Source organism: Sus scrofa, chromosome 9 (assembly GCF_000003025.6).
Source record: "Sus scrofa isolate TJ Tabasco breed Duroc chromosome 9, Sscrofa11.1, whole genome shotgun sequence".
NCBI lineage: Eukaryota > Metazoa > Chordata > Mammalia > Artiodactyla > Suidae > Sus > Sus scrofa.
The window spans coordinates 119,655,296-119,775,187 of record NC_010451.4 but is presented as its reverse complement, the minus strand read 5'-3'; the positions used below and the strand labels follow the sequence as shown (position 1 = coordinate 119,775,187).

The 119,892-nt window shown below is 44.6% G+C and overlaps 3 long non-coding RNA genes across 3 annotated transcripts; 2 read left to right on the top strand and 1 right to left on the bottom strand.

The window, feature by feature from the left end:
- Positions 40,035-46,909, top strand: LOC106507874. Its single transcript, XR_002335939.1, has 3 exons — positions 40,035-40,997; positions 42,443-42,579; positions 46,291-46,909. It is a non-coding gene; the product is annotated as an uncharacterized LOC106507874 (long non-coding RNA).
- Positions 47,013-75,849, top strand: LOC110255515. The gene is made up of 5 exons (XR_002335938.1): positions 47,013-49,963; positions 62,190-62,263; positions 67,534-67,616; positions 71,590-71,709; positions 75,466-75,849. It is a non-coding gene; the product is annotated as an uncharacterized LOC110255515 (long non-coding RNA).
- LOC110255514 lies at positions 96,500-119,451 on the bottom strand. Its single transcript, XR_002335937.1, has 4 exons — positions 119,193-119,451; positions 109,716-109,806; positions 108,589-108,716; positions 96,500-98,425 (listed from the first exon to the last, which is right to left on the bottom strand). It is a non-coding gene; the product is annotated as an uncharacterized LOC110255514 (long non-coding RNA).

Sequence of the window (119,892 nt, the reverse complement as noted above, 5' to 3'; positions counted from 1 at the left end):
GGGACCAGTTGTGCCCCTGAAGGTGTCAGGTCAGGGCTTGGCCAGACCAGCCACCTGTTAAGAAAAGAGCTGAGCATATCAGCCATTGGCTTTCTTTCCCGTCGCCATAAGCCATTTGCGGGGAGAGGAGAGAAACAGAATTATCTCTCTTTTAAAAAAGGAATTACCAAAAGACAGTGTTTAAAAGGGAAGAGACTGAGATTCTGTTAATTGGCGAGTTTCTTTTTGCCCCCACTCCTCATGGAGTATTTGCTTGGAGGAAGAATAGTTATAGGAAATCAAGAGGCTACATTCTCCTTAAAAAAAAACTGAGTGGTAATGTGCGAATTTGCGATCCTGCTATACACATACAATTTAATATTTATATAGAAACATTTAAACCTAATGTTCAGTAATTTGGAGGAGAATAAACCGTTAAATTCCACTGAAGTGTCTTTATCACATATCAGCATTCCTGCTTTCTGCCTAATCCCCTTACATGGCTATAAAACGGCAAACAAGCCTTGATTCCTCGGTCACCTATACACACCCCTCTTTCAGCCCTAACGCAGGCTTCAGGTTGCTCAGGATCAATGTCTCTGCTAACTTTTTTTCTTACCCTAGAAATCTCCTTTGTCTTTGGTCTCTTCCTCTGAGCAACCAAGAAGAGCGAGAGATGGCATCCACCTCTTCCCTCAAATCAGAGTATTTGCTTCCCTAGAGGGAATATGCAAACCACTCCTGTGCTTGAAAAGAGTAATAGGTGTGTTATTTGGGTCTCTCCATGGACGGGGGTTTCTCTGACACTTTTCTGCCAAAAGAGTGGAATGGAGTGCCGTTCCCCCTCTTCTGTTTGCCATCTTAAGCTGGAAATTGCATATGGCCTGATCTGCATGTAATAGGATGTTAGGTACTTACCTGAGGTTGCCTGTAACCTGGCCTCCAACATTGCCTGCTCTCATGAAGCACCATCCGTTCAGATCCTTCAGAAATGGTTTCTTAATGAGATTTGAAGTTATTTTGAGTGAGGATTAAGAGCGTATTAAACCATTTTCATTGCAGTCTCACTCAGTAGCGGAATCTGCTTCCCACACTTTCTTCCGTTTTACATGTATCTCTAGGTAAAATGGTCCTTTGCAGGACCTAGGTCAGCAGTCATATAACTCAAACTTGACTGACCCATGCAGACTGCTTATTTTTAATGTGAGATGTTTCCTGGTCTTTATCTTGGAGCTAATTAAGGACCCCATTTTTTGAGAATCTCAAGAGAGGAGGATTCCATGGCTTCCCTTGAGGTTTCAGCCTAGGGTTTCACACTCTCAAACATGAGGACGCTATTCCTAGGACTCTATACCCAAATCACTCATATGGCTCTTTAAGACTCTCAGCTGGTCCTCAGCGGAGATGGAAAACAGCTGCTCACCACCACCTGTGCCTGGAACGCTTCCATATTCTGGAAGCCCATGAAATCATGTCTTAGCTCATGAAATGAAGGCTTACAAAATGGGGTTTTCTTTTTTTTTTCTTTTTTCCCGCTGTACAGCGTGGGGATCAAGTTATCCTTACATGTATACATTTTTCCCCCCACCCTTTGTTCTGTTACAATATGAGTATCTAGACATAGTTCTCAATGCTACTCAGCAGGATTTCCTTGTAAATCTATTCTAAGTTGTATCTGATAACCCCAAGCTCCCGATCCCTCCCACTCCCTCCCTCTCCCATTGGGCAGCCACAAGTCTATTCTCCAAGTCCATGACTTTCTTTTCTGAGGAGATGTTCATTTGTGCTGGATATTAGATTCCAGTTATAAGTGATATCATATGGTATTTGTCTTTGTCTTTCTGACTCATTTCACTCAGTATTAGAGTCTCTAGTTCCATCCATGTTGCTGCAAATGGCATGATGTCATCCTTTTTTATGGCTGAGTAGTATTCCATTGTATATATATACCACCTCTTCCAAATCCAGTCATCTGTTGATGGACATTTGGGTTGTTTCCATGTCCTGGCTATTGTGAATAGTGCTTCAGTGAACATGTGGGTGCATGTGTCTCTTTTAAGTAGAGTTTTGTCCAGATATATGCCCAAGATTGGGATTGCAGGGTCATATGGAAGGTCTATGTATAGATTTCTAAGGTATCTCCAAACTGTTCTCCATAGTGGCTGTACCAGTTTCCATTCTCACCAACAGTGCAGGAGGGTTCCCTTTTCTCCACAGCCCCTCCAGCACTTGTTATTTGTGGACTTATTAATGATGGCCATTCTGACTGGTGTGAGGTGGTATCTCATGGTAGTTTTGATTTGCATTTCTCTTATAATCAGCGATGTTGAGCATTTTTTCATGTGTTTGTTGGCCATCTGTATATCTTCTTTGGAGAAATGTCTGTTCAGGTCTTTTGCCCATTTTTCCATTGATTGATTGGCTTTTTTGCTGTTGAGTTGTGTAAGTTGCTTATATATTCTAGAGATTAAGCCCTTGTCCATTGCATCATTTGAAACTATTTTCTCCCATTCTGTAAGTTGTCTTTTTGTTTTCTTTTGGGTTTCCTTTGCTGTGCAAAAGCTTTTCAGTTTGATTAGGTCCCATTGGTTTATTTTTGCTCTTACAAAATGGGGTTTTCTTGACTAGAGTGGGAGACTAAACCAGTTAAATGCTTGGAGAATTTTGGTAGCTATGATGACCAGACATTCTGAATTGCAATAGTAATAACATATTTATGGAGTACCTTGTGTCAGGCACTGGGATATACATTCTATGAAGTATATAGTATTATTGCAGCATTTTATAAGGAATCTGAAAATTCAAGAGAGAGATCAAGCAATTTGTTCAAAGGCACACAGCAAGTAAGGATGGAGCTGGGATTGGAGTCTAGATAGTCTGGTCTTTCAGCCATATTGACCTTGGCCATACATTTATTTATTCACTTATTTATCAAATATTAATGGAATGAAGTGTCAGGCATTGTGCAGCTTTCCCAACAAGATGGTATTCACACTTTAAGTAGTCAGTGAGGAAGACAGACCTATGAAAACAGACATAACTGGCCTAACATGAGAACTGTTATACTTAAAAATATATTCGAAGGACTTAGTACCTCTGATATCCCTTAATAATATGGGAGTTTCATCTATTTATATAATTTGGGGGCTAATATGTTCAAGTTGTATTGCCTCTTGTAGGTTAAGATCAAGGTTAAGTTTGTTGCTAGAGTGTAGGATAGCAAATTTAAACTTTTGAGCCAGAGTGTACAGTAGTGTAAGGCTGCGGTGGGCGGGCATGAAGTCTTAAGGAACAGGGTCATGGTGCATTCTGGTCCCAAGGGAGCAGTGGCATCTGAAAGAACATGATCTGATCTAGACCTGCCCAGCTCCTGTCACAGAATCCCTGCTTGTTGCTTCCTGCTTTTCACAGGATTCTGAGGCGGAGAAGGACTGACTCTTGCAGGGGAGCTCTCCAAAAGGAAGGGTCCAAGCTGGGGAGTGTGTGTGATATTTGCGTGTGTGCGGATACACAGAGGCCATCGAGGGGGGAACCCTTCCCAATGTGTCTCTTTTCACCTACGCTCCACCGATAGACTTATTCCCTCTTCTTCACAGCTATCGCTGGTCTGGAGGACAGCCTCTCCAGTAAGCACCTTCCAAGTGGCTAATGCCATATATTTGTCTAGGGAATTCCATTATCAGAAGAGGCGATGACAGATCCTAGGTCAGTACATCCAAACTTTGGCCTAGAAAGTTTTAGCTAGTTTATTATGCTCCCTCAAACTGGGTTCTTAGAAATCATAGACTTTGACTTTTAAAACTGAGTTCTATGAGCTCATTTGGGAATCCAAACGAGAGCCACTATTTCCTTTTCATCCTTCCTGTTCTACAATCATGATTTGGGATCACAAGGAGACTTCCTTGCCCTGGAGTGGAAATAATTGGACCTGGGGGCTGTCAGATGTTATTTCCACTTCTCTGGGCATTTGGATGAAGACCCATGAATTAAGAACAAATCAGAGCCTCACTGTCGTGACTTCTTTATGTAATTTTTCAGCTTCTTTTCCTTGCAGACAACAACAAACCAGCCCCCACCCCCCTAGATGGTGGCGGTCATCCTGCTAGCTAATGCACCTCAGAGGGTACCTCGAGTTGGGATCCAGCCGTGCTTGCTTGGTGCAACAGGTATTCAAAGGACAAGCTGCAGATACACTGACATTTGCGAAATCAAATTAGTTTTTAAATGTGCTGGAGTGGCTTGCCATTTGAAGGTAGTTGATGCCAAGTCCCTAAAATAAAATCATTTACAAAGAAAACGATCACTTCCAATCTATCAGTCGCCCTGTAGCAGCGACTTTGCTGTGCTGGGGAACATACTGTAGGGAGAGCCAGGAGAGTGCTTTCCAGGCTCACATTCCCCAGTGGCTAAATTGGTGACTTGAGGTAAGTTCATTGAATTTCTCAGCACCCCCACACTTGTTGGGGAAAAACTTGGATTTGCTCATTGAACAAATGAGCTAGGACCTTCCTTGGGGTAGATAGGTGGAAACAAGCACTCGCTTTCCAAGAGCCCGCAGATGAGATGGGAGATGAAGGGACCAAGTATATCCCAGGGTAGCTATTGCTCCAGGAGCCAGTGATGTGCTGCAAAGGCCCCTGATGCTGCCTACCAGGGAAAGAGGTGATTGGAAGGTTCTGGAAGAGGTAACTTTATTGATGAAAAGACCATGGACCGGAGAGGTTAGTCAATTTTCCTAAATCCCCTTAATTAAAGTTTTGATGTTCAGGCTGATGGTCTTTTCCTTGGACTATGAGAACATAATTGAAAGCATAATGCTTTTTTATTGTTACATTGGGAGAGTGTGTGTAGTAATAAAAACATCAATAATAATAACTAAGATTTTGTGCTAGGTATTCTTTCAAGGGTTTGCATGTGGTTAGTCAATAAATTCTCTTAATATACAATGAAGTGGGTATTTTGAAGAAAGTAAGCACAGAGTTCAAATAACTTGCAGAACACTGCATGGCTAACAATGAAGCCAGGAAAGCATTGTGTTGGGTGCTTCACATCTGCTGTCTTTAATCCTTAAAACAACTCAAAGAGGTGGTTTATTAGCCTCACTTCACAGATGAGAAAAGGAAGGCACAGAGAGTTTAAGTAATTTCCCCTATGCCACACAGTAAGTGGAGGAGCTGGGATTTGAACCTATTCAGTCTGGCCCCAGAGTCTAGACCCTTACCTTCTGTTTACTTAGTTTAAAGTGATTGTATCTGTTCTGCCAACCCAGGCAGGACCACTAAATCTTTTTTTTTTTTAATTTTTTGGCAATATAGTTTATTTATTTATTCATTTTGCTTTTTAGGGCCACACCCGCGGCACATGGAAGTTCCCAGGCTAGGGGTCGAATCGCAGCTACAGCTGCCAGCCTATGCCGCAGCCATAGCAACTCAGGATCTGAGCTGTGTCTGCAGTCTACACCACAGCTCATGGCAACATTGGATCCTCAGCCCACTGAGTGAGGCCAGGGATCAAACCTGCAACCTCATGGTTCCTATTCGGACTCATTTCCACTGCGCCATGATGGGAACTCTCAAAATACAGTTGATTTATAACATGTTGATTTCTTCTGTAACGCAAAGTGATTTAGTTATACACATATATTCTTTTTCATATTCTTTTCCATTATGGTTTATTTACAGGATACTGAATACAGTTCCCTGTGCTATACAGTGGGACTTTGTTGTTTAGCCTTTCTATTACTAGTTTGTATCTGCCAATCCCAAAGACCCTCTCCTTCCCATCTCCCACCCACCTCCCACCCACCTCCCCCTTCCTATTACTAGTTTGTATCTGCCAATCCCAAAGACCCTCTCCTTCCCATCTCCCACCCACCTCCCCCTTGGCAGTCACAAGTCTGTTCTCTATGTCTGTGAGTCTGTTTCTGTTTTGCAGATAAACGCATTTGTGTCATATTTTAGATTCCATGCATAAGTGATGTCATATAGTGTTTCTCTTTCTCTTTCTGACTGCAGGACCACTGAATCTTATTCCCAGGCTTATACTGCTGTCTCAGCTGGGCTGAGTCTCTTTTCCTCTGTTTCCTATAATGGGGAATATTGCTCATTAGCTTAAGTGTTTATGCATATGTCTATTTTCTCCCATTAGACTTGTGACTTCTCAGGGACAGGAGCAAGGCAATTTACTCATCTTTAAGCTTCTAGCACCTTGCGCAGTGCCTATGCCTAATGAGAGCTCAGTATTCAAAATAGACGTGAAGGAATAATTTCCCATCATGAAGACTTGAAAACTGTTGGTAAGGAAATATCCATAAATTATTTCTAGCCTAGAGCTTGCCTTGTAGGGTCATCCTATTGTTAGAATTTGATCCATTTTTGTATCTTTAAAAGTTGAGACAAGTCTTGGTATATAGAAAATGCCCCCTCCCCCCAAAAAATCCATGAATGAATGAATGGCTTAGTAAGGGAAATATGGGGCCCACATGAGAATCATTGCAGTGTTGGGGAACCTGTTCATGGGAAAGATGATAGAGGTCTTCAGAAGAGGGAACCCAGGCTCCCTGAAGAGACCCCCAGGCAGGCAGCCTTTGTGGCAGCTAATGGAAGGGGGGTGCCCACTGGAGGTCAAGGCAAGTGATATTCTGCATTGACAGCTCCTCATTTGACCCTCAGGGTCGCTTATTTCTGGCAGAAGCATTTCTTGGTTTTAGAAGGTCCTTCGCCCCTTTGCAATCTGTGTAATTGCTATTGGAATGCTTTGCCCTGGTAGTGGCCTAACTGGGTCACGTTTTATATCAAGGGCTTTAACTTTTTTTTTTTTTTTTTGGCTCTTTTTAGGGCTACACCCATGGCATATGGAAGTTCCCAGGCCTGGGGTCGAATCAGAGCTGTAGCTGCCGGCCTTCGCCACAACCACAGCAAAGCAGGATCTGGGCCACGTCTGCAACCTACACCATAGCTCATGGCAATGACAGATTCTTAACCCATGAGCAAGGCTGGGGATCAAACCCATGTCCTCATGGATACTAATCAGGTTCGTTACCGCTGAGCCACAAGGGGAACTCCTCCAAGGGCTTTTACTTAATGCTGCATTTGCAGTTCTAAGGCTCCTACTCTTGGCACTGCCAGGAAACATTCTCATTTTCTGGACTTGGGGACGCCCTGACCCAGAGCTCGTTTTTTTTTTTTTGTTTGTTTTTTTTTTTATTCTTCCATTGCGTGGGGTGGAGATGGGATCCAGGGAGCCAGGTGTGTGTGTGTGTGTGTGTGTGTGTGTGTGTGTGTGTGTGTGTGTGTGTCAGGAGAGTCATCTAAATGCCTCTAGAAAGAAAAGCCCATCTCCAAGTTACCCTGCTCCAAGCACTGCTCGGATGGAGATTGCTCAGATAATTGCAGGATCCAAGGCTGTTTGTGTTTAGTTAAATTATATAGTCTTGCTCTCTGTGGGTTTTACAAAAAAGCCACCTTTTTATTATCTGCCTTTTATCAAGCAGAACACGCCCCTAGAGTTACACCCTTCCTCTCCCCACCACGCTACCCCAATAACGAGAAGGAAGCCATCTGCCAAGAAAACAAACACAATATAAAAATTACACAAATACATAATCCCCAACCCAGAAAGGAAGGAGCAGCTGCCACCTGGTACCCAACAGAAAACAGTTTTAATATTTACCCAGAAGAGAAGGTCCCCCAAATGGCTGTAATTCCTCCGTGGGGTGGGGGCGGCTGAGGGGAGGTCACGGATGGGAATCACCTCCACAGGATGAGTCTAAATAGGGACACGGTGGCAATCAATTCAGTGAGCTCATTGTTGCTGTCCCCTGTCACAGGCTGCATTTAGGAGGCACTTGAGGAGGCCATCAATCTGTCACCAGGAAGGGGAGAGGCAGGGGGACAAAGGGAGGTAATTGGAAATCAGCGTCACTGGGGATGTTTCCTCCAGCTGGAAGTGTCGCTAGAGAAATATGGAGCGGAGCCATCCCCAAGGTAAGGTAAATGGGGGCTTTGGCCCCTGGCCTTGGGGAGTGGTGCCCGGGAGAGATGAAAATCTGCTCTGTCGGTAGCATTTCAGACAAGCCTCTTTTCTTACTCCCGATCTGGTCCTCAGTTGGGATAAAATTTTCCTCCTCTTGCCTGAGAAATGCACTTTCTATTGGTTCAGTCAGGGCTTGCACCGATCTCTATATAACTTGTATCTAATTCCTTGATCGAATGCTCTCCGAGTGAATAGAAATGCAGTTATTAGGAATTGTGTGGTGCATAGAAGTGAGTCAAGCTTCCGTTTTATTGATACATCGGAGTGTTAAAACATCGATGCCAGACAACATGGCAGTTCTTTCTAAGGAAAAGGCAGTTTCCAGGGCTCTGTAAATCACAAGTGTCCTTAAACTGTGGTTGGGGAGACATGATATGGCAAAATGTCTACCAATAAAATGGAGTATTACAGCAAATTACCCAGTTTACACATGCAGGCAAGGCTGCGTTTCTCATGCCATGTTCGAGAGCCAATAAAGCTTGCAAATGTGAGGGGAGCCACTATTTCTGCCTCTGTGCAGCTGTTTATCAGCAGCTTTTAAACACATTTTCACATATTAATGAGGTGGCAGAGCAGTTCCAGAATTAGAACAGTGGGATGTATCATTGTCTGCCTTATCTGAAGAGGTGCCTGCTGTCAGCATTGTTACTGGGCTGTGTACCACGGAAGATGGAGATTTTCGTGGAAGCTGCATGGGCACATGACTCCCTCCTTCCCCCAACCCTCTCCTCTCTGACTGCACCTGCAGGAGCCCTGCCCCTGCTGTTGGCAGGGGGTCTTGTTGCATTTTGCAACTTTGTCTCTTTGTTTCATAATTTTTTCTTTTCTTTTAATTCAAGTGTAATGGACTTACAGTATTATATTAGTTTTGGGTGTTAAACGGTGATTCCGTATTTTTTACATGGTAAAATGGTCTCCACAGTAGTTTAGTTACTGCCTGTCACTGTACAAAGTTATTCTGATATTCTTTACTCTATTTCTCATACTGTACATTACATGCCTGTGACTCATTTTATAATTGGAAGTCTGCACCTCTTGATCTCCTTCCCCATTTCACTCATCCCCCTCTCCCACCCCCGACTCCAGGCAACCACTGGTTTGTTGTTCTGTGTATCTATGGATCTGTTTCTCTTTTGTTTTCTTTTTAGATTCCACATATAAGTGAGATAATAGGTTATTATTCTTTGCCTAACTTATTTCGCTTAGCAAAAAGCCCTCTAGCTCCATCCGGTTTCTTGCAAATGGCAAGATGTCATTCCTTTTTTATGGAGGAGTGATATTCCATTATATCTGGCTATCTAATCTCACATCTTCTTTATCCATTCATCTATTGATGGATATGTTAGTTACTTTCATATCTTGGTTATTGTAAATAATGCTACAATGAAACTTGTTTCATGATTTATGTGTCCATAGGGTTTGATAATTCTTTGCTTCTCCATTTTTTAAAATCGTCTTTAGCATTTAGTAGTACAACATAAATGTTGAATGAATGAATGAGGGGGTAGGTTGATGGATGAAAATATTTGTTTCATCAAAGATACCCTTTGCAGGCACAGTCTACGTGTCTCTGTGGCTTCAAGGAGCAAAACAGGTAGGAGGCATGGTTTTCCTTGAATGTGCATAAAAAATGGTAAAATGGCAAGTAAGATCTTTAAACGAAGAACCATCTGAGATCTTACAAAGCATTTAACCCAGAGATTTCCAAACACAGGTCTGCAGCTGGGGCCAGAACATTGCAAAGCCTTTGCCAGTTTGCAATGAGATGAGAAAATATGGATAATGTCGTGAGTATTCCTGGATCCACATGAATTCTCTGCTAGAGTTCTGGGATTAGGCTCTTCCACTTTATGTGGCACTAAAGTGCTCTTTCTTTTACAAAAGGATGAGAATAGAGGATGATAGCATTTAAAAAAATGTCTTTACTTGGCAAAACAAAAAGATCCCAAGTCCCTCACATTTGGGGAGGATAAGGAGGGGAAGTTTAATTAGTCTGTGAAATCTCAAAAGTCTGGAGTCATTGGATTAACTCATCTATGTTTTTTGAAAAAAAAATTTACCTGAAATCACCTGTTGGCTTTAAGTGAGACACTGAGCTGCTTAAAAGAATTAGCTCAGTTCAGCAAATGATAAGCTGCTTCAAGCCCTACACGCACCTCTCTGTCTGGTCTCTTCAGAGCAGGGATCCAGGCTGGACCACCTAAGTCTTGCAGTAGCGCCATCACCAGGCTGTAGGAGATTTCTTAAATCCAGGTCAGTCCCTATAGCAGAAGCACAGAAGCCAACACACTAGTGTCTAATACAGTCTTTTCTGCTGCAGATGTGGTAGCTGTTTGTCTATAGGTAGACCATATGTGCGCTCCGACAACTGTGTAAACACAGAGTGCCTCTCTGAGCTACGAGAATGCTAGTTGGTGTGAAACATGGAGAAAAAAAAAAAAGACTCTGCACAATCACATCTTTTTTTCTCCAAATTCCCACAGCTCTTACTGTCTGTGCCACACAGCATAGCCCTTGGTTTTTACATTGTCTTCTGGGCTCTGGTTATTATTCACAAGTCTTATCTCCCCTAAAGAATGGGAACACTCTATTTGAATCCTGTTATTAATTGATAAGCTTTTTTTTTTTTTTTTTTTTTTTTTTTTTTTTTTTTTTTTTTTTTGGGTTACACAATCTCTTTTGGAGGCTGTTGGCCTCTCACGGTTCTACATATGTCACAGAGATCAGAGATTCTGTTGACCTGGTTTCCAGCCCCGGCTCTGTGACTGATGGGTGACGTTTGCGATTGAGCGCTGAATCCCCCAGCACCCCCTGTCGCTGCGATGAAATAAAGTACTGACTGCTTCACAGAGAGAAGTGTCATAGGCATTAACTGCCTAATGATGGTAAAACTCTTTGAGAATATAAACGGAAACATTATCATTATGGTTAGTACTAGTCTTCAGATTTTAAAGTTTTTTCTTCCTCAAAGAGGAGAGGCAGAAAGATTTTCTAAAAAAGAAATAGTGAATAGAAGGCTATAGTTTGTTCTTAATTCATGGCTGACTTTGATCAGAATGGCATAAGCAGTGGGAATGCGGTTGTGAAGTCCTGAAGGTAATTATTTCTACTTCAGGGCATCGAGCCTTCTCTTTCTCCTCCTCCCATCAAGGAAAAGAGAAAGAAAGAAAAAGCTAGGAAAGCTAATGCTCTTAAAAAATAAGATTTCCATATGTCAGTTCTAGAAATAGTGTTTCCTAAAAGCCCCTGCTACAAAAGAGGCCAAGCTGGGCAGACAGAACTGGCCTCAACCTTGAACGTCTTGCCATGGAAATATCCAGAAGGAGAAGAGGCTGCAAGGATTTTTAAAAGCCCCTCCACTTTCTTAGAATTTCAAGAGTGAAAGGATTCATGAAGATCCAGTAATCCTTGTCGAGTGTTCTTTCCACTTGTGACAGGCATTGGTGGATCCCCAGTTTTATTAGTTTCCTGTTGCTGCTGTAACATGTGACCCAAATTAGTGGCTTAGAGCATCACACATTTACTATCTCAGTTATGGAAGACAAAAGTCTGAGAAGAGTCTTATGGAGCTAAAATGTAGGTGCTAGCAGAGCTGGTTCCTGCTGGAAGATCCAGGAGAGACTTTGTTCATTGCCTCTTTCAGCTTCTGGTGGCTGCCCATATTCCTTGGCTTGTGGCCACATCACTGTAGTCTCTGCTTCCATTATCACATGGCTTTCTCCTCCTCTCTGTCAAATCCCCCTCTTTGTCCTTCTGATAAGGAGTCTGTTGATTACATTGAACCCACCTGAATAACCTAGGATAATCTTCCCATCTCAAAATTCAGGTCAAAGGAATAGCAAGTATAAAGGTCCTGAGGTAGAGATGCTTGGTGTGTGAGTAATAGCTATGAGATCAGCCTGCTGGGGGTAATGCAGGGGGAGGGAATAGGAGGAGAGTAGCTCACCGAGGTAGGGCCAGATCATATAGGATGTAGAGGCCAAGGTCAAGACTTGGGCCTTTACTCCAATTGAAGGGGAAACTACTGATGGGTTTTTAGCAGTGAAATGGCTGACATGATCTGACTTACATTTTTTAAGGATCATTCTGGCTTCTAGGTAGAGATGAGACTGGGTGGGAGATAGGAAATTCTTGCCATAATCTAGGCAAAAGGTCATGGTGGTTGGATCAAGGTGGTGGGAAGTGGTAGAATTCTGGATATATTTCCAAGGTCTAGCTATTGGAATCTTCTGATGGATTGGCTGTGGGGTGTGGGAGAAAGACAAGAGTAAACAATGGCTCCTAGGTTTTTGGTTTTAGCAGCAGGAAAATGGGGAAAACAGCAAGAAGAGCAGATGTGGGGAGAAGATGGAGAGTATGGTTTGGATATGTTAGGATTTGAGATGTGTATGGGAATTGCAAGTGGAGATGTGCCAAGCTGTGCAGCTGGATTTGCTAGTCTAGTGTTCAAGGGAGAGGTTTGGGAAGTTTTCAGAAAATACTCAAAACCTATAATGTCTGCTTACTTGTTCAAGGACAAAGCCAAGCCCTTTATTATGACATTTAAGGTTTTCTATGGGTTGCCTTCAATCTCCTCTTTCATGGAGCTCCTACATCTAAGGCTTCAATCACTGACATTTTTCAAACCCCTTGCCCTTTCATGCTTCATTGTCTGTACTTGTGTGGTTCCCTCACTCTAGAATATGTATTGGTCCCTTGCCGTCAAGATCCTGTCCATCCTTCAAGTCCTGTGAGCCTCTTCTGGTTGCCATCATTTCCTCCTCTCTGCTGCCAGTAGACAGATGGTGTGTTCTCCACTCCCTTGTATCTGAATACTTGTGTTTTTGTCTGTATCTCTATGAGACTGTAAGTTCCTTGAGGAATAGGGAAGGACCATAGTTCATCAATTCTTATATCTCCAGAATGTCTCCAAGATGGACATAGACATGGATGGGATCCTGAAAGACAGAATCCTCAACCTGTCAGTTTAGCCCTACTGGTTTTGAGGTAGAAATGCATGGGGAACATGGCCAGGTAATAGTACACTATTGATTACAACAAGGTGTTGGCCAAACCCCCATGTGAAATCCATAGCCTGGTGAGCTGGCTTCATTTGTGTGAATCACAGTTTCTTTGCTTACAGAAATGCTCAGGGACTCGACTAAAAACTGGCTTCCTTGATCCTTTTCTCTGAGGCCCACAGCCAAGCCTTGACCACACTGTGTGGAGGTAAGAGGGCAAGGAAAATTGAGTATAATAGAGAGATGGCCCAGGGAAATACAGCCTGGAGCAGACGCTGGCCTAAGTTAATCCCTGAGGCATGGGAGACGGGGGTGGTAGAAAGTCAAAGGCTTAATTTATCCTACTAACAAAATATAAGGACATGATCTATAAATAAAATCAGGGACTAAATGAGAAGGGGAAAGAACAGGACGGCATGAAAGAGCATTTGACTTGCTTATTGCACAGAATCTCCCACCTTGCCTTATGGTCCCCAGCACTCTAAGCAATGTCCCACTGTAGCACACCCTCTCCTTGGCAGTGAAGTGCAGTGAGGAGAGCTTGATCCCACCACCAGGGGGAGCCTGCCCCTACATCTAGCCCTGATTTTCACCTAACACATGCTGAATAAGGGCTCACTGGATTTGCTGAACTGGATAAATCCCCAGGAATGCACATATGTTCCCAATGGAAAGACTTAGGGGTTACTGTGTGCCAATGGGAGCAAGTGAGATAAAAATCTAAGATTCTCCTGGGATCCTCATTTAAGACATAGTACGTGTAGTGTGTAAGAGTGAGGGCTCTGGAACTGAGTGACCTTGGACAAGTTAACCTTCCAGGACCAAGAAATGGTCATCCTTATCCATAAAGTGGTGTGATGATAGAGCTCACCTCATAGAATTTTTTTTGCAGTGACTAAATGAGTTAACACTTGCAAACACTTGTAACTGTGCTGATCACATAGTGAATGTTGGGTATATCTAGCTATTTTATAAGGGTGGGTTAGTTATAGAATGGCAGAGAGTCATATGTCAGAGGATGTCTCTAGGTCTTTGTTCTAAGAAGGTTTAAAATTTCTGAGGAAGAAAATCTAGATTTTACCACTGACAGTCTCTCTTACCTGAATATTTTACCTGAACATGCAGCCCTTATTCTGGCAGCAAAAATGACTCTTCTTATCTAGAGGGATAATCTTCTTGGAGCTGGTTATGGGGCTATTATTTAGACAGCTGCATTTTGGCATGATCCCAAGTGAAATGTTTGAGCTGGCTCTTCCCTCAGGTTCAGAAGTCACCTGGTTAACGTGAACTTCAATGGTCCTGGGATGCTCAGCTGGAATCTCTGGCATGTGTCATATCAAGCAGGTGGTCTGGGAGTAAAGGGACTGTAATTGGCAACAGTGATTGTTGGAAGGTTACCAAGGCCCAAGAACATTCTCATCAGCTGTGTGTGTGTGTGTGTGTGTGTGTGTGTGTGTGTGGTCTCTCTAGATGAGTAAAGGTGTCTTTTTTTTTTTTTTTTTGGTCTTTTTGTCGATTTAAGGGCCGTACCCATGGCATATGGAGGTTCCCAGGCTAGGGGTCTAATTGGAGCTGTAGCCACTGGCCCACACCAGAGCCACAGCAATGCAGGATCCGAGCTGTGTTTGTGACCTACACCACAGCTCAGGGCAATGCTGGATCCTTAACCCACTGAGCTAGGCCAGGGATTGAACCCGCAGCCTCATAGTTCTAGTTGGATTTGTTAACCACTGAGCCATGATGGGAACTCCTAAAAAATGTCTTAATAGGAATCTTTGAAGCAGTATTTTTTTTTTATCAACTCTCCTGGCTTTCATTGTTCATAAATTCAATTTTGTCTTGGTCATTTGGGGATCTTTTTCATTACAGCCTTCTCCTCTTTTCTCTCTGCCATTACTGTTTGACCAGTTAGAAATGTGACCTGGGAATCCTACATGCTTCTCTGATGGTGTCCTTCTCACTTTTTTATTTATCTTTTTATACCTCATTTCCCCCTATTTCTATGAGGATCATCTTTAAGCCGTTAAAACCGTTCATGATAAGAGGATCTGGCAGGAGCAGAGGAACTCTTGGGTAAATAAAGATTTTGTTTTGCTCTCTGATTAATTCAAACCTCCCCTCTCCCCATATTCCAGTGTCAATAACTCCCATCACTTTCTGAATTCCAAGAGGAGGATTTACTTTTGAAATCAGAAAAAAAATCAATGCTGGAAAGCTTCTCTTTTGAACCCTATTTAGGTAGATCCGTTATAATCTTTTATTTCCCATGAGAGATCTTACGAATATTCATTCGACAAATATTTACTAAGTGTCTCTTGGGGCAAGACCTAGTTCTAGTGCTGAAAGGGAATATCAAATATATCGTACATTTCGATCTCCCTTTCTATGCATATGATGTAGGGTATAATCTAATGACGGGGCCACAGGGAAGACAAAGTTGAGAACCAGTGCTCGAGGACCTCATGACTTCTGCTTGGTTTGTTGTAAAGAAACATCTTTTTCTTCTTACAGGGAGGAGATAAATTCTGATGTCACTGCAGTGTGTGAAGATGCACCCCTCCCCCAGGGTTCACGTTCAAAGGGGCGCCCACACTTAATGCTCTATCGAGGGCCTCGTGGCTCCCTGGCCAGGAACCCCGTGGGATGTATTTTGTGGCTGCCTGTGGGGTCGCATGGCCCCTTCTGAGAAAGGGCAGCTGAGTATGAGGCATATCCAGGTTCCATTCCTGCTCCTCCACCTGCTGTGGACCTTCAGGTGAGTTACTCGATGGCTCTGAACCTGGTTAATCATGTGAAAAACAGAGAGAGTAGCACCTACCTCATGATGTAAAAATTCAAATGAGATCATATATGTACCATACATGTTACATAGAAAATGAGGAGTTCACATGAATTCCCTCTGTTCTTATACCACGATTTTCTTTTCTTCTCTCAGTTTCTCCTCTTTTTAATTTCTTTCCTCTTGTAGTAGATGGTGAATGCCCAAATCATTTCAACAAGTCCTTCTGGGTTCCAGGCACATCTGGGGTTACTATCAGCCAGAACCTATGCATCATTGCCAAATCGTGAGCTCCGCAGGCTGACACGTGGACCACATGAAGGGATTTTTTTCTCTGTGCTAGGTGATGCTAATTGCCGTCTGATCTGAAGCCAGAGTTGCTCTCCTTTGTTTAATAATTGATATCTTCTCTGAGAACACCAAGCTAAAGTTTAAAATTACAGAAAGGGATGATTTATCTAAATGCCAACACAGCTAAATGCAGCAAAATCACCCCAGCTCCCTTTATGGGCTGCCACTCACTCACCACCCCAAACACCAGGTGGCAATTGAGGCGTATACATGTGGGACAACAAGAGAGCTCAGCTCATGAGGTGTTAGGTCTCAGTCCAGCCTCACTCTGTGGGTGTCACCAGCTCATCCTGGCTGAGCGCGATCAGGACTCATTGAAATGAGTCCCAGGTCTCACCACATGGTGCTGCTCTCTTTTTTCCCATTTACTCTTTCATTAAGCATTTACTGAACACCTACTGTGTGGCAGGTCGTCTGCTGGGCATTGTACACAGTTACAAAGCTTGAGATGGCTACTCTCCTGCTGCTCACAGTCTGGTGCAGAAAATATCCGTCAATATCAGTTATCCCGTTCCTTCTCCTCCCCATCCACGCATCCTAAGAAGCAAAACACCCTCTGATATTTTGCCTCCTTTGTGGCACTTTAGGAGGGGGGGAGTAGAAAGGGTGAGGGACCATTTAAAGCATTTACAATGTGCAAGGTATAGCACCAGGCGTCTTATATCAAATATCTCATTTAACTGATATATCCAGAAGGAAAAGAGATTTATGATCTATAGATAGAAAGACCTGAAATTGTCAGGATTGAGACCTGCTCCGATTGAGACCCAGTTTCTCTCTACAAACACCTATTAGTTAACCAAGGACTGTTGCTGTTTGGTTGTGCTCTGGCTGCGTGGAAAACTGAATCACGTAAGTTGACCTTGACTGTCCCATGCCGAAGGAGACTCTCCAATTCGGGAAGGCTGTGACAGCTGTCACTGAGGTGTCACAGTCAGAGCACAGTGAACATAAACTAAACTTTGCACATTTGGGTCCCTCTGATGGGAAGGCTCTTTCCCTCCCTCGGCCTGGCCAACACTCCCCACAGGAGAGGACCCTTGCTGCAGGACCCCCTTCTCTGGCAGGTGTCCCCTCAGCACTGTGATGACTCGGAGCACCCCTGTTCCCTGGCATTCTCTTCCAGCCTTTCTCTGAAGCACAGATCATCACCAAAGAGAACATATTTTTACATGCTTTTTTTTTTTTTTTTTGCTTGTCTCCTGCCTCCCCTGCCCCCCATAAAAAATGAGCTCCGCAAGCCTGGGAATCTTGCCATTTCTGTTCCCGTTTATAATCTCAGCACCCAGAATGTTACCTGGCCTAGAGCAGGTGATCAATAAATATTTGTTAAATGAATCAATGACCTGGTGCGTGCAGTTAGGAAGAAATGACTCTGCGTAGCCCGAGGATGGAGTGAGGCTTTCCTACTCTGGCAGGATCGGGGAACGTGCCATTTATTCGCTTGGCGTTTACTGTGTAGCTAAATTGTGCCTGGCGCAGTGCTAGGCTTTGGGGTAACAACTGTAATGAGATACGGTTACTGCTTTCAGAGGACTTAGTCTGTCGAGTGCAATGGACCCATAAATAATATTAAGGGTGATAATGACAATAGCTCGCACTTAATGGAGCGTGCTGCGGGCCAGTTGCTGTCCTAAGCATGTTTATGAATATTAACTCTTCTAATTCTTATAACAAAATGAGGTAGATAGGACTCTTACACCCATTTTGCAGATGGCAGATAGAGGCACCAAGAGGCCACACATTCTGAGGTGTGAATGGGGTGTGTGAAAACAGCTTACATTTTAACTGGGCACTTCCTTAGGGTGGAGAGGGGCACAGGGCAGCTTTGACAGGCTTATAGGTAGTAGGTGCTCTCCCACTTCCATCCTCCTTGACTTTTTTTTTTTTTTTTTGCTTTTTAGGGCCACACCCAAGGCACATGGAGGTTCCCAGGCTAGGGAACCTATGCCACAGCCACAGCAACACAGGATCCGAACCACATCTGCAACCGTCACCACAGCTCACAGCAATGCCGGATCCTCACTGAGTGAGGCCAGGGATCAAATCCACATCCTCATGGATACTGGTGGGATTCATTTCCCCTGTGCCACAATGGGAACTCCCCCCTTGACCGGTTTTTATAATTGCTGAACACTTCCACCTGCCTCACTTCCATCCTCGCCGTTCTGGGCCTGGGCTCCCCTGAGTTCGCAGCAAATACTCTGCTTCTGACCCTAGTGACCCCTGCCTTTTGCTCCTGGGTCTGCAGGCCCCTCCAGGCTCTAAAGCAGGCAGGGTGGCTCAGCCCAGGCATCCCAGTTCCCCACGTGGTGTTCTCCAAGCGGTGACCTCAGACATCCCTTGCTGGGTCCTGCTGTCCTCTGCAGGAGGGGTGAGACTGTGACCAGCCCCAGAATCTCCATAAGGATAAAGTTAACCCCAGGACCCCACTCACCTCATCTGCTCTCATCCTACCCTCTCTTGAATTTTGGGTGACTACCCTTTGTGCGTCAGAACCCTAGGAGGTCACTTGTCTTCCTTGCCTAATGATGTGTTACAGAAAACAAGCTTCCATTACTTGCAAAAGTGTGATGGGAACATGAATATGAATAACTCCCATGGGTTTCCTGCAAACATCCATCACCATGGCTTAGAAGGCTTGTTCTGACTTGCTTGGCATGGGGGTAACTGCTCAGCAGAAAAATAATAAAGCATTCATGAACCCGGCTTAGGCAGAGCGCTTCCTGAGGCTTTGAACTGTGGTGCTCCTGCCAGGCTGAGGTGGGGAATGTGCTCCCTTCCACCGAGGTTGCATTGGGAAGATGTTTGACTTCGGTCCGGGACAGGACGTGGCAGCTGTACCAGGACCCAGTGCAGCTGGAGCAGGGATTTCTTTTATCGAAAAGAAAGTTCTCCTTGGTGACAGTGGCCTGGGGAGCAGGGACATTAGATCTAAGCCAGGTCAGGTCAGGTGATGCTAGAATCCCGGGCTGGTCCAGCACAGATGCACAGAACTTTAGGGCTCAGAGATCATCATTTCGGATGCACCGAGGCCACAAAAGGCAAGAGAAAAATCAGCAGCAGGATTGGGCAAGAGGAGAGAATCGGGAGATGGCTGTTCCTTGGGGGAAGCTAGAGCATGGGCTATCAAGACAATGTCGCTTCTGTCCTCTGTTTAGGATATCCACTGACATTTGCTGACACAGTCTTCCCAGCAAAAGTCCTCTTCTCCTGGAAGTCCCCAAGTATCTGCCATTTTCTGCTCCTTGTGTCTCTGGATGCCTCTTATTGTTGACTCAAGGCTGTGATGGAGCTCATTGGTCTCCTATCTCGGGCAGTGCTGTTCCAGTAACAAGCGCCCCCAGGATCCAAAGGGGATTCCTGGGAGGGCTGGGGAATGGGTAGATTACAAGGAGACTGGGGTTGAGAAACAAGATAGCCCTGTTTCTTGGGTTCTGTTGCCCTAGGAATCCCAGGTGATCCTTAGGGGTAGAGCTCCTGGTTCGATGGCTATTCTAGAGCACTACACCCCAGGTCCCCTAGTTGAAAAGGCACTTGTTTTAAGGTATATTCTAGTTCACAAAAATGAAATAAGAATCATTTGGATTTTCTAGAAAAGAGATCTTCAATGTGATCAAGGTAGCATCTCTTTAGGTCAATCATTACATCTATGATATCACTTTTTTTTTCTTTTTAGGGCCACACCCATAGTATATGGAGGGTCCCAGGCTGGGGGTTGAATTGGAGCTGTAGCTCCTGGTCTACACCACAGCCACGGCAATGCCAGATCCAAGCCGTGTCTGCAAACTACACCACAGCTCATGGCAACACCAGATCCTTAACCCACGGAGCGAGGCCAGGGCTCGAACCTGCATCCTCGTGGATGCTAGTCACAGTGGCTAACTGCTGAGCCATGATGGGAACCCCACATCTATGATATTAATGAAAAGGCTCATTTTCTGGGGCAGTAGCCTGTGAAATCTCCCTGTTGTAAAATTAACAGCAGTGGGAAAATCTCTGCCATTTCTTCTAGCTGTCAGATTTTCTTGTAGTTGGAATGCTAGTATCTTGCCTCAGAGCAGGCTATGCAGGTGAAAGTCATGGAAATAGTCGTGGCTTTCTTCCTGAAATACTTTATTGCAGGTCATCCCCCCGCAGAGTTCTGACATAGGATGTGTTGGGTCACAGGGCTTCTGCCCAGGGCTATTTACTGGAAAGCAACTTGGAATCACCATGGAAAGAGTAAAAGAATTGAAGCCAGAAGATCTGCACAGTGAGCACTAGCTCTAAAATTTGCTGGCTGTGTGATTCTCCCCTTTCTCAGCTTCAGTTCTCCCATCTGTAAAATGAAAATAAAAATTAAAACTTCTCCTTCTACTTTATGGAATTATCCTGAGGATAATATGAAACCCTTTATGGGAAATCATTTTAAAGACCGCACTGCTAAAGGGTTGTTGTTTCTGTTGGATATTGTATAGAAAGAGTTAGTTAAACTTCTTCTAAGAGCATGCAAAAACATTCTTTGAACTAGCATAAAGTGGTTGCTGGGCTTGTGCAATAAAGGTGTATAATCTAGGAAGCTACTTTTCTGATTATAGCAGATAAACTTGGCTCTCTATTCACCATCTATTATTTTTTTCTTTTTTGGCTACCCTGTAGCATATGGAGTTCCCAGGCCAGAGATCAGATTTGAACTGCAGTTTGTGACCTACGCTGTAGCTGTGGCGACCCTGGGTCCTTAACCCACTGTACCAGGCCTGGGATCAAACCTGTGTCCTGGTGTTGCAGAGATGCCACCAATCCCTTTGCACCATAGCAGGAACTCCTTATAACCTATTCTGACATCCCTCTTTTCTCCTTTGTATTTATTTATTTATTTTTATTTTTGTCTTTTTCCCTTTTCTAGAGCTGCTCCCACCTCATATGGAGGTTCCCAGGCTAGGCGTCCAATTGGAGATGTAGCCGCAGGCCTATGCCACAGTCACAGCAACGCGGGATCCGAGCCGCGTCTGCAACCTACACCACAGCTCACGGCAACGCGGGATCCTTAACCCACTGAGCAAGGCCAGGGAGGAAACCCCGCAACCTCATGGTTCCTAATCGGATTCGTTACCACTGCGCCGCAACGGGAACTCCTCCTTTCTCCTTTGTAAAATAACCTTATTTTGCTGTGGATCCACCCTCATCAAAACCACATATTTTAGGGGAGGCAGGCTTTAACCCAGAATCAGGCCTTGATTGGTCTAAGCCAGTGGTTCCTAAACTTTAATGTGCATCAGAATCACCTGGAGGCCTTGTTCAACCATCAGTTGCTGGGCTCCAGCCCTGGAGTTTCTCATTTAGTGGTCTGGGTGGTGGCAGAGAATTTGCACCAGGTGATGCTGATGCTGTTGGTCTGACGACCATACTTTGCGAGGCACTGTCTGAGCCAATCGGGGTGGATCCATCCTCCTTGCCAGTGATTGGTTCGTTACAGATACACGACAGCAGCTCTGCCCAATGAGATGTGAGACGTCTTCTGGGGGCTTATGGGAAAGCCCTTCCAAAGAGACACAGGAAAGGAGCTCCTTTTGTACTTCTGGACACTGTCTCTGGATGGAACCGCTGGGACTGCTGTAGGTATTCTGGGACTCCGAAGGGGGCAAACCTAAGGACAAAGTGGACCCTCTGAGAATGACCAAGCAAACACAATGTCAAACCCCTGGGTCCTTAATGATGTCACTGGATTACCAGGTTAACTGGGAAGCTGTGCAGCCTTTATTTGTTGAGCCATTTCCTTTCAGTCAAAGGCAACTTACTTGATAAAGAGATGTTAAAATTTCTGTTATGGGGACATGGGGGTAAGTTATGGGACAGGATCCCTGAGCCTTACTGGAGGCAATGGGAGATGCCTGGCACAGGAGATTGCCCTCAGCCATGACCCCTATACCTACCTCAAGGTCTACCTATAGGGAGAAGATTCAGGAAGGACCAATTAGGAATGGCTGGTGGCGGTGCGCCAGTCAGGGTGTGAGTGAAGAGTTCTCAACCTGGGAGACGTGATCGTATTAGAATAGACTGAGAACACGTACTGGGAAGAAGGGCATGGCAGGTGCCTAAAGAACAGCAACTTTTGGAGGGTTTTGTGCTCTGACAGGTGGGAAGTGAACCCAGGACTGGAAAGAACAGCTAAGGAAAGACAGGCTAAGAGAATCAGATCTGGGAAGAAGAAAATAGACATCAAGGTGGCTTGGGAGCTTGTGTGCTGATTGTGACATTATGTCCCCAAATGATAGATTGTTTTCTACTATTTGGACACCAAGAAAGCTATTCTCAGTTAAAAGGCAACACGGGGGAGTTCCATTGTGGCTCAGTGGTAACAAACCTGTCTAGTATCCGTGAGGATTTGGGTTTGATCCCTGCCTCGCTCAGTGGCTTAAGAATCTGGCATTGCTGTGAGCTGTAGTGTAGGTTGCAGACATGGCTTGGATCTGGTGTGGCTGCGGCTGCAGCTGTGGTTGTGACTGGTAGCTGCAACTCCAATTTGACCCCTGGCTTGGGAACTTCTGTATGCTGTGGGTGTGACCCTAAAAAGGGAAAAGGAAAAGAAAAAAAGACAATTTGGGTTCCTGAAATGGCCTTTATCCAGTGGTTTATATGCCATCGGGACCAGCCAGTGATTTCACAATAATTACCAAGAACTCTCTTTTCCTCAAACTCTAGGACTGTTGCAACTGTGTTCTTCCAACACCCGTGGGCCTGATCTGTGACTTTTTCAGTGTTCATCCTGTTGCCTTCCTGTTACCCTCCCGAGTGTCTTCAATGGGCCGGTACCTACCAACCCCACCTGCAAACCTTACCTTCTGTGGTGCTACCCCTGCCCCTCTGCTCAGTGCTAGGTTCAAGGGTCCCTGGTCTCAGCATTGGTGATGCAACAGTGAAAAGGCAGAGCCTTGATCTCCTCCTTCAAAAGAGACACAGGAAAGTGGCTTGGTCTAGGGCACTGCCATCCAGCAGAAATACAAGCCACAAATGCAATTCCCATGTAGTTTTAAGTTCTCTAGTGGCTATATTAAAAAAAAGTAAAATGAGGGGTTCCCATGGTGGGTCAGAGGCTTAAGAATCTCACTGTGGTGGCTTGGGTGGCTGCAGAGGTGTGGGTTTTATCCTGGGCCCAGGACAGTGGGTTAAAAGATTGGTATTGCTACAGCTGCGACAGTGAACACAGCTGTGGCTCAGATTCACTCTCTGGTGTGGGAACTTGCATATGCTGTGGGTACGGCCATAAAAAATGAAACAGTGATATTAATTTTAATGATATACTTTATCCCAGTGACTCTCAACCAGGGGGGATTTTGCCCCCTAGGGGCATATGGCAATGTCTAGCAATGTCACTTGACAAAGTTGTTAGGCAATTTTTATTGTCACACCTGGGAGGGTGTTAGTGGCATTTAGTGGGTGGTAGCCAGGGATACAGCTAAACAGCCTATAATGCAGAAGAGACAGCCTCCCACAACACAGAACTGTGTGGCCCAGGGAGTTCCCTGGTGGCTTGGGGGGTTAAGGATCTGACATTATCTCAGCTGTGGCTCTGGTTACCACTGTGATGTGGGTTCCATCCCTGGCCCTGGGACTTCAGCATGCTGTGGGTGTGGCAAAAAAACCCAAAAAAACCCATACTTATGTAGCCCAAAATGCCAGTAGTACCAAGGTTGAAAAACCCTGATTTAACCCAGTATATCCAAAATATTTCATTTTAATATGTAATCAGGAGTTCCCATTGTGGCACAGCAGAAACAAATCCAACTAGGAACCATGAGATTGCGGGTTTGATCCCTGGCCTCACTCAGTGGGTTAAGGATCTGGCATAGCTGTGGGCTGTGGTGTAGGTCCCAGACTCGGCTTGGAGCTGGCGTTGGTGTAGGCTGGCAGCTGCAGCTCCAATTCAATCCCTAGCCTGGGAACCTCCATATGCTGTGGGTGTGGCCCTAAAAAGATAAAAAGACAAGAAAAATGTAATCAAATATAAGAGTTCCTATTGTGGTGCAGCAGAAATTAATCCAACTAGTATCCATGAGGATGCGGGTTGGATCCCTGGCCTCACTCAGTGGGTTGGGGATCCAGCGTGGCCATGAGCTGTGGTGTAGCTCACAGACGCGGCTCATACCTGAGTGGCTGTGGCCAGCAGCTGTAGCTCCAATTCAACCCTTAGCCTGGGCACTTCCATATGCCTTGGGTACAGCTCTAAGAAGCAAAATATATATAAAAGTCATAAATGTGATATTTTGCATTTTTAAAATTGTTATTTCCCCAATACAATTTTTTTTCCTACTGTACAGCATGGTGACCCAGTTACACATACATGTATACATTTTTCCCCCTCTCTTTTGCATTTTTTAAAATTCTAAGTTTTAAGGTCTGGTGTGTATTTTACACTCATAACATATTTCAATTGAGGCCAGCTATGTTTCACTTCCTGAATTGCCATGTGTGGCTAGCTGCTCTAGCACAAACATACAACCTCAGTTTCCTGGGCACGGCCAACATGGTGAGATGCAAAGTCCCACTACCTTTGTGAGACCCGCAGGTTGCAGATTTGGGATAAAAGCCTCTCACTCAGCCCCTCTGATTGAAAACTTAGGTAAGAATGAAGATACCTTCCAAACAGCATCTATCCAGCCTCTTGCATTATTTCCCTGCAAAATGTCATCAAGAGGTTGTAGCTTTGTATTCTCTTGAGGCAAAGGTCAACATACCCCCCTGGGAAGGTTATGGAGAGAGACTTGGCTTCATGCAGCCTTGAGGATTTAGATATTGATCACTAAGGCTTTCATGTAGTTAAACAAACAACCAGGCAACACCCTTTGCCTCCCCTGAACACTATGATTTTTCCCTTTTGAAAAAGGAGAAATAAAGGTTTTCAGGTTAAAAAGAAGCTGATCGTGCAGTAATCAGGGCTTCAGAACCATCCAAACTGACCTTGGTGCAATGCAATGCACTTCGTAATCCCCCATTTGAAGGCTTTGCAGCATCTCATTAGTCTGGAGTCGCAGTACAGATAACTCTGTATTGAGTGAGTAATTAAATGTGACACAGAAGCAGGCAGATGGATTAGCAACACACCCAGGGGTCCCTCTGAGGGGCCTTTCCTGCCTCTGCTCCTGAAGGAGGGTCTAGGCAGGCTTAGCAGAGCTCTTGCCAAGGCGATCCTGGTGCAAAGGCGGAGCAAGGTTTCTCGCGTTATCTGTGGGTGCCAGGGCCACCTGCCAACGACAGGATCTTCTGGAAGCCGAGCCCCGCCTATGAAGCCACAGGGTCACCTCTGCGGTGCTGCTGATCCTTTCTGAGTGAAGGCTGGGAATCTGTCCTCGGCGTTCCTGAGCAAACTGCTCATTCTGTCTTTAGCAGGACAAGGGCCTGCCGTGCTTACTTGAAGTCAGAGTGAAGAATGCTTGCCATTCTTCCAGAGTCTTCTGAAACTGGAGCATATCTGACACAGCCAGGCTTTGTCTAAAATGAAGGAAGACAAAAAGAGCATTTTCTCATTTTTACAGTGTCAACATGACATTTTCATAGAATCGAAGGTCTGGAGAGAGACTCACGTTGAGAGAGACTGCTTTGTTTCTAGAAAGGCTTTCATTCAGTTTTCCCACATACCTGAAAATCTACCCTATATTTCAAAGTCCACCAGGGAAGGAGTTTATACAAATCTTTTTGGAAACAAATTCAGAGTCTCGTCAGCCCTCGGTGAACATATATTGAGCAGTGACTTTGTGCGAGGAATTATTTAGGAGCCAAGAGATTAAAGGAAAGAGAAGACAGCTTCTCTTTTTAAGGAGCTCATGAAAGAGACATAAAAGATGGGGTAACAAATGCCAGAGGAGTGGCACAGCCACAGAGGCCCATAGGAGTTGAGGAGAGGAAACAGATTTGGGGCTGGGATTTTTTTTCCCGGAGTAGGGGACATTCGAGTGGGTCTTCTGGGGTTGGAGACAGAGGAAGAGCCTGGGGCAAGAAAATGCTAGCTCATGCTCCCCCATCCCCTGCCTCCCCCTTTTAAAGTTCAGTCCCTGCCGTGTTTGAGCAGCAATGTGAGGGACCACAGCTGCAAGTTGCATCAGGCTGAGCCCAGCCTCTAGGAGCTCATAATGGACTAATATACATTTGCAGCAACTGGATCTTCCGTAGTCTTCCTCCCTTATTCAACAAATATGCACTGAGCATCTGTTCTGTGCCTGGTCCTGCTCTTGATGCTAAGGGTACAGTGGGAAACAAGACAGACTCAAGCCCTGCTTTCTGAAGTTGATGGTCTAGAGGGGTGGGAATGAGCAATCAAATAATTACAATGTGATAAGAATGATAATACGGGGGCTAACAGGTGGTCTGTGGGTATATAGCAGGTATTCTTCTCATCGGGAGGGAAGGCTTCCCTGGAGAAGTGCTGTTAAGCCAACAGGTGAGTGCAGAATTGAGCAAACCAGGTGAAGCAGGAGAGTGGTGCAAGGGGAGAAGAATGTGCCTGTCAGAAGGAAAAGACTCCAAAAGATGCCACGCTGACAGAAGGTGGTGCTTTTGAGGAACAGAGAAATGCCCAGGATGATGACAGCAAGGAGGGAGATGAAGGCTGAGGGTTAAAGCAGGCCCTTCCTGGGCTGGAGTGTGACCCCAGGTGCCTCTGGCATGATGGTCAAGCCAAATCGAGGCTGGAGTTCCCGCTGCAGCTCAGCGGGTTAAGAACTTGACATAGTGTCCATGAGAAGGAAGGTTCAATCCCTGGCCTTGCTCAGTGGTTTAAGGATCCGGTGTTGCTGCAAGCTGTGGTGTAGGTCGAAGATGTGGCTCAGATCTGATGTTGCTGTGGCTGTGGTGTAGACCAGCATCTGTGGCTCCTATTCCACCCCTAGCCTGGGAACTTCCATATGCCGTGGGTATGGCCTTAGAAAGAAAAACAACAAAAAACAAGTCAAAGCTAAAACGAACAGCCTGCCTTCTCCCCCAGTGACAGGTGTTGAGAGGAAGCTGCCACAGGGCACAGTTTTGGAGGGCGGGCGAAGACCCTGTGGATCCTGTCTGAGGGTCCCTGCCTGACCCCCGCACCTGCTGCCACTCCTCCTCCCCCACCAGCCTCGCCGCCCAGGACTCATGGGTGCCCTCCTCCTCCAAGTTCTCCTCCCCTGGACCCTGGGTTTCTTCTGACCATGAAGGAAATGCTATCAGACCTTGGATGCCTGGCACCCAGTCCTCTCAGTGAGTAGGTTTCTGCGGTGCCAGGAGGGGTGCCTGGGATCAAGTCTTTCTTCTGGTGGACTGAGCCTCGAACACCTGGCAGTCACAATGCCATGAGTTGCTTCATAACTGGGCTTCTGCCTCAGTTTCCCTGCTTAATATTCCCGTTAACCTGCTCAGGCTGGAGGTCTGCCCAGAAACTCCAGTCCCCAATATTCACTGAGTACCTGAAACAGTGTCAGGTGGTGAGGACGGCATAGAAAATAAAAAATAAACACCCTTGAAGACCTGGGCCATGATTGCCTACATCCAAGTGTTTGTAATAATTTAATGTGTTGAATTATCATTAGTATTTTGAAAGTGTGAAAGTCGTCTTTTTCCTTACTTCAAAGGAGAAGATGATTCTGATTATAAATATGACACAAGTAATTTCATCCTGTAAAAAAAATTTTTGATCTTGTAGGTGCCAACAATTGCTTCTTTCTTTTTCCAGTTGACAGAGTGCAGTTTTAATATTCATTACATTTTTATGTTATGAAATCCACATTAGGTAAAAACTGGCACTGATTCCAGAGATGGAACAGAGTCTAAAATTCTTTCCTTTTTTTTTTTTTTTTTGGCAGCACATGCAGCTTGTGAAAGTTCCAGGGCCAGGGATCAAACCCGCACCACAGCCGTGATAACCCTGGATCCTTAACCCACTAAGCCACCAGGGAACTCCCAGAGTGTAAAGTTCTTTATTTGACACTGAAAGCCTCTCACCATCCAGCTCCAATGTCTTTCCACTTCTCCTTCCCACGTTCTCTACCCTTAGGCTTTCTCCTCTATGTCAAGCTTAGCCGTCCCCCCCCCTGCAGCATCCTTCCCCTTCATCTTCACGTGCCTTCCTCTTGCACAAAGACCTCTTTCTTTCATTTCCACTGGCTTGCCCCTTCCCTCCTCCGGCTCTGAATTCTTCCCCTACCCCTGGTTCCTCATTGTCCATCTTCTTTATCATCTTACACTTGGACTTGTTCTCATAAATCAAGTATGTATAGCTAACATCCATTTTTGTTTTTGTTTTTTGTCTTTTTAGGGCTACACCTGCAGCATATGGAAGTTCCCAGGCGAGGGGGCAAATCAGAGCTGCAGCTGCCGGCCTCCCCACAGCCACAGCAACACTGGATCCTTAACCCACTGAGCAGGACCAGGGATCAAACCCACATCCTCATGGATACTAGTTGGGTTTGTTACTGCTGAGCCCCTACGGAAACTCCTAACATCCATTTTTGAGGTTTAGCCTAGAGCTCTGATGATAAAATATCCTCCCGATATACAATTAAACTGGTTCCTTTTAAATTGGGGAAATATGGAAAGTATGAAAAACACAAAGGTCTCCACCAACTATGGAGGTAGGGTCAAAAGTGCAGGCAAGTTCCTTTGCCTCTCTGAGCCTTAATATTCTCATCTGTGAAATGGAAACGACATACTCTGTCTCACTGGCTTATTGTGAGACCAGGACCCATGTGTAAGATGCTCAGGAGAGTTTCTGGCAAGCACTCAGCAGTCCATACTTGGTAAGTATTGTTATTATAATAACCATGGTAACATTTTCAAATATTATTTTGTCCTGATATTGCTATTAAAAAATGCTTTGCAAATTCCAAACCAACGATCTTTAAGGCAAAATTTGGATCTATTCCCTTTTCAAGCTATGGACCACTTCTTTCTCAGGGTGGAGAAACCTCTTGTTTTATAGTCGAGAAACATTCACAGGTGTTACCAGGATGTGGCGCTAATGTACTTGGCTCTCTTGTTTGTGTCTTCAGAGCTTGCAGAGCAGCTGAACGCAGTCATTTTGCTGTGAAACCTCGGGTTCAGTCACTTGACTCAGTAACAGGTGTTGTTTATAGCACTCAAGTTCTTTCCCGGAATCTTTTCATGTTTGTGCCGTGGACCATGTGCTAAGAGTCCACACGCACCACGTTCGGTCACAAGCGGCAACCAGCGGTAGGCACGGTCTTTGGTGTAGACAACGAGATGGAAAGTCTGGGTCGAGTGAGGACTGCTTATGTCACCCAGCCTGGGCCACCGAGCCTGTCAGGATAACTGGCTCACATCCCGTTAGGGAGAATCACCATCCTAATGGGTAGTTAGGGATGGCGTTCCAGTTTAAAAGCTTTCATGGGCCGTGAAACCTAGTGAGTAAATAATCATTTATCAGCCAGTCACTTAGAGAATGCTGCACGGAATGACGTTCCAGCACTTCGAAATGCACAGAAGCCATATATCATAATGGAGCATAAAAGTTACGTGCGAACAGGCCGTAAAACTGCACAACTGTTTACCTCAGTGAAGGTTTTATTTACATGCCCTCCGGCAGATACTTACATGTGTTTCACACAAGGCTGCTGATCACGGCTTCACACCGAGCCTACATTGAGTAGATGTGTCTTGGGTAGACACCAATTGCAGTGTGATTTCAGGGGCTCACGGAAGGCCTCTCTGGCTCCCGCCAAAACTCATTTTGCCTGCTCGATGCTGAGAATTTCTTGAAACCAAGGCCTTAGTTCTACAATTACAGAAAATTCAATTTGACAAGTTCAACACTGGATTCGATACAAAATACCACGGAATGCACACATAGCCAACATTTATGGTACTGTGTTCTTTACAGGGCACTCCCACCTGGGGAATCGCCTTTATCCTCAAACATCCCAGGAAATTGAATCATTGCCTCCAGTAATAAGCTGAGATCTGTAACTTGAATCAGTGATTTGTCTAGGGGCACACGTGGGTCCCGGCAGAACTGTAACTGGAGTCTGATGCTTCTGAAGTTGCTTCCTTAGTGCTCTTTCCACGAAAGCAGGCTCTTGCATTAAATACCCTACAGAAGAAGTTCTTGACTTAAACTCACACCGTCCCGAGATCCGGTTTTGAAAGGTGGAGACGTGGACGAGAGTCGGGTCAGTGTCTCCCCGGGCCCTGTTCAGCTGGGGCAGACCTGGAGGAGCCCCTCCTCTGCAGCACCCCCCGCTGGCTCCTGGGATGGTCCTGCCCAGGCTGACTGGTAAGTGCGCACACACTTCCTTTAAGCTCTGCTGAGTTGTTCCCCTTCCACAGTCCATTCCCTGCTGGGATTCAGGTGATTCACAATGTTGTGTTAGTTTCAGGTGTGTAGCAGTAATTTGGTTATATATATTATATTTATAAATATAAAATATATTAATATTATAATTATTACATATCAAAATCATTATGTATTATATTTATTACTATTATATCAGTTATATAATATTTATTAGTGATTACATAATTATAGAATATTAACTGTGTATTATTATATTAATTATATAATCAATTATACAATGTAATTATATATTGATATAATTGATATATATTTGAATATAATTGATATAATATATTTATATTATATTGTATAATATATAATATACACATATGTGTATATTAATAAATAATACATTAATATATGTGTATATTAAATATAATTATTAATATAATATTAAAATATACTATATATTATATTTATATAATTCAATATATATATATGCACATATACATGTACATATCTGTATGTCTCTCTATATTGTTTTTCGGACCCTTTTCCATTTTAGGTTATTACAAGTTTTTGAACATGTTTCCCTGTGCAATACCGTAGGTCCTCGTTATTTATTTTATATGTAGTAGTGTGTATGGAGCCCTCTTTGGATCTGCACTCTCCTTGGCTGAAGTCCTGGAAACCTGCTACTTCCTTGCTGGTCCCCTGCCCCAGGAAGCTGTGCCCTGTCCCTTTGGGTTCCACCCTCAGCTGGGGTTTTGCTCCTCTGCAGTGCCCTGCCAGAATTGGATGCTGATTGTTGTTGGCTTTTTTCTCTGACTCCTGCTATTGCGGGAACTGTCCATTGTTCATTATTCCTTACTCATTGAACATATTTTTATAGAGAACCTACAACGAATAAGACAGAATCCAGAGTCGAGTCCCCTCAGCTTTCAAGGTAGCCCTAATGTTGCCTTACAGCTGGGCCTTTTTTCTCTAAATCTCCCATCCACTGTCAGCCACAAGAACTGATGGCTTAGTCAGGGCACTGAAGGTGCTGGAGGTGAGGCTGGGTCAGGGTCAGAACATGGGAAGTGGTTTCTAAGAGACCTTTAAGATGACATGGGAATTTCTTCATATCACAAGGCCTGGCTGGCCCTGGCTCCAGGTGAGTCTGGGAGTGAATGACTCTGCTGACTGACAGCCAATGAGCCAAAGGGTGACAAGGAGTGACCTTCAGAGTCTTTGTTTAATGACATTATCTTTACAGGCTGCAATCCTTTAGTTTCACAGATACCTGTGGCAAGGCTTGAATGGATTTTATCTAAATTTCTGCTTTATTTATTTCCCTGCTAGCTTCATTTCTAAAATCACCTTTTCTAAATGACAACTCAATCAATTCAATAACATGCAATTTTACCCAGTAGGAACCTATTCCTGTATCCCCCCTCCTACTTGTACTTGTCGGCTGCTTCCGTGAATAGCCTGTGTGTGTTTCAGAGTCAAGATAGTTTCATCCTAGACTCCCTGAGGTGGAATGACGCTGAGAGATGGACACAGTTCTGACCTGAGCCTGAAGATGCTTGCTTTCCATTCTTTTCTCACAAGCATCTCTCGTTCATCACAGCCTGAGCTGCTAGCTCACGTTCAATTTCCCATCAGTTCAGTTGTGTTAAGGAATCATTGGCTTGATCAGCTTCATTTTAGCAGCTTTCTGAGATGCTAGGATTTTTTACTTTGTTTCTTATGCCTTTGGAACCTTGCCAAAGTAAATGAAAGTAAAATACACATGTATATTTTGGCTTTGTTTTCCAGGGCTGGGTAGAGCGATGGACAGGATTGTATTATTAGAGGAATTAAGGAGGAGACAGGCTGCATACATTGGTTGATCCGCAGAGTCTGTGGGTAATGACCTGGAAAAAAAAAAACTGCTGATTGAAAATTTGAAGCATTAAAAGCTTTGAAATCAACGGCATCTTTTAGAATTTCAATCTTCTGTCATTTGCTCAGAGTCCAGGCGGCAGTGGTCTGAGCACAGGCCAAACTGTCAATCACAATGAATGGGGTTTGCTCATGGCCTCCGTTGTTTCAGAGATTAAACACTTAAAAAGACTGCAGTATCTCTTCCTGGGCACCGGAGTGGTCATCATGGTAGAACACTCCCTGGACTTTCATTGATTTAGAATTTGCATTTCCCATTCTTTGCAAATGATCCTCCAGGTTCAAAGTATACTATAATTTGTATTCTTGTTGAAGCATGAATTAGAATTGCACTGGCTGGCTGGGATGCTGGGGTGCAGTGTGGATTACATGGCTGGTCTGACACTGCCCCCCCCACCACTCAAAGAAGAAACGTTTTTCCCTCAATGTATATACATATTATGGAGGAAATGATGTGATATAGTGGTTCTTTGTGAATTGAGGGATTCATAAAGATATTTACTCATGAGTGTCTGGCTGTACTGTCGGTGTATCTTATTGTAATGAAGCAGAGTACAGATAGGCTTTTCTCCTCTGTGGATGACTTATCTGGACATTACAAAATAACTTATTTTGTAATCAGTATGTAAAGAAAAAGGGCTGCTGAGCAGACAATATAGATGGCCCATGTCTATCTGCAGTAAAACTCATGCTCTTAGCTTGAAGGTGGATCTCCTCAAGCCCTTCTCGAGAATGAGCCTCTCCCCTTTTTGCTGTAGAGTCAGCCTCAGGTACAGAGTTGAAATCACCATCCTAGGGTGCTCATGGCCTCTGCCTGTTTACTATGGCTCATGTTGGTTATTTCATTTTATTTTAGTCTTTTTAGGGCTGCACCTGCAGCATATGGAAGCTCCCAGCCTAGGGGTCAAATCCAAACTGTAACTGCCAGCCTATGCCACGGCCACAGCAATACCAGATCCCAGCTGCGTTCGCCGCCTGTACCACAGCTCATGGCAAGACCAGATCCTTAACCCACTGAGCGAGGCCAGGGATCGAACCTGCGTCCTCATGGATGCTAGTCAGATTCGTTTCCGATGAGCCACAACGGGAACTCTGGTTAGTTTATTTTAGTATTTTCCCCCTTCATGCCCATCCCTATGCTCACCATCTCCCTTCACGTGTAGAAAACGTGCGATATGCATACCAATGTGTTTAGAATATGCTATTGAAATATATGACGTTTAGAATTATATAATGGTATTTAAGTATGTATACTTCTATATATACATGTATATTTTGCTTTTTACTATTTCCATTCATCATGATTTTTCAGGATTTCTCCACATTGGTGAATGTGCATGTGGTTAATTCTGCTGCTGCATCTTCTTCCTGAGCATGTGTCTGCCGTGTTTTGCTTACAGCCTCAGTTACAGACACCATTGTTGGCTCGATGCTTTGCTACCACAAACAATGCTGGAAGGATCCACCTTTATTTTGCTCCCATCTGGTCCTGGGTGAGTGTTCCTGGTGAAAGGTGACAGGGTTTTAACCTTAGAGTAGTTTATAGGTCATAGGATTCTTGCATATCCTGTATCATCTCACAGTCCTGCTACCTTACTCTCTGGTGACTGTCAACTTCCGTCTTCTACAGGAGTGAACGAGGCTTCCGATAGCCCCACGTTCTCATCCATCTAAATGGGCATATTTCTGGGTATTAATGATGTCAAGCATCTCTTCATACATTTATTAGTTATTTGGATTTCCCCTTCTGGGAATTGTCTGGTCATATCCTTGTTCATTTTACTGTTGGGTTTCTTGCCTTTCTCATCAATTTATTGGAATGACATATGTATTTTAGACATTGATTTTTGTTGTTTTTAGTTGATGCAATTTTCTTCTGAAATCTTTTAGCGAAGAGAAATGGCTTTTAATATGGCATATGTTTTATCTCGGAATAATTTTAGATTTATAGAAAAGTTGTAAAGATAACCACAGGGTATCCCCATGTCACTTTTTCCCTAATGTTAACATCTTATATAACTTGACGCATTTGTCAAAACCAAGAAATTAACATAGGCATAATAATACTAATGAAATCACAGATTTATTTAGATTTGATCATTTTTTCCATTGATGTGCTTTTACTATTCGAGGGTCCCATCCAGGATACTACATTGCATTTAGTTCCCATCTCCTTAATCTCTCTCTCTCTCTCTCTTTTTTTGTCTTTTTAGGGGTGTACCTGTGGCATATAGAGGTTCCCAGGGTAGGGCTCAAATTGGAACTGTAGCAGATCCAAGCCATGTCTGTGACCTATACCACAGCTCATGGCAACACCAGATCCTTAACCCACTAAGTGAGGTCAAGGATCAAACCTGCATCTTCATGGATGCTAATCAGATTCAGTTCTGCCAAGACACAATGGGAACTCCTCCTTAAACTCTTTTGATCTGTGTTAGTTTCTCAGTCTTTCCTTGTTTTTCATGGCCTTCTCAGTTTTGAAGAACACTGGTCAATCATTTTGTAGAATGACTCTCAATTTGGAATTGATTGCTATTTTCTTCTGGTTAGACTGGCCTTATGCATTTTTTGGAAGAAGTCCACAGAACCAAAGTCCCTTTCTTATCACATCAAATCAGGCGGTAGGTAAAATACCAACACGGCTTATCACTGCTGATGTTAATCTTGAACTCTTGGTTAAGGCGAAATAGGCAGTTTTTCCCACTGTAAAGTTAATTTTTTTTTTCCTTTCCATACTCTATTCTTAGAAATGAGTCACTAGGTTCAGCCTCCACTCAGCCAATAATGCAAGGTAAAATCTAAAAGATATCAAAAGAGAGGTCCAAAGAGATGGCAGTGAAGCATTTAGCTCTTTAAAGAGATGAAAAAAACCATGAATGTATCTTCAATAACCTGATAAAAACCAGTTGAGAGGGAGACTCACTTTTCATAACTAGGCCACCAAAGAATTTAAATTCCAAAAGCAAGGGATATTTATATTAAAATTTATTCACAAGTGACACCCTACTAAGTGAATTTCCTAGAGGTTTGAAAGAATGACTGTGACTTTGAAAACATCTTCCCACAATCTTGACTCTATGAATTAAATGTAAGCCACACGAACAGGTTTTCATCTGCACTGTACACAGCTGTACTTGAATCTCTCCACGTACAGATGACTAGTAACAAAACTAACCTCAAGACATGTGTTGACATGAGAATTAGCTGGTAGAAGCCATTGCAAAGCACTGTGGAAATCTTAAGTGCTGTGGAAGGAGGTCAGTAATGGCTCTTGGCTTCCCTCCAGTTGCTCCTGAAAGGGAGAAGGAGTTTGATGACAGTTGAGTGACCATTTAACCTGCTAATCAGATACCTGGCAGGATGCCTGGCGATAAACAGAAGAAGAAAATGTGCAGAAGACAAAGGGAGGAGCAGCAGAAGAGATCAGACACCAGGCTTCTCATCCGGGGCACCGCAAGCATTTTGAACAGGACAGGTCTTTGTTGAGCAGGACTTACCAGTGTGTTGAGGATACTTGGCATGTTCTCTGGCAGAACATTACAGAGACAGAGACGAGGAATCTTTAGGAAACAATACTGCCAGGGGGTATAGGGGGAGCAGCGTTTGAAATGCAATTAATGATGAAACTGAAAGATTTAATAAAAAAGGCAGTGATGCTTTAGTATTTGAGTAGATTTCTGCAAGGTAATTCATTTTGCACAGGGATGCCAGACTGTTCTTAAAATTGTGCTTTCATCGCATCATGGCTCTGCTCTGAAGCCTTCAGGGACTCCCTATGCCTTACAGATGTGGACCACAGTCTAGATTTGACATTTGTCTTGCTTCCAAAGCTCATTTCCAGCACCTCGCCTTCCATTTTCTTATCTGGACTTTTCCAGTTCTGGTGAATAGAACCTGACAAAAGAACCTCGAATAATCCAGAATGACCCCAGATGAGAAATGAACTAATGTTGAAGTCTTTTGTGACTAAAGATTTTAATGAAGCGTTTCCAATGGAGCCAACACCCAGGCTTAGTCTTTATTGCTCTGATGTTCGTACTTTTTTTTTTTTTTTTTGTCTTTTTGCCATTTCTTGGGCCACTCCCGCGGCATATGGGAGGTTCCCAGGCTAGGGGTCGAATCGGAGCTGTAGCCGCTGGCCTATGCCAGAGCCACAGCAACTCCAGATCCGAGCCGCATCTGAGACCTACACCACAGCTCACGGCAACACCGGATCGTTAACCCACTGAGCAAGGGCAGGGATCGAACCCGCAACCTCATGTTTCTAGTCGGATTCGTTAACCACTGCGCCACGACGGGAACTCGGATGTTGGTACTTTTGTCAAGAGCATCCTCAAGTTGCAGGAGTTATCTTTCCCTTTGCAGTTTCCTAACTTAAAATCACCTTGCCAGTGTTCTGATCACAGTCCTTCTATCTGGACCACAGATATTTGTCCTGTACTAAGTCTTTGCTTCTGTAGTTTTTGCCTTCTCTTCCACCTGGTCTTCTTTGTAGGGGCTGTCATTTCCAGGGGGCTAAACCTCTGTAGTAGATGCTCCAATAAAGCACCAAGATCTGTTGTCACCTGAGAAAATTGTCCATTTGAGGCTTATGGGTCAGAAGTTAGGTGTTTTCTTTGTGATCCTATTTGTATGGTTAACCTTCTATTTAGCGTTGTCTAAAAATTAAGGTATCTGTAATGTTGCCCAGAAAAAAGTATTGTATAAATCCACATATTCTTAGGATTTCTTGCTGATAAATCAAAGCTTGGCTTTCATTTATGATAGCAATCTTGGACTCGTTCATCTGTCTCCTCTCTTTTCTACCTAACCAATCCCTTAGCCTGATGACTGAACCTTCTAAATAGTTCTGAAATGAAAATTGAAACTCTTTCCAATCCGACCAACAGGTCCTTAGTTCAGATTCCTACTGCCTCTCGCTCGTATGATTACAAGTAATCATGAAATGGTCTCACTTCTAGAATCCCCACCCCCAATGTCCACCCCTGAGAAAACCCTCTCACTTCCACTCAAATCCAACTTTTACCATATTACTCCTCTGCTATGTTCAATGTTTCCTCTTATGTTTGAGGATAAGGGTTAAAAGACTTTAGCCGTTTCATGGTCTGGTACCTGTTCATTTTCCCAGACTCATTTCCTCCTCCTCCTCCTCGACCTGTGCCCTCTAGGGACAGAAGATGACCACAGTTACAAAATCACACTGTATTTTTTCATGAATATATGCCTTTTTTTTGTTTTTGTTTTTTTTTTTTTGCTTCTTAGGGCTGCACCTGCAGCATATGGAATTTCCCATGCTAGGGGTTGAATCGGAGCTGCAGCTGCTGGCCTGCTCCACAGCCATAGCAACTTGGGATCCAAACCGTATCTGTGAACACACCACAACTTGTGGCAATGTCAGATCCTTAACCCACTGAGTGAGGCCAGGGTCGAACCCGTATCTTCATGGATACTAGTTGGGTTCATTACTACTGAGCCTCAATAGGAACGCCTAGGAATATGTGCTTTAAAAAAATGCTATTCTTGGGAGTTCCCCAGGGGCATAGCACTTAATTACCCAGGATTGTCATTGCTGTGGCTCAGGTCACTGCTGTGGCATAGATATGATCCCTGGCCAGGGATGCCAGGCTGCATGCCATGGGCACAGCCCCCAAAATGCTCTTCTTTTGTGAGTGACTACTTATCCTCAAGATGCACCTGGAGTTGCCACCTCCTGGCAGCCCTTCCTGATCTACCTGTCTGGGTTGGATGCCCCTTCTCAGTTCTCTGCAAGCTCCCTGTGCTTTTCTTTGCTTTAACACATATCCTACTGCATTGAAGTGAAGGGTCCAGCTGCCTGTCTTCTCCACTTGACTGTGACCTAGAACCTAAATTCTGTCTCTGATTCATCCCTACCTCTACAGCTTCTAGCACAGTGCCTGGCCTAAAATGATGTTCAGTAGAAGTTTTCCAGAAGGTTGAATTCAACTTTCTCAACTTTCTAAGTGAGAGAGGCCAAAGGAAAGTGTGAAGTGCAGAAATAGCTTGTGAGTTGAGGTGATACTGACAATTCAGACATTTCAGGCCAGAAGACACCTGTTTTTACGCTCTCTCAACAAAGGGTTAGACCAGATGATTCCATTTGACCTCTGACCTCTCCCCTGCCGACCTGGGAGAACTGAAGGCAGGCCACTGAGTGAAGCAGGTTTGGGGTCCTGCTAGGGGCTGACTTGGTGTCATCAGGAGAGGGTGAAGGCAGGGCCTGTTACTGAAGCCTCCAGGGAATCGGTCTCCTGCAGGGTGGGTACTGTTGAGGGCTGTTAGAGTGTGTGTGTGTGTGTGTGTGTGTGTGTGTATGTATGTATGTACCACACATGGGCACGTGGTGGTCATGACAACAGGCAGTGTGTTTTGAAGAAGCCCCAGGGCAAACAGGGAGCCATCTCAATCAGCCTGATTGTGAGGTGTCTGAGCCTTTGGTGATGGAGGACTTGATTCATTAATTCTAACAGTTCATATTTTCTCCAGCACTGTCTGTGTGCCAGGCAATATTCCAAGTCGTTTGTGTGCACTAACTCATTTCATTTTCACAGCAACCCCAGAAAGCAAGTAGTCATTGTCTTCATTCTATTTTATTAATTAATCTTTTTTAGGGTTGCACTGTGGCATATGGAGATTCCTCGGCTAGGGGTCAAATTGGAGCTGCAGCAGCCGGCCTACACCAGAGTCACAGCAACGCCAGATCTGAGTCACATCTGCAACCTACGTCTTAGCTTGTGGCAAAGCCAGATCCTTAACCCACTGAGTGAGGCCAGGGATTAAACCCGAGTCCTCAGGGACACTATGTTGGGTTCTTAACCTACTGAACACAGGGGACCTGCCTTATTGTCTTCCTTTTAGAGATGAGTAAACCAAGGCTCACAGAATTGAAGTGATGTGCTCAAGATCCCCCAGCTGAGAAATGTCAAGGACAGCAGCGTCCCAGGCAGTATGACTCAGGAGCCCAGGTCCAGGCTAACCTGTCCCAACTATTCCATCCTGCCTGTCGTGGACTGTCACGGGCCAGAGCCAATGCCACTCATTCTCTGGGAGCCCAGTTCTGCAGCTGGTTGTTAGGAATGACAAAGGGGTGTTGATCTTTCAGGAGATGTGGGGACCCCCCAACTGCCGTCAGCTTTGGGGACCCTGGGCAGCTGAGCTGCAGCCCAAGGGGAAGTCTCAATGACAGCATATGCTGACCTGTGACCTGCGAGGCAAAGCTGTAATCATTGGCCAGATCACAGGCTCCCACTGTAACTTCCTGCCCAGTTAGAGGGCAGACAGGAGGCTTGTAGAGTGAACCCACCTCAAGAGCACCCTTGCGGTGGCACCTGCTGGGGCCGGATGTGGTAGTGGAGCAATACAGCCACAAAAGGGATGCTGAGTGCCAAGAACTGGGCCAGGACCCTACGAATGTTGACTAATTGTCATACTGACCTTGCCAGGTGGATGTTCACCCTGTCCACTGATATGGATGTAGTCTCAGGGAGGCTAAGTGATGTGCCCAAGTTACTGAGCTGAGATTTGAATCCAGTTCTACTTGATTCCAAAGTGCATATTTTTGGCCTATGCCCACTGCCCTTCCTATTTAAGGCCTATTTTATTTTCCCCTCCTCTTCCTTCCTTCCTTCCTTCCTTCCTTCCTTCCTTCTTTCCTTCCTTCCTTCTTTCCTTCTTTCTTACTTTGTTTCTCTTCCTTCCTCTCCTTCCTTCCTTCCTTCCTTTCTTCTTTCTCCTTTCTCTTCTTTCCTTCCTCAATCAAACTTCCTTCGGGATCATTGAAGGAGAGCTGTGGCCTGTCTCATGGATGACTCCGTGGGAGTATTTTCCCTGGATCTGGGGGTGAGTATCAGATTTGAGGGGATCATGACGTGCCCCGTAAAAAAGTGTAAAGTTCACTTTTAATCCTTAGGCGTCTTCAGTAGGAATTCTCCTTGGGGTCTGACTCTTTCCTTTTTCAGCTTTTTCACATGCTTGGGAAGTCACTGTGTGAGAAGAGCTGAGCACACAGAGCTCTGCACTCCCCTGTGGGGCTGGAAGGGCAGGTGGGAGCCACAGCCGGCTGGGGGCCGTGAGCCTGACTGTGCAGACTCTGCTGTCAGTGAGGGCATGGAATCCTGAAGGCAAAGGGTATTCAAGTGTGTGTGTTTTGGGGTTGAAGAGTGAGAGAATCATTATTGTTACGTGAATTATTCTGAAGTCCTATGTGGGGCGGTGGGTGGGGTTGGTGGGAGAGACTGAAGGAGTGGGGACGGTGCATGTGGGGCTGAGATTAGACAGTGGAAGGGGAATGGGAAGCTAGGGACTGATGGAAAAGGCATTAAGATGATACAAAGAAGAAGTAAGAGGTGCTTGATTTGGGGGAGTGGTAGTGCTATGAGATGAGAAAAGTCAAGCCTCATAACGGAACTGGGGAAATCAGAAATGGGAGCTCATTTGGGGGAAAGAATGTTAATTTGAAATATTCTAGCATTTTGGATTTTTAGGGGATGTTTTGAAAAGGGGCTGGTTGGAACTATTTCCAGTGCAGAGATCATCCTTGCCTATCAGAGAACTGTAATTTGGGACATGTGAATCTTTTACCCATCTCTTCGAGACACCTGAAGACAGAGCTAAGCCTTCTGTTTCCAGTGATCAGGGGCTGGATGAAGCCAGCCTCAGGATAATAAACCAGGTAATTATCTCCATCCTTCCTATGACAATAATAGTGTCGAGGCAGGCAAAAATTCATCAGAGGCACCTTCGCAAGCCCCCGGGGAGACTCGTGATAAAGGGGCTGATTGTCAGAATCCGCCTCTGCAGCGTTACACTAGGGTGGTGTAATGATGGCCAAGGGCTACACTGCCTCCAGAGTAAAGACTTGGGGAGATGAAAAGGAGAAAGACACCTCCATCCTCGCACAGTACCCTACCGAGTCTGCGTGGATGGTCCCGATCAGTAATTAGAAGCAGTGCAATAAATATTGAAAGAAACTTCTGTAAATATTCTAGAGGACAATGAAATTAGAAATAATAAGCAGATGGGCTTTTATTCAAGGCAAATCGTGCCAGATGGATTCAGTACCTCCTTTTTTTTTTTTTGATAAAAGGACAAAGTTGGTGGATGAAGGGAAAATGGCACTTTTGATGTCATATGTTTGAAGATCGTTGAAACATTTGAGTCTTCCAAGAAGTCTGATTTGCAGAATTGGCTGAGAATGCCTGGAATAGAAGCACACACCTGACAAAAAAGTTGGATAAACGCTGCTAATTGGGCGAGAGAAAGTGCTGGAACACTGAGCTGGCAGACCAGCCTCAGGAGGGGTCTTCCAAGGCACCATAGCACTTTGGGCCTTAAAGATCATTAGCTCCAACCCTCTCAATTAAGGATAAAGAAACTCAACCTAAAGGAGACCATGACTTCACACAACCAGGGCTAGAACAGTTGTAACTTGACACTTTGTTCTGTGGTGTAAGTGCTGGGTCTCCGCTCCACCCAGCATCTCCCTCATCTAGGAAAGGAAATAAATGGGTTCAAGTTCAATTCTGAGAGGATTCTAAGGACAGAGATGATATCGTTGCACCCTGTGCAAACAAGGCCTGAGACATACGCCTCCCCGGAGGGGGTGGGCCTCAGATTGGAGGTGATGGTCGAGAAACACCTGGGAAGGTTCATTCCAGGCCATGCTCCCGAGGCCCCTGTGCAGTGTCCAGGCCACTTTCAAGGATATTAACTCACCATGGCCATGAAGGCAATGCTGTCTGTTTTGCGGGTGAGAAAACAACAGAACTCGAGGAGGTTTGGTGATGTGTCCAACTAAGGTCTAGCGTGTCAACGAAGGTCCAAGTGAGCCTGGAGCCAAACCAGCGTGGAAGCTCCCATCCTCCCATTCCCTTACCCAAGTTCGGTGAGGCCCAGACCTGCCTGCACCCTGGTTCTTCCAGAAATCTCCTTTCTTCCTCTGCCGGGCCTTTGCTCAGCTCTTGCTCTTCTGCTGTTCCCCAGGTACCTGGCCTTCCCAGCTTTTTGCATTCTCCCCATTCTTCATCAAAACGTATGGGTCATCTTTCCCATTTCTGCTGAGCTCTGTGCTCAGCCTCCTGTCACCCTAAATGCGAATTTCCATCATTGCCTTTACAGGTGATAATTTTAGCTCCCAAGCATGCTTCCTCATTTGAGAAACAAAACACGGCCGTGATGCCTAGTGTATTGTGACCTATGTGGAGGAGCAGGTGTGACCATCACTGAGTCAGTGCCTAATAAGAAGCAGACACTGGGTATGTACCCGTGAAGAGGATTGTAGGTTGGGAACTTTCCTCAAGACCCCCTCAATAGTCCTTCCTTTCTTATGCAGAGTAATTTATTTCTTCCAAACTCATATCTGAGCACCCTGACCCTATGCATTCAACAGGGGACCCTGTGGTTACCAGGATTAGTCTTTTGGGTGTGTGGGTGACAGGGCGAATGCGGAGGGAATATTAACAAGTAATTTTGTTTCTTTCACACATAATTTTTTCCCTGTCAGGGTGTGGAAGAGTTTTTGCAACAGGCAGTTTTTTTTTTTTTTTTTTTGAAAGAAGAGTGATAAAGGAAAAAAAAAACAGAAGAAAGCCTGTTAGCATTTCCTTCCCTTGCTGACAGATAGCTCCCTGGCCTTCATTTGTCCAGGTTTTCTGCTCAGTGTGACCCATGGGACGACACTCTTAATACAATTCTTGAACTTACTTTTTTTAACCTTTTTTTTTTTTTTTTTGATAAAAATTCTCAATGCGTCCTTACTAGGAAGCCCCCTGTTTACCATCGGCTATGAGTTGAATATTTGCGTCTCCTCCATATGCACAGGTTGAAACCCTACCCCCCAGGGTGATGGTATTTGGAGGCGGGGCCTCAGGGAGGGATGAGGTCGTGAGGGTGGAGCCTCATCCATTGGGTTAAGGCTCTTCTACAAGACATCCCAGAATGACCCCTCATCCCTCTGCTATGTGAGGCACGGCCAAAAGGCAGCCATCTGCGAACCAGAAAGTGGGTCCTCACCAGATCCCGAATCTGTTGGCACCTTGATCTTAGACTTCCCAGCCTCCGGAACTGTAAGAAATAGATTTCTGTTGTTTACAGGCCATCCAATCTATGGTACTTTGTTATGGTGGCCTGAAATACCATCTGATGATTATAGTATAATTATTTTCCTTTACTTACCTTACATGGTGGTATAGAGAGGGCACAACAGTAAAAAAAAAAAATGGGCTTTTCCTCCTTCTCCTGAAATGTGAGCTACTGGAAAGTGGAGTGTCTGGGCATCATTTTTTGTATTTTTGTACCCCTTCTGCCATGTGGGAACCTTGGTCTTAATCTCTCTGTGCTGCAGTGGGTCATGGGTCTGTTGGATTCAGTGCACTATGACCTGCCTGAGGGCAGGAAGCATCACTTAGTTATCTTTATAGTGCTTGATGTAACAGGAATGCATTTAGTAAACATACCTCTAAATGTTGCTCAAACGTGTCGTCACACATCCATCACTAGCAAGCATGACTCAGTACAGTGCCAAGTATATGCCTTTCATTATTTAATCTGTTCCTCACAATTCTGCAACATAGCTCTTGTCACTATTAAGTGATTTACCTCTTTGGTAGCTGGTAGCAGAGTCAGGATTTGAACTCAGATCCCTTTACTTTGTTTTATTAATCTGTATTCAGGACCTGTGCTCCTCATTTAATAATGATACAGTTGCAAAGGGCTTTTGGCTTTTTTTTTTTTTTTTTTTTTTTGTCTTTCTGTCTTTTCTAGGGCCACACCTGCAGCATGTGGAGGTTCCCAGGGTAGGAGTATAATCAGAGCTGTAGTCCCCGGCCTATGCCACAGCCACAGCAATGCATGATCTGAGTCATGTCTTCGACCCACGCCACAGCTCATGGCAACGCCAGATCCTTAACCCACTGAGCGAGGCTAGGGATCGAACCTACAACCTCATGGTTCCTAGTCAGATTCGTTAACCACTGAGCCACCATGGGAATTCCGGCTTTGGACTTAAAAAAAAAAATTAATTTTGGGGGGGGGTCATGCCTGTAGCATGCAGATTCTTGGGCCAGGAATCAAACCCAGGACTGGGATTGAACCTGTGTCACAGCAGTAACAATGACAGATCCTTAACCCACTGAGCCACCAGGAAACTCCTAGCTTTTGATTTTTCAAATGTGACAGTCAAGGGGCTTCTTTGCTCTAAGACACAGTAAGAAGAAGTCACAGATTCTGAAAAGGAAGACGAACTGGCATTCATTGGCAAGGAGGGTGAATCTTGTCCTTGAAAGTTTTCCTCCAGGACTTTCTCTCTAGGGCCTCCCACCCCCGGTGCCTGACCTGATTGACTGTGGCTGGTGGGCAGTTTCAGGGTTTGCCTCATTTCTGGGTTCAGAAGCTCCATCTCTTCCCCTCTGCCAGACCTCCTTGAAGTTACTGAGCCTTATATGTGCCACACTTTGTATTGGCCCCCTGATACCCTGTGAACAGATGCAGCTTTTCTGCATCTTCTAGGAACTTGCAGTCCAGCCAGGGAGGTGGAGAAGGAGACAAGCAGGTTCTCTGAGGAGGTGATTATAGGGAGCTGCACAAGTACCAGGTCACATCACTCAGCCTGGGGAGCTGGGGGACGCTAGCTGCAGGAAGTGGCCTCTGTGCAGGCACGGCAGGGTGAGTGGTTGGCTGGCCTGGGGTAGGGCACAGGGAACAACCTAGACAAAGCCCTGGAGACCTTAGAGGGCATTTTATATTTAGAAACTAAATTTGGCTTTGTTTTCTTTTGATCCAGAGTTGCAATATTTCAGGGAAAAAAAAAAAATCCATCTCCCCACCATGCCCCAGTTTCACCCAATAAGGCCACGGTACTTATTCTCTGGCTCCAAGATCAGACACTCCATGTCCTTCCTCCACCCCCTCTGGTGGTGTTTGCTGGGGTCCAGGTCTCTCAGGTACCCACTCCTATAAGGAGGTCATTTATAACTGAAATGCTCTATGCCCCACCTGCTTCACATAAAATGCAGCCTCACAACAAGTTATATTACATCTGAGGGAGTTCCTGTCATGGCTTGGTGGTTAACGAACCTGACTAGCATCCATGAAGACTCAGGTTTGATCCCTGGCCTCTCTCAGTGGGTTAAGGATCCAGCATTGCCATGAGCTATGGTGTAGGTTGCAGATGCAGCTCAGATCCCATGTTGTTGTGGCTGTGGTGTAGGCCGGCGGCTGCAGCTCCAATTGGACCCCTAGCCTGGGAACCTCCATATGCCACAGGTGTGGCCCTAAAAAGGCAAAAAAAAAAAAAAAATTACATCTGAGACCTGTTGGTATACTTATCTGACATGTATTTTTACTCAGTGACAAGTGGGTGCTTAGAACTAGGCTCTGGTATTCAGTTTAGATGTGTGTGTGTGGGTGTGTGTGGGTGTATCAAGCACATAAGGAACATCCCAATTGGCTTTTAGTCAATTAGCATGTTTCCTCTTAACCTTCCCATGGCTAATAGTAAGCAAATCCTAAATATTTTTTTCTCTTAAACCTTTCATCGCAATCCCTAGTTGAAACTTCATCTTTCATTCTTTTTTTTTTCTGTACTTTTTTGATAGGTTTGATTAATGTCTTTAGAAAAAGGATAGTTTTTCTTACCCCATAATTGGCATTACTGTGGAAGGAGCCAGAAGCTAGAGCTGATGGAAGAAACCCTGGGTCGGGGTGTCTTCCTCTCCTGTGGGACCCGCAACGCCTCGCAGAGCCAGCAGCAATGCACAGCCTCACTTGTGCAGAATCGTCCAGTCTGTCCTCTTCCTACCTTTGCAGCTAAAGATAGAACTCCTTCTGTTTTCTCTGATTCGAGGAACGGTCTCTCCAAACATCCTGCCTGTTATCCCCAAAGCAGATCCACTCCTCACAGCGTGAAATAGTGCACACACAACTTTTTCTGGTTTTCCTTTTCCTTTTTTCCCATTTTTCTCCCCCAGGTTTTGCAAAGTAACTGTGAAACCACCTCCTACAGTGGAATGAATCTGCCCAGTGGAATGAATAGCCCAAGGGATATTTTTTACCCTGAATAACAACAGCTCCTCTAAGAGTGAAGTTTCTCTTTGCGGAGCTATCTTATTGTTATTTGGGACGGATGGACTGTCAGGCTTTTCTGCCAGAAGCAGAAATGCTAATCAAGCCTTGAGCAGGATGGGACCAGGACTCAAACTCCTTAAGGTGGCTGAGACCCACGTGGACGGCGGGTTTTGCTCAATCTCATTTGTGTAGGTCCTTCTGGAGCTGCGGCCTGTAAGAAACTCCGGCCGTCTGGAGAATGTTGTTCTAACCGAGCTCATGGCAGTACATTTTTCACCAAATTACATTAGCATATAAAACCTGGGTTATTGATTTCTTCTTTACTTGTTGTGGTTTCTGGGCAAAAGTCCAAGTTTATAGAAGCCAAGAGAATGTACACATACTTGAGAGTTGTCTATTTGTTTTTTTTGTTGTTGTGTTCTTATTTGAGAGACCCGGGACATGATCCACGGAGGTGGAATGACTTTGCATTCTTTTTCTTCTTTTTTTTTTAATCTTTTTTAGGGCTGCACTTGCAGCAGATGGAGGTTCCCCAACTAGGGGTCAAATCGAAGCTGTAGCCTCTGGCCGACGCCACAGCCACAGCAAGGCCAGATCCTTAACCCACTGAGGGAGGCCAGGGATCCAACCTGCATCCTCATGGATGCTAGTCAGATTCATTTCTGCTGAATCACGACGGGAACTCCGACTTTGGAGTCTCATTTTCTCCACCTGACACCCCCACGAGGCAGCACTTGAACCTTCCATGGCACAAGCTTCCGTTTTGAACCCAAACTGAGAGGGAGGAACAGGCAGGTGACCATTTACCGGTGACGAGAGGTGCTGCCCTTTGTTAAGTACCAAGTGGGTGTCAGGCAGTGATGGCCTTGTACTTACAATATCTCCTCTGGGAGATAATGTCCTCACTTTGCAGATAAGGACATTCAAGCTCAGTGAGGTTAAGTGACTTATTTCGGGTCCCTTCGAACCAGGTGCAAGAATGGTGGCTATTCACTTTGGAAAAACAGTCTGGCAGTTCCTCAGTAGGTTAAACGTAGAGTTACCATAGGACCCGGCAATTCCATTCCTGAGTATGTACGTACCTAAGAGAAGTGAAAACGTATGTTCATGGCCATACATTGCAATACAAAGCCTGTACACCAGTGTTCACAGCAGCATTGTTCATAATAGCCAAAAAAGTAGAAACAACCCAAACATCCATCAAATAATGAAGGACAAATAAAGTGTGGTCCATACATAGAGTGGGCTATCCTTTGTCGGTAAAAAGAAATGAAGTATTGATCCATCCTGAGCCTGAACTTTAAAAACTTTACGTAAACGAAATCATTCGCAAAAAACACAGACTCTTGCATGATCCTGTTTATACAAAACGTCCAGCATGTAGAGAAAATAGATCAGTGGCTGCCAGGGGCTGTGGGGGAAATGGAGAGTGACTGACAACGGTTCCAGAATTTCACTTTTGGGTGATGAACGAATCCCCCAGAACTGATTCTGTTTGCTTCTCAATTGCTTCTAAATTCTAAATTGGCTTTAAATTGGATTGTGATGATCATTGTACAACTCTGTGAATATTCTAAAGACCATTGGCTTGTATACTTTAGATGGGTGAATGGGTGATAATATCTAAATAAAGGTACAAAAAATTGGTGGCTACTGCCCACTTTGCTTCTAGGGAGAGGCCATACCACTTGGATTGGGGAGTAACCAGAGACATTTCTAAGAACAGAGGCCCAGGTACCAAACAGCAAGCAGCAGCATCTGGCTTTGAAAGTAAATGCAAAATGCCGGGCCCCGTGCTAAGCACCTTACATACGTTATCGGATTTCATCATCACACTAACCCCATGAGCTTTGTGTTACTTTTGCTCTCATTTTCTAGGAGGAAATTGAGGCTTAGAGAGGCTTAGTAATTTTCTCAAGGTCATGTATCTGTTAGGTGTTACAGCCGCCTCTACTGAATAAAGACCTTGGAAACAACTGTGTTGATCTGTTCAAGTCCCAGCATCATTCGGTAGCGGTTAAGAGAGGAGACTCTGCAGCAGGATGGTCTGGATGTGAAACTGCATCTTCCTCCGGGTCCTGTGTGCATGTGAGCAAGTTGCTTAAACTCTGTGTTCCAGTTTCTCCCCGGTATAAGGGGATAGTGAAAGTACTGAACCCACAAGGTTGGCGACGGAATGAGATCATGTGTGGGAAGCATCGAGGACAGCGTGTGGCACAGAGGGAGTGCCCAGTACCTGTGAACGCTTATTAAGTCTGGTCTCTGTTGGGGGGTGGGAAGACAGGTGGTGGTTCTACTCTAGTCTAGCGGGGAAGGCAGCTGTAGACATAATTGAAATCGGGAACAATGGTGAGAGTCAGCTGAAGGCAGAGCAGAAGATCAGAGGCGGAGGGACCAAGGAGCCAAGAGGGCCCCTTATTCTTGTGGTCCTAGATCTTTGGTCTTTTAGGCTCTGTTGGGAGAACGTGAACAGCAGCAGGGTTTTCCTCCCTGTCCTCTTAAGGTTTCAGGCATTTGTAAGAATTATGACATGTGGTCGGGGAATTTCATGATTAGACTTTTCCTGCCAACTTGGTAAAATTTAACACTTGAAGGGGTAGAGCAGAGAGAGTAGAAAATGTCTTTTCTTTGGGCTTCTTGCACCGTTACCATTAGTTAGAGCCTTAGGCTAACACAACAGATCCCTGTTACAGGAACCTTGGGAGTCTGTATGTTGGAGTTTAGCTATTTATTGAAGAGCATCAACTGTAAGACTTATAAGTAAATGAGTCTTTGTGAATGTAATGGATACAAGTTGAGGGAGCGAGGGGTGGGGGGAATGAATTCAAAACGGAAGACTAGGCTTCCAAATAAGAAGGGGCAGAAGGGAGAAGAAAATAAATGGAGAGTGTGTGGGAAGCACACACTCCTTGCTTCCCAGCAGTGCATCCTTTGGGTGCATGACAGGCATTCAACAGATATTTGCTCAATCTGAACAGGTGGGTGGTTTACATTCTAGTCCTACATTGAGGATGACCTCTGTGACCTCCTCATTCCAGATTTAAGTTGACCCTGTGGGAAATTATTCAGGAAATCAAGCCAGAAGTGAGACCCCCTTTGTCAGGCCTTCCCTCAGAGCAGTCCTCTATCCTTGTGAAGGTTGCCCCAGAAGACTTAGAGGGAGATCTGGGAGCCTGCCCTGGTTGCAGCTGAGAATCACCTGGGGAGCTTTTCGAACACCTGTCTGCTGGGCTGGCCCTCACCCCAGACCAATCATATTAGGATCTCTGGGGGTGGAGCCTGGGCCTTGGCAGGTATCGTTTCAAATCCTCCCCAGGTGATTTTCATAGGATTCAGGGGTGAGGAGCAGGGACTAAGGCATCAGTGGATGGGAGGGCTGGTGGTATCTGCCAGAAGTCTGGGTATGCAGTTGGCCAGAGGTAAACTGCAAGTCTCGCCTGAATGAGCGTGGAAGCGTCAGTCACCTTTTAGTTTTCCAGGGTCATTTTCCCAGAGGCCTCTGTGAGCCTGAAGACGTCTCTGACGGAAGACATCCCAGCCTAAGGAGGATGCTAAGGCTGGCGGCAGAGGAAGGAGGTAAGCTGTAGAAATAGGAATGGGCACTGAACTTTGCACGGCTTCATCTCTATAATACTGAGATTTTCCTTGGCCTGAGAGGCAGTGCCAAGGGAGGGGTGAGAGGGAGGGAAGGGCAGGCCCAGACCTGGTCTCATGGAACCGTGCTGGGCTGGCTCAGCAGGAGGCTGCAGAGTTCTCTGGAGACCCTGCTCCCCCCAGCAGCGCTGACTGCGGGCGCCCTGGGACTCTTACTGCCGCTCCCTAATGAGCCCATTAGGATGATCAAAGAGTCACTTGAGAGTTGTTGGGAGCCCCTGGAAGCTTTGTGGAGTGTGTCCGTGACCGTGGAAGCACAGGCATCGTGCCCTGAACCAAACTGCTGAGGGACCATTTGCTTCTCTTTTCAATAGGACTAGGCTCTCCATCAGCCAAACAGCTCTGAGCGCTCCTCTAGTTAGCAAACGGCACCCCAGAAAAGATACCTGGTTTATAGAGACGGCGTGTCTCCTTGGAGACCTGAGCTTTCCCTCAGGGAAGGATGTTGTGGGACCCGCGGTACTGAGTTTGGAGTGACTGGGGGAGAACAAAGGCACGGGGAAGGAAATTTTTCATTGTACTTGAATCAGCATCAACCCTTCTCCAAAATGCATCTGGGCTCACCCTGGGCTCTGCTTCCTGCTGTCTGCCGCCTTCTCCAGAATCTCTCTGCAGCCCACGCCCAGGCTACCTCCTCCTCCCCCGGCCCCACCTCCCTCCAAGGATTCCATCTCAACTATACTCACTTGATGGAATCCGCACAAAAGGCGCATTTATTACTGACCGTCTTCTGTATCTTGGATAATATGTCACAAGTAGCCAAGACTATAGCTCTCGAAAGTAGTTTCACAGATTAAAGATGAAGAAACAGTATCCATAGAGTTCTGGAGTCAAGGAAGTGTGATAACCAGCCAGTTAAAAAAAAAAAAAAGACCATTGGAGAGTGGAATTGTACTCACTAGAGCCGGCTTGGACTTTAGATATGAAACATTTGATTTATAGATTCTATTTCACTCTGATAGAAAACTCTGCTTACCCTTATTGGAAGGTCGAATGTGTTGGGTGCTTTAGCTAAGGTAGCTGTTAAAATATATTTCGCATTCAAGGAAAGGGGCCCTTGTTATTCACCATGTTCCTATTTTAATTATGATTTTCCTGGCATCATTTTTAACAAGAATAACCTAAGGCCTGCAAGGAATGCGTTCCCTCATCAGTTCTTAAACCCGCCCTCCCCACTCCAACCAGCTGCCCTCGCTCCAGCTCCACAGATGAAATGCGATGGCAGGACTGAGCAATTACCTGGCGGCTCTGAACAGGTAGTGTCAGCAGTCAGTTAGAATAGTTCCATTACAAAAATCCCTTTTCTCCCACCTTCTTCGCCCTAGAGAATGATCACCTTAACTCTTGCTGCTCCCCCCACTTTGTGTGGCAGCCCCTTTTCATCTTCCTCCCTGCTGAGGGTCTTGGCTCCCCCGCCAGCCTAGCCCTCGTCTCCACTCCTCTTGGGAGAGGCCTCTCGTTTGTCCTCCCTGCACTGAGTGGAGTCAGGATTGAGCACCCCTACCCCATGAATGCTCCCATCATCTTCCAGGTGTAAGCCCAACCTCCCTTGGCGTCTGAGATTGTGGGCTCGGGCTTATTGAACTTCCTTCCTGTTGAGACTCTTTGGGGACCGTGCTGGCTCCTTGGACATGTGTACACATGCGTTCCTGCCAGCATCCCTCACCAAGGGCTGATGCCTGCCCCTTGTGCAGCCTGAGGGGGGGCCCTGCTCCCAGACACAGACCTCACAGCCATGGGCACACAAACCCACAGGCTTTCTGAGAACGGCTGTGGCCCTGCTAACTGGGGTCTCCAGGGGACTTCTTCTTCACCAGCGGGTTGAGCACTTTTTTGTGTCTTGGTTGGAGACAGTCAATCCCATGTTGGGCTGATCCCCCACTGTCGGCCACATCTGTCCCTCCCAGCCATCTGGTGACAGGCCCTAAACATCTCTCCTCAAGGTGGGGCAGGGGAGGGATAAATTAGGAGTTTGGAATTAACATATACACTCTACTAGATATAAAATAGATAACCCATAAGGACCTACTGTGTAGCACAGGGACCTCTACTTAATATTCTGTAATAACCTCTAAGGGAAAAGAATATGAAAAAGCAAATATATATACTCACTATATATATATATATATATATATATATGCGTGTGTATGTATATATATATATATATATATATATATGCATATCTGAATCACTTTGCTGTATACCTGAAACTAACACAACATTGTAAATCAACTATACTTCAATCAAAAAAAAAATAAAATTAGGAGTTTCCTCGGTGGCACAGGGGGTTAAGAATCCGACTGCAGTGGCTCAGGTGTGGAGATTCAGGTTTGAGCCCCAGCCCAGTGCAGTGGGTTAAAGTATCTGGGGTTGACAAAGCTGTGGTGTGGGATTTAATTCCTGGCCCAGGAACTTCCATGAGTCCTGGGTGTGGATATAAACAATTAAAGAAATTTTTTTTAAATAAAAAATTTTAAAAGATAAATTAAATCTCTGGCATGTCTTGCTGGAAATATGAGCCACCACTGTCTCACAGTTCTGGAGCCTGGACCTCTGGGATCAAGGTGCTGGCAGGACTGACTCTTCTGAGGGCTGTGAGGTATGGTCTGGTCCAGGCCCCTTTCCTAGGCTTGTGGATGCTCATCTCCTTCCTGTGTCTTCACCTTGTCTTCTTTCCATGCGTGTCGATGTCTGTGTCCTGATTTCTCTTTTTTATAAGGACACCAGTCATGTTGGATTTGGGACCCACTCTGCTCCAGTATGACCTCATCTTTTTTTTTTTTTTTTGTCTCTTTAGGGTCACACCTACGGTTTAGGGAGGTTCCCAGGCTAGGGTTTGAATCAGAGTTAAAGCCACTGGCCTACACCACAGCTCACAGCAACACAGGATCCTTAACCCACTGAGCGAGGCCAGGGATTAAACCTGCGTCCTCATGGACACTAGTTGGGTTCGTTAACCTCTGAGCCACGATAGGAACTCCAAGTTTGATCTCATCTTAACTAATTAAATCTGCAATGACTCTATGTCCAAATAAAGTCACATTTTGTGATATGGGGGAGGGGTTTAGGACATCAGCATATTGTTTTGAGGATTGGGGGGGGTGCAATTTCACCCTTAAGCATAGGCATCATTTTATGGGGGCAGTGATGATAGTGAGAGATATAAGTATGTTTCCTGTGGACCCAGTGAGCAGGGAAGTAGTTCTCTTTTCTTACTTTTTAGGGCAGATACCTCATCAAGACAGCTAATTTTTACCACGCAGTAACTATGGACCAGGCACTGTGTGTATTTCTTGAGCACTGACTATGTGCTGAGCACTACCCAGTGTTTTATGCGCATGGACACCATCCTGTGAAGAAACTAAGGCCCAGAGAGGTTAAGTAAGCAGCCCAGCTTCACACAGGAAGGGGTGAGAAGCAGATCGGGTATATTTTCTAAGAACTGGATCACTTACGCCTTCTCTCCCCCATCTCCTGCAGCACCAGGCTCTAACATCAAGGATCTCTCTATTGTTTTAGACCCCTGCCCCTCACAGGGCATGGCTCCCAGAGATGACCAGCTAAGGAAGGAAGCACTCTTAAATCAGGCCCAGGATGTCCTGTTACTTCAGGCTTTTCATCTCCGTGGTCAGAACCTCTGCCCCTCTGTGCCCTTAAAATAGGCACTTCCCATCCATCTCAGGTCCTTCTTCTTTTTTTTTTTCTTTTTAGGGCTGCACCTGCGGCATATGGAAGTTCGCAGGCTAGGGGTCCAATCGGAGCAGTTGCTGCTGGCCTATGCCAGAGCCACAGCAACGCGGGATCTGAGCAGCATCTGTGACCTACACCACAGCTCTCGGCAATGCCGGATCCTTAACCCACTGATCAAGGCCAGGGATGGAACCTGCAGCCTCATGGCTCCTAGATGGACTCGTTTCTGCTGCACCATGGTGGGAACTCCTCAGGTCCTTTTTATTGCCTTTGCTGAATCTTTTAAATACTGTTCTCTTACTCATTTGCTAACTTGTTAGCCGTTGGTCTTCCCAACAGAGTATGAGCCCCATGAACGCTAGGACCAGTGTTGCTGGTGGTTAGCACCCTGCCTGGACCACAGCGGCATTCCAGAAAGACCTTTAGGTAACATGGGTTCTGCTGCAGATCAGGCAGATTTCTTTGGATCCGACTCAAAACTGAGATTTTTTTTTTTAAGTGCAGGGTACAAAATGACTCTAGGAGCTCATACATGAGATAATTGAGTAAAAATGAGACACTTGGAGCATCACTGCTGGTCCCCAGCACAGCTGTGGAGGACCCTGAAGATGTGACACTCTGTAGCAAAGTCTTCTTCCAGCAATTATTATTAATTATCATCCTAAGTGAAGCAAAGACCCTTCTACAGCGCTCACAGTGTAGCTACAGGTTTCAATTTCACTTCAAGCATTGATTTCCCATCCAGGGCCCCAGTAGCCTTTTTTCTTCTAACAGCGGCCCTCTTCCACTGCTTTGTGAGAACAGGCTGTCTGTTGGAAGCAAACTGGACTCAATTCACATGAAGGGGAGTCATTTCTGGAATCTGCACCACTGAGGTGATGGAGCAGGGCCGGAGACTGGGGTTGGAGGGCCTGTGTGCTTACCCCAGGCCCCGGGTAGCTCACAATTTCTTTGGAGATTGAGTGTCCTCATCTGGAAAAAGGAATAAATAATTTCTGCCCTGCCTGCTTTACAGGCTGGGGCAGGGTTTAATTAAGATAATGCACATAGAGGTGCTTCTGGCCCAGCCTGTACACATGTAAGGAATAATTACCTGTGAGCAGCAAGGCAGAGCAGGACAAAGAGGAATGGTTGTATCTGCCTGACTTGGGCTCAAATCTCAATCCTATTGCTTATTAGCTGTGACTTTCATTATTGAAAAACCGCTGTGCTTCAGTTTGATCATCTATGAAATGGGGAGAATAATATCAACTTTGCGTGTTTATGAGGCACGGTATTTGAGAAGCTCTTGGCATGGGGTGCCGTAGGAATAGTTTTCCTATGTGCTTTACTTCGTCACTTAGAGAATGCCATTCTATCAGTTTTCTATTGCTGTCACAATACACTGGCGCCGATTTAGTGGCTTAAAACAACACCGATTTGCTGTCTCACAGATATGTAGGTCAGAAGTCCAGCGGGCTTGGCTGCTGTCTTAGCCTGCTTGGCTGAGATCAGAGTGGGGGGACCGGCTCTGAGAGATGATCTGCTTCTAGGCTTATTCAGACTGTGGACAGAATTGAATTCCAGGTGGCTGTAGGACCGAGGTCCCCATTTCCTTGCTGGCTGGGGGCTGGGGGGTTGTTCTCAGCTTCTAGAGGCTGCCCAGGCTGCTTGGCTTTGCCCCCCTACCCCCACCCCAATGCCTCCATCTTCCAAGCCAGCGATGGCTGATGGAGTCCCTCCTACATCAAGTCATCTGACTTCCTCTTCTGCCTCTCTCTTCCCCTTTAAAGGACCCATGAAATGACGCTGGGCCCACCCAGATAGTCCAAGATATTCTGCAGCCATATATTAGGCTCCCTTGGCCACATAACCATTTTGTGCCAATGTAAAATATCCACAAGTTCCAGGGTTAAGATCGTGGACATCTTTGGGGGCCATTATTCTTCTTACCATGACCCTAGGTTGATATCCTGTTACTTCGTTTGTATTAACAACGTCTCCTCAAGATCTGATATTCAAAGTACTAGCTCCATGCCTGGCCTAGAGTAAGCTCTTGACTAATATTAATTTCTATTTTTGCTACTGATATGCAGGTGACAAGGTGTCTTTTATTTTCTCCACACATCCTAGCAAACCCACCTGGCTGAGGATCCCTCTTCTACTACCCATCCTCAGTTTTTTTTCCAGAGCCCAGCCAGCCCTTGCCCACCAGGCTGGGTTCAGTGCCAGTCCTCTGTGTTTATGAATCATGGGACTGTTGTGAACTTTTCTACCAGACTCTAAACTTTTTGAGGACAAAAACGAATGCTTTTGCTAGTATCACTTGGTAGAGTGTCTGTATATGGTAGAGGTTCAATAAATGCTTATTGACTACATGAATGATGAGAAAATCTATTACGCCCTTAAAAATAATTGATCAAATAATTACGGTTGGAATGTATCCTTTAAGCATCGTAAATATTGGAACATTCACTGAAGAAGAGGAAAATGTATGTACATGGATGCTGTACTTTCTAAGACAGTGGACTTTACACAGAGCTTCTTGAGAAATAAACACAGGTTGGGTTTGTGAATTGTCTAGGCCCAGCTCTTGTGGAAGAAGCTGTTTTGAAATTGCTGCAGAGCTATGGTTATGATTGCTTGGAATTTACTGAGTGGATTTTTCATTTTTTTTCTCTGAATGCATCAGAGAAAAAACAAACATGGTATTGACATAAAGCCACATCATGGGAGTTCCCATGGTGGTTCAGTGGCTTAAGAACCTGACATTGTCTCTGTAAGGGTGCAGGTTCGATCCCTACCCTCACTCAGTGGGTTAAGGATCCAGCATTGTTGCAAGCTGCGGTGTAGGTCACAGATGCAGCTTGGATCTGGTGTGGTGGCTGTGGCATAGGCTGGTAGCTGCTGCTCCGATTTGACCCCTAGCCTGGGAACTTCCATATGCCACAGGTGCAGCCCTAAAAAGAAAAAAAAGAGAAAGAAAAAGAAAAAAAGCCACATTGGCTTGGCTTACTTCTTATTTGCTTATTTACTAGGACTTATTACAGCTCATGGCAAAATCGGACCCTAGTGTTATTTCTCTTGGAAATTCGCAAGTAGCTCTTTCTCTGCTCATTTTCTCCATTTTGTGAAATGTCCTAACAATATAGCAAAGAGACGATGCTCCATAATGATCCAGTAAGAGTAATGGTCATAGAATGGTATGTCTACTGTTGTTGCATGTGTGTTCATTTTCTGTATTTTAACATTTTGTCTCTTTCCGTTTGTCCCACTGACTCCAGATCCACTGACTTCTCTTGCCTGGGCCTGGGTCTCTTCATAGCTGTTTTGAAGTTGGCTGGTCCTTTTGCAGTCATGGCTCCCACTCAGGGACTTGGGTCTTTTGACATTTATTTTTAGGTTCAATATAGTCTCCGTTATTTTAAAAGAACGGTTTTATTATCTGAAACAAACAACCACAAATAAAAAAATGGAGCCAAATCACAGGCCTCAGGACCCAGATGAGGAATAAAGAAAAATTGTTTAGAGCCATAAATGCCTTCTTTGCAGGTTTCTTTCTGTCTATTGGGCTCGGGCACCTTTTCTGCCATCACAGACCAGTGATTAGGTGTCCGATTATGTCGTGATGTCATAAATGTGCTGCCCTCTGTTGGAAGTCTGGGAATCCTAATTTCCTCTGGGCTCAGCCTTCCATTTTGGAACCAGAGTCCAGCTCAGGTGTGAGGCTTATAGGTGCCATTGAACAGTTTTAATGAAGTCAGTTCTCAACTGGCCACCCCCTCTGACTGACCGCCTTTGCACAATTACTTTCAATTCAGCCAAAGTTTATTGAATAGTCACTGTGTGCCAGCCATCCTGCAAGGTACCTAGTAAATGCACAGAAGCCTTTCAAAACACGGTCCATGATTCAGGAAGCTTATGACTTATACATGAATAAGGAGAATGGCAAGCTGACTCTGTGTAGTTCTATAAATCCAAGGAATTTTAAGTGTTACGGGGGTAGTGGCACAGCCAAGGAGGATTAGGACTTCGTTTTAGACCAACGGTTGGCTCCATGCCTGACCCTGCGGTAGATGTTTCTTCTGTGTGGTGTTCGTGATTGTGGGAGGTGCTATAATTAGAACATGATTGGAGGTGTCAGGAAGGGGTGTATAGGATGGGGGGCAGCCAGAACCTCATTGGCATCTTCCCGTCCTATTCCCACTCTGAGCATGAGTAGAACCACGTGGCTGACTTTAGCTGCAGCTCAGTGCGGCGGCAGCATGACTAGGAACAACACGTAGATGGAGTGTCCAGCAAGACCTCGTCCGCTGACAGACGTGACAGACTGACGTGCCACACATAGCAGTGCTCAGAGAGCCTGTATGTGTCTATGCGATGGTCCAGCTTGCTGAGGATGAAGAGTAGCAGCTCAGGGATGGCTGGAGAGAAGGTGGGAGAAGTGGGTAGAGAGGTCACAGAGGAGCAACCGTTAGGGCTTGGGTTGTAGGAAGAGTCTGCCTTCCATTCTAAGGAAAGGGAATGCCATGGCAGGCTTTTGAGGAAATCTGTTTTATTTATTTATTTATTTATTTATTTATATTTAGGGCTGCACCCATAGCATGTGAACGTTTCTAGGCTAGGGGTCAAATTGGAGCTGCAGCTACTGGCCTACGCCACAGCCACAGCCATGCTGGATCTGAGCCACATCTGTGGCCTGCACCACAGCTCATGGCAATGCCAGATCCTTAACCCACTGAATGGGGCCAGGGATCAAACCGGCCTTCTTATGGATTCTAGGCAGGTTTGTTACCGCAGAGCCCCAGCGGGAACTCCCCGATGCTGTGATCTGTGAAAGTAAATGAAGCAGTCAACCAGGGTGTTGAATTGAGAATGGACACCATCGGGGAAAGGCAGAAGCAGAGACACCAGTTAGGAGGTTCTTTAAATAATTCAGGCAAAGGATGATAGAGGCCTGGATCAGGGTAGAGGACTGCAATTAGGACAAGGGGTCAGATTGTGGGTAAATATTTTTTCTCCTTACATGATCTTTTTTTTTTTTTTTTTTTTAAATTTTACTAGAGTGTAGGTGACTTGCAGATTTGTATTACCTTCAGGTATATAGCGAAGTGAATCATTTATACATATGTCCATTCTTTTTTCCCAATTAGGTTATTACAGAATATCGAGTAGATGTTCCTGTGCTTTACAGTAGGTCCTTGTTAGCTATTTTATATACAGTCGTGTGTAAATGTTAATACCATCCTGAGAATTTATTCCTCCCCACTATGGTTTCCCCTTTGGTAACCGTAAGTTTGATTTTGAAATCTGTGAGCTTGATTCTCTTTTTATAAATAAGTTCCTTTGTATCATTTTTTGTTAGATTCCACATATAAGTAATATCATCTAGTCTTTCTCTGTCTGACTTAGTTCACTCAGTATGATAATATCTAGGTCCATCCATGTTGCTGCAAATGGCATTATTTCAGTCTTTTTTTGGCTGAATAAAATCCCATTGTATTTATGTACCACATCTTTATCCAGTCCTCTGTCAATGGACATTTAGGTTGCTTCCATGTCTTGGTTATTGTAAACAGTGCTATGAACAGTGGGGTGCGTTTTTTTTTTTTTTGAATTATTGTTTTCTCCAGATAGATGCCCAGCAGTGGGATTGCTGGATCATATGGTAGTTCTGTATTTAGTTTTTTAAGGGACTCCCATACTGTTCTCCATAGTGTTTGCACCAATTTACATTCCCACCAACAGGGTTCCCTTTTCTCCACACCCTCCCAGAATTTATTGTTTGTAGACTTTTTGATGATGGCCATTCTAACTGATGTAAGGTGATACCTCATTGTAGTTTTGATTTGCATGTCTCTAATAATTAGTTATGTTGAGCATTTTTTCATGTGGTTTTTGGCCATCTGTCTGTCTTCTTTGGAGAAACCCACTGAGCCACCAGGGAACTCTGGGAACGTTTTGAATGTAGAGCTGATGGAATTTGCTGACGGGCTAAATAGGAAGTGTGAGAGAAAGAGGGGAATCAAGAATGACATTAGGATTTTTGGCTGGGTGAGAAAACTCTAATTGGAAGAGATACATTCTCTCAATGTTCATAGCATTATTTACAATAGCCAAGACATGAAAGGAACTTAAATGTCCATCAACAGATGAGTGAATAAAGAAGATGTGATACACATATGCAATGGAATATCACTCAGCCATAAAAATGCTGAAATAATGCCGTTTGCAACAACATGGATGGGCCTAGAGATTATCATACAGTTTGAAGTAAGTCAGACAGAAGAACATAAATACTGTATCATTTATATGTTACATCTAAACAAATGCTACAAATAAACTTCTTTACAAAAAATCAATAGATTCACAGACGTAGAAAACAAATTTATGGTTACAAAGGGGAAAGGGGGTGATGGTGGGGAGGTTTAAATTAAGTATATATAAAATAGATAACTAACAGGGACCTACAGTGTAGCACAGGGAGTTATATTCAATATCTTGTAATAAACTGTAACAGGAAAGAATCTGAAAAAGAATATATGTATCTGAATCACTTTGCTGTACACCTGAAACTAACACAACGTTGTAAATCAACTATACTTCGATTTTTAAAATCCTAAAAAAAAGATGTTTGGCCTGAGTAACTGGAAGAACGAAGCTGCCATGAACTGAGTTGGGAAAGTCTGAGGGAGGAGGTTAAGGGAATATTAAATTTCAGATGTCTCTTAAATATCTCCCTGGAGATTGCGAGCAGGCAATCTGGTGCTCAGAGAAGTGTGAACTGGAGACGCAAACAGCTTGGTTGGCATGTACACAGTATTTAAAGCTAGGAGACTGAGTGAGGTCACCCAGAGCACGAGCATAGGTCAAGAAAAGAGAACTAAGTACTTGAGCCATGAGATTCATTTAGAGTCATGCTCGAGTTCTCCCCTCTGACAGTCCCTAAAGAAAAGAAACAGGTTGAACTTGTCTTTTCCCAATTTATTTGACCATGGAGCCCCTGGTCCCCCTGCATAACTGTGGAATTCCTGTTCCATTGAACATACTTTGGAAAAGGCCACATCAGACATGGGGGGTAGCCTAGAGCCATAAGGGGAGGACCTTTCCATGCTCTGCTAAGGAGTTTGGACTTTATCTTCCAGGTAGTAGAAAGCCACTGAGGGGTTTTAAGAGAAGCAGTGTGGAAGGTGGTATAGGTAGGGGTATCTGAAGGAAGAAGATAAATCAGTGGTTGATTGCAATAGCCTAGGTGAAAGATGGTGAAGCCCCGAATATAATAATTCAGAAGAGAAATACTCAGATGCAATGGGTATTTAGGAAGTTTAAAATCTACACGATTTGAAAACCAATTAGATACAGTAGGTGATGAAAAAGATTCTATGATAACCCTGAGGGTTCTAGGTGGGTTAGGACTTTCTACAATTACCTGCATCCCTTAGATAGGTCCATCAGTGCAAGCTACAAACCACCATTCCATGTAATTAACTTTTATTTTTAACATGGGTCAAGTTATATTTTATTGTACAAGGGAAAATGTGAATCGATTTAATGTCCAGACAGTGCTGCCTTCCATTTTTGTCATTCATACAGTTATATTAACTTTTTATTAGTACAAAAAACATTTAAATTGGTACTTAAAAGAGTGAGTGTGATGAGCTGTTTGTGCAAGGGATTATGATGGTATTTTCTTTAGCATTAATAGTTATATTTTGGAATATGTGTGTTCTAATTTTTTGTATGCAAAAGACAGATTTAAAAAGAAAGCAGATTATACTGACTAGAGAAATGTTCCTAGGAGTTAGGTTAAGGGCCTTGACTATATACCTGGGTCCTATTCTCGAACACACTGAGAAAAGTAGGAGACATTCCAATATTGCTTTTTTTTTTTTTTTTTTAAAGTACCTGCGGCATATAGAAGTTTCCAGGCCAGGGACTGAATCAGAGCTGCAGGTGTGATCTGAGCTGCAGCTGCAGCAATACCAGATCCTTTAATGCTCTGCACTGGGCTGGGCACTGAACCTGCACCTCTGCAGCAACCTGAGCTGCAGCACTTGTATTCTTAACCCATTGACCCATGGTGGGAACTCCTCAATATTACTTATTTTGATTGTTCTATGTTCAGAATGCTGGCTGAGAAATGCTGACATTCCTCTGGCTACTCCAGAGACCCTGGAGAGAAGAAATGCTTCTTTAGGGTAGTGCTGGTATGTTCACAGCCTTTTTTCTTTTTAAATAACCTCTTGCCTGCAATGGTGGCATCTCTTGAATAGCTTAGGCTATAAAACCTGAACAGAGAAGTGGAACCAGGTTGTTTAGGGTCATGCAAATGTTGCATAATATATCTTGACTGCTAATGAAGCACAGAAGAAAGACTTTCTGTTTGACCTCTAATCAGTTCTTAAGAAAAAGTGAACATATTTTTTGGTAGTATATACTAGTTCTGTTTATAAATATTTCTGGGTTTTCTTCCCTCTAGGCACATTGTAGGATTGAGCCTCCTGATCTACCCTGTGAAAGACTGGTCATGTGACTGATGTCAGCCACTGAAATGTAAGTGGAAATGACATGCATCACCCCTGGTTGAGAGTCAGCAAGACCTAGTGTGCAATTTGCTACATACTCCTCATGGTCTCCAGTGATGCTCCAGATAATGGAGACTCTGTTAGTTTTTGTTTCTGAGTAAAGCAGTGTGGGGATGAGTTCCTAGAGGATTTGCAAACTTTATTACTTTACGTGACTGAGATTTGGGGCTTGTTTGTTATCAAGCTCATCCTGACTAATACACTTGTAATCCTTTATTTACTTATTTTAAAATACTGCTTATATTTTCTGATTACCATATGTTCATTGTAGAGAATTTTGAAAACACAGAAGAATATTAAAAATAAGCATCCACTGAAATCACCGACATAGAAATAATGTTTGTTAATATTTTGATGTATTTTGTTTCTTCCTCTCTCTTATATATTAAGAAAATTGGGGCATTCCAGTTGTGGTGCAGCAGAAATGAATCCGACTAGTAACCATGAGGTTGTGGGTTGGCCTTCCTCAGTGGATTAAGGATCCGGCATTGCCGTGAGCTGTGGTGTAGGTCACAGACACAGCTCAGATCCTGCATTGCTGTGGCTGTGGTGTAGGCCTGCAGCTGTAGCTCCAATTGGACCCCTAGCCTGGGAACCTCCATATGCCATGGGTGTGGCCCTTAAAAGACAAAAAAAAAAAAAGAGAGAGAAAGAAAGAAAATTAGGATCATGTATATACACTATTGCTTTTGTGCTTCATATTATAGCAATAGTCTTTAAAATACGTAAATTTGTTGCATATTAGTGAAGGAATATTATAATCTCTTTTTATATTTATGTATTATATATTTAATGTTTACATTATGTAATTTATAATAAACTAATCTTTCATTTTTGTGCTTTTTCTTCTTATAAATAACATTCCAGTGAAATATTTGTGCTCATCTGTGTTTGGATGGCTGCTTATTTCTTTAGAGTAGATCCTGGAAGGGGAGTTATTGGGCCTGGGAGTATGCATACTTTAAGAATTTGCTACATATTGCAAAATTGCCCAGGAGAAAGGTTGTACCAATTAACACTCCAACAGTGGGAGATGGGCCATCTCGCCACCCCTGTTGAGTCTTAGGTTTCCTTTTAATCTCTGTTAATTTGATAGGTGGAAATGCTATCTTGTTGTGTTATATTTGCATTTCTTTGATTACAAGTGATGTAAAACATTTATTTCATATGTTTATGAGTCATTTGCATTTTTTTTCTTCTGGGAATTGTGTAAATGGATTCTCAAGCCCCCCAAACACCAAACCGTTAAACTGAAAGCAACACTGGAAGCCAGCAGTGCCCCTCTGTTGCTACGGAGCCTCAGCACAGTTTTGAAGTGTGTGTTGAACAGGCTTCTCTTATTCCCTCTCATCATTCTTGTTTTGATGATTTTCTCTCTAGTCATCTCTCTCCACAGCCCATGTCTCCTTCAAGCCTTGGTCTCCCTCCAAGCATCTTATTGCACCAGGCTGCAGTCATGGCTAAAACACGAAATTTGGGAGAGAAAAGGACGAATGTGACCATAGTTAGTTTTGAGTGGTACAGCATTATTATGGCAAAATCCATGAAGTGTCCCCCTTATGAAGGTCCCTCCCTACCAACTGGTATGTTCCCATGGCAAAGCGGCAGTGGACAATCTGCTCCAAAAGGGTCAGTGATTAAGAGCCCAGCCTGCTTCTCTGGCTTTAGGCTTGAACCTACTATTCCGGGTGATAAAGCTTAAATTATTCTTCCTGGAAGCATTCTTGTTTATTTCATGGACATTGCATTTCCCCCCGATTGTCTATTGGTGCTTTTAAGAAGAGAGAGGGAGGAATCTAAATTTTCCCAAAGTGAGTGTTACTTTTTAGCTAGTGTGAGATAAAAGACAGATTGAAATGGAGCCAGAGGGACCTACCCTTCACCCTCCATCTTCATCGGAGTTGGAAGCTCACATTGGTATGTCAGGCAGCAGCTGGCAGGCTCTTTTATCATCATTAATTGTCCGCTGAGTTGTCATGAGGAGAGACTAGAATTCGGGTTTAATTACATCTGTATCATCTCTGATAAAGTTCAGGAGATTCTAGTGGTGCAAAACAGGCACAGGCCAGTGATGTGCCAAGGATACTCTGTGAAGCAGAAACCATGTGTATCCTTGAGGGGAAGAGGTGAATTTACTGAATTCCAAGGGATGTAAGGCTTTAGCAAGGCTGGGCAACTCTCGTGAGATTTGGTGATGGAGGAGAGGGGGAAGGGAAGCTGCTAGTGGCATTGAGCTTGTTAAGGGTAATTTGGTTTCTGTGGCACAGGTGTAGTGAGCCGTCCCAGGGAACAAGCAAAAATTCCTTCAGGGAAATTTGCTTGTTTTTGTGGAAACTAACCTACTGCCAGCCAGGGAGCAAAGAAATGCATTTGGTTTTGGAGAAAACAATAGCATACCCACTCCTGGTTCTTTTAAGAAGCCATAGGTTTCTTTGGATGGTCTCTGATTTAGTTCTGGAAATACATGCTGGTGCAGAGCAAGGCTCAAGTGACAAGGAAGCTGGCTTTGGCTAAAACGAGAACTAAATCACAGCTTCATGGAAATGGCGAGGGGTAGGCAGGATGGGAGCTGAGTGTGTCAGCAGCTCATGGTTTCATGAAATAGTCAACAAGTGCTAAGAGCCTTTCCCGCACTGTGACAATGGCCCTTCTGCCCACTGTAGCCACACAAGGTCTCATTCCGGTCTCTTATCAGCCCTTGGGGACCTCCCTGTCTGCTTCTGGTGCTTCTGCTATCGAAGAACATCTGAACCTTGTGCCTCAAATGAAGTTTTAGTCCCTGCTTCACTTCTCTTCATTAAAGTAGGGATCTTGAGCTTAAAAATGTTAACCACTCGGCTTCATCTTAACTCTCAATTCCTGAAAGAAAATCTGAAGCCATTTCATGAGCTCTCTCCTATGGAATTAAGTGTTTTCAAAGAATCATATAGATTGGCCATCTGGCCCTCTGCTTTTCAAAAGGATAATTTTAGAGCTACCCCCATATCTTAGGAGGAGCAATTTATTTTAGTCTTTAGGCCCTCTTTCAGCATTAAAAAAGAGTAGATTACATAAATGCAACCTGAAAAATCTAAAAAGAATCATTGTACATGGGTGTATGTGTCTCTGGACACAATAAAAGGGTTTGGCCCTCATTCTAGGTCTCCAGTTAAATGGTGGTCTTTTATATTAGGCCTCTCATACAAGCCACAAAACTCATCTTTGCTCTGATTTTTATAGCTGGGTACAAAACTCAAAGGAGTAAGTTTGGAAAAACAGGTAAATCAAATTCAGAACTCTCAGAATTTAAAACATATGCTGATTAAGCATAGATACATGAGGATTAAGATTGAATACAAGAAGGTATATATCTTATATCTCTCTGTGTCTTGACCTATCTACATCAAAGTTTATGTGTGATTTTGTCTTTAAAATTTTTTTATTAAAGTATCATTGATTTACAATTTTGTGTCAACTTCTGCTGTACAGCAAAGTGACTCAGACCTACATACATATACATTCTTTTTTAAATATTATTTTCTCTCACGGTCTCTCCCAGGACATTGGATATAGTTCCTTGTGCTATATAGCAGGCACCTTATTGTTTATCCATTCTAAATGTAATAGTTTGCATCTACTAATCTGTGATTGTAAGTTTCTTGAGTCAGAGGCTCTATATTTGTACTTCTGTCCAACAATACCAGGCAGAGTAGATGCTCAGTGAATATGTACTGAATATGTAAAGTATGGAATGTGTTAAACAGCTTTTATCGTTACCATATGCCCTGGTGGGCTAATCATATTAACTGAGATGTGGGCAGAAGTAGAAGTGAGTGTGGTGTCCAAGGAACTGAACTATGATTGAGTCAGTCCCACTTCATGGAACCCATCAGGGCCCCATGTTGCTGCAAATGGCATTATCTCATTCTTTTTTATGGCTCAGTCATATTCCACTGTATAAATGAACTACATCTTCTTTATCCACTCCTCTGTCAGTGGACATTTAGGTTGCTTCCATGTCTTGGATATCATGAATAGTGCTGCTATGACCATTGGGGTACGAGTATCTTTTTGAATTACAGTTTTCTCTGGATCTGTGTCCAGGAGTAGGATTGCTGGATCATATGGCAACTCTATCTTTAGTATTTTAAGGAACGTTCATACTATTTTCCATCCCCACTGCCTTTCTAAGTCTACTCTGTGGGACTATTTCCCCCTCTGTCATCCCAAAGAAATACAGGCAGGCCTGATGACTCTTCTGTCCAAATCAGAGCAATGCAAATAGTTCTTCCATCACTTCAAGTCACACATCATCATCTTAGGATGTGTATTTATATACCTAGCCCCACATTCTAGATAAACTAATTTTGTTAAAAACATGTTTTTCCCTTTCTCCCAGTTCAGGCTTATTCCAGGCAGGAAGCCACAGTCAGGGAAATGGAATATTCTTGACTTCTCTTTCCTCACTGGGCACTTCCAATCCTCCTTCCCTATTCTGCTAACTCTTGGGTTCTGACTACGGAGATGGTATATCCTAGTACTCAGGCTGGTCTCAGATACTTATTATTAATAGTTCCCCCTTGCATTAGGATTCTCCAGAGAAATAGAATCAATAGGATATTATATATATATATATATATATATATATATATATATATATATATATATGTTAAAATCGGTTCAGGCAGTTATGGGGGCTGGCAAGTCTGGAATTTGTGGGGCAGGCAGGCAGCTTGGAAACACATGCAGGGTTTCTACGCTACAGTCTTGGAGTAGAATTCCATCTTCTCTTAAGGCTTTACTCTCTGGTTTTTGCTCTTAAGGCTTTACTGACCAGATGAGGCCCCCTCATTACTGAGGGTACCATCCTTTACTTAAATTGGCTGATTTTAATTGTTGCCACAAAACACCTTCACGGCAGCCTCCGGGCTAGTGTGTGACCGAACACCTGGGCGTCATCACCTAGCCACGCTGACTTGGGAGCCTTCACACAGTTTCCTTCTCAGATGTCTCTCCATAGGTAAAATAGCTTAATGCCACTCCAGCGCTGACTCCTCCTGAGAGCACATGGTGAAGAAGGGGCAATCAGACCTCAGAGAACTTCCCTCTTGATGGTCCCTCCAGGTATCCTGTGCTGGTACTCTTGGGCTTGGCAGGTGTTGAAACCCAACGCTTGCTCTTAGGGACAATTTTTAGGCTCACTGGAGATGTTGCCGTCCCTCCCTCACCACTCAGGATCTCTATTCTTGGTTCCCACAGCTCACAGGCATCTCCATTCTGGCAGCCCCGGGACTTGACCCCAGCACATTGGATTCTATTTCACACTGTCCTCAAACCAGCTGGTAAGCCCACATCTCACCTTTGATTCTACAGGTGGTTGTTGGGTGTGTGCACAAGAAGAACATATTAGGCTTTCTGAAGAGTCCTTTTGAATTAGCTTAAGTGTGAGGTGGGGGCTGAACCCCTTCATCCCTTATGTACATTTTTGTTGGGGGGGCTCAGTATATAGACAACTCTTAGCAAAGGCCTTTTCCTCTGTGTGTGTGTGTATCTATATCTATCTATCTATCTGTCTGTCTGTCTGTCTATCTGTCTGTCTATCTGTCTGTCTGTCTATCCGTCTGTCTGTCTGTCTGCCTATCTATCTATCTATCTATCTATCTATCTATCTATCTATCTATCGTATATCTATCAATCCATATTTAGTTTTATTATATACACACACATCTTGCAATCTTACGCCTTTGCTGTGAATGAGGGGGTTAAGGGTTGATTAATTTTTGCTTACTTCTTTGAGAGTCTGCATCATGGCAAAGTGATATCTGTGTTTCAAGATTTTAGCCTTAAGTCCCATTTTAATATTATATACAGAAGCACACAAATATACCTACCACTATTCATGGATCTTGGAATATTGTCCATCCACAGAACTCCCAGTAACAAAGGGGCCTGGGGGATTGTGTCTCACTCTGCCCCTCTCTGTTTTCTCTTTAATACTTTCCCCAATATTTGTCGTGACCTCATTCTACCAGCAGGTGTGTGTATGTGTGTATTTGGAGGTGGTGGGGATTGAGGGGCAGTGTATGACACTCTGGAAGGTGAAGAGACTAGGTCTTCATAGTCCTCTGAGCTCGACCCTGGATCTTACATCAGACAGACAGTCTGGATGCTCTGTAAACCTAGCAGTAGGATGAATGCTATTGCTGGTATCACCCTTTGCTACAAAGGCATTTAAAACGAGGCCCCAGATAATTAGGATATCAAATAACCCTCTTGCTCTTATAATACTAAAATATTGAATATTTAAAGGGTAAGCAGCCTTGAAATTTGTAATGGAAAGGAAATATCCCATTAAGGAGTGTGAGGAGCCCTAGCCTCTCAAAAACAGTTGGAAAAGTTTGAAGAATTCATAAGTCGAAAGAAGCTGGGTTGTATTCATAAATATGCAGAGCTTTGAGTAATAAAATAAGGGCCAATTCAGAGGTCTATTTAAGAAGGTGACCAGAGCATAATTAAAGTAACTGGCTTCAAGGCCAATTTGGAATTCTGTCTCTAGGAAAATCGTTACTATGAGATACTCACAGACAAGCCAGGGAAAATGAGCACACAAAACTGCATCGAAGAAGACAATAAGCTGAGGTGGTTAAGGGAGCAGATTCTCAAGTGAGAGTGAACAGATCCTGGTTCAGCCTAAATAATTTATGGCCTGGGTGGCCCTAGGATATATGGAGAACTTTCTCTGCCTTAATTTTCTCACATGTAAATTGGTACCCATCTCACAGCGGGGGGCGGGGGGTGCGAGACTGCTGGCAGTGTCTTGATACGTAGTGAGGGCTCAGTAAACACATTATTATTACGTTTAGAATTTTTTTCTTGTAGAAGCACCAAAGTCTGATAGGAAGATGAAGACTTCCGACAAAGAGAAGTAGTAAAAAAAAGACCAAGCTCTAACAGAGGAGCTCAGATTTTCTATTGATGGGATTCGATTATATAGTCAGAGAAATAAATAATTCATTCAATTTCAGATATAAAAGAGACAAAAGTATGCCAAAGAAAGTGCTTAAACTGAAAGGCATGACTTTCAGTTTGCTCTGATTTTTCAGTGTTTACTTTACTGAATCTCTTTTCTCCAGAAGAGAGAAAAAAAAAATCCCACACGTTATTTCATCTTCTGATTATTTTGTTTTATATTGGTTTATAGATATGCCTGTTAGAGACACAATCCTTTAGTCACGAAGCCGTGACCCATGTTAATTAGAATAGACTATGTGCTGTAACCAAGAAACCCCAAACCTCACTGGCGTATATCAACAGAGGTTTACTCATGTCTTGCACCGCAGCCAACTGGAAACCAGGCGGCTCTCCTCAAGGACTTTCCTCTAGGATAGATGTGGTGACCTAGACCCATTTTATCCTGTGGCCCCCATGTGTGCTATGGCCTTTTTGGTGTCCTCCGCTGGATCTTCAGTTTCCCTAGTTGATGGGTGAAGATGTGATATAGGGATGATAATGTAAGATGCTTTATATCCAGCTCAGAAGTGGAGAATATCATTTATTCCCATATTCTTTGCTCAGAATCTGGTCACATGGCCTCAGCCTAACTACAAAAGAAGCTGGGGAATGTAGATTTTCTGTATTCCCATGATGGGAAAGAGGGACTGGAGAGCATTTTAAAAAGTTTCATTGAAGTATAGTTGATTTACAATGTTGCGTTAATCACTGCTATATAGCAAAGTGACTCAGACACACACACACACACACACACACACACACACACAAATTCTTTTGTCATGTTCTTTTCCATTGTGGTTAATCACAGGATATTGAGTGTATTTCTGTGCTATACAGAAGGACCTAGTTGTTTAACCATTCTGCCATTCTATATATAATAGTTTGCATCTACTAATCTCAAACTCTCAGTCCTTCTTTGCCCCACCCCTTTGGCAACCTCAAGTCTCTTCTCTATGTCTGCGAGTCTGTTTCTGTCTCATAGATGAGTTCATTTGTGTCGTATTTAAGATTCCACATATAAGTGATATCATATGGTACTTTTTCTGACTTGCTTTTCTTAGTGTGATAATCTCTGGGTCCATCCATGTTGCTGCAAATGGCTTTATTTCATTCTTCTTGATGACTAAGTATCCCATTGTATATACATCTTTATCCATTCATCTGTCCAAAGACATTTAGGTTGTTTCCATGTCTTGGCTCTTGTAAATAGTGCTGCTATGAACATTGGGCTACATGTATCATTAAACATTTTTTTTTTTTTTGGTCTTTTTGCCTATTCTAGGGCCGCTCCCAGGGTATATAGAGGTTCCCAGGCTAGGGGTCCAATCAGAGCTGTAGCCGCCGGGCTACACCAGAGCCACAGCAACACAGGATCTGAGCCGCATCTGCGACCTACACCACAGCTCATGGCAACACCAGATCCTTTACCCATTGAGTGAGGCCAGGGATCGAACCTGTAACCTCATGGTTCCTAGTCAGATTTGTTAACCACTGGGCCACGATGGGAACTCTAGCATTTTTTTTATTACAGTTTATTTAAAATGTTCCGTCAATTTCTGCTGTACAGCAGAGTGACCCAGTTATATATATATATATATAAAATTCTTTTTCTAATATCCTCCATCATGTTCCATCACAAGTGATCGGATGTAGTTCCCTGTGCTATACAGCAATATCTCATTGCTTATCCACTCCAAATGCATGTATCTTTTTGAATTACAATTTTGCTTGAATATTTGTCCAGGAGTGGGATTGCTGGATCATATGGCAACTCTATTATATTTCGATTTTAAGGAGCCGCCATACTGTTCTCCATAGCGACTGCACCAATTTACATTCCCACCAACAGTGTAGGAGGGTTCCCTTTTGGAAAACATTCTAGTTAACCTCTGCGCGTGACTTTTGTTGATGGCAAATGAAGAGTTTTTGTACTTGGTAAGTTTTTCTAGGATGGGTTACAGGAGGGATTTTAAGAGGTCTTGGCCACTGGATCAAGGCAAAAGCTTTTGGTACTTCAAAATGTGAATATGTGCATTAATCTGCAGAGTGGTGAGGACCTCTTTGAGTAGAATGGCCCTTGATCCACTGATCCATTTTGCTTCTCTAGGTCAAGATGCTGAGGAAATGGCAGTAAACATATGCTTGCTTGATACTATCTAGACCCTTTTCTGATAATTGCTGAGGACGTTGAAACCTTTTTTCCTCAGGTTGATCTAATTTAACTTGATGTTAACTTGATATTATGCATTTTCCATGTTTCCTACCTAGAATTTCCCCTAACATGCTTCCATGTTTACATTTAAGTCTAGATCATCAACATGGCCCTTCCCCTGTCTTCACTCAAGGATTCACCTGTCAGATACAGAGTATCTATTATGAAGAGACAAGAAGAATAATTTTTTGGCTATATCTTCAGATAGTAAGGTGGCTTTTCCTTTTTTTTTTTCAGCTTAATTTTATTTTAAGGTGGCTTTTCAGAGGGGTAGACACCTTCAGTTTGTGAAACAATATATTCAATAATAGTAATTTGTAGAAGCAGAACACACTGTCCTAAAGTAATAGTAATACTATGTGGCTGCAATCTTCTCATTTGTGTAATTAGCCCCATGAGAGGATGGCTGAATATGGTGAACTGTTGACCAATCTTGAGAGGAAGAACTTAAGCCTGCCCTCACAAAGTTTTCAAATGCCAATTGGGCTGTAGGATGATGGTTTGGCACCATTTTGATCAAGGCTGGCTTGTCTGTGACCTTTAACACCTCTATTTCTTTGTTTCTCCATCTCAGTCAATGGTAAGCTGAACCAGATAATCACTATAGTTCATTTCAGCTCTTAGAGTTGATCATTTGTCCTTTCTGTCATCTAACACACTTAAGGAATGGCTCTTCCTACTTCTTCCCTGCCCTGGTGTGAGCCTAAGAAAAAGCAATCTAGTTTTAATGTTATTGGAAGTCAGACATATTATGAAGACAAATCTGTTGGAAAAAAAATCTGCATTCCAAATCTAAATAGTGTGCTGCTGGCAGTCAGATCGAGCACCAACGTAATGCATTAAATGTGCTCTGTGAGGCTTTTGCTAAAAGGTAATAGTTTCATTTTAAGAGGGCAGGATGTGACCCATGAAATTTCCAAATTCTCACGAGTAACAAGCCACACACACAAAAATAGGATTTATTTGTATGCATGTGTCTAAAAATCATCCTTTGATTTTGCGTGCTTGGGAAAGTATCAGACTGGGGCAGTGTTATCCATGGGCCATCTAGGTTATTGCCCAAAACACAGAATTCTGTGCCCCACCCCACACTTTGGAAGTTCATATATCTGGGATAGAATCCAATAATCTGAATTTCTGACAAACTCCTTATTTTGGGAGCTCATTAAAAGTTTGGCAACCACTAAACCAGTAGTCAAATCAGAGCTGTCTTTGTCTGTAGAAGGAAATATCAACACTTACTCTTTGTCACATAGGTTAAAAGGATATGGGGCCAAAGACCTCTGCCAAATGAAAATTCCCTGCAAATAGGAGTTTGTGTTGTTATTATTGGGGCAAAGTATAGTCAAACTACTATCTTTTCCTTTTGCATTTTCTTGAAAATATCTCACATCCCCTCATCTTCTCAGGAGCTTAGGCCAAAGTAACAGCAGGTGATGCTTTTATTCTGGACCCCTGCTTCAGTGAAACTGACGTCAACAGCAGCAGCTCCAAAGTGCCTGTGGAGTAAACTCTAAGCAAGGTTCCATTTGTGCACTTACAGACTTGAAGGGGGACAAGCACAATGTTCTCTTCTGTTGATCAGGGACACAAACAAAACTATTAGCTCCAAGTCTAGGGAAAGGCAGAAAAAAATCACTTTTCATATTGTGCAACCAACCCTAAATCAGGTCAATCTCTCCTTCATTGCTGGCTAATATCCAAGCCACAGTGAAAAGCTGATATTTTTGTTTAGAATGGATTTTTGCGGTGTTTATCAACCAAGACTCCTTGAAATTTTCATTAGGAGGACCATACAGTTCAACTCTTGTCCTGCCCTTTCTGCTTTCTGCTGGAATAGTTGAGTGATTTTGAAAATTCTCACTAGTTTAATTGATTAGTAGGGAGAGTTCATTGTGAAAGTCACCTTCTGCAAAGCAGAACCGAGATTGACATACAGTCAAGATTCTGTGACCTTGGATGATGCAACTCAAGGAATGAGGAGAACATGACCTTCATTACAGCTTTGAAACTGTGAGGAAGCAAAGAGAACCATCATTTAGGAACTCAGTGCCAGCGCTTTGCTAGGCACGGAAGACCCATTATGTCATTGAATCCTAATAATTTACAATCCTGTGCCATAGGTATTATTATGACTATACTTAGAAGCAAGGAAACTGAGGCTCACAGTGGTTAACCTGCTAATAGGTGGTGGAGCCAGGATTACTTCTGTGTAACAAATCACCCTAAAACTTAATTACTTAAAATAATTGTCATCTATTGTTGCTTGAAAGCCCGTATAGCCAGTATCAGTTGACAGGCCAGCTGGGTAGTTCCGCTGATTTGGGTCAAGGTCCGATAATCTTTTTGTTTTTTTCAATTTTATTGGAGTATAGTTGCTTAGAAAGTTGTGTTAGTTTCAGGTGTGCAGCAAAGTAAATCAGTTATACATACACATATATCCATTCCTTTTCAGATTCTTTCCCCATATAGGTTATTACACAGTATTGAAGAGAATTCCCTGTTCTATACAGTAGAACCTTGTTATCTATTTTATATGTAGTAGTATGTGTCTCTGTCAATCCCAGTGTTCTAATTTGTCCCTCTCCCCTCCCCCACCACGTTTCCCTTTTAGTTGCCCTAAGTTTGGTTTCAAGAACTTTGAGTCTGTTTCTGTCTTATAGATAAGTTCTTTTGTATCACTTTTATGAGATTCCACATATAAGTGATGTCATATGATATTTGTCTTTCTCTGTTTAACTTCACTAAGTATGAGAATCTCTAGGTCCATCCATGTTGCTGCAAATGGCATTATTTTATACTTTTTATGACTAATATTCCATTGCATATATATACACCACATCTTCTTTATCTATTCCTCTGTTGATGGACATTAGGTTATTTCCATGTCTTGGCTATTTATGTAATGCTGTAAGGAATATTCTGGTGTATGTAGCTTTTTTTTTTTTTTTTGTCTTTTTAGGGCCACACCTGCGGCATATGGAAATTCCCAGGCTAGGGGTTGAATTGGAGCTGTAGCCTTAGCACAGCCACAGCAACATGAGATCCAAGCTGCATCTGCAACCTATACCAGAGCTCACGCCAATGTCGGATCCCCAACCCACTGAGCGAGGCCAGGGATTGAACCCACATCCTCTTGGACACTAGCCAGGTTCGTTGCCACTGAGTCATGACAGGAATTCCCTGTATCCTTTTGAATTATAGTTTTGTCTGAGTATATGCCCAGGAATGGTAGTTCTATATTTAGTTTTTTAAGATGTCATACTGTTCTCCATAGAGAACAGTTGCACCAGTTTACATTCCCATCAACAGTGTAAGAGGTTTCCCTTTTCACCCTTGCTAGCATTAATTGCTTGTAGATTTTTGATGATGGTCATTCTGACTGGTGCGAGGTAATACTGCAATCTAATTTTGATTTGTATTTCTCTAGTAATTAATGGTGTTGAGCATCTTTTCATGTACTTTTTGGCCATCTGTTTGTCTTCTTTGGAGAAATGTCTGTTTGGATCTTCTGACAATTTTTTAATTGGGTTTTTTAGTTTTTTTGGTATGAAGCTAGCCGTATGAGATGTTTGTGTATTTTAGAGATGAATCCCTTGTCTGTTGCTTTATTTGCAAAGATTTTTTCCCATTCTGTGGGTTGTCTTTTTGTTTTGTTTATGGTTTCCTTTGCTGTGCAAGAGAGGGTCAGCTAATCTTAGTTGAGCTTATTCGTATATTTGTAGTCAGCTCACCAGTTGGTCGGTGTGTGTGTGTGTGTGTGCGCGCGTGTTTTCATGTGTGTCTGGTTGACTGGTTTAGGAGAGGTTCCCTTGTGCATCTGGCAGTTGATTGACTGTTGACCAGAGTAATGAGGGTGTGGCAGGTTGTCTTTTCCAAAGATGACCGCATTCTATTATATCTCATATATTTCTTTTATAACAGGACATGGCAGTTTTCTTATCTGTGTTTGTTTCCCTTGAATCTAGGCTGGCCTTCGTAACCCCTTCAACCAATAGAATATGTCAGAAGTAGAGCTGGGCCAATTTCCAAGCAAAAGCTTTGATAAAATGACAGCTTCCACTTTCTTCCCTTCATGACTTTGCTCTTGGATGTCTCCTACAATGCTGTGAGGTGGTAGAGCAGCCACTTGGAGAGGCCGTGGTGTCATCCAGTCCCCAGTCCCAGCTAAGGTTCCAACTGACAGCCAGTATCAGCCAATAGATGTGTGAGCCAGCAAGCCTTGCATGACTCTAGCTCCTGGGTGTCAGGTCACCTTCAGCTTTGGAGCTACCCAGCTGATGCCATGTGGAGCAGAGATGAGCTGGCAGGGCCAGGCCCTACTCCAAGTGCTGATTTGTAAGGAAAATAAATGGCAGTTATCCTTTTAAGCCACTGAGTCTGAGGTGGTTTGTTTTGCAGCAGTGGACAATTGCAATAGTTATCTAGTCGTGCGTCTCAGGTTGGTCAGCAGGCTAGACTGGGCTTGTTTGCAAAGAAGTATTGGGGCACCAAGAGAGCAAATCTAGAAGCAACAAAAGGTCTCTGGAGGCATAGGTTCAACACTGGCATACTCTCACTCCCACTGCATTCTGTTGTGTAGAGTGAATCCCAAGGCCAGCCTGGTTCAACAGAAGGAGAAATAGACTCTGGTGGGAAATAGACTTTGATGGGAGGAGGTGAAAAGTAACATTGAAAAGTGCTTGAATAAGGGGAGATAAAGCCTTGTGGCCATTTCTGCAGTCTAACACATTGCACAGCCTCCTGACCCTTGTGGAGAATTCAGGTCCATAAGAAAGGTGAAATCACACTTAAAAAACCCAAGGTACCTGAGTGATTTTTTTCCCCTGTATTTTCTAGGGCCATACCCGCGATATATGGAGCTTCCCAGGATAGGGGTCCAATTGGAGCTGTAGCCGTCGGCCTAAGCCAGAGCCACAGCAACGCCAGATCTGAGCCGCGTCTGCGACCTACACCTCATGGCAACGTTGGATCTGTAACCCACTGATCGAGGCCAGGGATAGAACCCACAACCTCATGGTTCCTAGTTGGATTCATCAACCACTGAGCCATGACAGGAACTCCTGATTGTGTTTTATGTAACAATATATAGAGAAAAAGTCCTGATTTTTAGCAACATGGATGGATTTAGAAACTATCATGCTAAGTGAAGTCAGCCATACAATGAGACACCAACATCAAATGCTTTCACTGACATGTGGAATCTGAAAAAAGGACAGACTGAACTTCTTTGCAGAACAAATGCTGACTCACAGACATTGAAAAACTTATGGCTTCCAGAGGAGACAGTTTGGGGGTGGGGGGATGTGCCTGGGCTGTGGGATGGAAATCCTGTGAAATCAGACTGTTTTGATCATTATACACCTACAGATGTGATAAATTCATTTGAGTAATAAAAAAAAGCAAGTAAAAAAAAGAAAAAACAAAACAAAACAAAACAAAATATAGAGAACAAGGCCTGGCTTCTGGTGATCTTGGCCATACAGAATGTCACTTGCATGAGAAAAAAAAAATCAAGAATATAGCTCTCACAAAGCCCACCAACTAGACTGATAACACAGGTGTGCCATCTCCCCACAAGGCCATTGGAAGAGTGGGATAAAACTTGGAGGGAAAGGGAACAATTTGATTCCTTTATGCTTTAGGATACACAGGGCACATGTCAAAACCTGAGTTGCACATGTCAAAACCTGAGTTAGACATGTTCTTTGATTTAGTTGCAAACCACGTATGCCGTGTGCCCATCAAGAGGTTGAAGTGATGGTCTTGGGACTATTGTCACGGCACTTGCTGGGTCTGAGGTCCTGAATAGCCACCTCTGAAGATGAGCTACATTGGGGAGTACAGGGAGCCAGGTTTATTTGGGGGCAACAACATAGTTGGGTCAACTTCGGAGTAAATTTAGTGGCTCCTGGTAGAGGCCTGACTTGTAGCAGAGCTCTAGTCATGTTCCAAGTTGCTGGACTGGGGAGCACGAGGAATGGCCTCTGGCCGGGGGTACAGAAGACTAGACCTCTTTTGACTTCTGACCAAGTAAACCGGGTTCATTTTGGTGCCATGCTACTCAAGTCAGCAAATAGTTCTGGAGCACCTCCTATGCCCGTCATGGTGTAGGTGCTGAACACACAGAGGTAAACTAAGATCTGAGCTCTGCTTCACAGGTGTTCATGGCCTTGAAATAGGTCAGTGAATCAGTTCTTACCATTCCATGTGCTAAATACTCTGGTCATGTCAAAGGGGGTATAAATAGCAAGTCCTGGAGGGTGACCGTGAATGCAGCCTGTGGTCTGGATACCTCTAGGATGAGAAGGAGTTACCTAGGAGAAGTGGGTGCCAAGAGGTGAGGGGGACAGCACAGGCAAAGCAAGGAGAGCTGGAGCAAAGGGTCTTGGATGTACATGAAAGGAAGGCCAGACATGAGCTCAGAGAGGAAGGCAGGGCCCAGGGGAAGTGGCAGGGTTGGATTTGCTTTTAGGGATGGGGAACAGATTCAAGGGAGAAAACGGGAATTTTAAGAGGCACTTGTGTTAATCTGGGCCAGTGGGATGAGGGCCCCAACTTAGGATAGTGATCATAGGCCTGAAGAGGACATTTTAAAACAATTAAATTAGAGTCAATTTACAATGATGTGTTGATTTCAGGTGTACAGTGAAGTGATGCAGTTATCAGCTTTATATATATATACATACATATATACAAACACATATATGCACATAGTTTTATATATACTATGTATACTATACATACATATACACTGTATATATACTATATATAATACTGTGTGTGTATATATATCCTATGTGTATAGTGGGGTGTGTGTGTGTGTATGGTGTGTATATATGGTGTATATATATATTTGTATATTATATTCCTTTACAGATTCTTTTTCCTTATGGGTTATTACAAAATATTGAGTAGCATTCCCTCTGCTCTGCAGTATGTCCTTGTTGGTTATCTGTTGTAAACATAGTAGTGTGTGTATATTAATCCCAAACCCTTAATTTATGTCTGAAGAGGAAGCACTATTGCTGGACTTGAATTAACGGGGAATCTAGGGCAATGCCCAGGATTGATTGAGCAATGGGTGGCTGGTGTGGCCACTGTCTGACACAGGGAAGCATAAGGGGACAAGCAGGTCAGGGATGGGATGATGCTGAATTTGGCTTTGAGCATGCTGTGTTGGAGGGATCCATGAGGCATCCAGCCTGCCAAATTATACCCTGAAGACATCATGAGTGTTTCCTGGGTTGTTCCACTTCCTGTTTTCTCCCTCTCCTTGCTGCTTCCATCCCTGCCTCCCCTTTGTCCTACAAAAGCCAAACCTCCAAAATGATGAACAATGCATTTGAAACAATCTCTGTTCATGTGAAGTACTGAGCACGTCTCTCCCACTTTCTAGGTCACGCCGTATTCTCCCTTCAAAGGCCTGCAGGTGTACAGCACGTTGCTTACACAGTCTGGAAATTACTTTATGCAAAAGTTGTCAAACATTAGGATGAGCCCACTTCAAGCTCATTTTAATGTACATCTGGAAGTGGGCACATGGGTTGGTCTGTAAGCCACTCTGTACCTGCCCCCAAACCTAAAAACTATCATACAACGTTTTCGGTTGCAGTGCGGGATAGTTACCTTCCATGACTCTATAACATTTTGCAGGGCTCAAATGACAGCTCTACTTTTGTATCTCACAACAATCACCTCAAGTCTGTGGGAAAGATACTGTGCATTCCATTTTACTGATAAAGGGCCCGAGGCTCAGAAAGCTTATGACCTACCACCATGGTAGATCTGGGACATGAACCCAGGTCTCCTCCTCCAAGTTCAAAAGTTCTCTGTCCCAGCATCTTGTCCTTCTTTGGGCAAGGACAGGCAAGAAACTGATGAGTTCTACATGACCTGGAATTAGCTCCTCTGAGAAAACACAATGTAATCTGACCTAGGTGACATCAACTTTCCCTACAGAAGTGAGCCTTCTCCATTGAGGCCCCAGTGGTCAGAGGCTGTTGTATTTGTCTGCTGGGCCCTTTACTGGGGTTGACTGGTTAAAGTGGAATCACTACAGTTCTTTTGAGAGCATTAATTCGTGTGTGTGTGTGTGTGTGTGTGTGTGTGTGTGTGTGTGTGTGTGTGTAAGCCTTTTTCTTTTATACCTAGTATTGTTTTTCCTTGTTGCATCATACTTATTTTCCAGCTCAGTAGCTGGTGAAGCTTAAGCACCATTGCTAAACTGAGAGCCAAATTTCATGTCTGAAACTGACCAAGTGGTGTGTAGCTTGGCAGCCCTTCACTTACAGCCTAGGTCAACAGAGCCAGGAATTGGCAGAAGGAGGACTTTTCTTGGTTATGTGCGTGATGAGACTTGGTGGGCCTCCTGCCTAGCAGGCAGTGGGCACTCGTGTACAGAGAGTTCAAGAGCAGATGTATTTTAAAATGATATGTTGTAAACAGTTACTGGCAACTTCCATGTCCCCAGTGATGTGATGGGAATACTATTATCCAATGACCATCTCTGACAGCAGCAAGGAGAGGGGCATAATAAAAATATAAAGGGACTTTGGTGTAAGCTAAAGGATGCTCAGTGTAAAAAAAGAAATAACATGTATACACAAATGAAAAATCATTCCCAAGAGGCAGTCTTTGAATAACTGATGGGTCTTATTAAAGTCATTTGAAAGATATAGCCTTAAGTTCCAGCATGAACGAATGAGGATGTTCTCATGGGAATAAGGGACGTTCTTGCTATCATTCTGGGGAGAGATCCTTTCTGTTTAGGAAATTGAAAAGTGAGCGTGGCCTCTGGGCTGTCTTTCCTGTCCAGTGTCTCTGTCAGAACCCTGGAGGTTGAGCACCACGTGGCAGGTGGGGGGATGCTGAGCCCCAAGAGCGGAAGAACCTACATCTGGGTGTTTCTTTAGCCATGGGCCAGCTTTGTGACCTCATCCCAATTTTTCATTGGTCTACTCTTCCAAGCAGGGATGATATCAGGGCACCTGAGGATAGCCAGGTGGAGGGACATGAACTGGAGGCACAGCAGATTCGAAGCCTTAGCACTGCTGTCCAAGAAGAGCCCCAGCACGAAGAAGCATGGCGAAGCTAGCTGGGTTCCTGGTCACTTTTTTCTGAAGCCCTTTTGAGTTGACATGGAGCTGGACAGCAGCAGAAGACAGGCCTTCAATTCTTTGTAGCCCATGGTCCATGCTCAGGAGCCCCTGGCATTTGAAATCCTCAACCATACACTCTCCAAGTGGGTGATTGGTATTCTTACACTGCGTGCCATAGTTCAGCTTTGTCAGTCAGTTGGGAAATCCTTCATCTGTTGGGAGGCACTGTGGCTTTGTGAATGGAGACCACACTGGCTTCAAGAAGTTCCTAGGATCGACCCTGTTGCTGGATGACTCACACCGAACTAGCCAGTTTAGCTGTCCAGAGTAGTTCCTATGTCTCTAAGACAGGAATGAAATGATTGTATATAGAACATTCCTACCTTAATGTTCAGCTGCAATCAGAACTCAGAAGGAGCCATTATTATACTTACTACTGCTGTCATTGGGGCTAGATGAAGGTGGAGGTAGAGCCTACCCCTCTGCCCCAGACTCCAGAGTGAACTTGCTTCCTAGCTTTCCCTAATGCTCTCCTCCCAAGGCCCAGAATTTCAGATCATTTAGTCATTGGGCATCAGCTAACAAACCACAAAAGACAATTAGTTCGATAGTCACAACTCTTTCCTTTCTCCATCAGTCACCACCCCCACAGTCTATTGGACAGTCTAGGAATATTCTAGAAATAATAAAATGTGTTTTATTATGGGGGAACCCCACAGGTTCAGCACTGGTTCTCAGCCCCCCGGGTTTCTCTTATGACCTCAGCAGCTGAGCCAGGCTTTAGGTAGTGGATGCTTGCAGGGAGGGTCTGCCCAAGAAAGGCAGGTTCACCTGGGTGAAAATCTCAAGCCTTCCCTGGCCGGATCCTGAGGGCGCTGCCTCCTTCCTTAAAGTTCGAGCAGGAAGACAACTTCTGACCTGATTGTGCTCATGGAGTGGTATTTGGGAGACAGATGAAGAAATTGAGTGGTATTCATGTGTGTGAGTTGTTGTGTGTGTGTTGGGGGAGGGGGATGGAAATTGTGTGGCAGGTGGGTGACCCACGGCCAGTTGGCCTGAGACTGAGGAGTTTCCTGGGACATGGGACTGTCGTTGCTAAAACCGAGACAGTCCTAGCCAGCCAGAGTGGTTGGTAACTTGAGCTGCAGGAGGGAATCACACTTAGTCAATATTCCAGGGGGCTAACGTATTATAATAGTTAACGGCTTAGGGTCCGAGTCCCTAAGTCGAACCTAGCTTTAAAGCCTAGGTCACTCTGGGCAGAATAGATCTCATGCCGTTTCCTCATCTGTAAACTGGGGATGGTAGTTATACTGACTTCACAGGTTGTTGTGAATATTAAACGGCACATTGAATATCAAGTCCGTGCCACACAGAAGCAACGGACAGCCACTCTCTCCCCTGGCAGCACAGGCTGACCCCACAGGTCAGCTTGCCTGCATCTAGTCCCCCCAAGACCCTAGCATTCCACTTGGTGTCAGCATTTGGCACAGAGGACAGTTCCATCTGCAAGACTGCCCAGCAACTTCCTGTGGGGTGTTTGTTATCCATTGGAGGGCTTTTCACCAGACTGAGAGCTCTGTGGGGGGTGCGGGGGAACCAGGGCTACGCCAGGATTAGCATCTTTCCAAAGACAGAGTCTGTGTTCTGAGCACAGACTATGACAAATATCAGAGCCCAGAGAGTGGGAACTTGAGGTGTCAGCTGCTGGAGGACCCGTGTCTCCATTAGCTCCTGTCTTTGGAGGGGGAGGATGTGGGAGAGAAGATGCGAGGGGGCAGCTCTAATGTGGTGGCTACCAAGCACTGAGGTCAGCCCCATAAAGACACATCAGACCCTTCTTGTTATCTGATAGTCACACTGTGATGACACAGTCTCCCTTTACGCGCGCTCACACACACACAGACACACACATGCACACACACACTTTCTGCTGGTTCAGCATCCTCCAGAAGGCAACGTGCAGGGCCTGCTTTCCCCCTAAATGGCCCGAGCCTTCTTTTCATCTGTTAGACGTGCAGACGCTGCAGACCTCCTCCAAATTTCTCCCAGTGCCTATTTCTGTCCGGATCCTGTTCCATGCCTGGCTCTCCTTCCCTTTACTTTGAAGAGTGGGGACCCTGCTTTGGAGGATAACAAATAGAACTGTCAAACACATCAGCGCTGCCGCCTGCAAAGATAAATGGGGCGACACGTGGAGCAACCTCTGTGGATCCCGGGGCCCCAGCAGGAGCTGACATTGTGACAGATGGGGGGGACAAGCGGTGCTGACACAATCGGGTCGCGTGAATGTCGAGGGGTGAGGGTGGTGTCTGCTCCTCCCTTGGCTCCCCACCCCCTCCACTGCACTCACACTTCATTGCTGGAGATCATGAAGAGACAGCAGGCAGGTCAGCGCTCCCCACCAGGCTGTGCATCTTCCCCATCAGCGTCGCGGGGCAAGGAAGCAGCCCGTCTGCAGAGCCTCCTGCCATTTCTGGGTGACAACTGAGTTACATGCAAAGAAAGCCAGGCCTGTACAAAGATCAGGTCAAAGTTTGTCTTTAACCCTCAACCTCACCTTTCACAAGGGCTGCCCTGCTTGTTTATGCTTTTTTTTTTTTTTTGTCTTTTTGCCTTTTCTAGGGCTGCTCCCGCGGCATATGGAGGTTCCCAGGCTAGGGGTCAAATCAGAGCTACAGGCGCCGGCCTACACCAGGGCCACAGCAACGCGGGATCCGAGCTGCATCTGCAACCTACACCACAGCTCACGGCAACGCCGGATCGTGAACCCACTGAGCAAGGGCAGGGACCGAACCCGCAACCTCATGGTTCCTAGTCGGATTTGTCAACTGCTGAGTCACAATGGGAACTCCTTGTTTACGATTTCTTATCTGTCCTTCCAGCAGGCTAAACTATCTCTGGCTCTTGCCCAGAACCCCCTCCAGGGCCTTGCCAATCAGTGCCTACAATTGATCTTTCTACTCTTCCCTCTTGTGTCAAAATTGCACCCTCTGTGTCCTGTTTTATTGGGCATTGGTAGGATGTCCTGCTGATGGCTCCCGAAATGGCCTCCTTGCTAAATGGGGTGCATATCAGCACATTCCCAGGGAGGGGTTAGCCAGGGCGGGGCATTCCAGAGTCCTTGTGGAGGGTGGCTGACACGACTCCACTCCAGAGGGATCCAAATGCCTGAGAGCATTTGGAGGCAGAAATACCAGGTGGTAATTGATCACGTCCAGGTTCCTTTTTTCTTCTGCCCAGAGGGAAGCTTTCCTTTACTCCTGGGTGCTGTTGTGAGCCGGGGTCTTCTCTGGGTCTCTCCCTTCAATATCCATGGCTGATGGGCCGCCAGGGCCCCACATAGTCATTTCAACTCATTAAACATGTAGTGAGGATCCACTTTCTGTAAAGCAATGTGTTGACTGCTGTTGAGTGTGGGGAGAGGCAGAAGGATGGCTGCAAAGATAAATAAGCCATGGCTTGTGGCATCTGGGAACCCACCACTTAGCTGAGAAGAGAGATATGTATGAGTAGCTTTAATAGGAGGCCAGCCATGAAAAGGAATTAAAGGGGCAGAATGAGAACAGGAGGAACAAGGCTAATCTTGGCTTGAGAGGAACAAAGATGTCCTCAAGGAAGAGGTGGGGTTTGGCAGGGCTTTGAGGGATGAAGAGGATCTGGATAGGTTAAAATGGTGGGGAAAAGACTGTCTGTAGGGGAAAGAGTATGAATTCAGACAGATGGGAGATGCAGGGTGTCTGGGGTCTGGACTTGGCCAGATACGCCTGGGGCACATGAGAAGTATGTGTGTGGGTAGGGGGGCAGCAGGGAGAGAGAGAGTTGAGAATGAGAGAGTGAAAGAATGGTTTGGTTGGGAGAAAAGATTGGGCACAGACTTAGGAGTTTGGATTTCATGCTTTAAACTTTTTTTTTTTATTTTTTAGCTTTTAAAATTTTGAATATATGTATATTTTAATTTAATTTATTAGAGTTGAGTTGCTCTACAATGTTGTATTAATTTCAGATATACAGCAAAGTGATTCAGTTGTATACATGTATATATATATTCATTCTTTATCAGATTCTTTTCTTATGTAGGTTATTACAGAATATTGCGTATAGTTCCTTGTGTTATACAGTAAGTCCTTGTTGGTTATCTATTTTATATATAGTAGTATGATATGTTAATCCCAAATTCCTAATTTGTCCCTCCCGCCCATGTTACCCCTTTGGTAACCACAAATTTGGCTTTGAAATCTGTGAGTCTTTTTCTGTTTTGTAAAAAAGTTCTTGTGTATCATTTTAAAATTAGATTCCACATACAAGTGATACCGTGTGGTATTTGTCTTTCTCTGTCTGACTTCACTTAGTGTGATAATCTTTAGGTGCATCCATATTGCTTGCAAATGGCATGATTTTGTTCTTATTCAGCTTTGGACAGGGAGACCAAATGCTTCTTCACTTTTCATTTCATCTCTCCCTGCAAAATTCTCAGTGGAATTGGATGCTGCTCTTAGTAATGAGTAAGGACATAATCATCACGCAGTTCTCTTGGATGCTCCAAAAAATTGGGAAAGGACCAGGGGAGTGGCCAGTACAGAGTGCCTGTGCGTAGAATGAATGAGCTTGTGCCAATTACTGAACCTCTTTCAGCCCCAGTTTCCCTCTCTTTAATAGGGATAACATATAATACCTGGCCTAACATAGGGATGATGATACTTCCCCCATAGGGCTGTTGTGAGGCTTCTGAGAGGAAATGCATGTAAAATGTTCAGCACAGTGCATCTCAATACCTGGTGGCTGTTATGGTGATGATCCCCCTGCCTCCTGATCCATTTTCGCAGGCAAGAGCGCTCAGCTCCTGTTAATGGGCAGCTGTAGAAAGGAAGCACGTGGTGTGTCCACAGGAATGATGCTGCCGAGGGATGTTCAAAGTCTAGATGATGAGGAGACTTAACAAGATCAATACCACTTTTGGAGAAGATTATATGCTATACTAGGCAGCAAATAGGCCATTGAAACTGGATTTGGAAAGCATTTATGCAGTCTATTAGAGATGGTTAAACACACCAACACAGAGAAAAATAAATAGTGGATTATGACATGCATCCTGCTAGCCCTCTTTCTTTTTGTGTCTCCCTTTCCCCATCTCCTTCTCCATTTCCAGGTTTAGGTAAGTAGGGCTCATCAAATAACTCTCCTGAGAAAAGCTGAAGGCAAAAGCTGTGTGGTGTTAGGGCTGTGCAGAGCAAGCTCTTTGGAGTGTGTGAAATTTCAGGAGCTGAATAGGAAGCCATGCTTCCATTTACAGCAGGCAGGGGATGAGTTCTCCCTGATTAATAAGCTGATGGGTTTTCCAGGAATAACTGAAATTCTTTGGTTAGCTCTTTAAGGTTACTGGTGAGCAATTTAGTGCACTGGAACAGTCATTTCGTGTTCTCGAGTGGCTTGAAATAATTAGATTATTTTGCGGAATGAATAAGTGAGAAGTTAACTCACTGGCATGGATCAGTGTGGTAACATGATTTATTTCTTATAAAGGTGAATGCTCTAGAGTCTTGACCTTACAAATAATTGTTTTGACTCCCTCCCCTTTCTCATTTATAAAGTGTTTTGGGTCATTTTGTGAGGGAGGCTGCCCAATGGAGTGGGAAGAGCACATGGGCTTTGGGATCAGCCAAATCTTGATTTAATTTTTACGAGGTATGTGACCTTGGGCAAATCACTTAACATGCCAGACCCCACTTCCTAATCAGTAAAGGAGTGGTAATAATACTTGCCTTACTTGAGAGGCGTATGGATTAAGTCTATTGCTGAAAGGAAAGCATCTAACTCGGTTTCTAACCCACATGGGAACCCCAGACAAACATTAGTTTCCTCTTGGTCTCATTCTCCACCATTTAAAATATTTATTTATTTAATTGATTGGATCAGAGAGAGGTTGATTGCAGGGGCCAAGCAAGGAGAACGAGAGGCTCCTGCTCAAAAAAATCAACCCCCTCCCCACCTAAATGATTAATGTTTATACTAAAGATAAACAGCCAACATATTAATTAATTATGATTTGACTCATTTGGTAGGTTAGGAAGAACTTCTGCCTTGATAAAATGCTTTAAGGAAAATATTTGCTGAGTCTATGCATTTGGATGAAGGGAATGGGGTTTAGCATTTTGCTTTATGGCCGCTAATCACCCAACTCAAGGCATAAACCTCTATCTTCAAACTAACCATAAAGTTTAAACAGAGTCTTCATTAGGGAATTGACTTTGCCATCTCTTCTGTGTGGCATTATATACACTGGGCATTCTACAGCCCTTAGATAAACACAGAAAGGAAAAAAAAAAAAAAAACAACAACAAAACAGCAGTTGAAGGTTGGAGGGCCATTAGAGTTTTGGTCAGTTGTTAATAGAAGCTCACCTTGCTTTTCACTGACTCCTTGTGGCCTACGCAGCTACAAAAGGTTCAAATGACAGATTTCAGCAGGCTGCAATGGCGATATGTACTCTGGTTCTTGCTAGAACATTACAGCATTAGAATTCTTGTTACAGTTTATTCCAAGCCTCAAATCTATTTATCATTTATCCGCTGAATCGAACAAATTGAAAGTGATTCCATTTAGGTGGGAGGTTGGTGCTTCCTTCTCCTCAATAACACCTTGAGAGCTAACAGGGTGCAGTGGTGTTTCTCGAATCCATCCTACCTCCCTCTACACAAATGAGCTCGGTTGGAGATCGGGGTTTATTGACATTTAAATGAGTGTATTTGACTCACTGTAGCATGTATTGAAATGAAGACTGCTTTGGCACATTGAAACTTAATGATTTACTCTGCATCCAGGTGAGGCACCAGCCTTCCAGCCAGGAATTAATGATTATCAGAGGTTATTTTGATATTGAGATGGGGGAACTTTAGGGATGTTCTGTGGAGGCTGGAAAAGTAAAACAGTAGCTAGAGAGCAGCAGTGGGAAGGTGAGAATTCAGGAAGAATGCCCAGGTGAGATTGTTGACATGACGTCAGTTTTTTTCCTCCAACTTCAGGCTCCCTCTTAGAGGACAAAGGACATAACCCATTTACGCTTTGGTGACTGAGCTTAGACTTTCGAGGTAAAATCATGGAAACTAAGGTTCATTCCCTGTAAATACCAGTGGTCAGTCATGGCAAACCTTCTTTGATTTTACATGTCCTCCAGCCATTCTCCCATTTCTCTGATACCCTTCTGATACAAACTTCTCAAAAAAGCTGTCTAAACACACTGTTTAGACACCCTGTCTAAACACATGCCATCACCTCCCAATCTCTCGTCAGCCTACGAAAGTCAAGTCTCTGACTCCACCAATTGATTGAACTCTGTTTTGGCAAGATTACAAATGACTTCCATGTTCTCACATCCAGGGGTCACTCTTTTATCTCATTTTATTTGACCTCACAACATTTGGGAGAAATGTTTTTCTTCCCTGAAACATTTTCATTTTTTAGTTTCTGTGAAAATGCTTTTTTCCTGACTCTTCTCTGATCCCACTGATCATGTCTCCCTAGTCTTCTTGGCTCGTTCTTTCTCTTCCACCCAACCTCTTAATGTTGAGATTCTTCAGAGTTTGGACTTGGCTCCTCTGCTTTCTATCTCCAAAGTCTTCTCCTTGCTGTACTTGCAGCATATGGAAGTTCCCGGGCTAGGGGTTGAATTGGAGCTACACCACAGACACAGCAATGCCAGATCTGAGCCACATCTGCAACCTATACCACAGCTCACCACAACGCCAGATCCATAACCCAGGGAGTGAGACCAGGGATTGAACCCACATCCTCGTGGATACTAGTTGGGTTCATTACCACTGAGTCACAATGGGAACTTCCACGTCTTGTCAATCTTAATTCCGCCATATACTTTGCTATGGTCGTTGCTATTCTTAGTCATGGTCTACATTATCTTTTAACTGGACTAGTGCAACAGTCTGCTCTTTGGTCTTTCTTCTTCTAGTCAGTACTAAAGCCTATTCTACCCACAGCAGCAACTTCCCAGCTCAACCCCACCCCCACCCCCCCGCCAAATTTCCACATTACCTCTCAAATAAAACTTTAATTCCTATCATGTGTACCAGGGCTTGGCCCTTATCTCTCCTGTCTTTTCTTACTATACATTGCTCCTTACTCACCATGCTCTAGTGATGCCACTCTTCTCTCTGTCCCTTGAACATAGCGTACTCTCTTACACATGAAGTGTTTTGCACACGCGGTCCCCTTTGCCTGGAATGGTAATTTACAACACTAGCTTAATGGCACTTATTATGGGCCAGGCCAGTTCTAAGTGCTTTTCATGGATTAACACATTAAATTCTCATATCACCCACACAAGATAGAAACTGTTATTCTTCTATTTAACTGATGAGGAAATTGGCTCGCATTTACTCCTCCGAATGTGTTTTTTCTCCCTTTTCACGTGACAACTCCCCCTTGTTTCTTTTAGGTCTTAGCTTCAATATCACTCTTCAGAGATGCTTTCTTTGACTCTCCTATCTAAAGTGATAATTTCAATCTCAGTCCCTTGTTTTGATTTTTTTTATAGCACTAATTATAACTTGCAATTTCTTTGCTGTGTTTTTTTCTGTATGGACTGGGGCTAGGTCTTTCTCACTCACTGCTCTATTCTCATGGCTCAGAACAGCAGCTGATTCTTAAATCTTTGTGGAATCAGTGAAGGGGGGAATGCGATGGACTTCCGTGGAGCTTAGTCAATGAACTAGGGAGAGGGAAGGGAAAGGGGTGGGAGAGTATGTTGTGTGGAGACACCCAGTGCGTCATAGACGTGATGTCCTTGCCCACATGACTGGCTCCATTCCATTCTAGTCTTCCTGAAACAACAACAACAACAAAGTAAACCAACGAAATGTGTGAGAAAGAACTTAAAGAGAAGACTGGTTGCTTGTATGTATTTCTCTGCTCATAGCTTAGGCACTCAAGTAACCAAGACCTATTGGAGACACACTCCGTGGAAGAAATGGCATAGACAGAGCATGGGGGCAGGAATCAGAGTTTGCAGGAGTGACTATAGCAGGTGTCTGGGGTGGAGAGTTTGAGTGAGAATGCAGTGAAAGGCAACTTCAGGAAATCGGGCTGGGGCCCTGAGCACTGGCTTGGGGAGTGTGGATGCGAATCACCAAAGGTGAAAAGCCACTGAAAATCTTTGTACCAGTAGTTTTGGAATTACCAAGAATCATGAAACCCTCCATATATTACAGACATTAAAACTGTAGTCTAAAGACTTTGCTCCTATGTAAGTTATAAGAAGAGTATAAGTTATATTACTTAAGAATGTGTTTTCTCTGTATTACTCCATGTCCTCTCATTGAGAACCCACAGTTTCAGTACCTTTAAAGCTGTGTTAGATAAATTTAGCATATAAATGGCCTTGTAGGTAATTGCGTTTCTGTCTTTGATAGAGCTAAAAAGAATCTGAACATCCAGGAAACTGCTATATAGCACAGGGATCTCCACCCAATATTCTGTGATAATCTACATGGGAAGACAGTCTGAAAAAGAATGGATGTGTATATGTTTAACTGAATCACTTCGTTGTACAGCAGAAATTATTACAACATTGTATATGAACTCTACCTTTTTTTTTTTTTGCTTTTTAGGGCCATACCCATAGCGTATGGAAGTTCCCAGGCTAGGGGTCCAATCGGAGCGGCACTGCTGGCCTACACCAGGGCCACAGCAACACCAGATCTGAGCTGTGTCTGTGACCTGCACCGCAGCTCATGGCAACATCAGATTCTTAACCCACTGAGCGAGGCCAGGAATCGAACCTGTGTCTTCATGAATATTAGCAGGGTTTGTAACCAATGAGGCATGACAGGAATCCCAATTAAACGTTTTAAAAAAAAAATCTGCAGAATTCTCGTTGTGGCTCAGCTGAAACGAATCTACATCAATGGGGATGCAGGTTTGCTCCCTGGCTTCTCTCAGTGGCTTAAGGATCCATATGGCATTGCCGTGGCTGTGGTCAGCAGGTACAACTCTGATTCAATCCCTAGCCTGGGAATCTCCATATACCATGGGTGCAGCCCTAAAATGACAAAAAAAAAAAAAAAAAGAATCTGCATATCAGATTTAAATGATTGAAATAATTGTGCAGTCTTTTTTGTCTTGTATTTCTATTATTCTTTCTGGCTTCATTTACTATTAGATGTTGATTTTTTTTTTTTTTTTTTTTTTTTTTTTTGGTCTTTTTGTCTTTTTTTTTGTTGTTGTTGTTATTGTTGCTATTTCTTGGGCCGCTCCCGCGGCATATGGAGGTTCCCAGGCTAGGGGTTGAATCGGAGCTGTAGCCACCAGCCTACGCCAGAGCCACAGCAACGCGGGATCCGAGCCGCGTCTGCAACCTCCACCACAGCTCACGGCAACGCCGGATCGTTAACCCACTGAGCAAGGGCAGGGACCGAACCCGCGACCTCATGGTTCCTAGTTGGATTCGTTAACCACTGCGCCACGACGGGAACTCCTATTTGTTTTTTTTTAATGTTATCTTTATTTTTATTATTATGTATTTGCATATTTTAAAAATTCCCCACAAATCTTTTTTGGTATAAGAGGGTTAATATAGACACAAAAGAGAAGTTCCTGTGGCTCAGCAGGTTAAGAACCCAACCAGTATCCGTGAGGATGCGGGTTCAATCTGTGGCTGGCCTCACTTAGTGGGTTAAGGATCCAGCTTTGGGGCACGCTGTGGTGTAGGTTGTAGATGTGGCTTGGAGCCCATGTTGCTATTGCTGTGGTGTAGGACAGCAGCTACAGTTCCAGTTAGACCCCTAGCCTGGGAACTTCCATATGCTGAAGGTGTGGACCTAAAAAGAAAACAAAATATAGATGCAAATGAAAGTTTTCATAGGCTTAGAAAAGTTTTTGGGGTATATTATTTTTGCTTCACTAGTGTGAAGGTGATAGTATTTACTTAACATGGCATTGGGGTAGGAGTAATTGATTGTATCTTTTCCTTCAAACCAACTTCCTTTACCCTTGTGAGTTATTTGATACTTAAAAGGACAAAACAGGATTGATGGAGAGGAATCACTGGTGCAGCAATGACCCTGCCTTAAATTTCATGGGACCTGATGAAATACTAAAAGTTCCTGGGGAGTAGCTGTCCAATCTTTTTAAAAAAAAAAAATAGTTAAGTGGTTGTAAAGGAGGCTAGAATTCAAGTTGAATTCTACACCCTGTGGGCAACTGTTCAGAGGTTTAACATGTCCAGGTATTAGCATTTCCATTTCTAATTTCTCTCTTTTTATTTTTTTTGCATTTCAAGGGAAGATTAAATTATATTCAGAGCAGTGGTACAGGGATCCTTGGGAGGTCCATAAGGCCTGCCAGTGGAGCCATGAAATCAAAACCATGTTCAAAATAATATTAATATATTATTAGCTTTTTCCATTTCCATATTCTCATGGTGTACAGTAGAGTTTTCCAGAGGGTATGTGATAGGATATCGCAAGAGACTCTAGTTACTTTCTTTAAGCCAGGCATTGAAGATATTTGAAAAAATACAAAACAATGTCATTTTTTTTGTGAAAATTCTTTTTATTCGAAAAATATAATTAAAAAATAAAAATGTGGAGTTCTCCTGTGGTACAGTGAGTTAAAGATCTGGCGCTGTCACTGCAGAGGCTTGGGTCATTGCTATGGTACAGGTCCAAGCCCTGGCCTGAGAGCTTCCACCTGCCATGGGCATAGCCAAAAAAAAAAAGTTATTTATGTTAACCTGTAGTGGGTTTATTACAATAGTATTTAAATGGATGAATAAATATTTTAAACACTTCTTATTTAAATTTTTGAATATGGTAAATCTTGTGAGTACTAATTCACAGAAAATGAAAAAGAAATTGCATTAAACAAAAGCCTTTTGGTGTCTTTAATACTTTTTTAAGAATGTAAAGGGATCCAGAGGCCCCAAAGTTTGCTAATTTTAAAACTACTAGCATAGCAGTAGTAACTTTTCCTTTGTCAAGGGGAGGAACATTGGAAAATGAAAGAAATAGAATACACTCATAATACTGGCGAGGAACTTAGAGCTGGGATGGGCTTGCATTGGACAAGGGCTCTTAGAGGGTAGAGACCAGGACCTGCCCAAACCATCTCTGTCTTCCTCGTGTCCAGCATTATATCCAGTGCACGAGAGCAGCTCAACACAATCCGGATATTGAATGAACTAATGAATAAATGATAACACACAGTTCGTCTTTGTGAAAAGTGCATTTGACAGGGTGTACAGGGTCTAATTAGGGCCCGGCCTTCCATCCACAACTGAGATGAGCTTCTGTTCATTCAATTTTCAATTTATCCATTTTTTTCTGGTGGTTATTTATTGAGGACCTATTATGTGCTTACTGCTCTTCGGTTACATCTTCAATTTCCTCCTCTTGACAAAGGAAGCTCAAGTAATCTGTGAAAACCCTTCCAGCAATGTCTTCCTCCGATCATACAAGAACTCTCTCTTTGTCTCTCTTGGATAAGCTAACACAAGAAAGAAGATAACTTTCCTCAGGCAAAAAGCATTGTCTGCTTTAAGTGCTGCTGCAGAAACTTAAGTAGCAGATGGTCGACTGCCTTGCTGTTTTAGAGATAGAAATGGTCAAGTTTGGAAATGGAAGAAATTTAAGGCATGGAATCAACTGGCTCAATCTTATTTTCTAGAATTTATTCAGTATTAAATTCCAACTGAATAATTTCAATGTAGGGAATTTGGAAACCATACCACTGTCTCTCCCTTAGCAGAAAGATGATGATTCAAAGTCTTTTGCGAGAAATCTGAGAGGTTTTGTGCAGTGAATGCAAGCCAGGAAACTATGTCATTGCTCTAAATGGGCCATGACTTTGGAGAGAACCAACTCCTCCTTTCCTCTAGTTGTTTATTTACCCACAACTTCAGTTCTGGTTGCCAAAGTCTTAAGTGATCAAGCTCCATATGCCTGGAGACTTGTGCGAGTAGGTTCCTACCTGCATCTGTCAGTTTTTATTAGGTTATGTTGCAGTAACAAGCAACCCCTACATCTCAGTGGCTTACAGCAAGAGTTTATTTCTTTTTTAAAAATCTTATTGAAAGATAGTTTATTTACAATATTGTGTTAATTTCTGCTGCACAGCAAATTGATTCATATATATACAGATATATATGTATGTGTATATATATATATATATATATATATATATATATATATACTTTTACAGTATCTTTTATCACTGGATATTGAATATAGTTCCCTGGGTTATACAATAGAATCTTGTTGTTTATCAATCCTATATATAATAGTTTGCATCTGCTAATCCCTAACCCCCAATCCTTCCCTCCACCACCCCTGTTCACCCTTGGAAACCTCAAGTGTGTTCTCTAAGTCTGGGTGTCCGTTTCTGTTTTGTGTATAAGTTCCTTTGTGTCATATTTTAGATTCCACATATAAGTAAACCTCAAGTCTGTTCTCTAAGTCTGGGTGTCCATTTCTGTTTTGTGTATAAGTTCCTTTGTGTCATATTTTAGATTCCACATATAAGTGATATCATATGGTATTTGTATATCTCTTTCTGACTTACTTCACTTGTATGATAAACTCATAGGTCCATCCGTGATGCTACAAATGGCATTACTTCATTCTTTTTGTGGCTGAGTGGTATTCCTTTGTATATGTGTATCACATCTTCTTTATGCATTCATTTGACCGTGGACATTTGGTTCTTTCCAAAAACTTTGTTTCTTGATTACATTTCATATGACACTGCCCTTGCTTCAAATATCTTTTTCCTTTAAGAATTTAGGTTGAAAAACCTGTCACCATTTGGGATAACAGTTACTACAGAGAATAAAAAAGAGACATGAACAAATCACACAATGGTTCTTTTGTAGAATGTGGCTTTTGGGTCACATTCGGATGGCCAGAGCAAGTCTCATGCAGCCTGCAGTCACTGGGGGCAGGGGAGTTTCTAAAATCCCTTTGAAATGGGTAGGGAGGTACATTGCTCTTACAGAAAGGGAGAGTGGACAGTTGAGAACAATAATATAATTTAGCACACCATTCTTTGCAAGGTATTATATAAATGAATTGCTTTCTCTATCTAGTTCATTTTACTTGATGTTATCTAAGAAGGAAAGAGGCTCTCCCTGATGTTCATGAACTTAAAAGATTTGCTTATGGGCCTACTGGAGCACAGTCTTGGGGCATTTCTTAGCATCAGAGATGACTCTTGGTTTTTCTGCCATGAACTTAGAAAAATACAGGAAAATGAAGGAACAGAGCCCTTCACCAAACAGAAACAAATTAAACACATACTCACTGAGCCCTGTGCCCTCCTTGCCTCTGGCATTAACATAGGCATATAATAGAGAGAGGCAGTGCCAAAGAGATCTGGCCACTAATGCATTTTCTCCTTCATCTCTGTACCTTCCCTGTAGAAACCCCACCTGTGCAAGCTCTGAGCTGAAAGTATAAGCTGAGGCAATGCCCTGTCATTGAACTTTACAAATGAAGATTCAAGAAAAATGCCTGGAAATGCAAAATGTACTCACTCCCCCCTTCTCCAAATTCTCATCTCTCTTCTCTTCTGCTTTAATTTAGGCCATTAACACTTTGCACCTGGACAATTATAATAGTCTCCAAATTGGTTTCTCTAACTTCACATTCATACCTTGGTAACCTATTCTCCACTTGAGTGATCTCTCTAAAGTATAAACTAAACCACATTACCACCCTGTTAAATTATTCCCCAGTGCCCACGTCTTTGAGCCATAATTTAATTGCCTGAAAAATGGGATGATAATATCTACTTTGCAGGGATGAGTGTGTGGGTAAAAGGAGATAATACATGCAAAGTGCCCAACACAGTGTCTCAACAAATGGCAGCTAATGATGATTATAATGATGAAAATCAGAATCCTTTTCAAGACCTACTAGGTCTTCCAGACCAGGCTCCTAACAACCAAAGCAGCTGTCTTTGGCTCTTCATCCCCACCCCCGCGCCCCCATCCCTCCCCGCCCCTATGCTTTCAATCTGCCAAACCACACTCCGCCCTCTGACGGGCCACCTGTTCTTCAGCTTCACGCCTCTGCTCCTGTGCTGTGTCTAGAAAGCTTTTCCTCACTCAGGTCACTTGGTCCCATGCTTAGAACGAAGACATCATTCAAGAGTCACTCCCAGTCTGGGTTGTGTCTGTCCCTCCGGGAGAAGGAACTGTCCCCTGAACTGCCCCCTCTGAATCGCTGTATTGTCCTCTTCTGTTTTCGTGTTTTTCTCTTCTGCTGGACTGTGAGTCCTCTGAGGGCAAAGTCCCTTTCTTAGTTATCTCTCCCAAGGGGCCCTGTTGCCGGGCAGGTACTAGGTGCGCAAAGAAACGGCAGACTGAAGGAAGGGTTTGAATAAAAGGTAGATTAAGATCAAGCAAAAGTACACTGAGAGCCTCAGCTTGGAGTAGAAAACAGAGCGTAGGTCTCTATCCTGTATGGTGAGGGGGCTCAGCACAGCCTTGGGTAAAAGTGGCTCTGGTGTATCTGCCTTTTGGAAGATAAATTTATCATGAAAAAAAAAAAAAGCCTGAGTTAGAAGGACCTCCAGATGGGCTTTTTCTTGATATAGTAAGTAGGTCCTTTATAGATCTCCTCCTTAGCATCCTAAATCTTGAGATGTCATGCTGCTCCCGGGGTTAGCTGGTTGCCTTAGGCTGAGTAGGCGTGCAAGGATAAGATTAAACAAGTAATTCTATTTGCCTGCTGCACACACCATTGTTTAGCTAGAAAAATTAAATTCCTATTCAGGCCTCTCAGCGTGTTTAATAAATGCATCAGGTGCATAGAAGCCTGTGTGAGGCAGGAAGGAAAAAGCCATTCCCTGCAAGTGACACATTTATTAACCTCACTGAGTAATGCAAGCCTGGCACCGGCGATGCTGGTCGGGCAATAGGTGAACCTGTGAACACGGACGCCTGAGACCTCCTTGCAGCGCACCTGTTCTCCTGCAACACAGTGCAGCTTGGAGGACAGGGCTCCCATTTCAGAACCAGGCAGACGTGGGTTCAAATACCAGCTCTGCTGCTTTGAATCTTCTTACCTTGGACACACCACTTGTTGCCCTCTGCATCCCCACTGCCATTTATGGAGAACCTTTCATGTACTAGGTAATGTAGTTTGTGTGCTTTAAGCAGGTTATTTTTTATTACGGTGAAACATCCATAACATGAAATGTGCCATTCTAACCATTTTTAAGCTTCCAAGTCAGGGGCATTAAGCACAGTCACAGTGCATCTGCTTTACTCTGATGTCAACCCTTCGAGGAAGGTGTTCTTATCCCCTTCCTTTCACAGATGGGGAAGCTGAGACTCTGAGATGTTAAATAATGATGATTCTTATAGAATTCTTGGTGCTAAATATGAAGAAGCTATCATTATGATTTTCGTTTCAAGACACAGGCCAGAAGATCCTATTTAGAACTTAAGAAAGAAAAAGAGGATGGAAGTTCTAGATTGCTTAATTTTCCTGATGCCTTCACAGAGATGTCTGCCTGAGCCAATGGAGGGAGTGAAAACAGGCAGCATCTCGAGACCCCTGCCTGCGCTGTCCTGGCAGATGAGTGTCCAGGCTCCCCGACTTGGGTGCTCACCCCTCAGGCTGACCCACTCCAACCATAGCCTTGGGAAGAGGGTGGGGGGGAGCAGGAAATGAGTTAAGTCTGTCTTTAGACACGTTTGTATTGATTCTGCCAGTTTCTTGCTGCTCGCTGACAGGAGATAGATGGCTCATAACGCAGCAGGGCACAGCACATTACGTCCCCGTCTTGGGGCTCCTAAATCATTTTGAAATTTTAAATTCCCTAATCAATATTTTATGGCGAGCACAAGACAGCCATCAGGCCTGCTTCTCTCCAGGCCACGTACTCACACATGGGGACCCCATGGTGGGTGCGAGTGGCCGGAAGGGTCACCCCTGCCTGGGGAGGACTTGGGCTGTGTTCTTGCAAGAATGGTCATTTAGGGCAGGCCAGGACCGGAGGGGGCCCTTGCTGGTCACGTGGTCCCGGTGTCCGGCTTTAAAGGAGAAGAAACCTGAGGATCAAGAGATGAGGAGGTTGGTCCTTGGTCATCCTGCTCGTAGCAAAACTGAGGCCAGAACTTAGGTCTTCTGAGTTCCAGGAAAACACACCTAGCAGAGCACCTGGTCCACAGGAGATATACAACAAATATTTGTTCACTGTTGAACAAATATTAATACTTACACAAAGCCAAAGTTTGGGCCAAATAGGGCTTTGTGCTTATGGAGCACTTCCTAGGTGCCAGCCTCTGTTCCAAGTTCTAGGCTCGTAAAATATCAGACTCTTCTCACCATCCTATGGAGTAGGGACTCTCATTTCCCTCATTTTACATATGGCAAAACAGAGCCTCTGAGATGTAAGTGGTTTGTCTCTGGTCTCTGGGGCAGTAAGAAGGAACCTGCAGTGAAAGCCGGCATTTGCGCTCTAGACCCTGGGCCTTGACCACTGTGCTATGTTGACACCCCGTATAGATTGGTTTTGCTGTTTCCACTTGTGTTTAGACTCATATACAACACATGTCTGTGTTTCATCACATGGAAAAGATAGAAAAAAGAAGCAAAAGGACTTTGGCTTTGTATCCAGCCAGTGGCTGAGAAGATAAGCAATCAGTTCTTCACTCCGAGACCTTCAAAGATGCTGGCAGTGAGGGCTAGACTTGAGAGTATTTTGAAGAAGTAGCAGCTGGATGGGAGGACAGGAGCCTGGTTCCCTGAGGCTTGTGGCAGGACGTAGATACTCCCCAAAGACGTTTTGATAATGCTGGCAATCAGCAGGCCTGTTTAAGTTAAGGAGAGAGACAAAAAATCCTCGACCTTTACACGGGCTCACAGTCCTCCCCACAGGATCTGGTCTCTCCTTGACCCTTTCTCCTTCCCTTCCTCTTCCCATTCACCCCAGCTCACTGTGCTGCAGGATTCCTGGGTAGCTTCTGCCCCCACCCCCAGGTGTGCCGTTGGCCTAAAGGGCTTGCCCACCTGGTTGTCCCATAGCTGGCTCCTTCCTGTGATGTAGAGCTCCATGGAAAAATTGGCCCGTTCAGAGAGGCTTTCCCTGCTCACCCAGTCAAACCTGCCCATTAGGCCAGAAACTCCTCGAGAGCAAGACCCTTCATGCTGATGTGTTGGACAGTGCCTGACCCCAAGGGAGGTAAAGAACCAATATCAACTAAATGGAAGAAGGGCAAATCCTTTGAAGAAGGCCCCTCAGATGTCAGGCAGAGCCCATCAAAACTGGGACACTGGGGAAGGATGGGAAATTATAAAACAGCCCTGTCAGAGGGTCGGTGGGCCTGTGAGTGACCATCTCCCGGACTGAGGATCTCACTTCCCACCTCGCAGGGAAGTTCATACTACTTTCTGCCGGCTGCCAAGTTCTTCTTTATTTGGACATGAAACCTGACTCTGTAGCTTCTACCCATTCACTGGTCGTGATTCAAATCCTGTGTCCCCCTAAAAGCCATGCTCTGTCCACAGAAAGCTCCTAAGACCCGACAGCCCCATTGTTCTGCGCAGACTGTGAGTGCCAGGAACCAGAGGGAGTAGCTGTCAGGTCTGAGCTGCAGGGATTTTATGATACACTGTGTACAGTTTCAGCTGTCAGAGTTGGCTTGCTTTTACAAGGGAACATGCAGGGAATTCTGGGTCTACGTTCTTGAGTCTTCCTAGTGCAGTAGGAGGTTTTGCCAGGAGCCAGGAAGGGAAGCCAAGGACTTGGCTATTTACCTTTTAAAAGGGCCCTGCTACCATTGCAGGGGGATAAGCTTATGCTCAGGTCCACTTCCATGTTGTTGGACACATTGCAAAGCCCTTGCAGGCATATTATTGAACGTTCTCATCAATCTTACAGGGTATCAGAGACAGGAATCACTGCCTCTGGAGAAGGAAGGACTTGCCTAAGACACTCTGCCTGTGCCTTCAGATCTATTCATGATTACAGAGTTGTGCTTCTCAAAACTCAGTATGTGCAAAAGTCACTTGGAAAGTTTGCAGAAACACAGATTCCCAACGATTCTGGTTCCATAGGCCTGAGGTAGGACTCAGGTCTAACAAGCACCCAGGTGATGCTGATGCTAGGTGACACTGGTCCAGATAACCCCCACCTTGCCTGGGGGGCTGTGGCTGGCTGTCACACCACTGCCTCTCTCTGACCTCTGGTAAGTAGCAGGTAGTGGTGGAAAGTTTGTTCCCTATGGTATCTCATCTGATCTCACGAGGACCAGTGGGAAAGCTATGTTTATTATACCCATTTTATAGAAGAGAAACCGAAGCTTCAGGGAGGTCAAGAAACTTGCCCAAAGTCCCATCTTTGGTAGGTGGCCACGTCTGGGTTTTGCTGGACTTGAGAGCAATGATTTAACCACAATGCCTTGCTCCTTCCTGGAAGTGAGGGATTTCTGGCTCACTGGGTCTCCAGTCCTCATTAGAAGGACTTGCTTTCCACAGGGCCCTGAGATGAAAGCTGAGGTCCCTTGAGTTTAGAAAAAAGCCTAACTTCTTCCCAGGAGTCAGAGTTAGCCTGAGAACTAGGCATTCCCTGGTTCATAAGGCATCAAATGCTACCCACAAGATTACTTTTTTTTTTTTTTCTGTCTTTTTGTCTTTTTGAGGGCCACACCCACAGCACATGGAGGTTCTCAGGCTAGGGGTCTAGTCGGAGCTGTAGCCGCCAGCCTACGCCACAGCCACGGCAACACCAGATCCGAGTCATGTTTGCAACCTACACCACAGCTCACAGCAATGCCAGATCCTTAACCCACTGAGCGAGACCTGGGATCGAACCCGCAACCTCATGGTTCCTAGTCAGATTCATTTCAGCTGCACCACAATAGGAACTCCCACAGGATTAAACTTCACATTTAGCACATCTGAGTTGTGACTAAGCTTCAGACCCACTACATGTCTTGGTTTTGAGCACCAGTAAGCACAAAGCAGATAAAATCTCTATTCCTTATGGAGCTTATAGACAGGCAACCCCAGGATAATTGCAGGACCGCAGTTGTGCTTGGTGCCATGAAGGTCAAGTACAGGGAGGAAAGAGAGGAAGACCCCTGTCCCAAATCATCAGTCCTGCCTGGCCAGTGTGAGGGCAGAAACCCAACATGTAGAAATGAGTACTACTGGCTAATCATTGCTTTCTCTCTTAATCCTTTTTAAAAATGCAAAAGCTTGTGGGAGGAGTTATTAGTGAAGTTGCTAACCTTTCCATTTTGAGACTTTAACAAGTCTTATTCTATTTAAAAGATCCCGAAGCAGGAAATCTCCAAAAGGCTACTGGGGCGGGCAGGGAGGACTCTGCAAGGAGGAGCATGCAGGGTTGGAGGTGCCCATGGTAAACCTGTCTGGCTCTCTTTCCCGGGCAGAGTCCTCCCTGCCTGCCCCAGTAGCCTTTTGGAGATTTCCTGCTTCGGGATCTTTTAAATAGAATAAGACTTGTTAAAGTCTCAAAATGGAAAGGTTAGCAACTTCACTAATAACTCCTCCCACAAGCTTTTGCATTTTTAAAAAGGATTAAGAGAGAAAGCAATGATTAGCCAGTAGTACTCATTTCTACATGTTGGGTTTCTGCCCTCACACTGGCCAGGCAGGACTGATGATTTGGGACAGGGGTCTTCCTCTCTTTCCTCCCTGTACTTGACCTTCATGGCACCAAGCACAACTGCGGTCCTGCAATTATCCTGGGGTTGCCTGTCTATAAGCTCCATAAGGAATAGAGATTTTATCTGCTTTGTGCTTACTGGTGCTCAAAACCAAGACATGTAGTGGGTCTGAAGCTTAGTCACAACTCAGATGTGCTAAATGTGATGTTGTTTTTCTGTAACTGTCACCAGCCATCATTTTTTTGCTATTGTGGAAAGACTTACTTTTGACAAGTAAAGATAGATTAGTCATTTTCTGGCTCAATTTGTAGATTCTTCCCACTAATTACCGAGACAGTTAAAACCCAGGTATTTTAAAATTCAAAATTCATACCAGGACCATTGTCTCTCCTCAAGCATTCTTCTCTCATCTCCTACTTGGGATGGCATCTGCATGAAGGAATCATGGGATCAGAACAGCAAGAGGTGGGAAGGTTCCTGTCTGGTTTGTGTTCTGGCTTCTGGTGCTGACCAGCCTCTGGGGAGTAATATGTCCTCCCTGGTTTGGGGATATTGTTCTCACTGCATTGGTTGCTTCGGTGTCTCTAGCTGGTGTAATGTGTGGTTTGTTTTCCTGGTTCAGTCCAGGTGAACCTGCTCACTGCCCATCCAGTTCTTGCAAAACACAATACTCTTATGAAATTTCCAGGGTTGGAATGTGCGTGTGTGTGTATGTGTGTGTGTGTGTGTGTGTGCACATGTGTGCGTGCACACATTGAGGCATGATACATCCCCTCTTGGGGTTCTTGAAGAAGGTGACCTGGAAGGGATAGGCTGGGTCCTCTCAGGACATTCACTTAAATGTAATTTAATGTCCTTGATTTCCTTCTGTGTGATTTTCCTTGAGCTTCTCCTTGTCCAGGAGAGGTAAACTATTTGCACTTCGTATCTCCCATCCTGCCTACTCTACGGAGGAGTCCAGAAAGACTCTTTCATTTTCTCAAGGGTCCAGGACTTTCAAGGTTATTGTCTTTTCTGTGAATTAAAACCGTTAAACTACGGTGTCAAAGCCTTCTTCTTCTTGGAAAACTTAATTCCTTGTTTTGTCTTCCACTCCTCTCCCTCGCAACACATGGATAACTCAGACTCTGAGAGCCGAGAGCTGGTGGGCAATGCAAGCTATTAAATTATCAGGAATGGAAAGCATATAGCATAATATTTCAAAATACTCTTCTGTTTGATGGTAGGCACATGTATGTATGGAATAAATAATGTTAGCATTGACTCCGAGTGAATTCTGGGCTGCTATTAGGGCTCATTTTTAGGGTCTTAGAGCCTTGAAATGTTGCGTAAACAAGGGTCGATTGGAGACTCTAAGATCCCACATGCAAAGGACAGCCTGGAGTCAGGTGGTGATGATTATGACAATCACATTTCATTTACAAGTGTTTTTCCTACAGACTATTTTATAATTCATCCTTTATTTTATTAAGCAATATATTGTGTGAGGCGTAGTGTGAAGACACGTTCCTATGTGAGGGGACAGAATTTATTAAATTGGCAGTGTTTATGAATTTCCCTGTTTCTCTAGCCCATAAAAAATAATCTTGTTATTTAGCCCAATTTTCTCCCCCTCCCTTTTCCCCGAAGATAAAGGATTCTTAATGGTTGAGAAAGATCTTAAGTTAACCTATACCACCAAGTGCCGAGAAGGAGGGCATGAAGATTTGGAGGAAATAAAGTCTTTCTCTCCCTTCTTCCTCCCTCTTTCCATCTTCCTCCTCACTTCCTCTCCCTCCCCTTTTCTTCCATTCCTTCCCACTCCTCTCTCCTCCCCTTCCTCTGCCCCTCTTCCTTTTCCTTTCTGTGCATCCTCTCCCCTTCCCAGGCATTCTCATCAGGGTTCGGTGACTCCCAAGGTCTGGATTCAGGATTCCGAGCCCGAGTCCCATGTCACTGAGCTCCTTCCGAGCTCTACCAAGGTGGGGTTGAACCCTGGCCAGGCTGATACAATAGCGGTTCCTCACATCCCAGCCCGCTATTACTCCTCGCATGTGCAGCTTCCTCAGGAACATCCTGGATAAAGAAGGATGGTCAGGTTGGAATTTAGGCTATCACATGTCAAGCACTGGGGGCCACAGGTGATCAGGACAATGGATCCAACCCTCAAGGAGATCCCTGTGTGATGGTGGAGAGGGACAAAGGCACAGGAAAGGACAAAGGGTGAGCGCTACACTGGGCACCTGTGCCTGAGCAGGGAGGCTACCTGGGGAAAGGAGTCCGAGCCAAGAGCTGAGAGCCCTGGCAGAAGCAGGGGAGCGAGCGGCCGGGCTGGTGTGTGGGGTAGTCTGATGAGGATGGTGAATGCAGGCATGTTGAATGGAGTGGACAGTGGGACTCCCAGTAGAGACAGAGGAAGACTAGGGCCCAGAGGTAGGAAGGAGAATCAGGAATAGGTGGAGATGGAGGCATCTCCGCCTTCCTGAGGCGGAGAATGGGCTGGGAATGGGAGTGAGGCCAGGGTGGGGGAGAAAACAAGGAATTAAGTTTTTCAGGAAAAAGAAGGCTTTGACACCCTAGTTTATTTTTTTTCAATTCATAGGAAAGACTTGAAAGTCCTGGTTTTCCAGGGGGGATGGCAGAGGGCTAAAGACCAGTTTCAGGGCTGAAAAGATAGAGGAACTAGAGAAGAAGCTAGAGAACCTGCAGGCAAATCCTAGCCACCAGATCAAAGCATCACCAGGGTCCTCTCAGGGTCCAGCAAAAGAGTATGTACAAGTTCCTCTTGTGGCTCAGCAGGTTAAGAACCCAACATAGTGTCAATGAAGATGCAGGTTTGATCTCTGGCCTTGCTCAGGGGGTTAAGGATTCAGTGTTGCCACAAGTTGCATGTGGCATAGGTTGCAGACATGGTTTGGATCCGCCGTTGCTGTGGCTGTAGCAACTGCAGCTCTGATTTGACCCCTAGCTTGGGAACTTCATATGTCTCAAGTGCAGCCCTGAAAAGACACACACACACAAAAGTACATGGCCCTCATCCCTTTGTGTTGCTGGCATGCTAGATGGTGCTCATTACAGCTGTTGTCATCTTTCAAGGGATGACCAAGCAGTAGGTGCTGTGCTGGACTCTAATGTACGGTGTCTTCTGGATTTCTTGGAATTCTGTGTGGTAAGCATTAGTTTCCCCATTTTACAAATGAGGAAACTGGTTCAGAGAGGTTAAATGCCGTTCTCGAGGCCTCTGTGTCACACAAGCTGGGGGAACAACCAGAATTGGAATCAAGGCTTTTAAACCCTATGGTAGGAGTTCCTGTCATGGCTCAGTGGAAACGAATCTGACTAGTATCCACAAGGACTCAGGTTCGATCCTTGGGTTTCCATGAACTGTGGTGTAGATCACAGATGTGGCTTGGATCCCGTGTTACTGTGGCTGTGGTGTAGGCTGATGGCTGCAGCTCTGATTCCACCCTTAGCCTGGGAACTTCCATATGCTGTGGGTGTGGCCCTAAAAAGACCAAAAAAAAAAAAAAATTAAAACCCTATGGTAAAACTGTTATCATCATCCAAAAGGACTCCTGGAACTGCAGCACCAGCATTTCCTGGGAGCTTGTAGAAATCCAGAGTCTCAGGCAACATTCCGGATTTGCTGAATCAGAATATGCATGTTAATGCGTGAATTATCCATGCGTTGAAGTTGAGAATCTCTGCTATGAATTATGTCATTCATCTCCTACCTTCAGACCTGTGTCTTCGGACCAGGGTCTACTCTGCCCCTGATTCTTGGCCTCCTGTCCCAGGAAGATGTGAGCTGGTGTTTGGCTTACCTGGTGGACCTGCTCACCCTGTGATGACAAAGGCTTGCACTTAAAGGTTTTGATTCGTTTTGCATCGTCCTTCTGCGTAGCACTGCAAATTTCTCAAAGGGATGATTTCTTAGGGAGGTGTTGGCATGAAGGAGGGAAACAGCTTTTCTTTGGTGACGTTCTATCCTTGCAGATCTGGCTCTGGGCCTCGTCTGCATTGCTCCCCAGCTGTGCTGATCAGATCACCGTGACACTGTTATTCTCTCTCAGCACACACAGAGCTGCTGAGGTTTGATGCTCCACCCACCTGGCTTTCCAGTCTGCCCATCACTCTAGGGAGGCTGTTCCTCCTTTGGAGTGGCTGTCCCCCATTGTCAGGAGAGAAAGGAACTAGTAGCTCTTGGCTGTTGTGCTCAGTGACTGATTGAGATGAAGCATCATTCTAACAGTTACTTTTCATTTAGCGCCTTCTGTATGCCAGGCATCGTGCTAGGTTTTATGATTTCCATTTTACGGATGATAAAATGAATTCTTAGAAACATTAAGTGATGTGCCCCAGATCACATAGTTTATCAGTGGCAATTTCCATGTTCATCTGACTCTCATGCCTTTTCTGCATCACCTCCTTTTTAGACATGCTTCTCTTTAAAGCCTTATGGGTCCTCATTTTTCATAGTCAAAGGGACAGAGTCTCATAATTTTGAATCTCTGCAGACCTCTGGCGCTGTGGCTCTTAAATTTTAGTGCACATCAGAATCAGCAGGTGGGCCTGTTAAAACACTGACTCAGCAGTTATGGGGCAGGGCCTTAGCATTTGCACTTCTCACAAGTTTCCAAGAGGCCACACTTTGAGACGCACTGCCCTAGTGAACCAGGGAAGCAGAGAAGCTTGGGAGACAAAAGACACATCATTGCCATCCCCTCTGCTCCATGGCCGCCAGCTGGGCAATGCTGCTGAACACCTGTGGCTTGTTTATTGCCTCCTGGACATTATTTCACAGGAAAGCAGAAGGTTGGCTGTTGGCATCTGTTTCCATTCAGAGTCTCCTCTTATCGGTGTAGTCTGTGGGATGGTCCACTACCCTAAACTCATGAGGGTCACCTGCTAAGCAGCCGAGGATTTTAGCAGCATTCAATAACATAAGTAAAGACTTGGACATCAACTGAAAGCATGTTGATTAATGGACATTTCCCAGAAACCAGTAATCTAGTTCAGAGAATGCAAAAGCCCTTGGCTCATCCACCCAGCTAGATGGTTCATCTGCTACTTATGAAACGTGCAAAAATGGGATTCATCATTTACTTTTTCCTAGAGCTCTTTCCTTATTGTGTATAGCCAAGCTTCCAAACAGGGTCAGCTTTGAATTTCCATCATGGGACGTCAAGCATGTTTGGGAGAACACTAAGGATCCATCTACATGAAAGCCACACAGGCATTCCGGCAGCGGGAGGCATGAAATATATACTGAGCATCAGGACTAAGAGCGCTAGGCTGAGGAATTAGAGCTGGTTATGAATGCTGGCTCTGCCATTTACTTAACCTGTCTAGGCCTCATTGTCTCCAGAATCAAGGCTGATATAAAAAATATTTAGCCAACAGATAAGGCACGGGCATCAGCCAGTCAGAATGGAAGGAGGCCAAATCAGAAGCAACGCCAGCTGTAAACAAGCCAGAACCAGGGTGGATGACAGGCTTGCATTTTTTAAATATGATGTGGGTTCCATCTGTGGTTTATCTCTGTGCAGTAAGGAGGGTGTGAGTGTGCACGTATGTGCTCACAGAACAGCAGGAAGCTTTCCTGGGAGTGAGGCCACATATACCCTCAGGCTGTTTCAAGGTCAGGAGAAATACCTCTTTTGGAGGCCTTGGACCATAGCCAATTTGGCCTGTCCTACCCACTTCCCACAATCTGGCTGGTAGCCAGAGGATGAGAAGCCAAGAATGAGACAGGGTCCCATTGGCTGATTCTTCTTATTCCGCTGTCTCTGGGGAGAGGCAAGACCAGAGGCCTATTCTTGCTTGAGACATGGAAAGGTATAAAGACTGCATAAAACCCTCTCCACTCAGACACACTGGGGAGGACCTGAACAGTCCTTGCCCTGCCATACAACCATTGGATGCTCTGTTTTACTTTTCTGGGAAATAGAACAATTTCGCAACTCATTGGCTTGAGAGGAGAAGGAAGTGAGATAACACCCGGCGCACGGGAGGCACTCAGTAAAAGGAAGCTTTGCTTTGGACCATTGGTCTCCTAGGCTGTGTGCCTAATGGGGCAGGAGGTCTGACGCTCAAGAGGGCTCAGTCCATTACTGGAGAGCCAGTGGAACAAGGGGGTTTTACCTGCGATGCTACAGATCTTGCTCATTGTTACCTGAACAGGTCCTTACAGGAAACTTGTACCAAGTTCTAAGAGAGATCAATGATTGATTATGCAGGGAGAATAAGTAAAAGAAAAGTACCATTGAGTTCTAACAAGCGGGGGGTGGGGGGAGGTCTTCCTGTTTGCCGGCCTCATGAGACTTTCAAGGTTGGAGGCAATCATGTAACCTCAGTGCAAATAGCTTGGGCAGCTGCAGACTCTAGGGCATGGTTGGCACTGGGGTGAGTGACTGCATCAGTGTCTGTGAGGATGAGGGAAAGCGACCCCTCCCAGATGCACGCCCTGATGTCATCCTCAGGGTCAGATGTGGTCCCTGACAGCTCTTGCAGGGGCACATGGTAGCCATGCAGGACCAAGCGGGAGAAGGAGAGTCTCTGCTCCAGCTCTAGGGAGAACTGGGCTGTTACAGCCCCCGGAGGACCTGGCACAGGGCAGGGGTCCAGCCACGGGGCAGGTGGAAGTGCATTTCAAGAGCCTTCTTGGGCCCTCGACAAACACTGATTGCGTCTCCATCTTTGGACCTCACTCCTGTGGCTCTGCCCTCTGCCACCAGAGTCCTGACCTGGCTCTTGGACTGTTTTACAAGTTGGCCTTTCCACGTTCCCGGAAACTCTTTTGTCTCTTGTGCAATGTGACTCCCTTTCCATTATCCTCTTCCCTCTCACACCCCTCCTTTAAAGCCTCTTTCCTCCACCCACATCTTTGTTTTGGGCACGCACTCGCATTCTCTCTCCAGGTAGCTACATCCACACTCATGGATTCAACTGCCCTGTGTGTGGATGAGCCTGAAATCTCTATCTGCAGCCAGGGGCTCTTTCTTCAATATTTGGAGCATTTTCTCTTCGGTTCCTGCCTGGGTTATTGCACTGACCTCCCAACTCAGGTGCAGCTGCAGGCCTTCTCTCCTCCAATCAACACTCCTCCTGCTGCCTGAGTGGTGGTGTTTTTTGTCATTTTCCCCTAAAATACCCATTGGAGCACATCCCTGGGCAGTTTCAATGACTCACCAATACCCCCAATAAAAGTATCGTTTAAAAGAACTTGATGCTCGGGGTCTGCTTCCTTGCCAGCCTCCTTGCTTGTTACTCTCTGACCTATAATGCCATGTGCTTGCCTAACCGAACTTATTTCGATTTCTCAGATAGTCTGTGCTTCTCCCGCTCTATAGGCATGCTCTTACCTTTTTTCTGGAAGGTATTTCCTCTTCTGTCTGCTGGTGACTTCTTTGTCTCTTCAAACTTGGCTCTGGAACCACCTCCTCTGTGAAGTGGTACCTGGCACCCAGGGCTGGCTTCACGGTTATATCACCTGTGAGTCACACGGGGCCCTGGGCTCAGAAGGTGTCTGCATTTGGTTTCATGCTCTGCTGTCACCATCTGAAAATTCTTTTTCTTTTTTTTCTTTTTTGGTCTTTTTAGGGCTGCACCTGTGGCATATGGAGGTTCCCAGGCTAGGGGTCCAATCGGAGCTGTTGCTACCAGCCTACACCAGAGCCACAATGATGCCAGATCAGAGCCGTGTCTGCAACCTACACCATAGCTCACGGCAACGAGGGATCCTTAACCCACTGAGCAAGGCCAGGGATCGAACCCTCAGCCTCATGGTTCCTAACTGGATTCATTTCCGCTGTGCCATGGCGGGAACTCCCACCATCTGAAAATTCTTAAGCATGAAAAAATAAGGGACTCTGCATTTCTGTTTTGCACCGAGGCCCATAAATTATGGATCGGGTCCCTCTGCCACCCCCTTAGCATCATAAACACAGCACAGTCATGACACTTACTAGGTTTTGTTGCAGACATGATCTCTCTGCCTTACCCAGTGGCCTGAGGAGCCTGAGAAGCCTGAGAGTGGGGGGTGTGTGTGTGTGTGTCCTGTTTCTCTCTATTGCCCAGCGCCTAGGGCAGTGAAGGACACACAGCAGGGGCTCTGTAAATGCTTGCTGACTCAATTAATTCAGGTCTGCGGGTCTTTTTTCCTTCGTCTGGGAGAACTGCCTTTCCCTTTTAAAATCATTCCCCATGTGAAAAGCAGGCACCAGAAATGGTGAGCTCCAGTTGTAATGATTATTATTATTTTTTAACCTGGCTGTATGATCTGACCTCACTCCAGTCACCTCTCGGGGCCTCAGATGACTTCTCTGGGAAATGAAGGGTATCACCAAATTTAAACACACCAGGGGCTACGGGGCCACAGCTCCCTGAGCCCCTTGCCCTCCGTCTCCTCCTCTCTGTTTGGAGTCTCTCCTCCAGGACACTTGAGAATCCTCATCCTTTGTACTCTTTTTTTTTTTTTTTTAAATCTCACCTTCTCTCTCACTTCACCTCTTTTTTTTTTTTTTTCATCAGGAAAGGGAAGGCCAAACTCTTCACTCAGCAAAAGAAGTATTTGTTGACATCTGGCAGAAAAAAAAAAAAAAGTGAAAAGTCAAAGATCCTTCAAAATCTTGGTGTTTGAATATTTAAAGACAATGAATGCTAGAAATGTTGACAGGTCCTGTGTCAGGCTTCATTCTGATCCCTAGGCCCATTATTTACTCTCTAAAAACGAAAGTAGCTTGCTTCAAGGGGGCTTGTGCAGAACTAATCTGCTGTTCAACTTCCCTGTCTGTCCCTCCCTTTCCCCTACAGCTGCTCCGGGCTCTGCTGCTGCCAGGATTTGCAGACTGTCCTTCCCCACAGCCCCTAGGGACTCAGGGGAGGGGAGTGGCAGGGAGAGAATGATTTGGGGAGAGGACCAAGGCAGAGAACCAGGAAGTTGGGGCTCTGGGACTCTTCTCTCACTTGTACCACTTTTCCTGCCTTTCTCTGTTGGAGTTCTGTGTTAGATTTGACTGGAAAATTGGGTTGCAATGCTGAAAAATGCATGAAAGCCTCTGTCTACGGGCCTAGGAGCAGAACTCTGTTTGGATGGATGTGGGGCCTTGGCCATTTGGACTGACTCTGTGGTATGATTCTTGTCAATATAAAAAAAGAGTATACTTTCTTTTTTTTTTTTTTTTTTGTCTTTTCTAGGGTCACTCCTGTGGCATATGGAGGTTCCCAGGCTAGGGGTCTAATTGGAGCTATAGCTGCCAGCCTATGCCAGAGCCATAGCAACACGGGATCTGAGTCACGTCTGTGACCTACACCACAGCTCATGGCAATGCCTGATCCTTAACCCACTGAGCAAGGCCAGGGATCGAACCTGCAACCTCATGGTTCCTAGTCAGATTCGTTAACCACTGAGCCACGATGGGAACTCCATAAAAAAGTGTATACATTTTTAATGCTTTCTGTTTTTAGTCTTAGCCACCTTACGAAGGGGGAGTAGGGTTCCTGGACTGGCCTCCTTGCCATTTCTCTCTGGCCACAGGCTGGATTCTGGCCGGGGGTCAAACTCCTTGGCAGGGGCTAGGACAGAGTTGTCGATAACCTCGCCACAGATGTTAAACAGCCATGGAACCTACCTCTTCACTGTGGGCCTGGGCACCGTGCCCAACAGGGAAGAGGCAGGGGAGCTCTGCTGGCTCTCAACATCCCTGCCCTCCCACCCCCAGAGCCAGTGGTATCTTAATTTTTTTTCCCAGAGGGCTTTGTGGTCAGCCCAGCCATGGGAGACTGGAACAGAGGAAGGCGTGTAATGCAGAGCGAAGGCAGGGTGAAAGCCTGGAGTCCAACAGACTTGGGTTTGAGTCCCAGCTTTGTTGCTTAGCTAGTTCTGAAGCAACTCTGTGTGCCTGGTGCTATGTTAGATCCTTTGGGGGTCGGGGAGGAGGAATTTGCATTCTAACCGGGGAGAAATAAAAATCCAAGGAATTCCCATTGTGGCTCACTGGCTTAAGAACCTGACATAGTGTCCATGAGGATGCTGGTTCAATCCCTGGCCTTGCTCAGTGGGTTAAGGATCTGGGGTGGCTGCTGCATAGGTTGCAGATGTGGCTAAGATCTGGTGTGGCTGTGGCTATGGCATAGGCTGGCAGTTGTAGCTCTGATTGGACCCCTAGCCTGGGAACTGCCCTATGCTGCAGGTGCAGGCCTTAACAAGGAAAAAAAATTGGTGGTGGGAAAATTTTCTTAGTCTCTTCACCTCTACCCCTCAAACAAGCCAGAGAAACACATAGAAGTGGAGGAGAAGCTGACCACACCATCTTTTACTGTGCAGGAAAGTTGGAAGGCAGCAAAGGCGTTTGGCAGAGTAATTAGCTCAAAATTACATTAACGGGAAAAATATGTGTCTCTTCAGTAGCCCTGGTGATGGGTTTTGGCAGGAAATGAAACCGTGCCATTTGAGATGTGTCTGTGTTTTTAGATACCTAAGAGCCAACTGCAGATTGGAACTAAAAGCCTTCCTCCCCTACATGGACCCAGAGGCCCCTCCCCAACACATGCCGAGCAACAGAAAATGGGCAGAGGAGACCCCCCCCGCCCCGCCCCCCGCTTTGACTCAGGACAGAGAACAGAGCTAGAACAATCTATGAACTACTCAGGGGGACTTGGGGCTACATAGGCCTGGGGTGGGGGTTCTGAAGGGTGGGGGCAGGTGAGGAAGAGTTGAACTTCAGGAAGGTGTTAAAAGAGATGAGGACTGGAGTTCCCGTTGTGGCGCAGTGGTTAACGAATCCGACTAGGAACCATGAGGTTGCGGCTTCGACCCCTGCCCTTGCTCAGTGGGTTAACGATCCGGCGTTGCCGTGAGCTGTGGTGTAGGTTGCAGACGCAGCTCGGATCCCGCGTTGCTGTGGCTCTGGCGTAGGCCGGTGGCTACAGCTCCGATTCGACCCCTAGCCTGGGAACCTCCATATGCCGCGGGAGCGGCCCAAGAAATGGCAAAAAGACAAAAAAAAAAAAATAAATAAATAAAAAATTAAAAAAGAGATGAGGACTGAAGGAAAAGGAAGCAGCAGCAGCAGCTTAGAGAAAGAGAGCTTGGTCCTGCGAAGGATCCCCCTTGTGTTCTAGTGAGGGTCCATGTGCAGGTGGAAGGTGGCCAGGATGCTGCAAGGAACAGGCAGGATTTGAGCTGAACCCTGAAGGACCAGAAGTGGAGGGGATCGCTGAGGACACTTCAGATACAAGGCTCACATGGCTAAGAAGACCTATTTCCAGCCTGGCTTTGCCTACATCCTTCTGTCTCCTCAGCCCCTCCCCCGAGCAGGGCTACTGAGCCCATGCATTTCATAGGGACCCACGGGGGCAGTGGCCGAGGCTCCTCCCCAAGGCTGGAGCATTTGCTCAGGACGGGGACAGGCCCCTTCCAGGGTCTGGAGGGACAGGCCCCACCCTGCCCTAGGAGTCTGCGCAGCGCAAGGCAGTATTTCACGTTTCGCATCATGACACAGTCTGCTCGGTGTGGAAGCAGGAGCCTGTTGACTCTAAGAGCCCAGCTGTTCCCGAGCTCCAGACGCCAGGGAAAATCTCTTCTGAGCAGAGAGGGATGAGCAGTCGGAGTTATGTGAGGGGTGCTCCCGGATGCCACAGAAGGGCAGAAGAGCAGTCTGTCACGGTAATGTGGCCCTGGAGGCCTCTGGGTTCCATCCCCGCACGATGCAGATGGGGGGCCACCAGGCGCGACTGCTTGGGGAGCTCTTTTCTAAATATCACATCACTACCCTCTGATACGAGGAACTCCAGTATTTATTCCATCTCTTAAGGCCTGAATTACACAGCTGTCAGAGGGCTTCCCACTGCGTTCCTTCCCTTCCTCCTTCTCCCTCTCTTACGCTCCTTAGGAGGAGGGAGAAGGACCCCTCGCCCCTCATTTCTTTCTGATTATCACACGCTGTGCGGGGCCTGTTTTCGCACGCGCTCACACCTTCCAGTCTCTTCCTTTAATCCCTACGCCGGGCAGTTCTCTCCACCGCAAAAAGGGGCACGCCCTTTATCCGCCAGGGTCTTTTGGGATGTGGCTCTTGAACCTAGTTTTGGCTCTTGGGGTTTCTAGCTTCTAATTGCTAGACCCCTCTCCCCCACACGCCCCCCCCCCCCACCACACCTGTGGCATGCAGAAGTTCCCAGGCCAAGGATGGAAAAACGTGTGGTAGCAGTGACAATGCTGGGTCCTGAACCTGCTGTGCCACAAGAGAAACTCCCTAATTGCCTTTTAATGCCTCACCTTCTTCTCTCGGCCTTTTGAATCCCATTACTTGTTTCTAGCCTTGTAGGAGAGGCTGTCTCACAAAATTAATTGCAAAGCAATGGAAAATGTAAATGTAGTAGAAAATATGATTAATCCCTCTTCTAAAACTAAAGTACGTTTAAAAATGGTTTATTCATTTGCACCTCAATCCTCTCTCCAATTAGCAGCTGAGCTGGGATAGCTGCTTGGCCTTCCCGGTCAGGGTCAGAACAGGCTGCTCAACCCTCTCACCATTGTTCCTCTTTGAGGTTTTACTATAAAGCAATGAGTGGGACTTTGGGTTTTTTTGCATAGATATACCAGAACTTTGTGAAAAGAAAACTGTCCTCTTCAAAGTTATCAACTTGTATTTCATGCATACCATTTGTGTGTTTAGATTTGATGATGCAAAGGTTTTCATCAAAGTTTTATCTGGGTCCGTTCATAAAAAATTGACATATGTCAGAAAGTCCAATATTTCAGCATCTAAGTTATATTTGCAAGCTATATTTGCTTCTTATACATGAAAATGGATGAAACAGTCTTTGTCAGATCATGGGTTCCAATTCTGAGTTTCAGAAAAGTGTCACCCACAGTAAGTATACCCTCACAGCCAGGGTGCTGCCGTTGTGTAAAAACATTGATCAAACTTCAAGATCAGTTTAGAATGTCATACAAGAAAACCACATATTAACCTCTCCACTGTCACCCTTGTATTGACCCAAAAGGTTTCTATCTGCTTAACTCCAGTGACTTTTGACTGTTTAATGTTTGGATATGAAACTTTGCCATAACCGAAAAGTATTGAAAAAAAGAACTCCAGGCTCTGAATAGGATTCTTAGAGGAGCTCAAAAATGTTCTAAGCAATGATAGCATCAAAAAAAGAGACTACGTCCCAAGGAGTCCACTGCAAAGGAGCTGGTTATTGGGTTGCGGGCAGAGAAGGTGTCCCCCGATTTCACCTACCAGTGTGAAGAGCTATCCTCTAGCCTAGCACTGCTGGCCAGCCTCCTCTGCCCCTGTTCCTTCCAGGGGGCAAAGAATAACTGAGTCTGATGGTGATTTAGGGAGAAGGGCCAGTGAGTTAGGGAGGAGGACTGGGCATGGGTGGCTCGGCTCCTTCTGGGCTCTACTTCCAGATCTGCTGGCCTGCAGGTCTCTTGGCTCTGCAGTAGGAGGTACGCCCCAGAGAGCTGCATGAGTGGGTCTGATTAACTTGGAGATAAAATATTAGCAAGCCCTCTGGGCTGCAGATCTCAAACCTCATGGTCAATAATGTTGGCCATATTTCGAATTCTATCTATAGGACTCCTGTGTATCTCTCTCATTTGGTTTTAATCTCCAGGTGATGAAGAAAGAGGTATTATTTATTAGCCCTTTAAAACACCATCAACTGTGTTCATTTGGATATATAAATTTCTGCTGCCTTTATTATGAGAGAAGCTCCCTTGCATTATAGTTATGCCTGACAGAGTAAAAAGTTGGGAGCCATGAGAGAGGAAGTCTTCCTTGGCCCTATCTCTTTATTTTATTAGCTTAAACGTTTTTTCATAAAATGTGGAATGAGAAGGAAATGCTCATTTTCTATTTGTGGAAGGGGGTGCTGAATGACTCTGCTTGCCCCTTGTAAAACAGGGGGATTCTTCCATGATGGGTTATTTGCAGAACTGATGGAAAGGAGCAATTTGGCTGTGACTCTTACTTCCTCCTTGAGTATAAGTTCATAGAGGGCAGGACAGCGCTGTTCAAAGTGATCACACCTTCTTCCACTGCTGGATGTGTTGCCATTTCTCTACTTCCTCCTGAGGCTCAGGTGTGATTGTTGGAGAAGGTTAAGTGGAAGTATCTGGAGAGAGGCCAAAGGGTCTTCACCCTGAGGACCAGGGTTGCAGCTGAACTGCAAGATGTTCTTTTCTTTCTGGTCTCCCAAGACCAGGGAGGGCTTGGCTTACCCATCCTTGGGGGCAAGGAGACAGGACCCTCATCCGGGACGGATATAGACAGTCCCCTGCTGGGGTGTGTGTGTGTGTGTGTGTGGCTTCCACACACATCAGGGTCTCCTAGCATCTGCTGTCTGACTTAGGTACACTGAAGCTGGGCCTCTAGGCTTTCAGTAGGTCCACAGTGGAGAGAATGTCACCAGTTCTCCTACAGAGTCCTTGAGGCTCCCCCTGTATGCATCCTGATGCCTGCAGGCTCCAGAAGCTCCTTTGCTCAAGAAATAGAGATAAGTTGGGGGATGGAAGTACAGGGTGACCCCTGTGTGGTCAAACCACCATCTTTCTAAAAGCCACTTGACACCATCCTATCCCAACCGGGTATCAGGCCTTTGCCCGTCCCCAAGAAGCAAATACTATCATGGATTACAGCCATCACCTTGGAATCCCTGGGTGCTTGAGAACATGTTCGTCCCCAATAGGAAAAAAAAAAAAATATCAGGCCTTCCAGCAAGGGCTAATGTAATTGATGAGCAGTATAACCTGACCCTTTCTTAGCATGGGCCTGGTAATTTGGCCAGGCTTCCCTCTTGTCTTGGTGGTTGTGGGAATCCCTTCATATGTAGTCTAACCTAATTTCCCTTCAGGCTCTTTCTACCCAGTTCTGAACTTTTAGTTTCCTTGCCTCTCGTCCCTGTGGTCTCTGAACTTGAGTATGAATTTCATCTTTTCTGGGGCTTTGTCTTGGTTGCCCCGTTATTTATTTATTTATTTATTTAATTATTATTATTATTTTTTTGTCTCTTTAGGGCTGCATCCATGGCATATGGAAGTTCCCAGGCTAGAGGTCAAATCAGAGCTATAGCTGCTGGCCTACGTCACAGCCACAGCCACACAAGATCCAAGCCATGTCTGTGACCTACACCACAGCTCACAGCAATGCTGATCCTTAATCCACTGAGCAAGGCCAGGATCAAATTTGCATCCTCATGGATACTAGTCGGGTTCGTTACCTCTGAGCTGAGACGGGAACTCCTGGTTGCCCCTTTAGGTCTTGTCTCTAGAAGAAAGTGCCCTCCATGGAAACCCAATCTCAGCCCTGGACCCTTGGTTGAGGACCTGGCTGGGGCCAGCTGTGCCCTCTCCAGATGGTGGAAATCAAATGGGTGCCTTGACATCAAATGTGACAGAACCTGGGGCCTGACTAGGGGGAGTTTCCCTTTGAATAATAAGTAGCCCCTTCTTATTGGCTGGCCTGGAATTGAGTGGTCACATCCTATGATGCTTCCAGAGTGGGTTTGGCATTAAGCATTTTTGGATACCCCAAAGTGCCACCACAGTGTTTTTACAACTTTCGTGAAGTTCCTGTGTCCTTCTTGAAACAAAATTGCTTTAATTTGTATTTTTTTGCTGAGAACAGAACACTAAGCCCTAAAACAGGATGAGCAGGGAAAAAAAGTGAGATTGTCAAACGAATCAGAGACAACTTCTATAAGATTCCTTTCTGTCCTACTGTCCCTGTATCTGCACATGTGAAAATTAGGCCAAAAGAGGCTTAAGTAGGGAAGAAGGATTTTTAATAGTCAAGAAGACTTGCCTCTTGATGCTTTAGTTTCTCCCTCCTCAAATACCAAAGCCAGACTCATATGTCTGGGTGTTTACTTTCTATTTCTAGGACACAGAAGGGAATCTAGAGTTTTTAGAGCTGTAAGAAAATGAGAAGTAATTTGATGCAAAACCCTTGTTCTGTCTATGAGGTAACTAAGGCCCAAATTAGTGAGGTGAGCCAGCTGATGCTACACAGTCAGGTGGTGGCAGGTAATGGAACTTGGTGCCAATGTCCTGACTGCCCAGCTCGTTCTCTGTCTACTTATGTCGCTTCCTGGCCAGAATGGGGAAAGGAGGCCAGACAAGTGGGAGAAATGGGGTCTCAACATCCCTGCTCTTAGATGCCACCAGAGATGCTGAGTGGAAGCTGAGAGAGGAACGCAGAGATCCAGTTAAACTATGGCATGGTGCTTTCACTTCTTTAAAAAAATTTTTTTTTTTTTTTTGCTTTTTAGGCCTGCACCCACACCGTATGGAGGGTCCCAGGCTAGGGGTCGAATTGGAGCTACAGCTGCGGTATGCAACAGCCACAACAACGCCAGAGCTGAGCTGGGTCTGCAACCTACACCACAGCTCGTGGCAATGCCAGATCTTTTAACCCACTGAGTGAGGCCAGGGATCGAGCCCTCAACTTCATGTTTCCTAGTCGGATTCATTTCCACTGCACCACGACGGGAACTCAAAAAAATTTTTTTTCAAGTATAGTTGATTTGCAGTGATGTGCTAGTTTCTGCTGTACAGCAAAGTGATTCAATATGCATATATATATATCTATATATACACACACATACATATTATTCTTTTTCATATTCTTTTCTATTATGGTTTATCATAAGCTATTGGATATAGTTCCCTGTGTTATACAGTAGGACCTTGCTATTTATCCATCTTGTATACAATAGTTTGCACCTGCTAATCCTAAACTCCCAACCCATCCCTCCCTCATCCTTCTCCCCCTTGGAAACCATAATTCTCTTCTCTATATCTGTTCCTGTTTCATAGATAGGCTCATTTGGGTCATAGATCCCATATATAAGTGATATCCTATGGTATTTGTCTTTCTCTTTCTGACTTTGCTTAGTATGCTAACCTCTAGGTCCATCCATGGCATGGCACTTGTAATGTCAAGCTTATGTCAGCTGGTTGAGAAACATGAAGAATTCATATCTAGGTAGGTATTCACTAGATTCCTCTAAATATTGCAGTCTGAGGTATGTAAGTCATGTGTTTAAAACGGTATCCAAAAACCTCACAGAAGCCGTTATGAAATATTTTGTTTTACTGGCAATGGGACAAAAAATAATTGGGCATTAAATCACGGAAATGGGGAAAAGGGAGCTGCAAATCAAGGGAAATAGTGGAAAATTAGGTCTTAGTGGAGAGAAATGTGTACATATGAACTGCCTGATGTTTCAGGGAAAGAAATATAGTCCTGTAAATCTCCCCTTTAACCCTTTAAACTTCAGGACTGAGGTGTGCTTGCCTGTCAGGGTCTGGGAGCCAACCACTGTTTGGTGATGGGGGTGGGGTGGAATTGGCTACCTCCTGTCCCACAGTGGCGGAAATGGAGTGTGATGGTTTAGACACGGCTCCTGTTTGAAGCAGGAGTTTGAGATCCATGCGTGTGGTCAAGTTCCTAGGACTATCACAACACCCGAATTTCTCTTGCCTCTCACTGGGCAGAGGGTGACTTCGGTCTGTTAGCAGCTGAGATCCCAGGAGGTGAGCCTGGGCAGCACTTCCTTGGAGGGCACTAGGGCCCTGCCGACACACCACCTGGTTTTGTTAAATCCCCGCTGAAAGCCTGTGCCTTATTATCTGTCTAGTATAGACATAATTTCTATAAATTATAAATTAAAAAATAAATAATAAACACCTTTTTAATTGCAGATCCTCTTTTTCTCTTGTCAATTAAAGTGAACTTGCAAAGCTGCTTAACGCAAAAAAGCTCCACAGCCATCAACTCTTGTTAGATATGGTACAAGCCGTTACCCTGATTTTCCCATAGCTGCGAGGATTAATCACAGATAATCATCACAAAAGGATCACACCCATATACATAATATAAAAATAGCAAAATGCCCAAAGTGGAACTATTGAAAAAAGAAGAAAATCACTCAAACATGGATAACTTGGACTTACCATTTAGGGGGCGAAGGAAAAGAGAAGGAGAGGGATTCGGGCTTGCTCTGGAAAGAACCCAGATCTTCTCCTTTTGATGAGGGATTTGGGGCCAGGAAAGTGGTCGAGTGACTGGCCCTGGGATGGAGGTGGCCTTGAGATCCCTGTCCTTGCTGATGCTTATTTGTCGGACAGCAGCCTTTAGCTCATATTGGCTAAGCGTGCATGAGGTCATTCACTGAATCTTAGCAGGGACAGGAAATGTGCACAGCTGGGGGAGATGACTCAAAGCTTCAAGCGGGTTCAGGTTGGGCAAGAGGAAGAGCTTTTTTAGAGAAGGCCAAATGCTGACTTGATGACTGAGGAAGGAATGAGGCTGTTTGCCTAGAAATCTTAAAGTTGAAAATCAGTTCTCTCAGATGACTTAGGCTGGGTCCGGGGTGGTGAGATGGACAAGCTGGCATCTGCAACTTCCCTTTGTCCTGGGTTCTGTGATGTCCTGTGTCATTCCGGGGATGATGTGGCTCTTTAGACCAAGGCCACGACCACAGTCATTAAAGAAATAGCAGTGAGATACTGTCCTTGGCTGGTGTCCTGTGGACAGGACATGGCAGTCTGTGCTGTGATGGTCTCAGTGAGAGGAGGCTTGGCATGACAGGCTGCATGAAGGCAGAGGAGGAAGGGGCAGGGGCAGGACAGAGCCTGCTTGTGGCTCACAGGG